At 42.4% G+C, this 132,655-nt stretch overlaps 1 protein-coding gene across 1 annotated transcript; it reads left to right on the forward strand.

The window, feature by feature from the left end:
• Nucleotides 1-30,999: 30,999 nt before the first annotated feature.
• On the forward strand, nt 31,000-118,314 carry LOC126278823 (odorant receptor Or2-like). Its single transcript, XM_049979098.1, has 7 exons — nt 31,000-31,008; nt 63,466-63,834; nt 73,428-73,915; nt 86,153-86,252; nt 99,534-99,638; nt 114,193-114,354; nt 118,258-118,314. Exons 1-7 carry the CDS (start codon nt 31,000-31,002, stop codon nt 118,312-118,314), a joined length of 1,290 nt encoding a protein of 429 aa, XP_049835055.1.
• Nucleotides 118,315-132,655: the final 14,341 nt, after the last annotated feature.

Below are 132,655 nucleotides of genomic sequence, written 5' to 3' on the forward strand. Positions count from 1 at the left end.
ATCAAGACACTTCATTCGAGCCCAAACTCGATAACGTAGAGTCAATTTTGAATGAATTCATGTAAGCGATATGGAAATCTAATAAGTAAATCGCAAGTCCGCAGCGAGGTTGAAAAAGTCAAGGCTGGCATACACAACATGACGGCCACAGGAATTTTCGTTCTATGGAGGTGGCCTGCCAGCTGGGAGGTCCGTTCCTTCAGAGGGGTAGACGCACACCGACTGAAGCGAGCACCCACAGAGAGAGGACAGCTTTTGCCAGAGCGAAGGGATAACGTCTCCAGTGTTCGACTTAAAAGCAAATTCCGCTACATTGTGTGGTAGCGCCCAGATGACGCATTTTTTCATGGATCGACTGCCTAGTTACGGATTTCTCACAGGAGGGCAGTGAACGCCTAACGGAGATGCTACATATTTCCGCATTCGCCGACTTAAACGAAACGTCATTCTCACGTTTGACCCTCGAATTACCAAGCGTGGTATTCTGACTACCGCAGGTTGATTTTTTCCCTATAATAATGCTATCTGAAGGGGCACATACTTGTGGTTTTATGACTTTGTACTAAAATGATGGACGTTGAATTCACACTCACGACTGTCAATTTTTTTTGCCTTTATCATTGTTATTCAGGTCATTTATTGGTAGGATTGTGAGACTTGGTATGAAACATCTTCTTTTATTATTTGTAGAAAAAGAAGATTTTGGGAAATATATCTGTCATTCATCTTCTTTGGTGAATTTTGCCATAGATCCAACGTTTGTTATTGTTGAGTTGAATTTGATGTTCACTGTTGAGCTGACATTACACGAGTTCAGTATTTCATCTGCAAGTAAGGATGCCCAAAGAACTTTCTAGCGAAGAGATCATGGAAATTCTATACAATTCTGATGACAGTGACAATGAAAATGAATGGGACATTGATAATGAACTGAATGAATATATGGAACCTCTTGACAAAGACCATTTCATAGCATCACATGAAGCTGATGATGAAATATCATAAGACACTACACATTCACGTGACATGTAGAAGAAGAAGAAGAGGATGATGAAGAAGAAGACGAAGACACTGAAGATTTGTTTGTTTCTGGAAGTGGACTACAATTTTCTAGTGAGCCATCAAAAGGTGGACGGCGTCGACGTCGCAACGTTTTTGAACGTAACACCTGGCCCAGTGAATGATGGAAAAACAATCAAAACAATAACAGAGTAATTTTTATTATTTATCTCACCGCAAATAGTGAGCATCTTTGTAAAAGAAACGAACAGGGAAGCCAAATGAGTAATTTCTTTGTGGAATACAGCTCATTCTTCGAACAAAACGACATGGGGAGATATAAATGCAACTGAAATGTGCGCTGTATTAGCAATTCTAATAGGAGCTGGTCGAATTCATGGACATTGCACAAGTGCTTCCGATCTGTGGGGAGGTAATGTTGCCTTTTGGCAACCATTCTTTTCTGCCACCACGTCAAGAAACCGATTTTTGTCTATACTGAAATTCTTGCGGTTTGACAACAGAGACACAAGAGCACAGACAATTGAAAAAAACCAAGGACATGCTACAAGGACAAGCTACAAGCCATCAGGGTTGGTTTCGACAAATTTCAGTCCAGCTTGTGCAAGATCTTCTATCCTTATTAATATGTGACTGTTGATGAACGATTAGCAACGTACCGAGGGAACTGCCCTTTTAGGGTTTATATTAAGAACAAGCCAGGCAAGTACGGCATTAAAATTTAAGTTTGTGCTAATGTGAAGACATCTTACTTATTACGGATCCAATTTTACACAGGAATGGTGGACAATACTCGGGAAGTGAATCAAGGACAGAGAGTTATTTTGGATCTGATGGAACCATTTCTGAATAACGGCAATGGTGTAACAACTGATAATTTTTTCACCAGTTTTCCATTGGCTGCTGAACTCCTAAAACGAAACACGACGTTGGTTGGTACGTTGCTTTCCAAGAAGAAAGAGATTCCGAATGAATTATTGCCAAACAGAAAGAGAGAAGTTCACTCTTCAATGTTTGGTTTCACAAATGACTTGGCCCTAGTTTCCTATGTTCCAGCGAGGTGGTGGCCACTAAGAATCTTCATGGAAATGCAGCACTGAATGCACATATTCTGAAAACTCAAAGATTTCCTGAATGACGGTAGAATAACCGAAGCAGACGTAAACTCTTCACGACTGAACAGACATTTGGACTCAGCAAAGGCAACATGGAAGAAAAAGCCAAAAATTTAAACGGTCTCCATAAAGGTGTACAAGATGCACTGAAAGCTTGTGGTATTGCAATTCCTACAGCAGTGATCCAGACCCAGTGTTCCAGTTACCAACGCCACAACGATGTCAAGATTGCAAGAGAAACGAAGTTCGGAAAACAAGATTCTGTTGTGTAACGTGCAAGAAACCTGTTTGTAATATACACAGAGAAGAAACTGTTACTGTGAAGAGCATGCAGTGCAAAAATGTACTTGACTGAAAAGTTGAAAAAAAGTCTGTTGCTATTTTACTGCAGTGACTTTTGAGGTACATGTATTATTAATTTTCGGTTCGCTGAGTACTAAATTTAAAGAAAGACATAAACATTTTTTTGTACTCTGTGTCTGGGATCTGATTAAATACTTCTAATAACCTGAGAAGCTGTTTTTCAATACTAAATAAACCCATTCAATGGAAATAACGAAATCTTAGAACAAATATTACAATAAAACACAAAACTCTTTTGGGGTAGTACAAATTCCCCGCTTGGTAAAATAGAGGTCTGAAAAAGCTTGGTAACGGGAGGGTTAAAAGAGCAACACTGATTGGTGGAATATTTCTGACGCAAAGTGCCAGAGGGGTGAGTTAAAACAGCGAATGATATACCCTTGCAACTTTTCCATAAAAAGGGGCGATTTCGTTGTTGCTCTTGGAGCGGGAACACGTAAAGAGATTGAGTGCTCTCGTACGTGTACGCAAAGAGTGAGGAACAAAGTCTCTTCTCAGTACTTCACTGGGAGAGCACCTCAGTCGTTAGTGAATCGGAGTGATACTCTACATTGAGTCGCTCGCGATTAAATGTTGTTCAATGTGTTGGCCGCCACACTTATTGTGCGGTGTGAACACGGACAGAGTACTAGTTAAACGCCTGCGAGCGAATATTGAGTGGCATCGCGGTGGACTGGTTATTTGACTGGTGTACTACGCCAATAGTCAGACTAGGGGCGGATCGGAGTCCTTGACTTCAGCAAGGTGTAGGGAGAGTTTGATTGGTGAAGGTCAATCCAGATAGAAAGAGATAGTTGTGTTATTTGTCAGCAGCGAGCGACGCAGACAGCAGTCGTCGTAGCTCACGGTATTGTGCGCTACAGTGTATGAGAGCCCGATCTGTCCCCTATACACTCCATTACATTTCTCACGTGACAGCCTTGGCCGTACCTAGAAAAGTTATTCAAGTTGTGTAGGCGCAGCTCCAAGCCATTCTGCTTAGTAAATAGCATTCTTGAAGAACAGGGAGAAAAGAACCTTTCCATACTTTGTAAAATAATAGCATTCCTATCCATAAGAGGCAATCTACTGTTCCGAAAAAAACGCGGAAATTTATTATTTTATAAGAAAAAGTTTCACTTGATTTGTCAGAATTTTTATTGCCATAAATAATATTTTTCGTTCGTATAATGTTTTTCTTGCGCTAGCTAGCAATACTCCAGTACCCAAGTATTCCACTAGTTACATAAGAATATAGAATATTTTTGTGTCTTTTCCTTACAGCGGGCGACTCCAGAAGATATTTGTTACTGAATGTTTTTCAAGCAGTTCTTGTTGGTACATTAGGAGCGCTTGTCTGATTTCTGTAGTAGTGTGAGGTGGAAATTGTTTCTTGCTGGAGCCATAGGGTACTTGTTGGATCACTCCATTGCGCAACTTGACAAAATAAAACCCACACACTCTCATAAGACATCGTATACTGTGCTAGATTTATAAAAATCTAGGTGTGCGGATAATTCAAGCTTTCTATATTGATAACACCTGTTAGGAACATTAAAACGTAGTACCAAGAATCTTCATTTCACATAAATAGTCGTGAAGTTACACTTTCAGCCTCAGTGCACAGTGCAGTGTTGATACTTGGAGCATAGTTTCGATTAATGTAACTGATCAGATTTTCATGTTACATTCTATAGAATGTGTGTGTAATGTACAAAAATGCAACAGGAACTGAAATAGAAACTACCAGACTTTGAAGAAAAGGTCAGATGTCGCAAAATAATCCCCCATTTACAGTACCAGTGATTCTTATTTACATAAATAGGACACAACGAAGACTTATATCCAGTTGTGAACTCAGTGATTCATGTAAATCTATAAGCTCTTATCCTCTAACTACAGTATCTAATATTTCTTTTGCTAGTAAAATTTTGTTGTATCTTTTACAAAATTTACAAGTGCCATAACATTAATTTGACTGCAAAAAGAAACAAAATGAATAAAGTAATCTCAAAATGAAGTAACAGTTTAAAAAAATAAATATATGTATGTAAAAAGTATGTTTGTACATAAAATTGTTCTTAACAAAAATATATTGTTTTTACATGGGTCTAATAGACAGATTAACAGTGAAAATTTTTTATTTCTGAGATACAACTCGGTTACACATTTTAATGTAAACTATACGAAAATTCTTACGTACTTCCTGCGACTATCTCGCACATACTGCAACGTTACTTCACACGTTGCTAACCGATATTGTTTCATTGTTCTGCAACTATTTTGGGGTATTTTATTGTGAACACTGGACGTATTTGTTTGGGAGGGAAGCATTACATTTCTATGGCTGGGAAGGTGCTCTCCCGACGTGGTCTCAGTTTTCTGTTTGTTGGCTGAAGGCAATCAGTGAACCACATAAGGAGACTTTTTTTGGGACTCACGACCTAACTATCTGATAGCGACCACTAGACTCTGATGCAATGAATTTGAAACACACTGTATGCGACACTAAAGAAATTGTTTTCTAAATGACTGTGTAAACCTGAGTACGTGAAACGATTGTGAAGTGCAAGATACAAGTTTATCCGTTTGATTATCAGAATCTTCTTTTCTGTGCTGTTACGGCAACAGTAAAAATCTCAGGTGTCTTTCCAATGAAACAAAGAAATGCAGTAGTTTATACTGCTGCTGTTAACGACTCTACATCTACATTTATACTTCGCAAGCCGCCCAACGGTGTGTGGCAGAAGGCACTTTACGTGCCACTGTCATTACCTCCCTTTGCTGTTCCAGGAAGAACGACTGCCGGAAAGCCTCTGTGCGCGCTCGAATGTTTATAATTTTACATTCGTGATCTCCTCGGGACTTATAAGTAGCGGGAAGCAATATATTCGATACCTCATCCAGAAACGCACCCTCTCGAAACCTGGACAGCAAGCTACACCGCGATGCAGAGCGCCTCTCTTGCAGAGTCTGCCACTTGAATTAGCTAAACATCTCCGTAACGCTATCAGGCTTACCAAATAACCCTGTGACAAAACGCGCCGCTCGTCTTTGGATCTTCTCTATCTCCTCTGCCGGCCAGAGTGGCCGAGCGGTTCTAGGCGCTACAGTCTGGAACCGCCCGACGCTACGGTCGCAGGTTAGTTAGGTTTAAGTAGTTCTAAGTTCTAGGGGACTGATGACCTCAGCAGTTAAGTCCCATAGTGCTCAGAGCCATTTGAACCATTTCTATCTCCTCTGTCAACCCGACCTGGTATGGATCCCACACTGATGAGCAATACTCAAAAAATAGGTCGAACGAGTGTTTTGTAAGCAACCTCCTTTGTTGATGGACTACATTTTCTAAGGTCTCTCCCAATGAATCACAACCTGACACCCGCCTTACCAATAATTAATTCTATATGGTCATTCCACTTAAAATCGTTCTGTATTATATTTTACAGAAGTAACTGCTACCAGTGTTTGTTTCGCTATCATATAATCATACAATAAAGGATCCTTATTTCTATGTATTCGAAATACATTACATTTGTCTATGTTAAGAGTCAGTTGCCACCCCATGCACCAAGTGCCTATCCGCTGCAGATCTTCCTGTATTTCTCTGCAATTTTCTAATGCTGCAACTTCTCTGTATACTACAGCATCATCCGCGAAAAGCCGCATGGAACTTCCGACACTATCTACTAGGTCATTTCTATACATATTGCGAAATGCAACGGTCCCATAACACTCCCCTGTGGCACGCCAGAGGTTACTTTAACGTCTGTAGACGTCTCTCCATTGAGAACAACATGCTGTGTTCTGTTTGCTAAAAGCTCTTCAATCCAGCCACACAGCTGGTCTGATATTCCGTAGGCTCTTACTTTGTTTATCAGGCGACAGTGAGGAACTGTATCCAATGCCTTCCGGAAGTCAAGGAATATAGCATCTACCTCGGAGCCTCTAATATTTTCCATTTTGATTCATACAGAGTAGATTCTGGGTTTCCAGAAATGACATGTTCTAAAATTCTACAACAGATCGTTGTCAGAGATATAGTTTTGCGCATCTGTTCGACGACCACTCTTGAAAACTGGAACTACCTGTGCTCTTTTCCAATCATTTGGAACCTTGCGTTCCTCTAGAGACTTGCGGTACACGGCTTTTAGAAGGGGGGCAAGTTCTTTCGCGTACTCAGTGTAGAATCGAACATGTATCCCGTCAGGTCCAGTGGACTTTCCTCTGTTGAGTGATTTCAGTTGCTTCTCTATTTCTTGGGCACTTATTTCGATGTCAGCCATTTTTTCGTACGTGTGAGGATTTAGAGAAGGAACCGCAGTGCGGTCTTCCTCTGTGAAACAGCTTTGGAAAAAGGTGTTTAGTATTTCAGCTTTACGCGTGTCATCCTCTGTTTCAATGCTATTAGCATCCCAGAGTGTCTGGATATGCTGTTTCGATCCACTTACTGCTTTAACGTAAGACCACAACTTCCTAGTATTTTCTGTCAAGTCGGTATGTAGAATTTTACTTTCTAATTCACTGAACGCTTCACGCATAACCCTCCTTACGCTAACTTTGACATCGTTTAGCTTCTGTTTGTCTGAGACGTTTTGGCTGCGTTTAAATTTGCAGTGAAGCTCTCTTTGCTTTCGCAGTAGTTTCCTAACTTTGTTGTTGAACCACGATGGGTTTTTCCCGTCCCTCACAGTTTTCCTCGGCACGTACCTGTCTAAAACGCATTTTACGATTGCCTTGAACTTTTTCCATAAACACTCAACATTGTCAGTGTCGGAACAGAAATTTTAGTTTTTATCTGTAAGGTTGTCTGAAATCTGCCTCCTATTACTCTTGCTAAACAGATAAACCTTCCTCCTTTTTTTAATATTCCTATTTCCTCCCATATTATGAGATGCTGCAACGGCCTTATGATCACTGATTCCCTGTTCTGCGCCTACAGAGTCGAAAAGTTCAGATCTGTTTGTTATCAGTAGGTTTAAGATGTTATTTCCACGAGTCGGTTTTCTGTTTAATTGCTCGAGGTAATTTTCGGATACTGACCTCAGTATAATGTCACTCGATGTTCTGTCCCTGCCACCCGTCCTATATCCGGTATATTGAAATCTCCACCTAAGACTATAACATGCTGAGGAAATTTATGTAAAATATATTCCAGATTTTCTCTCAATTGTTTTGCCAATAATGCTGCTGAGTCGGGAGGTCGGTAGAAGGAACGAATTATTAACCTAGCTTGGTTGTTGAGTATAACCTCCACCCGTAAAAATTCACAGGAACTATCCACTTCTATTTCACTACACGATAAACTACTACTAACAGCGACAAACACGCCACCACCGGTTGTATGCAATCTGTCCTTTCTAAACACCGTCTGTGCCTTTGTTAAAATTCCGGCAGAATTTATTTCTGGATTCAGCTAGCTTTCCGTACCTATAACGATTTCAGCTTCGGTACTTTCTATCAGCGCTTGAAGTTCCGGAACTTGACCAACGCAGCTTCAACAGTTTACAGTTACAATACCGATTGCTGCTTGGTTCCCGCATGTCCTGACTTTGCCCCACACCCTTTGAGGCTGTTGCCATTTCTGTACTTGCCCGAGGCCATTTAACCTAAAAAACCGCCCAGTCCACGCCACACAACCCCTGCTATCCGTGTAGCCACCTGCTGTGTGTAGTGGACTCCTGACCTATCCAGCAGAACCCGAAACCCCATCACCCTATGGCACAAGTCGAGAAATCTGCAGCCCACACGGCCGCAGAACCGTCTCAGCCTCTGATTCAGACTCTCCACTCGGCTCTGTAGCAAAGGTCCGCAGTCAGTCCTGTAGACGATGCTGCAGATGGTGAGCTCTGCTTTCGGCCTGATAGTGAGACTTGCAGTGTTCACCAAATCAGATAGCCGCTGGAAGCCAGAGAGGATTTCCTCCAATCCATGGCGACACACATCACTGGTGCCGACATGAGCGACCACCTGCAGATGGGTGCACTGTGTATCCTTCATGGTATCCAGAAGGACCCTTTTCCACATCTTCAATGACTCCCCCTGGTATGCACACGGAGTGCATATCCCTTGCAGCCATATCCCTAAGGGGTCTCATTACGAGCCTGACGCTGAAGCTCCCAACTATCAGTAAGCCCACCCTCTGCGACCGCCCAGATCTTGCAGACTGAGGGGCAACCTCTGGAACAGGACAAGCAGCCATGTCCGTCGAAGATCAGTACCAGCCGGAGACAGAGCCTGAAACCAGTTCGTCAGACAAACTGGAGAGGCCTTCCATTCAGCCCTCCGGAATGTCATTCGCCGCCTGCCACACCTCGAGACGACCTCCCACTCTACCATGGGTTAGGGGTCAGCCTCAATGTGGGCAGTATCCCGGGCAGCTGTAGTCCGATTGGGGGATGTGTGGGATGAGCTGGCTGTCCCCATAAACCCCCGTCCAGACCCCCACAGTGATGCCCATTGGCAACAGCCTCAAGCTGTGTGACCAAAGTCAACACTGCCTGAAATTGGGAGCGAAGGGATGCCAATTCAGCCTGCATCCGAACACTTCAGTCGCAGTCCATATCCCTGCTAAATACTGTTGTGCAAAGAACGTTTGAACTAATCTACAGAGAGCACAAACAATTCGACACAAAATTTAAACGGTTATAAAATACAAGACTGCCTAGTAAATGCAGTAATGCTGCTAGGTGCGCACTGCTGACACTTCTCGGCGGCAGAAGGCTAACTGTACTGTCAGTAACGTACCAAGATTATTTGAAAGAAATAAACAAATGACAGACTTCTAGGCCTTGATGAAATCTAAGTCGGATGGACGTACGTAACAGCCATAATCTGGTAATACTGAAGGGTGAATGTTTCGTCACAGCATGTTTCTATTACTAGATGCAAAGTTAGGAGATGATTTATTCAAGTGAAAGAGCTTCACAAGCTAAGCAACTCAATAATGCGTTGATCCATCTCTGGCCCTTATGCAAACAGTTATTCGGATTTTGCATTGTTGATTTGTTGGTTGACCTCCTAAGCTGAGGCGTATCGTGCCAACTTCTGTCCAATTTTCATGTTAGATCGTCAAATCCTGGGATGGTTGAAGGGCCCTGCCCCAAATGCTAAAAACTCATTTGGGGATGGATCCGGCGATCTTGCTAACCAAGGTAGGGTTTAGCAAGCATGAAGACAAGCGGTAGAAACTCTCGCCGTGTGTGGGAGGACATTATCTTGTTGAAATGCTGGCGCAGGATGTCTTGCCATTAAGGGCAACGAAACGGGGTCGTCAACGTACCGTTGTGCTCTAAGGTTGCTGCTGGTGACAGTGAAGTGGGTCCTGCAACGAAAAGAAAAGACATCCCATGAGGATCACTCTTGGTTGCTGGGTCGTATGGCGGGCACCAGTCAGGTTGGTATTCCACTGCTGTCCGGAGCGTCTCCGGACACTTCTGCAGCCTGGAATCTTATTGATTGGAGTAGAACTGTCTTCATTGATGAGTAACGCTTCGAAATGACCCCCGACGACCAGCAAAGACGAGTCTGGAGACGCCCTGGACAGCGGTGGGATAACAACCTGACCGACGAATTTGGTGGCTTACGAGACCACTGCTGCCAAGTTCAGTGATCTAAGAAAGTATTGTGTTTCATTTTGTTTTGTTTGAGGCAGCCCCAGTGCAGCGACGTTCGAATATTTGCTTTTGTAGCTTATGCATTAAGCCACATGTAGTAAACGGAGTTTTCCTGTACGCCTACAAAACGTCATCTTTATCGTGAAGGAGATGAAGCAAATAGTGAATGTATAACACCGAAAAAATGCGCCAAAATAGTGATATGACGGTAGGGAAGGAAAACACTACTACAGAAGTATAAAAGTCAATGCAAAATCAAACATGTTGCGTTATTAAACAAATTACATGATCAAATGTATACTTTTGAAGAATTATACACTGCACAAAAATGCAGCAACAATTTAACAAGTCAAATGGTAATTTCTCAAATTTGTTCAAACTAATTTCGTTTCCATTCTCGATTCCCGCTACATCATTATTCACATAGAATTTTGCTATGATAAAAAATTAAGTGGCAGAACGAAAAAAAGAAAGCATCTCGTATTTTGATAAAATATGAGTTACTTAATTGTCTTAAATATAAACTTCAAAAATGCTGTGGAGATGTTTAGCAGTGAAAAGAATTATTATTTCCGAACTAAAAATCAGTCAGTGGCTTATTTTTTTCAAAAAAAGTTAGTCGATGCCCCCCTAAGTAGTGCTTCGATTTTATTCTACAAGCGATGCCTTCATTCTTTCATTTCGCTCAGACTGCATCTTTTCTAAACTGCCTGCAATTTTTTCTCTGTTCTTTGATCTTTTCCCTCTGTGTGCTCTGGTATTGCATGAAGTCGGAATGGGCATTGTGTTCGTTTCATTGTTGAGGTTTGCGTCGAGAAGTTTAGCTTTGCTGTTGAGGTTTGTGTAAGTGAAATTTGCTCATCCCCTGGCAAGGTGAATCTACTTCCTTTTCTTGTGACAGACTGAGATTGTATGTAAGTATATGTCACCTACTATAGTTTTAGGAGTTAATTACTTTGAAAAAATGGTTACATACCCACAATGTTTTTCAGATGTTCTTAGAAATGATATTCTTTCATCCAGAGCCCATTTTTTTCCTTTTTTCCCTGGAGTAGCTGTTGCTTCACTGTTCTTTTTTTACTGTCACAGATGATTTTTACTTTTCTCCAGCAATTTTTGGATTGAGTAACTGCAAACAAATTTATTATAAGTAAATCAACATAAATTGATAATTTAGAATGTAATAGCCTATAATACATTGATATGTAATAATGAGTCGATCGTTCTTATTTCCAGGTGTATGGCAAGTGTTAACTTCTTCCATTCGTTGCAGTTTTTTTTTGATTAAGTGTCAGTCAGTTTAGTACAATCGTAAAACACATGTTTATACCATTCCAGGAGACTTCACTGTCATTAATGTTGCTATCACTGACTCAAGAAGACTTGAACAGAAAAGCAAAAAAAGAAAAGGAAAAGAATTTGCGTGGAAATGGGATTTCCCCAACTGTTCAGGAACCATTGATGGGAAACACATTCGAATCGTACGCCCGAAATATTTCATAAATATAAAGGTTTTTTTTTTCTACAGACCCTCTGGCAGTTGTCGTTACTATCGATGTGGGTCCTATGGAAAAGAAAGTGATCCAGAAATTTTCCAACTATCTGCTCTGGGAAGAAAGTCCTATAATGACGCACTGCTTCCACCCCCTAGCAAAGAACCCAACTTCGACCTGGTGTTCCCTCACGCGATCGTAGGTGATGATGCTTTTCGCTTGACTCAAACTATACTCACGAGGAAGTGCGATCAGAGACAACTGGAAAGCTGTATGTAATTACACATTGCACCATGCTCGCCGAAGTGCTGAAAATACGTTTGGCTCATTAGCACAAGTTTTTCGCATTTTGTATACCCGAATAAATTTATTCCCAGAAATTTTCGACGATGCTGTAATAGCTCTCTTCTTCTTTCACAACATACTAAAGGATGCCTATACAGCAAAAAGTGTATCCTCTTATCATGAACCAAAACCTTCACAAAATTGACGCAAGGACAATTTCATTCGTTTGCCAAGAGCTCGTATGGACACTAATGCTGAACAGTTTGAACTAATAGATTCATTTGCCCCATGTTACAGCACCGATGGGAGGTCGGGCTGGCAAGATCAACAAGCTAACAGAATCGACAGAAATTATTTACGGCACTATTATCTTGTGCCGCGTATTACTGCTGTCTGATAAACCTTACTCCATTGGTCTGAGTTACCAACAAAGTGTCACGAATGTTTTAAAACTGTGTTATTTTTAGGTTGGTGTTATATTGGTATGCTGGTGGCTATGGATTTATTTATCGACTGTTATTTTTATTTGTAGTTCACTGTTGCTATTTGAATTTCAATATTGCCATTTTATCATCTGGAGATGAGAGAGTAAGTGGTAGTGTGGACGCTAGAAAATGAAATGCCAAGTGGGGAAATTGGAACATTTCCGACGTATTCTTCTGTCTGAGCGGTCCGCGCGGTTCCTCCCCCGCCCCTCTCCCCCACCCCCTACCCCCGTCGGAGGTTCGAGTCCGCTAGTTTAAGTTAGATTAAATAGTGTGTAAGCTTAGGGACCGATGACCTCAGTAGTGTGGTCCCATAAGACCTTACCATAAATTTCCAAAATTTCTGTCTAAGTTAAATACCGGTGTGACAGCAGCGGAAGCAGCCAGAAAAATTTGCACCGTATGTGGAGATAATGGCAGTGGACAGAGCACGGCAAGAAAATGTTTTCCCGTTTTAAGGAGGATCAGTTTGACATGAGAGCCTCTTCATATTCAAGAAGATCTTTGGGGTTTAATGAAGATAGTTTGAACGCATTAATCCACAAGGATCCACGTCAGTGTACTCGAGAAATGGCAAATGTGATGGACTGCGATCATTCCACCATCGAGCGACATTTGCATGCAGTGCGGAAGGTTCGAAAATTGGGTGTATGGGTGCTGCATGCTCCAAGCCAAAATCAGCAAGTGGTCATCATATGTGCATCTCTGCTTGCTCGTCATGAATTGGCTCTTGATCAATAGCGACCATTCTTATACTGCATATAGCTATACCGTATGTGGAACCACAACGGAGGGGTGTCTGTTGAGAGGCCAGACAAACGTATGGTTCCTGACGAGGGGCAGCTGTCTTTTCAGTAGTTGCAGGGGCAACAGTCTGGATGACTGATTGATCTGGCCTTGTAATATTAACCAAAATGGCATTGCTGTGCTGGTACTGCGAACGGTTGAAAGCAAGGGGAAACTACAGCCGTAACTGCAGCGTCCGGAGGTAAAATAGTCTCCCATTCCGATCTCCGGGAGGCGAATACTCAGGATGACGTCGTTACCAGGAGAAAGAAAACTGGCCTTCTGCTCATCGGAGCGTGGAATGTCATATCTCTTAAACGGATAGGTAGGTTAGAATATTTAAAAAAAGGAAATGGGTAGGTTATAGTTAGATATAGTGGGAATTCGGCAGGAGGAACAAGACTTCTGGTCCGTGAATACAGGGTTATACATGCAAAATCAAATAGGGGCAATGCACGGTTAGGTTTAATAATGAATAAAAAAATAGGAGCCCGGATAAGCAAATACGAACACCATAGTGAACTCATCATTGTAGCCAAAACAGACATGAAGTCCACGACTACCACAGTAGTACAAGTTTGTATGCCAACTAGCTCAGCAGATGATGAAGAGATTGAAGAAATGTATGATGAGAAAAAAAAAAATTATTCAGATAGTTAAGGTAGACGAAAATTTATTAATCATGGGGGACTGGAATTCGATAGAAGGAAAATGAAGAGAAGGAAACGTAGTAGGTGACTATGAACTGGGAGTAAGGAATGAAAGAGGAAGCTGCCTGGTAGAATTTTGCACAGAGCATAATTTAGTCACAGCTAACACTTGGTTTAAGAATCATGAAGGAAAAGTGTATACGTGGTAGGGGCCTGGAGACACTGGAAGGTTTCAGATAGTTTACATAATGGTAAGACAGAGATTTAGGAACCAAATTTTAAATTGTAAAACATTACCAGGGGCATATGTGGGCTCTGACCATAATCTATTGGTTATAAACAGTAGATTAAAACTGAAGAACCTACAAAAAGGTAGGAACTTAACGACATGAAACCTAGATAAACTGAAAGAACCAGAGGTTGTAGCGAGTTTCAGAGAGAGCATTAGGGAACGATTGACAAAAACAGGGGAAAGAAATACAGTAGAAGAAGAATGGGTAGCTTTGAAAATGAAATAGTGAAGGCAGCAGAAGATCAAGTAGGTGAAACGACGAGGGCTAGTAGAGATCCATGGGAAACAGAAGTGATAGTGAATTTGATTGATGAAAGGAGAAAATATAAAAATGCTGTAAACGAAGCAGGCGAAAAGGAATAAAAACATATCAAAAATGAAATCGATAGGAAGTGCAAACTGGCTAAGCAAGGACAAATGTAAAGATGAAGAGGCATATGTCACTAGGGGTATGACAGATACTGCCTACAGGAAAATTAAATAGACATTTTGAGAAAAGAGAACCACTTGCATGAAAATCAGATGGAAACCCAGTCCTAAGCAAAAAAGGGAAAGCAGAAATGAGTACATAGTCTATACAAGCGAGATGTACTTGAGGGCAATGTTATGGAAATACTCTCCTGGAAATGGAAAAAAGAACGCATTGACACCGGTGTGTCAGACCCACCATACTTGCTCCGGACACTGCGAGAGGGCTGTACAAGCAATGATCACACGCACGGCACAGCGGACACACCAGGAACCGCGGTGTTGGCCGTCGAATGGCGCTAGCTGCACAGCATTTGTGCACCGCCGCCGTCAGAGTCAGCCAGTTTGCCGTGGCATACGGAGCTCCATCGCAGTCTTTAACACTGGTAGCATGCCGCGACAGCGTGGACGTGAACCGTGTGTGCAGTTGACGGACTTTGAGCGAGGGCGTATAGTGGGCATGCGGGAGGCCGGGTGGACGTACCGCCGAATTGCTCAACACGTGGGGCGTGAGGTCTCCACAGTACATCGATGTTGTCGCCAGTGGTCGGCGGAAGGTGCACGTGCCCGTCGACCTGGGACCGGACCGCAGCGACGCACGGATGCACGCCAAGACCGTAGGATCCTACGCAATGCCGTAGGGGATCGCACCGCCACATCCCAGCAAATTAGGGACACTGTTGCTCCTGGGGTATCGGCGAGGACCATTCGCAACCGTCTCCATGAAGCTGGGCTACGGTCCCGCACACCGTTAGGCCGTCTTCCGCTCACTCCCCAACATCGTGCAGCACGCCTCCAGTGGTGTCGCGACAGGCGTGAATGGAGGGACGAATGGAGACGTGTCGTCTTCAGCGATGAGAGTCGGTTCTGTATTGGTGCCAATGATGGTCGTATGCGTGTTTGGCGCCGTGCAGGTGAGCGCCACAATGAGGACTGCATACGACCGAGGCACACAGGGCCAAAACCCGGCATCATGGAGTGGGAAGCGATCTCCTACACTGGCCGTACACCTCTGGTGATCGTCGAGGGGACACTGAATAGTGCACGGTACATCCAAACCGTCATCGAACCCATCGTTCTACCATTCCTAGATCGGCAAGGCAACTTGCTGTTCCAACAGGACAAGGCACGTCCGCATGTATCCCGTGCCACCCAACGTGCTCTAGAATGTGTAAGTCAACTACCCTGGCCAGCAAGATCTCCGGATCTGTCCCCCATTGAGCATGTTTGGGACTGGATGAAGCGTCGTCTCACGCGGTCTGCACGTCCAGCACGAACGCTGGTCCAACTGAGGCGCCAGGTGGAAATGGCATGGCAAGCCGTTCCACAGGACTACATCCAGCATCTCTACGATCGTCTCCACGGGAGAATAGCAGCCTGCATTGCTGCGAAAGGTGGATATACACTGTACTAGTACCGACATTGTGCATGCTCTGTTGCCTGTGTCTATGTGCCTGTGGTTCTGTCAGTGTGATCATGTGATGTATCTGACCCCAGGAATGTGTCAATAAAGTTTCCCCTTCCTGGGACAATGAATTCACGGTGTTCTTATTTCAATTTCCTGGAGTGTAGAAGAGGACGTAGATGAATACGAAAAGAGAGATATGATACTGCGTGAAAAATCTGAAAAAACACTGAAAGACCTAAGTCACAAAAGGTGCGCGGGAGTAGACAACATTCCATTAGAACTACTGACATCCTTGAGAGAGCCAGCCGTGACCAAACTCCACCATCTGGTGAGCCAGATGTATGAGACAGTCGAAATATCCTCAGACTTCAAGCAGAATATAAACATTCCAATCCCAAAGAAAGTAGGTGTCGACAGGTGTGAAAAGTATCGAACTATTAGTTTAATAAGTCATAGCTGCAAAATACTAACACGAATTCTTTACAGACGATGAAAAAACTGTTAGAAGTTTACCTCGGGGAAGATTAGCTTGGATTCCGTAGCAATGTTGGAACACGCGAGGCAATACTGACCCTACGATTTCTCTTAGAAGAGAGATTAAGGAAAAGCAAACCTACGTTACTAGCATTTGCAGACTTGGAGAAAGCTTTTGACAATGTTGATTGGAATACTCTCTTTCAAATTATGAAGGTGGCAGGGGTACAATACATTGAGCGACAGGCTATTTACAATTTGTACAGAAACCAGACTGCAGTTTAAGAGTAGAGGGGCATGAAAGGGAAGCAGTGGTTGGAAAGGAAGTAAGACAGGATTGTAGCCTATCTCCGATGTTATTCAATCTGTATATTGAACAAGCAGTAAACGAAAGAAAAGAAAAATTTGGTGTAGGTATTAAAATCCATGGGGAAGAAATCAAAACTTTGAGGTTTGCCGATGACATTGTAATTATGTCAGAGACAGCAAAGGACTTGGAAGAGCAATTGAACGGAATGGACAATGTCTTGAGAGGAGGATATAAGATAAACATCAACAAAAGCAAAACGAGGATAATAGAATGTAGTCGAATTATGTCTGTTGCTGCTGAGGAAATTAGATTCGGAAATGAAACACTTAAAGTAGTAGACGAGTTTTGTTATTTGGGGAGCAAAATAACCGATGATAGTCGAAGTAGAGAGGATGTAAAATATACGCTTGCAATAGCAAGGAAAACGTTTCTGAAGGAGAAATTTGTTAACATCGAGTATAGATTTAAGTGTCAGGAAGTCATTTCTGAACGTATTTCTGTGGAGTGTAGCCATGTATGGAAGTGAAATATGGACAATAAATAGTTTAGACAGAAAGAGAATAGAATGTTTTCGAAATGTGGTGCTACAGAAGAATGCTGAAGATTAGATAGGTAGATCACGTAACTAATGAGGAGGTACTGAATAGAATGTGTTGGGGGGGGGGGGGGGGGGAAGAGGACTTTGTGGCACAACCTGATTAAAAGCAGGGATCGGTTGGTAGGAAATGTTCTGACGCATCAAGGGATCACCAATTTAGTATTGGAGGGAAGCGTGGAGGGTAAAAATCGTAGAGGGAGATCAAGAGATGAATACACTAAACAGATTTAGAAGGACGTAGGTTACAGTAGTTACTCGGAGATGAAGACGCTTGCACCGTTTAGGGCAGCATGGAGAGCTGCGTCAAACCTGTCTCTGGACTGAAGACCACAACGACAATGACGAGGAAAAGATAGGAGTGGTTGAGCCCAAATATCGTCTGGAGTAATGACGATGTGATCTGACAAAAAACACTTTACAGGAGGTGAGATGGAAAATCATTCCACACCCACCTCCTTCATCTTACCTTGCGCCCTCAGATTTTCTTCTTTTTCCGCTCTCCGTCGAACGAGCTATAAGGGACTTCCTTTCGGGAGGTAAATGCGCTCGGAGCATGGCTCGACGAGTTCAGCTTCTTGAAACTACGTGATCTGTGCAATCGGGGAATCGAAAAGTTATCCGAGCATTGGCAGGCTGTTGTAATAGGGACTATACTACTGAGGTCTCTGTTATGTTTATCTGTCGTGTTTATTAAACTTACGAGACAACGCTATGAACTTATGCACCAACATTATTAACAGTTCTATTATTATAGTTATCATAATTATTTTTGCCGTCCCCGTACACGAATTGCACAACATTCGATAATATAGTTACTGAACATATTAAAACTTTGTTCATTATGTGGTGCCTTTGCGTCAGCAAATTTTATACTGCAAATTATACAAGTAATTATTAGAAGTAAATACAGTTAACAAGATACTTGGTTTTTGAACTTCATTGGCAATCCCAGCCCATGTACTTCCCTTGACCCTTTGATCTTTATAGGCCGCATTTGACAGATTTCTCGACAATATTTCCAACATCAGCGTCAGAAAACGAAAGAGACACCCTACACGTGGTTTTTGACAAAAGAAACCGCTAGCGACTGACTATTGCAGTCAATTTTTTCCCATACGAGTATTAGAGACGCACGATCGTCGTTAGTGACTGTGTCGCCAGAAGCTCGAAGCAACACAGCTCCATAAGAAATGTAAAGCAGTTACGTTCTACGATTAATGTTGCACAATCATTGTTGAACGATAATTGCAATAGTCGCACTGGTGAAAACTCAGGGCAACCACGCCCTGCTGGCATCGTTTTCTTCCAACTCTCTCTAGCAAAGTTATTCGCTCCGGCTTCAGCCTTCCAGTAGTTGCATTTTCTAAATATGCGAAAGGTCTCTTTACTTTTCTTATATGTGGTATCCCTTTGGCGAAATCCTTTCGTTTTCAGGCAATGCCTCATAACCTCATAATTATGTGCGAATTGTTTTATTCCGTTATCAGAAATGACGTCCACTTTTATCTATGACATTTCGTTCTTACACGACATAGCATTTGCGTTTTATGACTTTAACTAACTCCATTACAGATACTGAAACAATATTAAGACAAGCTGCACAGTATGTTGGAATACGTTTGTTGTTAAGTATATTTATACGTGCTTCACCCTGGCTGATTATTAAGAATATCAGTATATGCTTCATCATAACTGATAGCTTTTTCTGCACGCCGACGTTCTTACCCCACGGAACGTAATTTGTTTTTCTCTTCTGAAAGTGGTTTTTAGCAACTTCCACAGAGTTCGCTACTTCACTAAGGGATACGATTACTGACGATTTTGCTTGTTTTTCCTTATTGCGCCAAAAGTAGCAGAGAATTTAAAAAAAAAATAGCTCTGTGTGGTCGCTTGCTTAAAATTCTTTCTTTTTATGGCTATAATGCCTCCGGTCCTTCGTATTTAATCAGTGTCAGCTTTGCTACCAACATTGATAATTATGTAAAAAGGAGTAACGATCGTGTCATGGACACAAAAAAGACAAAGTATTTAACACCTTAAAAATTTATGCAAGTACTGCTCATTGACGATACAATATCTTTGCTCTGGTGTACAAATCAATGATTGGATCTCGAAAAATGCAACATTTTGCTCTTTAAGGCTTCTTGGTGGAACGAAATATTATATCCTTTTACATATTTCTCCTTGTAACCACACACGTAACTAAACCACAGTTAGAATCAAGTAATGTGAAAGCACTACTATAAAGAAAAACTACGTTTATGCTACGACTCATAGTGTGTTGCAAAGAATATCAGATACACATAAACATACGAGGAATTAAAGCATTTGTTTCAGGCTAATTGTCTCCGCTTCCAACAAGCGCTTTTGGGATGGTTTGATTTTTTTTTTTTTAAACAGAGCTGGAAGTCCCCTACCATATGTCTTCGCAGTTATCTGTACGTTGCTGCCATTAACGATTATCCAATCAGGAACGTGACACATGTTCTAAAGAATCAGGTCTTCGCTAGACTTAACTTGCAAACCACTTAGGCGCTTACAAACTCGAAGCTTTGAGGATTGGAGCGATCCTTACGGAGACCCAGAAAATATACAGTGAACACAACGTGTGAAAGTGGCAGGGTATCGACGAACATTGAGGAAAAACGTTTTGCACGTAGCCAGTTTCGCTACTCACTTATTTGACGTGTTAAAAATGCTGTTCAACTTTTCGAAACCATGTTGAGCGACATGTACTGCCCAGTAACTAGAAAAACAGCGTCTACTATTTCATAATTCTGTCATTATTTGCGGCCTACCTTACTGTTTTGAGATTATTTTTTTGTACATTTTGTTATTCCTTTTATAGCCTATTTTAACTTCTTGTCACTTAGATGATACTGTGTATTCACGTACCGGAGGCTAAACAAATAAATCACAAATAGAAAAAATGGCGGCCGAATAATACGCTGATACAGAAGGCAAGAAACAGGGTAGCGTGACTAATATTCGCCAGGGAGATGGAAATATCAGGCGCGGCTCTCGCACCTGTAGTTATGACACCTTATACGGGCAAATCCTGCACACGCTGGGACTGCAGAAGCCGCAGAACCAGTCTGTGTCCTTCCATGCAGCGCAGACCTGCCTTACGTAAGCCGCCACGTGCATCGGTAATGGAAAGCTGGGCTGATGCCAGGCGCAGCTGCGGTGTCACTACCGACCCGTTGCCCTGCGGACTTTGTGGGATGTCTTCGGTTACAAATGCTGGCCTGTGAAATATTTGTACTCGAAGATACGCAAAAATTGATATCCTGAAGTATTCGACGCATGTAATCACTTTCATTCTGTTTCGGCGTTATGCGTTGCTGTGTTTGTTGCATATTAAATTTGCACTGTACTAGGTTATCCATATACACAATATCTGAAGCGTGACAGTACGTATGAAGGTAACTCCATGTTGTTCCTGTGGTCTTCAGTCCTGAGACCGGTTTGATGCAGCTTTCCATGCTACTCTATCCTGTGCAAGCTTATTCATCTCCCAGTACCTACTGCAACCTACATCGTTCTGAATCTGCTTGGTCTATTCATCTCTTGGTCTCCCTCTACGATTTTTACCCTCCACAGTGCCCTCCAATACTAAATTGGTGATGCCGTGTTGCCTCAGAACATGTCCTACCAACCGATCCCTTTTTCTAGTCAAGTTGTGCCACAAACTTCTCGTCTCCCAAATCCTATTCAACACCTCCTCATTACTTATGTGACCTACCCATCTAATCTTCAGCATTCTTCTGTAGCACCACATTTCGAAAGCTTCTATTCTCGTCTTGTCCAAACTATTTATCGCCCATGTTTCACTTCCATACATGGCTACACTCCATGGAAATACTTTCAGAAACGACTTCCTGACACTTAAATCTATACTCGATGTTAACAAATTTCTCTTCTTCAGAAACGCTTTCCTTGCCATTGCCAGTCTACATTTTATATCCTCTCTACTTCGACCATCGTCAGTTATTTCGCTCCCCAAATAGCAAAACTCCTTTACTACTTTAAGTGTCTCATTTCCTAATCTAATACCCTCAGTATCACCCGGCTTAATTCGACTACATTCCATTATCCTCGTTCTGCTTTTGTTGATGCCATACGCAATGCCAATTTTTTTCTGATTCATAAGCTGGCAGCACTGATTCAACAATGGCCTCCGTAACGGTTTCTTCTTTGTGTTGGTTGAGTGACTAGCTCTATTCGGAGTGATTTCAGAGCATTTTATAATGAGTGTCCTGTTGTTCGTATGCACCAAGGAATAAATGAGTGAATTTTTGTTCTCTGCTATGGAGGGACTAAAGCTGAAGTGATATTCCCAGATTGTTGCAGTAGTACAGTGATAACTGTTTTATGGAATGAAACATTTACAACATGTGGATTCTGCCAGCCCATTAATTTCGTAAACGTAGAGGAACATTGAGACATGAAAGGGAATGTTTCGTGATGACCGTCGAGCCAGAATTGATGAAATTACACGCCAGTTAAACGTAACTCACGGTACAGTATTTGCAATTGTTGTTTAATCGCTAAAATATCGCTAAATTTGTACTCGTTGGCACCATGCCAACTGACAGACAGCCCCAACAACGAACGTTTGGAGCTGTTGTAATCACAAAAAAATGGTTCAAATGGCTCTGAGCACTATGGGACTTAACATCTGAGGTCATCAGTCCCCTAGAACTTAGAACTATTTAAACCTAACTAACGTAATGACATCACACACATCCATGCCCGAGGCAGGATTCGAACCTGCGACCGCAGCAGCAGCGCAGTTCCCGACTGAAGCGCCTAGAACCTCTCGGCCACAGTGGCCGGTGTTGAAATCACATTTGAGGCGTTTTGAAGAGGAGGAAGAATTTCTCAGTCGCGTAGTAACCATTTATGAGACTTGAAAACGTTACTATGTAGCACAGAGTAAGCGATTTGGCATGGTGTGGAAACATCCATTTTCGCTTGCAGCAAAAAAAGGTTGAGGACCCATGCTTCTGCATAAAGTTAGCGATGGCAGTGTTTTAGATGTGAAAGGTCCTCCGCTGATTCATTACACTCGCTAAGGTCAAAGAGTTAATGAAATAAAAAAATAATAAATATATGACAGCGAATACAATAAAATTCCTGGAGGCAGAGCAGCTTCCGCCCGCAAATGCGAACAATTTAAGAAGCTTCGTTCGTGAGAAACTCAATTATCACTTTTCTCACACAAGATCCTGTGAACCGTGGCTGAAGAACAACAGGTAGATTACATATTTCTGAATTTTCGGAAGGCGTCTGTCACAGTGCTACAGTGGAGACTGTTAAGGCAAGTCCGAGCATACGGAATGGGGTCCCAGATATACGAGTGGTACGAAAACTTATCAAGTAATAGAAACCGGTATGTTGTCCTGGGCGGCGAATGTGCGTCGGAGACAAAGAGTGCTCGAGGAAAGGGTGACAGGACAGCTCTTGTTTCTCTGTATACACAAACGATCTGGCCGATAGGGGGGACAGTAATCTGAAACTGTTTGCTAATGTCACTGTAGTGTGTGGGAAAATATAGTTGTAGAGTGATATATGAGGATACAGGATGACTTAGATAGTAATTCTGTTTGGTTTAACAAATGGCAGCTGTATAAAAATGTAAGATGATGCAAATGAGTAGGAAAAACAATCTTATAATGTCCGAATACAGTATCAGTGGTGTGTCGCTTGACGCAGTCACGTGATTTAGATACCTAGGCATAACATTGCAAAACGATATGAGAGCGAAAGCACTTAAGATCGATAGTAGGGAAAACGACTGGTCGGTTTATTGGGAGAATTTTAGAAAAGTGTAGCTCATCTGTGAAGGAGACCACATATAGAAGACTAATGTGACCCATTCTTGAGAACAGCTCGATGTTTGGAATGCTTGCCAGGGATTAAAGGAAGATATAGAAGCAGTTCACAGGCGTACTGCTAGATTTGTTACCGGTTCGATCAGCATGCTTCGTGAAATCAAATGGGCATTCCTGGAGGGAAGACGACGTTATTTTCGCGAAATATTGTAGAGAAGATTTAGGGAGCATTTGTGGCTGACTGTAGAGCGATTCTACTGACGCCAACGTACACACGCTGTAAGAACACAATGACAGGGTAAGAGAAATTAGGACGCGTTCGGAAGCACAGAGACAGCTGTTTCTCCTCGCTCCATATGCGAGTGAAACGGGAAAGGAAGTGTATAGTAATGTTACAAGGTAGCCTTCGCCATGCACTGTGTGGTGGCTGGAGAAATATGCATGAAGATGTAGATGTAAATGTTGACAGCTACTGTGAACTGCTGCGACATCTGAAATCCAAAATCAAAACGAACAGGAGGCGGAAGCTTTATAAGATTTGAATTTGTTTCAAGGTAATGTCCACTTTCGTCAAACTGGGGAACAAAATCGAGTCTATCCAAAATCTTCATTTCGAGCTTTTGGAGCATCCAAGTGACATTTACCCTTTTGGTCTGATGACCGAGTACCTACGTGAATTCTAATTTCCGGTGTATGGCATGATTGTGGAGACCGTGCAAGAGTAGATGTACACAATAATACAAGGCTTTTTCTAGGAAGGAATTAGGGAACTTGTCAAGAGATGGACCAAGTGAATAGAAGTTGAATGGTATAATATGGAGGTAAGATATTGCTTCCAACTATTTTCACAATAAAAATACATTTAATTTCTGACTTGCCGTCATATATGCATTTGAAAATAGCATTGAAGTCTCTTTTCGCTTAACCAGAGAATTATTTGAGGTCATTGCGTGGGATAGATATTTTCTTCGTTTTCTTTCCCCCTTGGTTTTTTTTTATTGTAACTTGGTTCAACATTTGATTGGGAATGTCACCGTCAGATGTAGCAACCTGTAAGAAAATAAGCACGTGCGACAAACTATCCCTTGTGTTTGTTCACTCGGTTTCTTACTAAAGTTTTATCTGAATTCTCCTTTTTCATAAACGTGATTAACTGCGTCTGATTTTCAGTGACCTAAACGGTTGCGTGGGTAGTTAGGTCTCTGTTGCTGTTTGTGATGGTTGTGTGGTAGTATAGCTCGACCAAATTAAATGTCTGCTGGAAAAGACAGCGGTGAATATCGGAACTATTTGAGGTGGAAAGATTTCAATGGCACTCTTATTCCTTCCCTGCTGTGTTCTTAAACCAAAAAGAAAAACAGTAATCTATGTAAGGTAAAAGACTGTAATGACTGATTATTGTTTGATTTAAATACATGAGTGGCATCATGTCATGTCTTCCAAACCACAACAGTAAAATTCTGCCTTACCACCAGAGACACATTTCATTTGGCAAGGCTATAGCGAGTTAGTTCAATCAGCGTGAGTTATAGAGTTGGCGTCAACTTCGAAGATACGCAACAGTCCGTGAGTCATACGAGTAAACAGATAAAACACAGTAATGACTCACTACCATGACACAACCGAAAGAAACAGCAACGAAAACCGGGACATTAACGCAATAAATATCAGAGTGCGAAAGCTTAAACGGAAACACTTATTATATGGCTAATGAACTCACCGCTCTTTTCATAAACGGATTGGGACGCATCGATCTATTCCAAATCTGTTATTTCAGAGGCAAATTCCTTTGTAAAGTCTAACTTAAAACTGAACATAGTAAAGTTTTGTACTGCTGCAGCATGGGAACGATTTTCGGTCACTACATAAAATTGCTTGATTTTTCCGTCCCTTCCCATATCGATCTTTTTACATGTATTTACTTTATCTGTGTATCAGGTCTTCGTATTTTGTTTTCCTTTAAGAATTATCTCCAGGTTTATTGGAAATCAGAATCACTTCTTATTCACAGTGTCGTAAGAGATTTATGGGGGATAGCTTCAACGAAAAAATCCTGCAAAGCCTAATAAGAGAACACTTCTCACCGAAATTTTGACACATTTTTGGAAAAGCCTTTTGACTCACTTTTATTGTGTATTTAAACCAGAGACCAAGAAACGACGGAGAAGCTTCTCCCGCCGTAGCCCTCATTGGTTGACTACCTCACAACGAGCCACAGCAGTCCACCCGCGGACCTAAGGTTATTGTGCGGTTCGTCTCTCAGTGGAACCATCTCCCCCTCCCCTCCCCCGGGGAACGTCTCATACCGCACGAGTGTAACCCCAAACGTTTGCATGGTAGAGTAATTATGGTGTACGCGTACATGGAGAAAGTGTTTGCGCAGCAATCGCCAACATAGTGTAACTGAGGCAGAATAAGAGGAACCAGCGCGCATTCGCCGAGGTAGATGCAAAAACACATTAAAAACCATCCACAGGCTGGCCGGCACACCAGGCTCAACACTAATCCGCCAGGCGGATTTGTGCCGGGGAGCGGCACGCCTTACCGCTTGGGAAGCAGCGCGTTAGACCTTTCGGCTAGCCGGTCGGCCTTTTGACGCACTTAGTGCACTTCAGTCGAGTTACGGGGTCAGAATACCTCGATTATGATAATTATTTGTATGGCGATCTTTCATACACAACACAGTAACACTTTTCGATTTTTATTTTGGTATTTTCCTAGCGCCTTGTGATTTGTATGTTTTCAGGCCTTCCATACCCTCTCAACTTCCTTGAGTCAATGTAGTACAAACACGATTTGTACGCAGACACCAGCTGCAGTTCGTTAGGGATTCCGGATGTCATTCAGAAGCGAAGAATCATTAATATAATTGAAAACCTAATTTGATTCGTAAGACACATTGTGATTCTGACGTAGAACTTTTTTGACACCCTAAAAATGACGGCACAAGCCATAAAAATTAGTTAAAAGAAGCATTCTCAGCTGAAGTAGCGGCATTTGTGGTGAGAGTGTTGGTATTATATCGACGGCTGTAGGAAGCACACGCTTTAAAAGTTACGTATCTGGATATTTTTCTTGATGGCACTCTATTGTTTTGTGAAATGGCAAAACTGAAGCAGCGAGATATATCAGGAAATTTCACTTCTGATATTCTTTTCATGCTAAACGGTAGTAAATAAATATTACTCAATGTTTTTTTGTTATTTTTGAAGTTAAGATCACGTCAAGCAAAAAATAGTCCAGGCTTGTGCAATCCTCGACAACCAACGGCTACAATACAAGTACACCGTTCATAGAAAGTGTCCCCAGACTGATTTTATTCCTGGTGCACATGCGACGGCAGCGTAGCAATAACAGAGCGACTTCGCGCAGTGGTTAGCACACTGGACTCACATTCGGGAGGACGACGGTTCAAACCCGCGTCCGGCCATCCCGATTTAGGTTCTCCGCGTTTTCCCTAAATCGCTTCAGACAAATATCGCAATGGTTCCTTTGAAAGGGCACGGCTGACTTCCTTCCCCATCCTTCTGTAATCCGATGGGTCCAAATACCTCGCTGTTTGGTTCCCTCCCCCAAACCAACCAACCAACGGTAATAAATGAATCGTCCACGAAAAAAAGGAGGTAAGTAAGGTCTTCTTAATTTTTCAGGCAATAAGTTTTTAACACCAAATCTTCTGTACCAAATGCAGTCTTTAGCCAGTCGTTTTCAAATTTACGTTTAGTGTAGCCTTACTTGATGAAAAATATTATTTCAAAGGCAAGAAAGCATTTTATTAACTTTATAATTACACCCTGGATACGAAAAAAATACATTTACTGAAAAAAAAACACAGAAGTTACACAAAAGCAAAGAATAAAGATATTGACAGCAGAGTCATGGAGCAGCACATAAACATAGACCTCAAGGATTTTTTTTCTTTTCTTTCAACACTTCCTCCAAAAGAAAAAAAATCATGAAATTATTACTTTGTCTCTTGCATACCAATTTCTGAACATACAAAATTTAATCGATCTCGTTCATCGGGATTCGTCAAAATATCTGCCAACTGGTTGTGTCCATCAATGTGTTCCAAGAAAATCTCACCATTCAGATATATTTCACGAACATAGAAATGTCGGACCTCTATATGTTTAGAACGTCGATGATATTCTGGATTTTTTGCTAACTTCAATGCACTAGCATAGTCAGTGTAAAGAGCTGGAGGCTGCCCCGACATTTCCACTAATTCTGATAGCAGACGACGTAACCAAACTAACTCTTTCGCTCCTTCACTAGCCGCAATTATCTCCGCCTCGGTGGCCACTACTTTCTGCAGCTGACTTGTCCATGACACTGCACCACCTGAGTAATTTGCAAGAATTCCAGTTGTTGAGCGCCTTGCCGGTTATCACCTGCGAAATCTGCATCAGCGTAAATCTTTAACTCTTCTTTTTTATTATCTAAAATTCCAAAATTTAAGGTCCCTTTCAAATACCAGAAAATGCGCTTTACGCTATTCCAGTCTTCAGTGGTTGGTTTCTCCATAGCTCGAGCAGCTTTATTGGCTGCAAAAGTGATGTCTGGACGAGTTACTGTTGAAAGGTACATGAGACAACCAATTGCTTCACGGTAGGGTACAGATGACGAAACTTCTTCGTTTTGATTATTGTCCTCACGTCCAATAGGTGCTGAGACTGTATTGCATTCTGCCATTCGAAATCATTGCAGAATTTCTTCTCTGTATTTCTTCATGTTTTGCTAATTCATCGCTCAGGTCCACAAATAACGTTTGCAGTTTGGCCACATGTGCACTAATATCTTCCGTTTCAGCACGTTTTACACGGAAAAATGTTTCAATCAACACGTTCAAACGCTGAGTACTGCTAGGTTCAAATCGGGCGCGTAATTTGTCCCCAATTTCTTTATCGTTCTTGCACGTTAAGACGAGTTCTACAACAGGTTTACTTAGCGCACTTGCTATAAGACTGCCTTTGCGTCGTCCTTGTGCCATTCTACATACGCTTCTTTTTGTGCACTGGTCGCATCTTGCGGCAACTCTACACGTTCACGCGTACCGTTAATAATACACTCCTGGAAATTGAAATAAGAACACCGTGAATTCATTGTCCCAGGAAGGGGAAACTTTATTGACACATTCCTGGGGTCAGATACATCACATGATCACACTGACAGAACCACAGGCACATAGACACAGGCAACAGAGCATGCACAATGTCGGCACTAGTACAGTGTATATCCACCTTTCGCAGCAATGCAGGCTGCTATTCTCCCATGGAGACGATCGTAGAGATGCTGGATGTAGTCCTGTGGAACGGCTTGCCATGCCATTTCCACCTGGCGCCTCAGTTGGACCGGCGTTCGTGCTGGACGTGCAGACCGCGTGAGACGACGCTTCATCCAGTCCCAAACATGCTCAATGTGGGGCAGATCCGGAGATCTTGCTGGCCAGGGTAGTTGACTTACACCTTCCAGAGCACGTTGGGTGGCACGGGATAAATGCGGACGTGCATTGTCCTGTTGGAACAGCAAGTTCCCTTGCCGGTCTAGGAATGGTAGAACGATGGGTTCGATGACGGTTTGGATGTACCGTGCACTACTCAGTGTCCCCTCGACGATCACCAGAGGTGTACGGCCAGTGTAGGAGATCGCTCCCCACACCATGATGCCGGGTGTTGGCCCTGTGTGCCTCGGTCGTATGCAGTCCTGATTGTGGCGCCCACCTGCACGGCGCCAAACACGCATACGACCATCATTGGCACCAAGGCAGAAGCGACTCTCATCGCTGAAGACGACACGTCTCCATTCGTCCCTCCATTCACGCCTGTCGCGACACCACTGGAGGCGGGCTGCACGATGTTGGAGCGTGAGCGGAAGACGGCCTAACGGTGTGCGGGACCGTAGCCCAGCTTCATGGAGACGGTTGCGAATGGTCCTCGCCGATACCCCAGGAGCAACAGTGTCCCTAATTTGCTGGGAAGTGGCGGTGCGGTCCCCTACGGCACTGCGTAGGATCCTACGGTCTTGGCGTGCATCCGTGCGTCGCTGCGGTCCGGTCCCAGGTCGACGGGCACGTGCACCTTCCGCCGACCACTGGCGACAACATCGATGTACTGTGGAGACCTCACACCCCACGTGTTGAGCAATTCGGCGGTACGTCCACCCGACCTCCCGCATGCCCACTATACGCCCTCGCTCAAAGTCCGTCAACTGCACATACGGTTCACGTCCACGCTGTCGCGGCATGCTACCAGTGTTAAAGACTGCGATAGAGCTCCGTATGCCACGGCAAACTGGCTGACACTGACGGCGGCGGTGCACAAATGCTGCGCAGCTAGCGCCATTCGACGGCCAACACCGCGGTTCCTGGTGTGTCCGCTGTGCCGTGCGTGTGATGATTGCCTGTACAGCCCTCTCGCAGTGTCCGGAGCAAGTATGGTGGGTCTGACACACCGGTGTCAATGTGTTCTTTTTTCCAGTTCCAGGAGTGTATCTTCTAGTCCATATGAACGCAGCACCATGGAAATATGCCATTTCCATTTCGCCCAATCCTCAAGTCCTTCAAGCTTACCAATGCTGACCTTATAATCGCCGCTAGCAATCATGTTTCTATACAGTCATAGGCTCATTTCAAATGTTTTTATAATTAAACTATGTTGTTAGCCTTTATACGTGTACTGGGCCGATAACCTGATGAAAAATATTATTTTAAAGGCAAGAAAACATTTTATTAACTTTATAATTACACCCTGGATACGAAAAAAACCCACAAAAGTTACACAAAAACAAAGAATAAAGATATTGACAGCAGAGCCATGGAGCAGCACATTAGCATAGACCTCAAGGAATTTTTTTCTTTTCTTTTAACATTACTTATAGTCGTTAGATAACCTCTACAAGGTTCTTGTTTAAACGTACTGTAACAACCTAAAGAAAATATTATATCGAATAACTTCAATTTTTTTGTTGGGAAAAGGGGGTAAGTCATTATAAAATCTAGCCAATTCGTTAGCTTTGTTAAACCTAGTACAATTAGAACTAGCTACTAGTATTATTTAATATCTCATTAAAAATGTAACAAATGAATGTGCAAAGATTTATTAGTTACCAAAAAGCCATAAAAGTCATAAGATAGAAAATTATAGACTAGAATTAATTCTTTACAAACAGAACAAAACTTTGTAGGCCAAACAGTTTCTTTGTAAACTACGTTCATTCATTGTTTATTCATTTCCGCACTGGGTTTGCTTCTTAGAACTTGGACGTACTGGTTTTGGAAAAAGTGTCATCTTGATGACACAGTTTCTTGTCATCCTCTTGTCCTTTTTCCGGTTTTGGCAGCTGTGAGAAAAGCTGCCTATCTCTTCTCCGCAAAACATCTTTAACTGTTGTAGGTCTACATACTTGTCATGGATAACAGGTTGTGCACCTATAACAAAAACACGCGTTTGTGGGTTTTAAAAAAAGTTAATGTAGGTGTAGTTGTTTACAAAATTTAAAATAAAAACTTTTAAGTAAATAATGCAATAAAAATGATGATTGAAATAAGGATGAAACAAAAAACACTCATCCTTATATGCACAGTCAGGTACAAAGAACTCTCCTTGAAGCTGAGGTTGTTCTGTTGGAATCGTAAGTGGCTTGTTGATAACATGGCGATCCCAATGGCCATGGAATGTACTTCTGTAGTCCAAGAATCGGGGATGCTCTTTTGCAGCCAATAATTCCCTAATTGGTCTAGAAGGAAATGGGCATTTCTTGAAATACAACTGATCGAGGTGTGTAGACCAACCTCTTAAAAACTCCCTGTCTACTTCGACAGCATGAAAGAGGTGAGGGTTTTGCTCTTGCACCATTTCCTCTATCCAGTCTTTCGGCATTTCAACCCCCCCCCCCTTTTTTTTATACTGGCCATGTTACGATCACGTTCGAGATACTAGTGGCCATGGATTGGAGAAGTCATTTTCACGTGCTCAAGTTTCTTGACGTGATGAACTATGTAATGCAGCAGGCGGAAAATAGTCCAATACTTGTTCTGCCCCCCGCAAGAGTCTGGAAATGCAACTAATTTTCTAACAGAGGGATCAAAAATTGTCGTCACAAAATAAAACAAAGAGACGTCTTTAGACCCTTTGTAGGCTACTGTTTCGTCATACACGAAGAAATATGATTCATCGGTTGACAATATATGAATATTAAACATTCACAACCTTAATTGTCTCTTGTAGTGCTCGTCGTTAGTTGTGATGTTAGGAATAGGTAAGTTCTTCTGGAAATCCATAGTAATACTTTACATTCTTTTGATGCTCTCCTATTTGCTTTGGAACTTCTTTTACCAATATAAAACATGTCATATTTTAATAAATGAAGTTTTTTCACCGTTGACAGTTGATTGCTTTTTCTTTCTTTTTTTCGTGCACTCGCCCTTTCTGAGCTATTTTCCGGGTATGATTTCGAAGCATGCTCAACATCTCAAACTTTGGCGGCATGCCTATCATAGTAACTACAAATGTCCATTGTAGGGTACCCGAAACCGACGTTAAATTCTGTATTGAGAGCAAGTCTATATTTTTCATACGACAAAAATGGAGTAGGGTATGATTTGTTAAATAATTCATACATCTTACAGATATTTATATATGGTGGGAGATACACTTTCTTAAAGGTTTTCAATCTGTAATTGCTTCGTTCACCATCCTTAGGACTCACACTTTTTTCAGATAACTTTGTGTTACATCTAATTTTTTAGATATTCCATGAAAAGATGTAAAGGCTTTAGAACAAACATTTACTTCAGTGACAGAATTCTCCCTATTCACTCTTACAGGATATGAGTAACTGCTGTCACGAAATTTACCTTCATTTTCTGGTTGCCTAGGTCTCCTTTGCGATATACTATTAGGCCTGCCAAGTAAGCATTCTGCTCATTGACAGTCATTTTGTTACAATTATATATAATACACCACGTTCTGCGTCAGTGGTACTCTGGAAACATTTCAATCCGGAAGATTTACAACTTTGAGAATGCGTAGAAAAACGGTAACAGAATTCGCTGAGCTAAATACAAGTAGGCAAGATTTCAAAATTTTGGTCAGGGACAATTATTTGAGTATGTGGTAATTCAAACTATTTAATGAACTCAGTACCATTTTTGAATCGTCTCTGTAACATTTTGAAACGAGCGACTGAAAACTGACTGTAGCTGCAGGAACATCGTGCACGCATCTCGTGGTCGTGCGGTAGCGTTCTCGCTTCCCACAGCACGGGTTCCCGGGTTCGATTCCCGGCGGGGTCAGTGATTTTCTCTGCCTCGTGATGGCTGGGTGTTGTGTGATGTCCTTAGGTTAGTTAGGTTTAAGTAGTTCTAGGGGACTGATGACCACAGATGTTCAGTCCCACAGTGCTCAGAGCCATTTGAACCATTTTTAGAAACATCGTGCTGCTTCAATTCTACGTTCTCCCCACCCTTCCTTCCAAACTTCACAGAAGCTTCCCTGCTTGCTTTTCTGGACTATAACTGCTGGCAGCAAGGATATCTGTATTATTCAATGTCACACAGGATCAGTTGCGGGTTGCCTATGTAACGGTTATCAGGGGCAACAAAAATTAGATTTTCGGTATTTCACGTGGTTATTAACCAAATTTAAAACTTTAAAATGCTTTAATGTGACCACCATCTGCGTTTGACGTCAACATGCAATAACCACCGAGAGATGGCAGGTGGCAACACTAGCAGAGTAGGGTATACAAGGTGAGTCGGGGGACGCGGAAAACAGTGCAGTCGTCGCCGTAATACAGAAACGGAACGATTTATCAGACGCCCAAAAGAGCGTGATCATTTGCTTTTGGGCTTGGCTTGGAAACATTTGCGCAGCAGTGAAGTTTGTAAACTGTTCACATGTCGCCTTGATTAAAGCATACCGCGCATGACAAAATGGCACTATCCAAAACGGGCGCCAAGAGAACTGCGGTGCACCATGGGCCACGAATGACAGGACTGAAGAAAGGCTGAGGTGTTGTGTACAGGCGAACAGACGTGCACTATTTAACAACTGACCTCCCATGTGAATCGAGTGGCTACCAACTACGTCTCCATAACAGCTGTTCAGCGAATGTTGGTTGTATGGGACTCTGCAGCAGGTGCGTGGTTTATGCACCTATGCTGACTGCTGTTCATTGGCGATGAAGACCGGAATTGGCACGTTGATACCACAACTGGACACCCACTCAATGGCGATAGGTGGCTTTATCAGATGACTCACGTTTTATGCTCCATTAGACATGGCCGTTGGCGTGTATGGCGTGGAACGTCTGGAAGCAAACACAAAAGCTGGAGTAAGAAGTGTTATGGTTTGGGGAATGCTTTCGTGGCAGTCTCTGGGTGAACTCGTCATTTTGGAGGGCACAATACATCAACACAAGTATGCATCTCTTCTTGGGTGCTACGTCCACCACTACACGCAGTGTGTTTTTCCTCCACTTCATGGCATCTACCAGCAAGACGGAGCTTGCAGTATGTTTGCGTGCTTCGAAGAGCTGCACGATGAGCTTACCATACTTTTCTGGCCACCGAACAGATTGGAACCCAATCGAGAATCTGTGGGACCACCTCGATCGGGCTGTTCGAGCCATCGATCCTCAAACGAGAAAACAAGCGCAGCTGGCTACGGCGATGGAGTCGACATGCCTCCACATCATTGTCGCTGCCGTCTAGAGCTCATTGACCCTCCTCCTGCGCGTCTCACTGTGGGTGGTCCAAGCTGAGAAAAGCTTTTGGCAGGTTGTCACATTAATGATGTATCTGTGCAGACTAAACTGACTAATGAAAATGTGTACCAAAAAATAGTTCAAATGGCTCTGAGACCTATGGGACTTAACATCTGAGGTCATCAGTCCCCTAGGACTTAGAACTACTTAAACCTAACTAACCTAAGGACATCACACACATCCATGCCCAAGGCAGGATTCGAACCCGCGACCGTAGCAGTCGCAGGGATACGGACTGAAGCGCCTAGAACCGCTCGGCCACCGCGGCCAGCAAAATTTGTACCAATGCCGGGATTCGAACACGGGTCTCCTGCTCACTAAGCAGATGCGCTAAATACTACATCGCCCTGGCACAATAGCCTTGCAAAACTGCACGGATTACGCAGCACGCCTCCCTTCTGAGTCCAAATTCCAATTCAATCTTCAGTCCACTTGATACTCCCCCTCATCTCGAACAGTTCTGCAGACGCTTTCCAACAGCACCAATTGAAATGGGGGAGCCTTCTTGAAACCCAGGCGTAGATGCTTTAATCAAATGGTTTCGGAGATCATTTCAAGCCTCAAACATCTATGACGTATATGTGCAGACTGAAGCAACCGAGCCGGCCGGAGTGGCCGTGCGGTTCTAGGCGCTGCAGTCTGGAACCAAGCGAACGCTACGGTCGCAGGTTCAAATCCTGCTTCGGGCATGGATGTGTGTGATGTCCTTAGGTTAGTTAGGTTTAATTAGTTCTACGTTCTAGGCGACTGATGACCTCAGAAGTTAAGTTGCATGGTACTCAGAGCCATTTGAACCATTTTTTGAAGCAACCGAGCTGGTCATATAGAACCGCGAGCTCTATGTGACCTACTCATGAATCGAAAAATTTAGGCACATGCTCAAAAGTAAAGATTTTACGCTTGTCACAGACCATAAGCCACTTGTGCTCTCTTGGCATCAGAAGCCAGACTAGGCATCACTGCTCTAGGTACGCCAAATGGACTTACGTGCACAACTTACTACATTCAGAAAATTGACGGTCAGCAGATGCACTATATATCATTGACGCCATTGCAGATGAGCTTTACTTCGGAGCACTTGCCGTTGCCAGGAAGGAGATAGCCAGCTGGGGACATATCCTGAAAACATCGTCAGGCTTACACCCTAGATGCATCCAAATACCGAGTTCCAACATAGTACTGTACCGTGACTTGTCAGTACCTCAAGCGCGACGTTCGATAGCACCAATTTTCGGAAACAAACAGCCTCTCTCATCCCTGAGCGAGGGCTACTCTAGAAGAAGCCATTTCTTACTGAAGAACATAATGGGCTTCGGATCGGAAGATGCTGCTTAGACAATGTTTTTCTAGTCTGCCAATTTATTGAAAAATACAGAAAATACAGTCATCCCACATACATAGCCTTTATCGACTATCAGAAAGCTTTTGATAAAGTTAGCAGAGTTAAATTGTGGGCCGTTTTAGAAAAGAGTACTCCAGCATCTAATAGGTTTAATTCAGAGTATGTACAGAGTGTTTCACGAAGACGCTAGATAGGGGTCCGCGGGTGGCGCGCAGAGCGGCCTCCGGTCCCCGGCGCAGCCTCCTCTCGGACACTAACCTACCGTAGTCGGCAGCAAGCGCGCGTTCCCTGAGTTACGCATCAACAACGTTGCCATCTGTTTAACCTAAGCGTAACTTGGTTTACAGTAGGTGCTCAGAATGATGTCCCTCTGTGATAAGAGTAGCCTGACATCCCCTGAATACATTAGCAAACACTCGACGAATTTCCGTTGCCGAAATCTGGGAGCTGACTAGCCGAACCCTATCTTCCAATTCCTCGAGCGTGTGCAGATTGACTGCATACACCTTGTCTTTTAACAGCCCCCAAAGATGATGTCGCACAGATTTAGCTCTGGAGAACGAGGAGTATTGTTGTCAAAGATGCATTGGCGACGAGTGGTCTTGCATTGTTCTGTTTGAAATAACCGTCATCTTTTCACTAGGTGTTAGTTCTCGAGAAAAAGGATGCAGCATGTTGTTCACATACCTGTCATAACGTATTGTTTCATGGAAAAGGATTGTTCCAACAATTCTTCTTGCACTAACTGCACACCACACTCCTGTTTTCGCGTCACGCAGAGGTTCATGTAATTGATGAGGATTTTCGGATCTCTAGCGTCGCTTGTTCTGGGAATTTACGTACCCTGACAAATTCACCCATGCCGCATCAGAGAAAAAAGTATCTCAGGAACAAATTCCCTATCATGCACAGACTGCAACAGCCACTTTCAATATCGACGTCGAGCAACAGTATGTGAGTTGCTCGGTTGATATGCTAGCTTTATATTGTATGGGTTCAATTTCACTTCGTGCACAGCTCTGTGAGCAGATGCTCTTGACACACCAGTCTGAAGAGCCAAATAGCGGAGAGATTTTCTCGGACTTCTTTCCAAAGTATCTCTTATCTCGTGTAATTTGTTTTCCGTTAAAACATTTAGCTCTGTAGCTCTTCGTTTGAGTAACATAGATCCAGTCACTTGACATTTCTTCACTAACATGCGTATTTGGAATCATTGGGGACATGCACACAGGAAATTTTCATATGAGTGCAAGCTGATATTCCATATACGATTCTTTTTTTTTTTGCATAGTTCAGCAGTGAAACACTTTTTCATCCTTCGTGTATACCATACCGAATAGAAACTCGACAGAAAACTCGAAACAAAACACGGGAATAGTCAGTCGCACAGTATAGGGCACACCCGCACGGAATTTCTGTTTTAGGACCGGGCCCAGCAACATATGGATAGGGAAAGCCCCAGTTTTGGTGCAGTTGCAATAATGACGTCTGGCAACAATATTTGAAGCGATTAAACTTGACAAATAAACTCAAAAGAAAACACCAGAACACCCAGCTGCACAGTCTATGGGCACGCGTTAAGTATTGGTGTCCGAGAACTACGTATAGCGACAACCGGCAGACGCATCGGCAATAGCCGGCAAACGCACCGCGAGGGCCTCGGACACCTCCCGGGCGTCTTACGTGACACACCCTGTAATACACAACAAAATCAACGTACAAAAAGGCAGTCCATTTGTGAGAAACATCGGTCAAGAAGTGACACAAGGGTGTTCTTTATCACCCACATTATTTAATATGTACACAGTTCACGTCATAAAGACATGAAAGAATGGAGTAGTTCACTATTATAAGCTTAATAATAAAGTTATAAATACACTCCTGTTTGCAGATGATCAATAAAGTTGGCGTATTCAGAAGATAAATCACAGAGAGCAGATTGGTCCTTACACAAAGTAGCAAATGATTATAATATGGCAATATCTAAAGATAAAACTAAGATAATGGCATTCTATGGCAAGGAGCGTTTAAGAACAAAATTGGTAATAGACGATAAACCGCGAGAATATACCTAGAATGTGAGATCTCGTGTACTATTCACAGTGATCAAGAATACAAACTGCAAAAATTCCAGCATTTGGTAGCTACAACAAATAGTACTCTCCTCAGAAAAGAAACAGTATTAAAATTCAATACTGTGATGGCAGAACCAATTCTAATGTATGGTCCAAACACGTCAACTCTAACCGCCAATCAAAGTAGGAGGATTGACTCCTAAGACCTCTAGCTGGCTTCAGATTCATAGATCGGATAAAAAATAGTGAAATAAGGAATGAACTGGGTGTCAAAAGTATACTTCAGAAAATAAAGGCGTACAAAAAGAAATAGCATGAACACGTCCAAAGGATGTCAGAAATACAAATACCTAAATTAACATACAAATATACATCTCAAAAGTTAAGAGATTTTGAGCATCCTAGGAAGGGATGAAAAGATTAACTGCATTCTACTTGAAACTGGAGCAGGCGAGGATACCTAAACCAAAACTGGATATTTTTCAACATAATCTCCGTTCAATCCATCAGCCTTACCCCACCTTATTGGGAGGGCATATATGCCAGCGTCGCATCGCTCTACTGGTCGCCGTTGGAGCCACCGCCTTGCTGCATCAACAACCATCCCGTCAACCAGGTACTGTTACTGCGAAGTGCATCCTTCATTGGACATCCTTCATTGGACCGTACAGATGGAAGTCGGAGGGGGTGAGATCCGGGTTGTAGGGTGGATGACGGAGAACAGTCCATTGAAGTTTTGTAAGCTCCTCTAAGGTGCCAAGAATTACGTGAGGTCTTGCGTTGTCACGGAAAGGAGTAGTTTGTTTTCCTTTTTTGGCGACAAACACACTGAAGCTGTTTCTTCAATTTCCTGAAGATGGCACAGTACTCTTCAGAGTTGATTGTTGCACCGTGAGGGAGAACATCAAATAGAATAACTCCTCCAGAGTCCCAGAAAACCGTCTCCATGACTTTGTCGACTGAGGGTGCGGCTTTGACCTTTTTCTTCAGAGGAGAGCGTGTGGCTCCCCTCCATGGAATTACTATTTCCGGTTCGAAGTGATAAATCTATGATTCATCGTCTGTGGCGATGTTCTACACAATTATGACCATCAGCCCTGTAAACCTCAGCAGTTGTCCACAGATAGTCGTTCCCTTGTCTTTATGTTGTGTTACGACGCTGAAGAACCCAGTGGGCACTCACGTTTGAGTACCTCAACTGGATGACGGGTGACGAGTGTGTCAGCAGTACTAACAGAGATGTGCAGTTTAGCAGCGAGGTGTCTGCTTGTGATCCGTTAATAACCTCGATTGAAAATGTCCGCACGTCGCAAAGTCGCAGGAGTCATAGCTGCGGGCAACCGGCACGCGGGAAATCATACATATTTGCGCGACCTTGTTGTGATTGTGACACACACATCGCCGAACGACTCACCGTGCTGTTTTGCACTTCCAGGTTTCGTAGACATTATGCAAGCGCCTATGAATAACTGTGATGCTCTAGTTTACTTACAGAACAGCTCAGTGACAACCCTTCGCTTGGAACGTGCCCCCGTTAGAAGTGCCATTTGGTAGGCTACGTTAGGTTAGGCCCGACAAGACGCCTCCTAGGAGCAGGCAAGAAGCAACACGGAATAACAATACTAATGTGCTAATAGTAAACTGCAGGAGCGTCTATAGGAACGTCCCAGAACTGCTCTCATTAATAAACGGTCTCAATGCCCACATAGTACTAGGGACAGAAAGTTGGCTGAAACCAGATGTAAACACTAATGAAATTCTAAACTCAGATTGGAATGTATACCGCAGAGACAGGCTGGACAGTGATGGGGGAGGCGTGTTTATCGCGATAAGAAGTGCAATAGTATCGAAGGAAATTGACGCAGATCCGAGATGTGAAGTAATTTGGGTGAAGGTCACTGTTAAAGCAGGCTCAGGCATGGTAATTGGATGTCTCTATAGGCCCCCTGGCTCAGCAGCTGTTGTGACTGAACACCTGAAGGATAATTTGGAAAATATTTCGAGTGGATTTCCCCACCATGTTATAGTTCTCGGTGGAGATTTTAATTTGCAGGATATAGACTGGGAGACTCAAACGTTCATAACGGGTGGCAGGGACAAAGAATGCAGTGGAATTTTTTTAAGTTCTTTATCGGAAAACTACCTTGAGCAGTTAAACAGAGAACAGACACGTGGCGATTACATATTAGACCTTCTGGTGACAAACAGACCCGTACTATTGGAAACGGTTAACGCAGAACAAGGAATCAGCGATCATAAAGCGGCTACTGCATCGATGATTTCAGCTGTAAATAGAAATATTAAAAAAGGTAGGAAGATTTTTCTGTTTAGCAAAAGTGACATAAAGCTGATTTCAGAGTACCTGACGGCTCAACACAAAAGTTTTGTTTTAAGTACAGATAGTGTTGAGGATCAGTGGACAAAGTTCAAAACCATCGTACAATATGTGTTAGATGAGTATGTGCCAAGCAAGATCGTAAGAGACGGAAAAGAGCCACCGTGGTACAACAACCGAGATAGAAAACGGCTGCGGAAGCAAAGGGAACTTCGCAGCAAACATAAACATAGCCAAAGCCTTGCAGGCAAACAAAAATTACGCGAAGCGAAATGTAACGTGGGGAGGGCCATACGAGAGGCGTTCAATGAATTCGAAAGTGAAGTTCTATGTACTGACTTGGCAGAAAACCCTAAGAAATTTTGGTCTTATGTCAAAGCGGTAGGTGGATCAAAACAAAATGTCCAGACACGCTGTGACCAAAATGGTACTGAAACAGAGGATGACAGACTAAAGGCCGAAATTCTAAAAGTCTTTTTCCAAAGCTGTTTCACAGAGGAAGACTGCACTGTAGTTCCTTCTCTAGATTGTCTCTCAGATGACAAAACGGTAGATAGCGAAATAGACGACAGAGGGATAGAGAGACAAGTAAATCGCTCAAAAGAGGGAAGGCCGCTGGACATGATGGGATACCAGTTAGATTTTACACAGAGTACGCGAAGGAACTTGCCCCCCCCCCCCCCCCTTCTTGCAGCGGTGTACCGTAGGTCTCTAGAAGAGCGTAGTGTTCCAAAGGATTGGAAAAGGGCACAGGTCATCCCCGTTTTCAAGAAGGGACGTCGAACAGATGTGCAGAACTATAGGCCTATATCTCTGACGTCGATCATTTGTAGAATTTTAGAACAGGTATTATGTTCCAGTATAATGACTTTTCTGGAAACTAGAAATCTACTTTGTAGGAATCAGCATATGTTTCGAAAAAGACGATCGTGTGAAAACTAGCTCGCGCTATTCGTCCACGAGACTCAGAGAGCCATCGACACGGGTTCCCAGGTAGATGCCGTGTTTCTTGACTTCCTCAAGGCGTTTGACACAGTTCGCCACAGTCGTTTAATGAACAAAGTAAGAGCGTATGGATTATCAGACCAATTGTGTGATTGGATTGAAGAGTTCCTAGATAACAGAACGCAACATGTCATTCTCAATGAAGAGAAGTCTTCCAAAGTAAGAGTGATTTCAGGTGTGCCGCAGGGGAGTGTCGTAGGACCGTTGCTATTCACAATATACATAAATGACCTTGTGGATGCCATCGGAAGTTCACTGAGGCTTTTTGCGAATGATGCTGTGGTATATCGAGAGGTTGTAATAATGGAAAATTGTACTGAAATGCAGGAGGATTTGCAACTAATTGACGCATGGTGCAGGGAATGGCAATTGAATCTCAACGTAGACAAGTTTAATGTGCTGCGAATACATAGAAAGAAAGATCCCATATCATTTAGCTACAATATAGCAGGTCAGCAACTGGAAGCAGTTAATTCCGTAAATTATTGGGAGTACGCATTAGGAGTGGTTTAAAATGGAATGATCATATAAAGTTGATCGTCGGTAAAGCAAATGCCAGACTGACATTCATTGGAAGAATCCTAAAGAAATGCAATCCGAAAACAAAAGAAGTAGGTTACAGTATACTTGTTCGCCCAGTGCTTGAATACTGCTGACCAGTGTGGGATCCGTACCAGATAGGGTTGATAGAAGAGATAGAGAAGATCCAACGGAGAGCAGCGCGCTTCGTTACAGGATCATTTAGTAATCGCGAAAGCGTTACGGAGATGATAGATAAACCCCAGTGGAAGACTCTGCAAGAGAGACGCTCAGTAGCTCGGTAAGGGCCTTTGTTGAAGTTTCGAGAACATACCTTCACCGAGGAGTCAAGCAGTATATTGTTCCCTCCTACGTATATGTCGCGAAGAGATCATGAGGATAACATCACAGAGATTAGAGCCCACACAGAGGCATACCGACAATTCTTCTTTCCACGAACAATACAAGACTGGAATAGAAGGGAGAACCGATAGAGATACTCAAGGTACCCTCCGCCACACACTGTTAGTTGGCTTGCGGAGTATGGATGTAGATTTAGACATAGCGCCGTCATCTGTCGGAACTTTATGAAACTACAGGGGCACAACAAATTACGCATTTATCAATCGAAGCAGACAACAGACTGTCGCGGTGTTTTTTAATTGTCTGTCCACTTACTGTGTGTCTTAGCTATCATCACCAATGCATTGTTTTTATATTTTAACTTCCACAACTGTCTACCATTTTACTGTTTTAAAAGTCCACCGTTTTTGTCACCTTTTTTATTGTTTATCATCTTCTTATTATGTTTTTAAATATTCTATAGGTTGAAGAGCGGCGCACTAAGCTGCTGTTATCCCGCTTCCCTCTGTGGGGAATAGAAACTCAATAAAGTAAAAAAAAGGTAAATGTTTATTAGTAGTTAGGTGTCGTAGTTTGGTACAGTAATACAGACAGAACAGCAATAGCTACACTCAGCGACTCCATTATTGACGAAACAGTGGGAGTTTTCAACTTCACTGACGTATCTGACCCATTTTTTTTTCTAAAATGTGTTCCGGGATTACGAAAATCTGTGGGTCTACGTGGCTGGGAGCAAGAGCTATATATCATGTTTACATATGAGAAGAAATCAAAGAAAATATGTAAAAGATTGCCTACTTATGTGTAGAAGGTATTTACTAAAATATAACACTGATTAAGAATTATGAAAATTGGAGGTACACATGAAAAAAGGATCCTCTTCAGCTCAAAGCGAAATTGTTTAACGCTGTTCCATGTTAACAAGGATAAAGGTGAGAGATAAAACGTAGTGTGTAACATTAATATTAGCACAAAAGAAATTGTTTCTTTTTGGGAACTGCGTTGGTTACAGAAAAGCATTTGCTTAATAATCGGCCTTCCAAATTTAATTTAAAATCTTGCTCTCAGGCAATGTGTACGCATTTATTGCAGTTAATACCATGGGTAGATATTCATTTTGCAGTTCATTATATTGAGTAGTAAATGCTAATACCTTCAAATACTACATCTATCTAAAACATAAATGTTTGCTGCACTGTATCGATATGAACTGCACAGGGATAGTAACTAATGTTGAGTGAAATGTGAGTTGAATTTTTATTCGAGTATGACTTAGGTTTCCGCATGTGCAATGGTCACAAATCGGTGAGTTAGTGTTGAAACAATGCGTGTGCACAATGTCATGTTTGAACATTTCGAAGACTGTATTTTGATGTTAATAAGCCTTTAAATGTGTTGTACCTGTCACTGCACTGAAACCATTTCAGAGGCTCCACTGAGTAGGATATTGCATAGACGTATACATCCCATAAATATGACAGTGTCGCATATTTCAGATTGTGTACACCCTGGAAGTGCAATCCCATGTCATCAAGCGCACGACAACTGCGACAGTTCAGTGCTCTTATCACAAGCCGCAGCATATGTATAACAGATCTGGAGAAATCGTTTTCATCGCAAAACCGTCAGGTACTAGGACGCGTGTCATCGCTATCGCACTTTCTCGGAATCAAGCAGCAAGGTGAGGTGCACCCAAAGCACAGAAAAAAAATAAAAAAAAAATACTGCTTAGTGGGATCAGGCTCTGATCGCAAAATTGTTATAGTACCTGTTTTCTCAGTAAAATAAAATATTCTTCCAATTGTAATACCATAAGTTGTCGCTGTAACAGTACCAGTGCATAATTAGTAGTATATTGTTTACTACACATCCTTCCCTACTATTTTTCTGATTATCTGAAAAACAGCACCCACACAATCTCCTATTCATTCAGCGCATCAGCCATGTTCGCAGATTCTGATATCTGGCGTAGTAAATAAATATTTTTCTAAGATGAGCAGATTTGTCAGTTGTCATTAAACAGCGTGCGCGCAAACCGATCATAAATGTGCTTTGTTCTGACTGGCCAAGAATACTACGCGGTATTCGTATTTGACAGCTGATGTAATACACTTGGCAGAGCGAGGTGGCGCAGAGGTTAGCACATTTGGGTTCGCAGTCGGGAGGACGACGGTTCAAACCCGCGTTGGCCGTCCTGATTTAGGATTCCCTTGATTTCTCCTAAATCGCTTCAGGTAAATACCGGGATGATTCCTTTAGAAAGTAACGACCGATTTCCTTCTCCATCTTCCCCTAATCCAAGCTTATGCTCCGTCTGTAATGACCTCGTTGTCGAAGGGATATTAAACACTAATATCCTCCTAATACACGTGAGTGGGGCTGCTTACCACAATATTACACGGTACATTCATACTGATATCGGTCCCAGTGACTCCAGGACTTTCGAGAGTATTTTAATTCCAAGTTTGAAGTTTCATGACAAATGACACCAGAAATATTTTTTTCAAATAATGGAAACTCCAGGTAGAAATCAACAATGTAGGAAAAGATAGATTGCTACTTACCTTGAAGATAACACACTAAGCTGTAGACAGACGCAATTAAAAGACACACGTAAGCTTTCGGCCACAGCCTTCGTCGGAGAAAGAGAAAAACACGTCTTTCACTCACACGAGCAAGCACATCTCACGCACACATACGGTATGGAGAGCGTGCAGAAACACAGGAAAGTAAAGAAAGAACGGGCACTAAAAAGAGAGAATAATAACAAAGGAAAACGTTTTTTTTTTCGTACGATATAATTTCAAACTGACAATTTTCTGATCTTTTGATTTATTTCTATTGTGAAACCTTTTTTCTTGCCAAAGTTCATGATTCTGTAGGTTCTAATGAGCGAGATCGCTAGTAACAAAATATATGACACTAACGGCCGTATCGTTTGATTGCACAGACTTAGAAGCTTAACATTTTCACGCCACCAGAGGACTGTAGACCTCAGCATGTGACGTATATTTCAACTTGATACGTCTTTCCGTTCCTGAGAAAAAGCGATTCTAACGGGCAGACGGACAGATGTAATAAATGAATTTTTTTCGTGTTATATAGTCACAAGTTAACAGTTCCCAGATTCTTTTCTTTGATTTTAATTTGAAATCTTGTTTCCTGGCAAATTTTATGATGCTACGTCAAAGGGAAGTACCCTGTAGGTTTTGATAACTAAGTTTGCGGATATCATCATATGAGACATAAATGTCCATATCTTTTGATTGCATAGACTTAAAAGCTTCAATTTTTGCATAGCCAATAGACCTTAACGTAAGACATAAATTTCAATTTGATACGTCTACCCGCTCCTTAAAGAAAGAGGTTTGAACGATCGGACAGATAGACGAACAACAAAGTGATTCTGTAACGTTTCGTTTTTAGCTACTGTGGTGCGGAACCTTAAAAACGAAATATGAAATGCGATCTGTTGAGTCCAAACTGTTTTATCAAACGAGAAACGTATTCTCTCTAAAGCAAGTTACCCTAAGATATATTCAAAGTTACCTATTTACCGGAGTGAGAAGCCGTACAAAGCTCTACATCATATAAATTTGTCATATTATAGGCTGCTGTATATCGAAATCATTGGTATAATTATTTCAGAATAAACGAGAAACGTATTAGAACCTCCTATGAGAAGTGAGGTACGGTCGGAGATAAACTGTAACACCACATGACAGTCTGACGACAATATCATTAACTGTCGCTCGCTTGAAGGGTTGTGAAGGTTTCAAATATCCATATATACACCTCTGTAATACACGATTGTTGACATGTCTACTTCGTATTTTTTCCCGCTGTAATAGCTCAGGAGAAATTTATCATCTTGATAGTAACATTTTTATTTATGTCAACTTCAATTGCTTTGAATTTTGTTAAAAGTAGAATGTGCTTTGCCGTGATAGGTTTCGGAGTTAATACTGTTGATAAAGGGGTTTCTTTCGTATTCGTGAATTTGTTTGCTCAGTAGTTTGCTGTTGATTTCTTCCTGTTACTCGACATAAGGCAACTCCGAAGATAGTCTCACAACTGACATTTGCTTGCTCGATCCTTACACTGTTGGGTCTCATGGTGAGGCCATATTTACATTGGCATGCTTGCACAAGGCTGCATGATTGAAAATCAGTCAAGCGTCGAGCAGCATGAACAGTGTGCTTAAATAAGATATCGCTATAGACGACAAAGCGTGCTCACACAAAGTGATTGATTATGCGTGTTCTTTAATCTTGCAGTTATGTTCGTGGCCTCAATAAGACACACATACATCAAACCGTTCTTACATATGTAAGAAGGATGTACTTGTACATCAGTAGAAAAAGTTTTAAATGATCGAGCTGAACGATACAACAATGTAAACGCATCGACTGTAGTCGTCTGAGCAAAACTTGAAGGGTACTCCCAGTTCTGTCTCCCACGAATACAGTCGCACCAGTCTGGTCGGAATTAACTTCTGTTATTAGAGATACCTGATTAGTTTTTAGCGGCGATATATCGAGCCACACAGTGAATGTTTGCTTGCTGTTAATTATGGATTAAGGTAAAGAAGAACAAACAAAAAATTAGTAACAGAACTGCATAATTTAGTAGAGGAATTACATTCCACGTTTGTTATAAATATTCTAACTTCGCCGTTTGTCCACGTCGTAGTATTCCCACCCGACTGAGATGTGACATTTCGAAAAATTTCTGGTCTTACTCCGAGAAATATCGGATCAAGATCTCAGACGTGTTGGAGGATTAGGCTGGGTTACGTTAATGACGATATCGGCCTAAAATTTACCAGGACCTCACTATGTCGGTTACTGAGAGTACGGAAAATCCGTCATCAGCTCTGGTTTTATACAGAGGCAATTAACACGGACGTGATAAATTCATCGGATAACTAGAAAAAACCAGTAGCGGCAAACTGTTATGCGGAACATTTCAGAAAATTCAGAAATTAGTTTATCTCTTCTAAATGTTCTTCCAAAGGAATTATATTTTAAAGATTTCACGGTAAATCGTGTTTCTAGTCAACTATTTTTTTAACAACCTCTGTTCCTTCAAAGTTCCATGAATGTCTTAAGAGAGAGATATTGCTGACGATTCGCAGCCTTATTAAATATTACGAAAGTTATTCGCTGATTGAGAATTCTTTGCAATCAGGTGTATTAGGTATAAATGTACTACCTGATAATAACACATGAAAGTTTGGGCCAGGTCAGAATTCGAAACCGGATTTCTCCTTCTTCGCGCGCGATCGCTATGGCTATCCATGCAGGCTCCAGCCGCCACCATCCAAATCTCCTTTTGCCACGCTGTCTGCATCCCCTAACGCTCGCAACATTACTTGAATTCTCTCAAGAATGAGACTACGGGGCATGTTATTATCGTCACTCATTCCCGTCTAGGCTTGTAATATTTGTTTTATTTTACAGTGTCTATTCCCTCAGACATGGGTGCGTGCATATCACAAGTCGAGACGAGCAAGAAAGGCGATAACAGCATTCCTCGTAGTACATGAAATGTATTCTCAGTTTCAAATACAAACAACCATGAGCTGTATAAGGAAATAAGAACGAACATTTGTTGCAGACCTGGACTCGAATCCGAATTTCCCGCTTCATGCGAGGGCTCGCCTTAACCGCTTTGCCTATCCGTACAGGACACATGGCCAGACCTAAACTTTCATACGGCTTTGTTCCTGATCTGTACCCGTACACACATTAGGTAATTCCCATATAGGGGTGGATATGTTAATTGAAAGTCGCTGCCTGTTATTGACGGATAAATACGATATTGCAGTGCCTGTGTTGTTAAGACAAACGATGCAATGAAACTTCCTGGCAGATTAAAACTGTGTGCCTGACCAAGACTCCATCTCGGGACCTATGCCTTTCGCGGGCAGGTGCTCTACCAACAGATCTACCCAAGCACGACACACGCCCCGTCCTGACAGCTTTACTTCTGCCAGTACCTCGTCTCCTACCTTCCAAACTTTACAGAAGCTCTCCTGCGAACCTTGCAGAACTAGCACTCCTGAAAGAAAGGATACTGCGGAGACATGGCTTAGCCACAGCCTGGGGGATGTTTCCAGAATGAGATTTTCACTCTGCAGCGGAGTGTGCGCTGATATGAAACTTCCTGGCAGATTAAAACCGTGTGCCGGACCGAGACTCGAACTCGGGACCTCGAGTCTCGGTCCGGCACACAGTTTCAGTCTGCCAGGAAGTTTCATATCAGCGCACACTCCGCTGCAGAGGGAAAATCTCATTCTGGAAACAATGCAATGTTCTCTCCGTGAGTCGTGCACGGTTAGCCGAAGCGATCAAGGCGAGCGCTCTCATACATTGAGAATTCCGTGTTCGAGCCCTGGTCCGACACAAATTTTCATTGTCGTCAATCCGTTATACAGCTTATTGTCGTTCTTATTCGCAACTGGGAATACATTTAATTTACTTCATGACGGCTGTAGTGGCCGCAGTGCCTGTCCCTTGGAACATGCATGCATGTCTGAAGGTCACTGCGTCGTTCTTCGTAACAACACAGTCACTGCAGTATCCTATTGCCCATAGTCTCATTCTCTTTATTGCGGGAATGAAAGTAATGTTCCGAGCATTAGGGCAGTGTAGATATGGAGCTTTGCTTCGCACCATGGAGCTTGCACAGATAGCCGAAGTGCTTACAGCATATATACGTAATACAGCTGATGCCAAAGAATTCGCAATCAGCTAATATAACACACTATTGTTGTCAGTCAGCTAATGAATCACACAGCGCTTGCATTTCTAGGCTCCGCCTTCACAAAACTTTGTTCAAATAAAACGTATGAGAATTATACGTATCCCAGCACAAATGATTCACATTAGCTTGTTGTGAACTGCAAGAGCTAACCTTATTTAAAAGTGAGCCATTATCTATGAAATTCGAAGCTAAGAGAACGCAAAGAACCACTAATAACGAACCAAGAGACGGTGTGGAAGACACTGGGCTCGTATGTGGGGGGACCTGGGTTTGTATCCCTGTTGGGTATCGTTACTTGCGTCGACAGTAGAAACCGAGCGGAGGGGCCCATTGTTTAGCTCTCCGTATTCGCATTTGGGAGAACGACCGTTCCTATCCCCTTCTGCCCATACAGACTTCTCTAAATCTCTATAGGTGACTGCTGGTATGGTTCCTATGATAAGAGCACGGCCGATTTCGTTCTCAGTCCGATTTATTTTCTGTTTCTAACGACGTTGTGTGGACGACTTAGTCGGTAGAAGGCTTGCAGAAATGCACTCAAAAGTTAAATTTCATCATTTTGTGGTGGTGTTATTGTTGAAAGTTTGCCTTCACTATCAATAGAAAATTAAGACATAGCCGTTGTTGGGCACTTACCGCTACCATTGCTTTAGTTACAAGAAAAATGTCTGAATCAGTATACTCGGTAGAGAACGTTAGTACTTGTGACGCAACTCGTTGGCGTCCACTATGCAAACGGACTCCTATAATTTACATTTTTAAAGTTACCGGCCAGCATTCAGTATTCTCGTTATACTAGCCTGCCGTCAGATCTAAGATGGCTATGAGTGGAAATAAGTAAACGTCACGTAGCGCTTTCGATTATCAATTAAATAACGTCCTCTTGTATAACAGAGCCATTACGAAACTAAGTCGCTAGCTTGTGGCAGAAGACTATCAATGATGAACAGTGCTTTACTGTTCGTTTGTTAAATGAATAGAGAGTACCATTTAAAACTTTTAGCTAGACCACAATTTCCACTCATGTAAGGCCATTGCGCATCATTAAGTAAATGAGACCATGGAAGAAAATCCTCCCACCGATACGTAAACTATCATCAAATATGTGTTATTCGACACTAGCCATGGATAAGACATACTTCAATTGTAGGTGGAAGTAAGGAAAAAATATTCGAGGAGGTTCGTAAGAACGGTGGTACTGTGTGAACCGCTCGCATCCTTAACAAAAAAGTTAAAAAACTCTGCATGTTAGAACAACAGAGTTGGTAAGAATTTCGTAAGTTTTCAGCACAGATTCCGGATACACAGCAAGCGCGGATTATACTTTCAGGTGTCCCAGCACCATCGAGCATAATACAACCATTCATTTTCTGTTATGATGGTGGGTGAGAAGTACAGAACTGTCTATTTCTTACATAGTTTCGCAATGTACGTTTCCTTACAGTTAGCAAAACCTATTATGGCACCACTGAAGTATATATATAGAATTGATAAATATGGAATTTTCTTGCATTTGTGACTCATCATGGAGCGAATTCTCGGAGCTGGGGATAAGAAATCGAGGTTGGAATAAAATTCAACAGGTGATTCCATTATATTTATTGCAAACAGATAAGCATATTAATTAGGAACATAGGTTTCCTGTTGCTCCTTTTGGAATAAACTGGAGATGAATTTGATGATTTTCGAAACAGACGTAGCCTCTCGGAACTATTTGTCATCATCTGGGAGTCGCTCGAGAGTGTGATATATGTGCGCGTGTGCGTGTGTGTGTGTGCGCGTGTCTGTATGTGATATGAATGAAAATATTTTGCTAAGACACCGGAAAACATTTTCTCTCTCTCCCTCTCTCTCTCTCTCTCTCTCACACACACACACGCATACCGTGATATTTGTGTGAGTGTGTGTGTGTGTGTGTGTGTGTGTGTGTGTGTGTGTGTGTGTGTGTGTGTGTTTTCTTTGCAAAGTTTACCGCTAAGTATATTGTAGCATCTACATATATCTCTGAATGTACGTGCAAAATTATGTCGTTGTACTCTAAACATTCATGGTGGTGTCTGATTGTACTATATCGTGTCTCCCTACCACTTTCGCGCAACGATGCTCTGAGTGTGTTTTTTAGGGAATTAACTAGTTTCAACTTGGGACCTGTTGCTGGTAAGGAGACGCCAGACCACACATGACATGTAGAATTCAGAAGAGTTCAGTGAGGCTATCGATGATATAACCAAATACTTAATGATCTCAGCGTCAGCTCCACTGCACTCCCTGTAAAAGAATCTTAATACTAACTAAATTTAGTGGAAAGGGTTCAAGGCTTTCCTATTTTTATTTAGCTGGTAAAATAACGTCGAAAAAGCAGTTAAGTTTACCATTGGAAATTTTATTCTACTCACAAAACATCGTATATAAATTGCACTATTGATAAAAAGGAAATGTTTTAATACAGGATGGTAAAAACCAACTGCGTTCAACAAAAATGTGAACGAATATTCCCTAAATGGGTTTCCAAGTTCTACAATCGATCGAAGGATGACCTATGCCATATCACATCTATAATCTCGCTTTAATTTAAGTTTCACAAAAGAGAAAACTATCAAAATGGTCTACAACTATAAAAATGGTCTACAGTGACCCTCAATTATCTTTAATTACTTATTTAACTTGTCGTAAATTACAGTGGTTGATGTGGTTTCTCAATAAGTATATAAAAGAAAAATCATCGCGTTTCAGATCTTTTCTTCAAGTGGCAAATGTGAACACCATGAGTTTTAATTAACGATCGACGCTAGTATTACGCAAAAAGGGGGTGTAACAGATGAGACTTCTGCACTTCTGAGTGAAGCTTTATGCGCTCAAAAGTGCGGCATCGCGTGCGTTCATTACCTTGTCGGTGTTTAGGCAGCGTCAGGGCGGCAGCGGCCGGCGCAGCAGCCATCCAGCTCGCCGTCCCGGAACCAACTCACTAACTTCTCCTTACTACAATTTACCGAACTTAGTTTAAAAAAACTATTTGGCTATGTTTTCATCTGACCAATCAGGGTCTCAATGTTAACCTTAAGCTCCGCCTACAAAAATTCTGTCTATCCATTGAGAAACGTTATACTTTTCGTGGTGGGGCAATGTTCTTAAAGTTTGCAACGTAACAGAGACGCTAAAAAGTCTCACGCTAAAACCTGCAGCTAGTGTGGTCCTTTTAGCGTTATCGTAAGATCTATACTGCTCTTCTGGAGGCTCTATCTTTTAACATGGGCTGGGGAGTGATCCTAATGTAACAGACACGCGAAAAAGTCTCACGCTAAAACTTGCGGGTGGTAGTGGCCCTTTTTGTGTTATCGTAAGATCTATACTGCTTTTCTGGAGGGCTCTAGCTTTTAACATGGGCTGCGGGTGATTCTTGACGTACCTGAGAAGCGAAAAAGCCTCACGCTAAAACGTGCGGGTTGTATAGTCGTACAGGTAGGCTCGCGGCGTGGGTGCCCAGCCCCTCCCTTATCTAGCTTAACACGGTTCTGCTCTCGGCTTCTGTCCTCGTTTCTCCCCTCGGAACTGCGTCTGCCTCACGGTGGGAAGGTACGACATGCATTTAGGCATTCTTGTGTTAGTCTGTGGTATTCCATTTGCTCACTCGTTACTCGTATTACTTTGGTTAATTTAATGTCACGATTTATTCCGAGCTATGTGACATACTACTGGATTTGCTTATCATGTCAGGGTTTTCATGTAAGGTGTTGGATTTGCCTGACACCTTACAGTACGACATGTGATTCAGGAGATATGACGTCACAGAAATTGAGATGCACGATAAACTAGCTTTTGCTTAAAATACAGCGCAAATTACCCAGTTTGTATTTGTGTGGATACCGATACAAAACATGCAACATCGGCGAGCGAAGGGGGGTTTATCATTGGACGGAGCACAGACTTTAGCGTGTTCTGTGTCATGATTGAATGTGGACGTGTCCTTGTATCACGCACAGCCCGACACCTGTACGGTGCCTCTGTAAATACCCGTTTTCGTTTCCTGCTCTGTACTTCATCAAACCGAACTTCAGGCGCACGTTTTTCATTGACTATTATTTGTACATGAACGTGGAATAATTAAAAAAACATTAGCAACTGCACAACGTATAGTTATTTTTAATGTTTATGAACAGTACCAATCGGTAAATCTTTTTTGTAGGCATATGCTTGTCCGAAATAACAGACACCATTGGGTCAGTCCGCAGTAGTATATATATACTTGACAAAAGAAATTTGCGACTTTTGCTGCAATGGGGCATTGAAATAACTCAATGGCGACGGATGAAAATTTGTGGTGGACCGGGACTCGATCTCTAATTTCCCTCTTCACGCGAGCGGTCGCCTTAAATGCTTCTTCCGTCCGACTCAGATCTCCGTATGCCACACATTACAGAGCTGTGTCCCCTATCCATTATTCCTCTATGCCCGCTGTGCTAGTGATACCGTGCCTGTATAAAATATGTGCCTGTCGGCATATCGATCTCTCAGGGAAGATGCACAATAATGTCCAGTCTCTAGCGGGAATACAGCAGTGCTTCGAGGGAACGGAAATAATGGAGAGAGGACACTAGTGTGCAGTGTGCGGCATGTGGAGATTTGGGTCAAACGGGAGTCGTGCGGGGATAGCCGATGCGTTTTGGGCGACTGCTCGCGTAAAGAGGGAAATACGGGTTCGAATCTTAGTTCGGTGCAAGTTTTCATCTGTCGCCGCTGTGTTGTTTCGTTGCCCCAGTGCAGCAAAAGTTGAAAATATCTTTCGTCAAGTATAAAGCTAATACTACCACTGTAGGAAGTAGATGAATACGTACTGCGACATCACGGAGGTGCTTCAGTACTCTTAGTTGTTGCTGCTGGAGAAATTTGCGTTCTATACTCTTTCTCCCTTTCACACATGCACACACACACACACACACATAGGCACAAATGTACAAGGCGCGTCACAGTTACTAGCCAAAACTGACAGGTGAAAGCATACGATAATGGAGGGAAAAGCGTTCTGGTGAACATCGGTCCCCATACGATCGGTTTGCGACATAATTGCGAATGTGTGGTGTAACACGCCACTGGCATCAGAATGAAATACAGTGCTAGTCAACGCAAATGTATTTAAAATGAAAATGTTTCGAACAATTCCCCATCTAACTGGGCTCATATTTTGCCCACGGCCTACCTTAACAATAAATATAATACTGAAATACTTCAGCGCGCCCCATGTTGCAATTTACTGTACACTCATATTTGGTAATGAGGTGTTCTTAGTATCGTTCTTGCTTTTGGAAGCAGTACTGCACTCGTCTGTGCAATGAGTTACGAATTCTTTCAAACACCTTCGGGTCGTGCCAGCTAGCATGATTCCGCATGCACGGACCGTGTGAAATCCAACTCGCTCGTTTCTTTTTACTATATATGTAACGGCGCTGTTAACTTTGCCTCTGAGCGCCCGTAAGCCTCAAATACACACACACAGACACATCTCCAACTCGCATTCTTCTCACGTGGTATCGTGATTTTTTTCTTTTTTCTTCTTCTTTTATTTATTTATTTTTAATTTTCGATTTTTCACTATTTTGCGTGTCTTCCATGTAAGCAGGATATGCCAGGTTCGAGTCCCGATCGGGGCACACATTTTCAACTGTCCCCGTTGATATTTATCAACGCCTGTAAGCCGCTACAAAAGTCTAGATTTCACTGTAATTTCATTTTTCGAAAGCTGCAGGTCACCAGTGGTGTCTGTTCTTTCGGACACCGTATTCACACACAGCTTCTAAAGGAATCCATGTCGATTTTCATAGAGACGATTTTAGTTCTCCAAAAACATCATAATACATTAGGATGAAACACGTGCCATAATTCTACAACAGATTGACGACAACGAGATAGGCCTATAATTATGTGCGGCTGACTTACGAGACTTTATTGAAAATGGAAATCACTTGTGCTTTTTTCCAGTCAACTAGGTACCCACCGCTGCTCCAGGGACCTACGATACACTGATACAAGAGGAGCACGTTCTTTCGCGTAATCTCCGTACACTGTCACAGGTACCTTATCCGGTCCTGATGCCTTTCACTATAAAACGATTGTAACTGTTTTTCTGTTCCGCTATCAGTTATCTCAATATCTAGCATTTAGAAGCTCGTACGATGATGGAAAGAAGGGACGTATTACGATCTTCCGCGACGAAACAATTTCGTAAGACCAGATTCAGTATTTCGGCCTTCTCTCTGCCGTTTTCCGTTTAGGTGCTTTTATTATCATCGAGTGGCTGAATAGATGATTTCGAAGCGTTTACTGATTATACGTAAGACCAAAACCTCTTGGGGTTTTTAGTAAGATGGGTTGACAAAATTTTGCTTTTAAAGTCACAGAATTCTTGTCTCATTGCTCTCTCTCCGCTTATTTTCGTTTCGTTCAGCTTTCGTTTATCTGCTACGTTTTGACGTCTCTTGAAACTTATAAGAAACTCTCTTTGTTTACGTGGCTTTTTTATAACACATTTATTAAACCACTGTGGATTTTTTCTCTCCCTTAAGACAATGCTCGGAACATACTTTTCTGCCGGCAGCGGTGGTCTCGCGCTTCTAGGCGCGCAGTCCGGAACCGTGTGACTTCTACGGTCGCAGGTTCGAATCCTGCCTCGGGCATGGATGTGTGTGATTTCCTTAGGTCAGTTAGGTTCAAGTAGTTCTAAGGTTACTTAGGTTTAAGTAGTTCTAAGTTGTAGGGGACTAATGACCACAGCAGTTGAGTCCCATAGTGCTCAGAGCCATACTTTTCTGCCGGCTTGTGTGGCCGAGGGGTTCTAGGCGCTTCAGTCTGGAACTGCGCGACCGCTACGGCCGCAGGTTCGAATCCTGCCTCGGGCATGGATGTGTGTGATTTCCTTAGGTCAGTTAGGTTTAAGTAGTTCTAAGTTCAAGGGAACTGGTGACCTCAGATGTTAAGTCCCATAATGCTCAGAGTCATTTGAACCATACTTTTCTAAGGTATCTACATCTACATCTACCTGGATACTCCGCAAATCGTGCTTAAACGCCTGGCAGAGGGTTCATCGAACCACCTTCACAATAATTCCTAATTGGCCTACTGTCTGGACCGGAAGACTTGCTTTTATTAAGTGATTTAAGTTGCTGCACTATTCTGAGGATACCTAGTCTAAGTTACTCATCTTGGCAGTTGTGCTTGATCCGAATTCTGGAATATTTACTTCGTATTCTTCGGTGAAGAAATTTCGGAAGGCTGTGTTTAACAACCATGCTTTATCAGCACTGCCATCATTAGCACTTTAAACGATGTTTTCGAGTTTTTTCCATTTGTACATCATACCTTCGTCTCGAGGACTGAGTAGTTAATGTTGACTGTTTAGATACATTGCAATTTGTACCCTGTCGCTCTTGCTAAATAAAAGTATTTTCTCACCTTTCGTAACACTCCTTATGACACCCGGAGTCATAGTTGGTATGACGGCCTTATGATCACTGGTATCTCCTCTGGTAAATGATCCGAGAAGTTCAGATCTGTTTGTTGCTAGGAGAGCTAAGATGTTACCTTGACGAGTTGGTTCTCTAACAGTCTGCCCAAAGTAATTTTGAGATAAGACATTCAGAATAATAACACACGTACTCCTTTCTCTGGTACAAGTTTTGATAGCATGTCTTTCCAATTCTAAACATGGTACAAGTTTTGATAGCATGTCTTTCCTATTCTAAACATGGTACAAATTTTTGATAGCATGTCTTTCCAATTCAAAACATAGATAGTTTAAGTGATCCCCTATTATATGCCTAGGTAACATATTCGCGAAATTCTGCAAATTCTCTCTAAAGCACTCTGCCACTACAGCTCTTGACACAGGTGATCTAGAAAAGCATCCGTAATGGATCTGACTGTGACTGGACTGAGGATTTCTTAGTTGGGATGACGCAGCACGTTACCACGGACATATCTGAAAGAACATACATACCACATTTATAAATACACTGATAGAAAAACATCGCAACATCAAAAAATAATTGATCTAGAGTAATGATATTTCGCGAATACATTTGTCTAGGTAACCTATTTAAGCGATTAACACTGGTAGGTTACAGTTTCAATTTACCAGATATAGACTGGGACACTCAGATGTTTAGGACGGGTGGTAGGGACAGAGCATCGAGTGTATCCAAAAATTACCTCGAGCAATTAAACAGAAAACCGAGTCGTGGAGAAAACATCTTGGGCCTACTGATAACAAACAGACCCGAACTTTTCGACTCTGTAAGCGCAGAACAGGGAATCAGTGATCATAAGGCCGTTGCAGCATCCCTGAATATAGAAGTAAATAGGAATATAAAAAAAGAGAGGAAGGTTTACCTGTTTAGCAAGAGTAATAGAAGGCAGATTTCAGACTATCTAACAGATCATAACGAAAATTTCTGTTCCGACACTGACAATGTTGAGTGTTTATGGAAAAAGTTCAAGGCAATCGTAAAATGCGTTTTAGACAGGTACGTGTCGAGTAAAACTGTGAGGGACGGGAAAAAACCCACCGTGGTTCAACAACAAAGTTAGGAAACTACTGCGAAAGCAAAGAGAGCTTCACTGCAAGTTTAAACGCAGCCAAAACCTCTGAGACAAACAGAAGCTAAACGATGTCAAAGTTAGCGTAAGAAGGGCTATGCGTGAAGCATTCAGTGAATTCGAAAGTAAAATTCTATGTACCGACTTGACAGAAAATCCTAGGAAGTTGTGGTCTTACGTTAAAGCAGTAAGCGGCTCGAAACAGCATATCCAGACACTCCGGGATGATGATGGCATTGAACAGAGGATGACACGCGTAAATCTGAAATACTAAACATCTTTTTCCAAAGCTGTTTCACAGAGGAAGACCGCACTGCAGTTCCTTCTCTATATCCTCGAACAAACGAAAAAATGGCTGACATCGTAATAAGTGTCCAAGGAACAGAAAAGCAACTGGAATCACTCAACAGAGGAAAGTCCACTGGACCTGACGGGATACCAATTCGATTCTACACGGAGTACGCGAAAGAGCTTGCCCCCCTTGTAACAGCCGTGTACCATAGTCTCTAGAGGGACGGAAGGTTCCAAATGATTGGAAAAGAGCACAGGTAGTCCCAGTCTTCAAGAAGGGTCGTCGAGCACATGCGCAAAACTATAGACCTACGTCTCTGACGTCGATCTGTTGCAGAATTTTAGAACATTTTTTTGTTCGCGCATCATGTTGTTTCTGGAAACCCAGAATCTACTCTGTAGGAAATAACATGGATTCCGGAAACAGCGATCGTGTGAAACGCAACTCGCTTTATTTGTTCATGAGACCCAGAAAATATTAGATAGAGGCTCCCAGATAGATGCTATTTTCCTTGACTTCCGGAAGGCATTCGATACAGTTCCGCACTGTCGCCTGATAAACAAAGTAAGGGCCTACGGAATATCAGACCAGCTGTGTGGCTGGATTGAAGAGTTTTTAGCAAACAGAACACAGCATGTTGTTCTCAATGGAGAGACGTCTACAGACGCCACAGGGGAGTGTTATGGGACCGTTGCATTTCGCAATATGTATATAAATGACCTAGTAGACAGTGTTGGAAGTTCCATGCGGCTTTTCGCGGATGATGCTGTAGTATACAGGGAAGTTGCAGCATTAGAAAATTGCAGAGAAATGCAGGAAGATCTGCATCAGATAGGCACTTGGTGCAAGGAGTGGCAACTGACCCTTAACATAGAGAAATGTAATGTATTGGGAATACATAGAAATAAGGATCCTTTACTGTATGATTATATGATAGCAGAACAAACACTGGTAGCAGTTACTTCTGTAAAATATCTGGGAGTATGCGTACGGAACGATTTGAAGTGGAATTATCATATAAAATTAATTGTTGGTAAGGCGGGTGTCAGGTTGAGATTCATTGGGAGAGTCCTTAGAAAATGTAGTCCATCAACAAAGGAGGTGGCTTGCAAAACTCTCGTTCGACCTATACTTGAGTATTGCTCATCACTGTGGGATCCGTAGCAGATCGGGTTTGATGGAGGAATAGAGAAGATCCTAAGAAGAGCGGCGCGTTTCGTCACAGGGTTATTTGGTAAGCGTGATAGCAAACTCAAGTGGCAGACTCTGCAAGAGAGGCGCTCTGCATTGCGGTGTAGCATGCTGTCCAGATTTCGAGAGGGTGCGTTTCTGGATAGGTATCGAATATATTGCTTCCCCCTACTTATACCTCCCGAGGAGATCACGAATGTAAAATTAGAGAGATTCGAGCGCGCACGGAGGCTTTCCGGCAGTCGTTCCCGCGAACCATACGCGAATGGCACAGGAAAGGGAGGTAATGACAGTGGCACGTGAAGTGCCCACCGCCACATACCGTTGGGTGGTTTGCGGAGAATGAATGTAGATGTAGATGTAGATGTTAACGTAGGAGCGAGTTAAGCCATTGCAAATCTGAAATGCTACTAGATTAATAATGTATTTAACCGCCAGAATGCTCAATGCAAGCAAGCGAACGTGCGTGGGTTCTGTTGTACAGTTGCCGGATGTGAGTGTGTGGGATGGAGTTTCATGCCTGTTGCACTTGATCGGTCAACACAGGGGCGGTTAACGTTTGTTGTGGATGTTTCTGGAGTTGTCGTCCGATGATGTGCCCTATGTGCTCGATTAGAAACAGGTGATCAAACAGGCCAAGGCAACATGTGAACACTCTGTAGAGGATACCGGGTTACAACAGCGGTATGAGGGCGAGCGTTATCTAGCTGCAAAACGCCCCCTGGAATGCTGCTCATGAATGGCAGCACAACAGGTCGAACCAGCAGACTGATGTACAGATTTGCATTCAAGGTTTGTGGAACAACCGTGGGAGTGCTCCTGCCGTCACATCATGCTGTACCACTAGATCATAATTCCAGGTGTAGGTCCAGCGTTTCTAGCACGTAACCAGGTTGCTTGCCGGCCCTCAACTGGCCTCCAACACGCGGCCGTCACTGACACCTCAGCAGAAGCAGCTTTCATCAGAACAACAGACCTCCACCCTACCATCAAGTGAGCTCTCGCTTGACAAAACTGAAGACGCAAAAGACGGTGGTGTGGGGTCAGTGGAATGCATGCTACGGGGCGTCTGGCTCGGAGCTGTCCTTTAAGCAATCCGTTTATATAATAGTTCGTTGAGACACTGTGGTGCCAACTGCTGTACAGATTGCTGGTGCGAATGTAGTACGATGCACCGGAGCCACACCCCAAATTCGATGGTCTTCCCTCTCGACAGTGGCCCGGTCTTTTTGCGACCGTTTATTTCCGTGAACACGACCATCACCAGCCATATATAGGTGCTGCATTCCTGCCAAATCTTTCTGCAATATAGCAGAAGCAACATCCAGTTTCCCATAGTCCTATTACATTACCTCATTGAAGCTCAGTGAGGTTTTGATAACGGCGTCTTTGTCGCCTTAAGGGCATTCTTGACTAACATCAGCTCACCACGGCCGATGCATTCTCTCTCTTGAAGTCATGAGCATGGTGGACAGGGGGCGCTAGTTAAGTATTGTACCATAAGATGGGAATTTTTGTTGACACAAAGATATCCGAACGGTTAAGGCGAGCGTTCGCGATGCTGCAGCAAGCAACTCACCGATGCCTGTGCCCTCTGGCGCGATTGGAGGGCGTGATCCACGCTAATGCGAACTGCTGGCCGTGGCTACGAGGGGCTTTCAAAAAATGGTTCAAATGGCTCTGAGCACTATTGGACTTAACATCTGAGGTCATCAGGCGCCTAGAACTTAGAACTACTTAAGCCTAACCCATCACACACATCCATGCCCGAAGCAGGATTCGAACCTGCGACAGTAGCGGTCGCGCGGTTTCAGACTGAAGCTCCTAGAACCACTCGACCACATAGGCTGGCCGAGGGGCTTTCAATAAATAATGCTACACATTCTTTTCACGGCCAGTTTCAGTTTTAAAAAGTCGGAATTTGTTGTTGGACGTCGTGGAATATTCCTGTTTCATCTCCTAAACTTTCATGAAGTGCCGACAGGTGGCGGTGCTATACATGGGCTCCAAAATGACGTCTGTGATTGAGGTCCATCCCAGAGAGCAGTCATTGAATTTATTTTGGCGTAAAACGAGAACATTGCAGGTATTCATAGGCTCTTGCAGAATGTCTACGGAGACGTAGCAGTGTACAAAAGCATGAAAAGTCGTTGAGTGAGGCGTCTTTCATCAACACAACAATATCTCGCAAAGTTATCAGATCTACCTCCAGCCCACCAGTCACTTCTGCAATCTTGCAACGTGCGGACACTGATTTGAGGTGATCGATAGATCACAATCAAACAATTCGCTGCTCAACTGGACGTCTCTGTTGGTAGTGCTGACAGATGGGTACTGAAAGGTGTGTTCCCACTGGATTCCTCGCAGTCTAACGGAAGACCATAAAGAGCAAGGACGAACAAGCTGTGCACAACTGTTTGCACATTAAGGGGTTGATAGTGACAATGTTTTGTAGAACATCGCCACAGGCGATGAAACATGGGTTCATCGCTTCGAACCGGAAGGAACAATAAATGGAGTGGCGCCATACCACCTTCCCTCTGAAGAAGAAGTTCAAAGCCGCACACTCAGCAGGTAAAATGGCGACGGTCTTCTATGACTCTGAAGAGTTATTCTGTTTGATGTCCTCCCTCAAGGTGGAATGATCAACTCTGAACTGTATCGTCTCACCCACAGAAAACTGAAGAAAGGACATCAGTGTGTTTGTCACCAAAAATAAAAAAAAAATGGAAAACGAACTTCTCCTTCCCTCTGACAACGCAAGGCCTCACAGAAGATTGTGCACCGGAGAGAGATCAGAAAACGACATTGGACAGTTCTTCTTCATCCACCCTACCTCCCAGATCTCACACCTTTCAACTTCCACCTGTTTGGCCCAAAGACGGATGCATTCCGCTGGAAGCAGTATGTGGGTGACGAAGCGATTATTGATTAAGCAAGACGCTGCGTCCGATGTCGACCAGCAAAGTGGTACCACGCGGGCATACAGACCGTCTCAATCAAGTGGCGTAAGACTGTCGGATTGAACGGTGATTATGTTGAAAAACAAGGTTTTATAGTCAAAATAGGGGGGGGGGGGGGTGGAGTTATAATATGGTATAGTGGAACCTTCAGTAAAACCAAGTCGCTTTCAGGAAAATGACTTTCATTTTTATTGAACACCCCCACATTTCACATCATTCATTGAAAACGTTATGCTGGGCTGTGGGGAAGCGATTAATGGCATCAGCAACCCGTTGCAAAATTAAAAAGATGTTATCAACGTACAGCCAGCCCTGACAAAACTCTAGCATCTGGTGAGCAAAATGTATGGGACAGGTGAAATACCCTCAGACTTCAAGAAGAATATAATAATTCCAATCCCAAAGAAAGCAGGTGTTGACAGATGTAAAAATTACTGAACTGTCAGTTTAATAAGTCACTGCTGCAAAATACTAACACGAAGTCTTTACAGACGAATGGAAAAACTGGTAGAAGCCGGCATCGGGGAAGATCAGTTTGGATTCCGTAGAAATGTTGGAACACGTGAGGCAATACTGACCCTACGACTTATCTTAGAAAATAGATTAAGAAAAGACAAACCTACGTTTCTAGCATTTGTAGACTTAGAGAAAGCTTTGTACAATGTTGAGTCGAATACTCTCTTTCAAATTCTAAAGGTGGCAGGAGTGAAATACAGGGAGCGAAAGGCTATTTACAATTTGTACAGAAACCAGATGGCAGTTATAAGAGTCGAGGGACATGAAAGGGAAGCAGTGGTTGGGAAGGGAGTGAGACAGGGTTGTAGCTTATCCCCGATGTTATTCAATCTGTATATTGAGAAAGCAATAAAGGAAACAAAAGAAAAAATCGGAGAAGGTATTAAAATCCATGGAGAACAAATAAAAACTTTGGTGTTCGCCGATGACATTGTAATTCTGTCAGAGACAGCAAAGAACTTGGAAGAGCAGTTTAACGAAATGGACAGTGTCTTGGAAGGAGGATATAAGATAAACATCAACAAAAGCTAAACGAGGATAATAGAATGTAGTCGAATTATGCCTGGTGATGCTGAGGAAATTAGATTAGGAAATGAAACACTTAAAGTAGTAGACGAGTTTTGTTATTTGGGGAGCAAAATAACTGATGATGGTCGAAGCACAGAGGACATAAAATGTAGACTGGCAATGGCAAGGAAAGCGTTTCTGAAGAAGAAAAATTTGTTACTATCGAGTACAGATTTAAGTGTCAGGAAGTCGTTTCTGAAAGTATTTGTATGGAGTGTAGCCATGTATGGAAGTGAAATGTGGATGATAAATAGTTTAGACAAGAAGAGAATAGAAGCTTTCGAAATGTGGTGCTACAGAAGAATGCTGAAGATTAGATGGGTAGATCACATAACTAATGATGAGGTATTGAACAGAATTGGGGACAAGACGAGTTTGTGGCACAACTTGACCAGTAGAAGGGGTCGGTTGGTAGGACATGTTCTGAGGCATCAAGGGATCACCAATTTAGTATTGGAGGGCAGCGTGGAGGGTAAAAATCGTAGAGGGAGACCAAGAGATGAGTACACTAAGCAGATTCAGAAGGTTGCAGTGTGCAGTACGTACTGGGAGATGAAGCAGCTTGCACAGGATAGAGTAGCATGGAGAGCTGCATCAAACCAGTCTCAGGACTGGAGACCACAACAACATCAACGAATCTCTAGAACCATTGAGCTCTGACTAACCTGTTCTGCTGCGCGCTTCTCTACTGACCACACAATACCAACCACCCCCCCCCCCCCCTCCCTTCCGTTCATTTACACTGACAAGTCGGACTGTCATGGTGTTTAGTGGTCATTTCCGCGTCACATGTCAGCGTCTTGATACATTTTTGTTGAGACAGTGTACGTAGATGTACTGAGACCCGTGGCAAAACCGTATTGGTTTAAGGAAATTTGAACAGTAGCTTGTAAGCGGTTGGTGTAGATGTGCTGAAGAAGTACCAAGCAGATTTCTTTGAACCAGAATGGCTTTTGTAGACGGACTGTGCCACTGAGACGGAAGAGTGCTCCGTGTGCAGGGTGGGGGTGCTCGACGGCATCTCACGACGCCGCTGCGCCCAGCTTGCGGGTCAGCAGCCACGGCGGCGGCAGCGGCCGAGGCCAGCGACCTGGACTACCTGCTGCGAATGCTGCACTGGACGGGCAGCATGCGGCACCCGCGCGCCGGGACCTGGGCCAACCGCGCCTTCCGGCCGCTCAACGCCGCCGTCGTGGCTGTCATCTCGCTCCTCGTGTGCTCGCTGGGGCTGGCCATGTGGCGCGCGGGCGCGGCCGACCTCGACAGTTTCACACTCCTCCTCTCCCACTGCAACTCGTTCACCATGTGGGTCGTCCGCCTAGGCATCATCGCCGCACACGAGCGCGACTTCCACTATCTCGCGCGGCAGGTCAGTGTCACTGTCCTCAACCGAAGTAGCTAGGGTGTTACAGGTTAATTTCGCTGATAGTGTTATTTCTTTTTTGTTAATTGTATTTGAGGCCGACCACACTGAGGCTTTCAGTACTTCCCTTACATCTGTTCGGACTGACAACTGTTACGTTGCCATATATATTATTTTGAGCTTTCCCTCATTACAGAGGCTTATCTCCACCATAATAATTTACTTGGAAATTACAATACAAACTTCCTCCCGGTGTTTCGACCTTGTGTGTCCTCTTCCTCTGCGCCCGTTCTCCTCAATGTGTGCTGAACATTTTGAGCCAGGTGGTCATAGGTCGTCCTCTTCTTCTTCTCCCCTTCGGTTCCCACTCCAGTATCAATTTTAGTATTCTGGATTTCTCCATTCGTCGTACATGCCAGTACCACTGTAATTTATTCATATCCATTACGTCATATATTCTTTCTTTTATTTCCATTCTCCTTATTATTTCGGTGTTCCTTATCTTTTCTTTTCTGGTGATTTGTGCCTCCATCTCTAAAGCTTGTAATTTTTTTATGTGCTGCATGTTAATTGTCCAGGTCTCCGTCCCATACAGAATCACATTCTCTAATATGTATTTTTATATTAATTTTTTAGTTCTCCTCATTGCATTCCTGCTCCATAAGACTGAGTTAAGCATCCCAATGACGCCTCCGTCCGCTACTAGATATTTTATTGATTTCTGACTCTGATTTTCCCTCGATTTCTAAAATGGATCCCAAATAACAGAAAGTGTTTATCTTTTTGATTTTCTTCCCTTCACTGTATAGCTCATTTGAATCAATAGTTAAGTATTCTGTTTTTTGGTAATTAATCTTAAAACCCCAAGTTTCGTATGCTACTGCTAGTTGATTGCACATATAGTTAGCATCCTCCCCATCTTGTGCTACGACTACTTGATCATCAGCAAACAATAAATGTTGCAGGTAAACTCCATCTCTTATTTCGAATCCCATACTATTACATTTATGAGAGCATGTTATAAGGCTAATATCTATATAGATTTTACATAATGATGGTGACATGGTACAGCCTCTAAAAGACCTTTGCTTGTTCTAAATTTCTGTGAAAGTTTATTACCAACTTTCACTTGGCAAATGTTATTTTTATACATTTGTTGTAATATTTTAATCAAGGGCGGGTTTATGTTTGCCATATGTAGTGCTCTCCAGAGTAATTTTCTTGGAACAGTATCATACGCTTTTTCTAGATCCTATATTTTTTGATTTTTCTCTATGTTTCTCCAAAATCTATCGTAATGTGGAAATATGGTCTACACGTGATCTCCCAGCCGTGAATCCACATTCTTCTTCTTGGGTTCTAAAGTTCTTTTTCAGTTGTTTTTAATTACTTTCGCAATAATTCTCATTAACGTGTTTGTAACCCAAATTTCTCGATAGTTTGAACAAATTTTGCGATCCCCTTTCTTAAATATTGTATTAATGTAACATAGCTTCATCTAGTTGGGTACTGAATCTCCGTGTATCATTTTGTTGAAGAGCTGTGTTATCCGTTTCACAATTTTGTCAATACCATATTTCAGACACTCCAGACTGATATTGCCTGGTCCCGGTGATTTACCATTGTTTCCTGTTCTCAACACCTGGAGTACTTCGCTTTCTAACATTTGGATCTCATCATCTTCATGTCCTTTTTCTTCCACTGTTCCGTCTTTTAGATATTCTTCTCTGTTCTCATTTAACAATTTTTGGAAGTACCCTTCCCATTCCTTTTGTGTTACCAGTTGGAGATTAGTTTTGCTTTTTGTATCCTGTCGAAGCCCTTTTAATAATGACCTTGCTTCTTTTGCTCTCCCAAATGCTAATTTGCTATTCACCTTGGCACATGTTCTTTTCCATGCTTCATTTTTTGCCATCCTTATTTTTTTCATTACTTCATTCTTCTTTTCCTTATATATTGATCTTGTTTCTTCTGATTTATCATTCAACCACTGAAGGAACGCATTTCGTTCTAGTTCCCCTGACAACCACTTGCTGCACGGTTGTGGTTGCTATCTTTTTTACCCAACACCTCTGTTGCTATGATTTTCACATTAGTTTTTATATAGTCATATATTTCCTCTTTACTTCCTTCAAATGATTCAACCGTTTCCTTTCCATCCTGGCCACAAAGAGTGTTCTGATACTTTCAGCTTGTAGGCTGTCAACATTAAAAGGTAAATTTTCATCTTTCTCAGTCTGGTTCGTTTTATCATTCCTTGCATTCTTCCATGGCCAGAGAGACTTCATTTTTACTTGGTAGTGGTCTTCTCCACACTGGGCTCCTCTATAAGATCTGACGTCGACTGCCTTGAAACTACTACTGCCTTATAGAAACGTATAAGTACGTGGTATCACGTAACATTCCGCCAGTGCGGAAGGTATTTGCTTCGTGATACATTACCCGTGTTAAAATGGACCGTTCACCAATTGCGGAAAAGGTCGATGTCGTGTTGATGTATGGCTATTATGATCAAAATTCGAGTGTACGGACCGTTCGCCGGATAGTTACGTTATTTAAGGAAACAGGAAGCGTTCAGCCACGTGTGAAACGTCAACCACGACCAGCAACAAATGATGATGCCCAAGTAGATGTTTTAGCTGCTGTCGCGGCTAACCCGCACATCAGTAGCAGACAAATTGCGCGAGAATCGGGAATCTCAAAAACGTCGGTGTTGAGAATGATACATCAACATCGATTGCACCCCACCATATTTCTATGCACCAGGAATTGCATGGCGACGACTGTGAACGACGTGTACAGTTCTGCCACTGGGCACAAGAGAAATTACGGGGCGATGAGAAATTTTTTGCACGCGTTCTATTTAACGACGAAGCGTCTTTCACCAACAGCGGTAACGTGCATAATATGCACTATTGGGCAACGGAAACGGATGGCTGCGACAAATGGAACATCAGCGACCTTGGCGGGGCCTTTGCCTTTCGCGGGCAAGTGCTCTACCAACTGAGCTACTCAAGTACGACTCACGCCCCGTCCTGACAGCTTTACTTTTGCCAGTATCTCGTCTCCCACCTTCCGAAGCTGTGAGGACGGGGCGTGAGTCGTGCTTGGATAGCTCAGTTGGTAGAGCATTTGCACGCGAAAGGCAAAGGTCCCGAGTTCGAGTCTCGGTCCGGCACACAGTTTTAATCTGCCAGGAAGTTTCATATCAGCGCACACTCCGCTGCAGAGTGAAAATCTCATTCAAGTAGGGGTCTTTTCTCACCATCGATCACAACATCAATGCGAGATGCTTTTAATAATTTCCACAAAGAAATTCTGTCTCGAAATCTGGCAGAAAACCCAAAGAGATTCTGGTCATACGTAGAGCACACCAGTGGTAAGACTCAATCAATACCTTCCCTGTGCGATAACAATGGTGAAGTCACCGATGACAGTGCTACTAAAGCAGAGTTATTAAACACGGTTTTTCGAAACTCCTTCACCAAAGAAGACGAAGTAAATATTCCTGAATTCCAATCAAGAACAACTGCCAAGATGAGAAACATAGAAGTAGATATCCTCAGTGTAACAAAGCAGCTTAAATCCCTTAATAAAGGCAAGGCCTCCGATCCAGATTGTATACCAGTTAGGTTCCTCTCAGAGTATGCTGATAAAATAGCTCCATATTTAGCAATTATGTACAACCACTCGCTTACAGAAAGATCCGTACCAAAAGACTGTAAAATTGCTCAAGTCACACCAGTACCCAAAAAGGAAGTAGGAGTAGTCCGCTGAATTACAGGCCTACGTCACTAACATCGATTTTCAGTAGGGTTTCGGAACATATACTGTATTCGAACATTATGAAGTACATTGGAAAAAAAAAAAAAAAAAAAAAAAAAAAAAAAAAAAAAAAAAAAAAAAAAAAAACGATTTACTGACACATAGTCAGCACGGATTCAGAAAATATAGTTCTTGTGAAACACAACCAGCTCTTTATACTTATGAACTAATAAGTGCTATGGACAGGGGATGTCCAATTCATTCCATATTTTTAGATTTCCAGAAGGATTTCGACATCGTTGCTCACAAGAGTCTTCTTACCAAACTGCGTGCCTACGGAGTATCGCCTCAGTTGTGCGACTGGATTAGTGTTTTCCTGTTATAAAGGTCACAGTTCGTAGTAATAGACGGAAAGTCATCGAGTAAAACAGGAATAATACCCGGCGTTCCCCAAGGAAGTGTTATACGCCCTGTATTATTCCTGATCTATATTAACGACATAGGAAACAATCTGAGCAGCCCTCTTAGATTGTTTGAAGATTTTTGTGTCATTTACCGTCTTGTAAAGTCATCAGACGATTAAAACGACTTGCAAAATGATTTAGATAAGATATCTGTGTGGTGCGAAAAGTGGCAATGTTTTGTATTATCACGAAATAGGGGAGATAATGTCACAGACATGATACTTGAATTGGAGTGGCAATCATTAAAACAAAGGCGTTTTTCGTTGCGACGGGATCTTCTCATGAAATTTCAATCAGCAGTTTTCTCCTACGATTGCGGGAACATTCTGTTGGCATCTACTAACATAGGGAGGAATGATTATCACGATAAAATAAGAGAAATCAGGGCTCGTTTTTCACGCGTGCCGTTCGAGAGTGGAACGGTATAAGAGACAGCTTGAAGGTGGTTCATTGAACCCTCTGCCAGGCGTTTTATTCTGAGTAGCAGAGTAATCATGTAGATGTGGATCATCGTGAAGAGGCAGCCATTATTGAACTGAGACACAATCGAAGCCACGCACTATTTTTAGAGTACCAATTAAGTAGGTACTAACATTTTATTTTCCCGCTTCAACCTGGTATTGGCTTTATCCACATCCATGACGATGTGCCTACTGTAATGGAAAAATTTTCTTATTAAGTGGGTGCATAAGTTCGTTTTATTTCGTGTTGGTATTCCAGTTACTATAGGTTTATTTATCAACGGTTATTATTTATTTGTAGTTCAGTGTTGCTGTTTGCATTTGCATATTGGCATTTTATTGTTTGGAGATAGTGAGTAGACATCTAGAGAGATGGGAAAGAGCCACCGCGGTACAACAACTGAGTTAGAAAACTGCTGCGGAAGCAAAGGGAACTTCACAGCAAACATAAACATAGCCAAAGCCTTGCAGACAAACAAAAATTACGCGAAGCGAAATGCAGTGTGAGGAGGGCTATGCGAGAGGCTTTCAATGAATTCGAAAGTAAAGTTCTATGTACTGACTTGGAAGAAAATCCTAAGAAATTTTGGTCCTATGTCAAAGCGGTAGGTGGACCAAAACAAAATGTCCAGACACTCTGTGACCAAAATGGTACTGAAACAGAGGATGACAGACTAAAGGCCGAATTACTAAATGTCTTCTTCCAAAGCTGTTTCAAGGAGGAAGACTGCACTGTAGTTCCTTCTCTAGATTGTCGCACAGTTGACAAAATGGTAGATATCGAAATAGACGACAGAGGGATAGAGAAACAATTAAAATCGCTCAAAAGAGGAAAGGCCGCTGGTCCTGATGGAATACCAGTTCGATTTTACACAGAGTACGCGAAGGAACTTGCCCCCCTTCTTGCAGCGGTGTACCGTAGGTCTCTAGAAAAGCGAAGCGTTCCAAAGGATTGGAAAAGGGCACAGGTCATCCCCGTTTTCAAGAAGGGACGTCAAACAGATGTGCAGAACTATAGACCTATATCTCTAACGTCGATCAGTTGTAGAATTTTGGAACACGTATTATGTTCGAGTATAATGTCTTTTCTGGAGACTAGAAATCTACTCTGTAGGAATCAGCATGGGTTTCGAAAAAGACGGTCGTGTGAAACCCAGCTCTCGCTATTCGTCCACGACACTCAGAGGGCCTTAGACACGGGTTCACAGGTAGATGCCGTGTTTCTTGACTTCCTCAAGGCGTTTGACACAGTTCGCCACAGTCGTTTAATGAACAAAGTAAGAGCGTATGGATTATCAGACCAATTGTGTGATTGGATTGAAGAGTTCCTAGATAACAGAACGCAACATGTCATTCTCAATGAAGAGAAGTCTTCCAAAGTAAGAGTGATTTCAGGTGTGCCGCAGGGGAGTGTCGTAGGACCGTTGCTATTCACAATATACATAAATGACCTTGTGGATGCCATCGGAAGTTCACTGAGGCTTTTTGCGAATGATGCTGTGGTATATCGAGAGGTTGCAACAATGGAAAATTGTACTGAAATGCAGGAGGATCTGCAGCGAATTGACGCATGGTGCACGGAATGGCAATTGAATCTCAATGTAGACAAGTGTAATGAGATGCGAATACATAGAAAGATAGGTCCCTTATCATTTAGCTACAAAATAGCAGGTCAGCAACTGGAAGTAGTTAATTCCATAAATTATCTGGGAGTACGCATTAGGAGTGATTTAAAATGGAATGATCATATAAAGTTGATCGTCGGTAAAGCAGATGCCAGACTGAGATTCATTGGAAGAATCTTAAGGAAATGCAATCCGACAACAAAGGAAGTAGGTTACAGTACGCTTGTTCGCCCAATGCTTGAATACTGCTCAGCAGTGTGGAATCCGCACCAGGTAGGGTTGATAGAAGAGATAGAGAAGATCCAACGGAGAGCAGCGCGCTTCGTTACAGGATCACTTAGTAATTGCGAAAGCGTTACGGAGATGATAGATAAACTCCAGTGGAAGACTCTGCAGGAGAGACGCTCAGTAGCTCGGTACGGGCTTTTGTTAAAGTTTCGAGAACATACCTTCACCGATGAGTCAAGCAGTATATTGCTCCCTCCTACGTATATCTCGCGAAGAGACCATGAGGATAAAATCAGAGAGATTAGAGCCCACACAGAAGCATACCGACAATCCTTCTTTCCACGTACAATACGAGACTGGAATAGAAGGGAGAACCGATAGAGGTACTCAGGGTACCCTCCGCCACACACCGTCAGGTGGCTTGCGGAGTATGGATGTAGATGTAGATGTAGATGTAGACGCTAGAAAATGGGATACCAGTTCGAGAAAATGGGACGTTTCCGACATTTTTCTCTTTTTGATGTGAGTACTGGGTGACAGCGGTGGAGGCAGCCAGAAATATTTGCAGCAGGTACGAGGATAATGCCACTGGACAGAGCAAGTCAAGAAAATGATTTCTCGTTTTAAAGAGGATCGTTTTGATATTAGTGACTCTCCGCGTTCAGGAAGGCCTTCGGGGTTTGATAAAGATAGTCTAAACGGATTAATCCACAGTTATCCACGTAAGTGTATTCGAGAACTGGTAAATGTGCTGAAATCTATCCGACCATTCCTCTCCTGTATCGCTACTGGTGACGAGATGATAAACGGTGTCTTTATGTTAACTTAAGGAAAAGAAAGGAATGGTTGAGCCCAAACAAAGCAGAAATTCCCCGTACGAAGACCTGTGCTCAGCCACAAAAGATGATATTATGTATCTGGTGGAACAGCGACGGTGTGGCGTACTAGGAATTGCTTCGCCGAGGTGTAACCATCACTTCTGACATTTGATTTCATTACTCCAGCTTTCGTAGACTATTGAGCGGGCCCAGTGACCGAGCGGTTCTATGCGCTTCAGTCTGGAACCACGCGACCGCTGCGGTCGCAGGTTCCAATCCTTCCTCGGGCATGGATGTGTGTGATGTCCTTCGGTTAGTTAGGTTTAAGTACACTACTGGCCATTAAAATTGCTACACCAAGAACAAATGATAAACGGGTATTCATTGGACAAATATATTATACTAGAACTGACATGTGATTACATTTTCATGCAATTTGGGTGCATAGATCCTGAGAAATCAGTACCCAGAACAACCACCTCTGGCCTCTCTTGATACGCCTGGGCATTAAGTCAAACAGAGCTTGGATGGCGTGTACAGGTACAGCTGCCCATGTAGCTTCAACACGATACCACAGCTCAACAAGAGTAGTGACTAGCGTATTGTGACGACCCAGTTGCTGGGCCACCATTGACCAGGGGTTTTCAATTGTTGAGAGATCTAGAGAATGTGCTGGCCAGGGCAGCAGTTGAACATTTTCTGTATCCAGAAAGGCCCGTACAGGACCTGCAACATGCGGTCGTGCATTATCCTGCTGAAATGCTGAAATGTAGGGTTTCGCATGGATCGAATGAAGGGTAGAGCCACGGGTCGTAACACATCTGAAATGTAACGTCAATGTCAACAAGAGGTGATCTAGACGTGTAACCAATGGCACCCCATATCACCACGCCGGGTGATACACCAGTATGGCGATGGTGAATACACGCTTTCAATGTGCGTTCACCATGATGTCGCCAAGCACGGATGCGACCATCATGATTCTGTAAACAGAACCTGGTTTCACCCGAAAAAATGACGTTTTGCCATTCGTGCACCCAGGTTCGTCGTTGAGCACACCATCGCAGGCGCTCCTGTCCGTGATGCAGCGTCAAGGGTAACCGCAGCCATGGTCTCCGAGCTGATAGTCCATGCTGCTGCAAACGTGGTCGAACTGTTCGTGCAGATGGTTGTTGTCTTGCAAACGTCCCCATCTGTTGACTCAGGGATCGAGACGTGGCTGCACGATCCGTTACAGCCATGCGGATAAGATGGCTGTCATCTCATACGAGGCCGTTGGGATCCAGCACGGCGTTCCGTATTACTCTCCTGAACCCACCGATTCCATATTCTGCTAACAGTCATTGGATCTCGACTAACGCGAGGAGCAATGTCGCGATACGATAAACTGCAATCACAATAGGCTACAATCCGACCTTTATGAAAATCGGAAGCGTGATGGTACGCGTTTCTCCTCCTTACACGAGGCATCACAACAACGTTTCACCGGGCAACGCAGGTGAACTGCTGTTTGTGTATGAGAAATCGGTTGGATGGTTCAAATGGCTCTGAGCACTATGGAACTTAACATCTATGGTCATCAGTCCCCTAGAACTTAGAACTACTTAAACCTAACTAACCTAAGGACATCAGACAACACCCAGTCATCACGAGGCAGAGAAAATCCCTGGCCCCGCCGGGAATCGAACCCGGGAACCTGGGCGTGGGAAGCGAGAACGCTACCGCACGACCACGAGCTGCGGACGAAATCGGTTGGAAACTTTCCTCATGTGAGCACGTTGTAGGTGTCGCCTTCGGCGCCAACCTTGTGTGAATGCTCTGAAAAGCTAATCATTTGCATATCACAGCATTTTCTCCCTGTCGGTTAAATTTCGCGTCTGTAGCACGTCATCTTCGTGGTGTAGCAATTTTTAAGGCCAGTAGGGTAGATCTAAGTTCTAGGGGACTGATGGCCGCAGATGTCAAGTCCCATAGTGCTCAGAGCCATTTGAACCATTTTTTAGACTATTGTTAAGTAGTAAAGGAAAATATATTACTGATGACGAAGATCTGTTTTATGTGTGTGTGTCGTGTTTGTTTAAGTTGTGGGAAAATCCTACGAACTTATGCACCAGCTCAATCTGAAGTATTTGGGGTTTTGGGAACCAGTATAAGATACAGTGGCGCACTGCACATGATCACTTTTTAAATATTAGATAACAGGGAGCAGTTTTTCATCCAAGGTCGTGCTGTCGGCAGGTGGAGCGCGATTTTGTGGAGTTCCTGACGGCAGAAGACGTCCCTCTGCTGCGCGATCACGGTCACCGGCTACGACGAGTGCTGAAGGCCTACTTGTGCTTCGGTGCGGCCGGCAGCATGTGGTGGCTCGTCTTCCCAGTGATGTGCTTCGGCTTCACTGTAGAGGGCGTCCCGTTCGAGATGGTGTTGCCATATGACGTGACGCGGCCCCTGGTGTTCATCGTCAACTGGATCTTCTGCGCGATTGCCACTCTACACACGGCAATTATGACCATGGCTTCCGACTCCTTTAGCGTCAGCCTAATTGTGCAGTTACGTTTGCAACTGAGAATTCTCAGCAGAAATTTGGTCAATGTGGCAAAAGGAGATGAGGAGATTAAAGAGAAGAAGTTTATCGAAAATTCTTTTTTAACAGAAACTTGGAGCCATACAAGCCAGTTACAGGACAGGATACGGCAAAATATCCGCCACCATCAAACTATTATTAGGTAAGAGCAGAGATCACTAAGAAATTCGATCTGTAGGAGAACTTAATCTGCCAGCAACTAACTTGACATAACGTTATTTATCTCTTCGTAAAATGTAAACTTTCATGGCTGGAAATATCACAATTAATAAAATGTTTCGGGCTCTTATGCCGTGATCGAATGTGTTTCACATATAAACCCAACATTTCGTCCTCACCTGCGGAGGACATTTCAAAGGGGGACCATAGTTCCTTTGAGTATTCGGTGTGATCGTTCACATGGCTCTAAGCACTATGGGACTTAACATCTGCGGTCATCAGTCCACTACACTTAGAACTACGTAAACCTGACTAACCTAAGGACATCACACACATCCATGCCCGAGGCAGGATTCGAATCTGCGACAGTAGCAGCCGCGCGGTTCCGGACTGAAGATCCTAGAACCGCTCGGTCACAGCGGCCGGCCAATCACGATGTGAATATGACACTCAAAGAAGCTATGATCCTCCTTGGAAATGTCCTTCGCTGATGGGGACGAAACTTTGGGTCTGTGAGTGAAATCCATTCGACTGTGCAACACAACGTATGCACGTGCTTGCATTCAACATTTTGGTGGTTACACTGAACAGTAATGTACGAGCGTTACATGTTTAAAATGGCTTAGGTCCAGCTTACATTAATCTCTGATCTTATAATGTTAATCACTTAAATATGTCGTCCAAACAAATGTATTTCCGAAATATCATTACGCTACGTTAACTATTTTTTGATATTGCGACTTTTCCGTCTATGTATCATGTAGCACGTAAATATGTAGAACTATTAATATTTACAAATGCTGAAGAAAATACAACATGACGTCTCATAACAACAAATACAATGGAAAATACCGGACTCTGCTTATGGCCATCTCTACTGCGCGGTCCTTCATGTGATTCTACAATCTACCATAGACTGAAATACCGACCAAGAAACGTAATGTTTACCTGTGTACACTACCCTCCACTACAACACTCTACTGTATCTTGTTTTCCGGCTCATTAACTTGCTGTTCCACGTTTACCACCTTCCATTACTCACAACATGAAGCTGTTTCTTCTCGTATCGAAGGTCACAGCCATTAGCCGTTCTCTTAGCTTCTTAGAAGAAACCTCTAGCATAGTGCAACGCCTTGTCGCTAAATTCTCTTTAAACTTCTCTGGATGAGAGCAGTTAGAAATAATTCGGCTGGACAGAATTCCATCTGTATTGGTCCACAAGGAAGCAGTATGGTAACACACGCATTGTTTTTCAGAGATGTAACATCACTAATTTTGTGCTCCTTGCTAGTTTAACATGAAAAGTCGTTGTGACACAAAGAATGGTTGAGTATTAGTTGCGACCGAAGGCATAATATGTTTCCCATAGACACTTTGATCTATATTACACGAATTTGTGGTTCAGCATGTTATTGCCCCTGTACTGAAAATACGTCTGCCACAATAGCCGACGGAGATAAATCGCAGCTTTGTGGTTTCCATGTTAGATGCATCAGGTCGGAGTTGGCAGAATAATCATCATTAGAGTCTGGTAGGCGTGGGAGAGGTGACATTGTCTAGTCTCTGGCGTACAATATGTGCTCCAATGTCCTGAGCTGAATTTCAAAGGTTTCTGCAACATCAGTTGTGGTGACGGCATAAGATATAAGATATTATTGGTGGTAACGTGTCTGACACATCATCCAAGGTAATGGCAAATCACTTATATGAGGATCCGCACGCCATATACAGTAGCTGGTTACGAATTCCGTAGATTACTCGAACGACTGTTTTATGGGAATGATATGGAACGAATCAGTTTAGAGGTGTGATCAGTCTTAACATTAATGAATATATTTTTGTTGTTGTTGTGGTCTTCAGTCCCAAGACTGGTTTGATGCAGCTCTCCTACTCTATCCTGTGCAAGCTTCTTCATCTCCCAGTACTCACTACAACCTACATCCTTCTGAATCTGCTTAGTGTATTTATCTCTTGGTCTCCCTCTACGATTTTTACCCTCCATGCTGCCCTCCAATGCTAAATTTGTGATCCCTTGATGGCCGGCAAGAGTGGCCGTCCGGTTCTAGGCACTACAGTCTGGAACCGTGAGACCGCTACTGTCGGAGGTTCGAATCCTGCCTCGGGCATGGATGTGTGTGATGTCCTTAGGTTAGTTAGGTTTAAGTAGTTCTAAGTACTAGGGGACTGATGACCTCAGAAGTTGAGTCCTATAGTGCTCAGAGCTATTTGAACCATTTTGATCCCTTGATGCCTCAGAACATGTCCTACCAACCGGTCCCTTCTTCTTGTCAAGTTGTGTCACAAACTCCTCTTTCCCCAATTCTATTCAATACCTCCTCATTAGTTATGTGGTCTACCCATCTAATCTTCAGCATTCTTCTGTAGCACCACATTTCGAAAGCTTCTATTCTGTTCTTGTCTAAACTATTTATCGCCCACGTTTCACTTCCATACATGGCTAAACTCCATACAAATACTTTCAGAAACGACATCCTGACACTTAAATCTACACTCGATGTTAACAAATTTCTCTTCTTCAGAAACCCTTCCCTTGCCGTTGCCAGTCTACATTTTATATCCTCTCTACTTCGACCATCATCAGTTATTTTGCTCCCCAAATAGTAAAACTCCTTTACTACTTTAAGTGTCTCATTTCCTAATCTAATTCCCTCAGCTTCACCCTATTTAACTTGACTACATTCCATTATCCTCGTTTTGCTTTTGTTGATGTTCATCATGTATCCTCCTTTCAAGACACTGTCAATTTCGTTCAACTGCTCTTCCAAGTCCTTTGCTGTTTCTGACACAATTACAATGTCATCGGTGAACCTCAACGTTTTTATTTCTTCTCCATGGATTTTAATACCTACTCCGAATTTTTCTTTTGTTTCCTTTACTGTTCAATATACAGATTGAAATACATCGGGGAGAGGCTACAACCCTGTCTCACTCCCTTCCCAACCACTGCTTCCTTTTCATGTCCCTCGACTCTTATAACTGCAATCTGGTTTCTGTACAAATTGTAAATAGCCTTTCGCTCCCTGTATTTTACCCCTGCCACCTTTAGAATTTGAAAGAGAGTATTCCAGTCAACATTGTCAAAAGCTTTCTCTAAGTCTACAAATGCTAGAACGATAGGTTTGCCTTTCCTTAATCTATTTTCTAAGAAAAGTCGTAGGGTCAGTATTGCCTCACGTGTTCCAACATTTCTGCGTAATCCAAACTGATCTTCGCCGAGGTCGGCTTCTACCAGTTTTTCCATTCGTCTGTAAAGAATTCGCGTTAGTATTTTGCAGCTGTGACTTATTAAACTGATTGTTCGGTAATTTTCACATCTGTCAGCACCTGCTTTCTTTGGGATTGGAATTATTATATTCTTCTTGAACTCTGAGGGTATTTCGCCTGTCTCATACATGTTGCTCACCAGATGGTAGAGTTTTGTAAGGACTGGCTCTTCCAAGGCTATCAGTAGTTCTAATGGAATGTTGTCTACTCCCGGGGTCTTGTTTCGACTCAGGTCTTTCAGTGCTCTGTCAAACTCTTCACGCAGTATCGTATCTTCCATTTCATCTTCATCTACATCCTCTTCCATTTCCATAATATTGTCCTCAAGTACATCGCTCTTGTATAGACCCTCTGTATACTCCTTCCACCTTTCTGCTTTCCCTTCTTTGCTTACAACTGGGTTTCCGTAAGAGCTCTTGATATTCATACAAGTGGCTCTCTTTTCTCCAAAGGTCTTTTTAATTTTGCTGTAGGCAGTATCTATCTTACCCCTAGTGAGATAAGCCTCTACATCCTTACATTTGTCCTGTAGCCATCCTTTCTTAGCCATTTCATTTCCTGTCGATCTCATTTTTCAGACATTTGTATTCCCTTTTGCCTGCTTCATTTACTGCATTTTTATATTTTCTCCTTTCATCAATTAAATTCAGTATTTCTTCTGTTACCCAAGGATTTCTACTAGCTCTCGTCTTTTTACCTACTTGATCCTCTGCTGCCTTCACTACTTCATTCCTCAATGCTACCCATTCTTCTTCTACTATATTTCTTTCCCCCGTTCCTGTCAATTGTTCTCTTATGCTCTCCCTGAAACTCTGTACAACCTCTGGTTTACTCAGTTTATCCTTAAATTCCCACCTTTTTGAAGTTTCTTCAGTTTTAATCTACAGTTCATAACCAATAGATTGTGGTCAGAGTCCACATCTGCCGCTGGAAATGTCCTACAATTTAAAACCTGGTTCTTAAATCTCTGTCTTACCATTATATAATCCATCTGATACCTTCTAGTATCTCCAGGATTCTTCCATGTATACAACCTTCTTTTATGATTCTTGAACCAAGTGTTAGATATGATTAAGTTATGCTCTGTGCAAAATTCTACCAGACGGCTTCCTCTCTCATTTCTCTCCCCCAATCCATATTCACCCACTATGCTTCCTTCTCTCCCTTTTCCTACTCCCGAATTCCAGACACCAATGACTATTAAATTTTCGTCTCCCTTCACTACCTAAATAATTTCTTTTATCTCGTCATACATTTCATCAATTTCTTCATCATATGCAGAGCTAGTTGACATATTAACTTGTACTACTGTAGTTGGCATGGGCTTCGTGTCTATCTTGGCCGCAATAATGCGTTCACTATGCTGTTGGTAGTAGCTTACCCGCACTCCTATTTTTTTATTCATTATTGAACCTACTCCTGCAATACCCCTCTTTGATTTTGTATTGATAACCCTGTATTCACCTGACCAAAAGTCTTGTTCCTCCTGCCACCGAACTTCACTAATTCCCACTATATCTAACTTCAACCTATCCATTTCTCTTTTTAAATTTTCTAACCTGACATTCCCGATCCGTAGAACGCCCGTTTTCTTTCTCCTGTTTGTCCTCTTATGTTGTCCCCGGCCGGAGATCCGAATGGGGGACTATATTACCTCCGGAATATTTTACCCAAGAGGACGCCATCATCATTTAACCATACAGTAAAGCTGCATGCCCTCGGGAAAAATTACGACTGTAGTTTCCCCTTGCTTTCAGCCGTTCGCAGTACCAGCACAGCAAGGCAGTTTTGGTTAGTGTTGCAGGGCCAGCCAGATCAGTCAATCATCCAGACTGTTGCCCCTGCAACTACTAAAAAGGCTGCTGCCCCTCTTCAGGAACCAGCCGTTTGTCTGGCCCCTCAACAAATACCCCTCCGTTGTGGTTGCACTTATGGTACGGCCATATGTATCGCTGAGGCACGCAAGCCTCCCCACCAACGGCAAGGTCCGTGGTTCATGGGGGTATATTTTTAGTCCCATTCATTCATTAGACCGCCGCTCGTGGTGTCGCGGTAGCGTTCTCGATTCCCGAGCACGGGGTCCCGGGTTAGATTCCCGGCGGGATCAGGGATTTTTCACCTGCCACGAGATGACTGGATGTTGTTTGAAGCCTCCCTTTAGAAAATTTTTCTGAATTACTGTGCTGATAAAGCTCTTACGAAATTTGATTTTCAAACAGCTGAGCAGAACTGAACGTACTCAGACATTTCTCTCTTTACTTATTTTGATCGACACTACATTGATACACAATATTTTTAGCTCAACGCAATCTGACTTTCAATAATCCCTACAAAAGAATGGTCCTGACTAACAATAACCTATGCCTTTCATGAATCACTTACCTCAGAAAAATTTTCGTTACTCGAACTAATGCAATACAGCGGATCTAAATAAAGGATTCTAACTACTGAAGGCACTAACTACTGATAGGCATAGTTAGCAAATGAAAGATTTTGATACAGAACAAACAATGTATTTTCATTAATAAGATTCAAAAGTCATCATATATATATCAGTTCATGATATCCAGTATTAAAAATTTACTCTTTCTGATGGACACACGTCCAGAGCGTCCGCTCTCAAAATTCTGCCATCTCTCTCCGTACATCCAACATTGCTGACGGCTCACCTCCAACTGCGCAACGCTACACACTGTTCACATCCAACTGCCCAACACTATAATAGCAAATATTCCAACAATGGCAACCAGCCACAGACTGCACACAGCACAGCCACTGATTTTCATACAGAGCCCTACGTGGCGTTACTAACATAAACAGCCTACTTACATGGTGTTTCGTCTTCATCATCAGTCATCCCCATTACGGTCGGAGGAAGGCAATGGCAAACCATATCCATTAGAACCCTACTAGAACGGCGCTGTGGGTCTCCCGCATCATCCCCTACGCTCTGTTCAGTTGCATGGGATTTCATTTCCATTTTCCATTTATTCAGTTACATTTCAACACTGGTCTTTTTTATTTTTTATTTATTTTTTACGGGCTAGCAGTTTTTCATTAAAAATTCTTCCATGCAGTAGAAAGAGTTTCCAATGAGAAATGACTTTAGATTACATCTAAAACTTGGTTTTCCACCTATCAGACATTTAATGTTTTTGGACATCACATTAAACATTTTTTGGTGCATACTGAACTCTTTTCTGAGCCACCGACGGCTTTAACAATAGATAATAAACGTCATTTTTCGTCAACTGTTGTAGGTACACACAGTGTGGTCAGAAACAACCTGAAAAGTTTGTAAGGATGTTGCAGGATAGGCTGTCCTGAGAAATAACAGCTAAGAAAAAAAATTGATACGTTGTACCGTTTCTGAGCTAACTGGCATTGAAGTTAGCCAGTCAGACAGTTGCGCAGGCAGACGCAAGCTGCCAGTCAGATACTGTTAATGTCAGTTGTTGTCTTAGCGTAGATGACAGTGAGCGAGACTGGTGAGCCTTTGGATTGGATTCTGTCCTCACTACCGTCCACGCCCAGTTTCGTATCGCTGTCTAGTTCAGCTGTAAGAAATCAAACGAAGAACACGTGTAGCGGCACCGTCTCTTGGGGAACATCTTGAATTCGCACTCACAACTTCCTGATTGGCTAACTTCAATTGTATCGAATTTTTTTGTTAACAATAACTTTTCAGATTGTTTCTGGCCATCCTGTATAGGTATTTTGCACATGTCGAGTAACTCATCAACTTTATCGTGTACACACATGATCAATTCCACCTGTACATACTCTAGTCTTTCATAATTTTAACTATGATATAAACGGGGGTTTAAAGTAGTAACTTAAGATGTACAAAATACATGCTGTGAGATGAAAGCAAAAGAAATTTGCTATAGTAGAAACACTACCACTGCTAGCACCTAGGTTCAAGGAGGTGGTATTTGTGACACCTCACAGTTCTTAGTTTGTAAAGGGTACTAGGAGATTTTTGGAATACAGCTTTATTTATTTAATTTTTTTCGGAGTAAATCCCTCCATACTGAATACACCTCTCCGTCCTCAGTAGTCAACTCCTGAACCAATTCTCCCGTGTTTCTGTAGGGAGTAAGGCACACTGGTTGTCCCAAGCCCTCAGGAGATCCTCATCACTTGAAAATTGCACTGCTTTCAGCCTAACTTTCACATGCAGGAACCGTGCGAAGTCTCAAGGAGCAATGTCTGGATTTTAAGGAGGGTGCTCAAGAAGTTTCAGTCTTGTACCCCGCAAATATTCGGTGCATGCTTTGGCGTGGTGATCTGGAGCGTTGAGGTGATAGAGGAGCCAAGCGTTCATTCTTGACTTCGGTCGCAGGTTCTTCAAAGGTTGGGTGACTTTGGGAGGCACTACTCAATGTACCACTTGGATGCGACTGGCTTCTGTGCTTCCACAACAACAATTCCACTCGATTTCAAAAAAAGAAACAGTTATCATTTTCTTCTTTAGTGATCGACAATTTCTGACAGCTACGGGTGTGTCGTTTTCTCCAAATATCTAAACTTTATTTTGAGTCTAAGTCGGTACGTTACAATAGTACAGCCAAGTCTCATTACCTATCACGATGTAATTCACATTCTGAAATTATCCGTCAGAAAATTTCTTTAACATGTGCCTGCACCAAGCCACACGTCGTGTCATCTGCTCTTCCTTCAGTTTATGCGGCACCCAGAGACAACAAAGTTTCGTTACTTGCAAATGGTCATGCAGAATCGAACGAATTGCTGTTGCATTTAGCGCTAAGGTATCCTCTATCTGCTTATAGGTCATTCTCCAGTCTTCGTCTTGCATTTTCCTCACAGCATCGATGTTTTCCTCCGGAACCGATGATAGTGGCCTTCCCGTTCTCTCGGCGTCTTTCAGAGTGAAATTTCCTCTTTGGAATTATTACATGAATATGGTTGTACGGTGTGGTCACACATCACCGAGTGCAAGAGTTATTTCTTCAAAGCATTGGCCTATGTTTAAACCACGCGCGAAACTGCAGCGAAAAACTGCCCGAATCTCACTTCTTGACCAGGATGTCATAGCAGGCACTTCAAACTAATCCTGCTAATGAACAACTTGCGCCCACAAACTTGGCACAGCGTCAATGAAAGTATGAAGCAATCTCAGAAGACAGCAACAATCAGCCTCCTGCGACTGATTGTTGCGTCGTACTGCAGAACTTTCCTAGCACACTTGTACATTCATTCAACAGATTCCCAGCTGTAAGGGAGTGGTGGAGGGGACATGTCAAGTAGCCAGTTCTATAGGTACGTCGCTATGATCCTAAACCCCAGGTTTTGTGCAAGAATTAAATTAAAAGTAGTTTCTATCCCCCGCTTCTGGCCAAAGTTTCCGGAAGGTTTTCTTCGGTTGTGCAGCAAATGTCCGACTATCAGTTCGCTTGGTGTTTAACTGAGAAATTCCACACTCTTCAGCTGTTTATTAGTCACACAGCCCACTCTATCTTCAGGGATTGAGAGTGAAAAGTTTTATAACATTATATGGGGTATAGCATGAGTGACATGGAAATGATCTGGTACATGGATTGATTAGGTTGAGGGGAGGGGAGGTTACACATAAACCTGAAATCAGAGGTAATCCAGCGACCTACACACATACATTATGGGACTTTTAGACTTCGTAACTCCTTATTTTACAACCGGTGCACAGTAGCAGCTGCTGATTGTCTATCTAACGGCTTCCAGGGGCAACAAAATTTCTGTTTTAACGTTTCATATAATTATTGACCGAATTTAAAAACCTGAAATGATGTAAGATTATACTCATTATCAGGCATAGTCTTATGTTAAAGGTGTAGTACAGTAAGACAAATACTAGAATTAGAAATTGTACGTATGTCTTAAGGCAGCGTAATACACTGCTCGCAAATTACACAAAATATAATAATCCATTATTTGCGAATGAGATCACATAAAGACTTTCAACAAACTACGCATAATTTCAAATCTTTGCCAAAGTTTTTATCGCTGACACTCATCACAGAATGATGTAAGGAAAGAAACTTACTGCTTACTTCATTTTCGATGTTAATGCAGTTTTAATATCTTAAGGACGATCAAAAGATTCCTATTCAAAGGCGGTACAGTCCAAAGTCGGTATGCCAATTGGGCAAAATCACGTTGAGCATGAGGCAATGATCCCACCGACTCACCAATTTGAAGATTTTGGTAAAACACCGTGTCCTGCACATTCTCGCCCAGTAGAAATCGTCGATCCTTGAAGACCTGTTTTAGGGACCGTAGGGGTGATGGTTGCGTGGGGAGAGATCAGCACTATATAGCGGTTGCTCTAGTGTCTCTCAGTTAGTCGACGTAACTTCTGCCTTAAGGTATTGGCTGTATGGGGCTTGAGTTGTCATGAAGGAGAAGCGCCCCTTGACGCACAATTCCACAAAGGTATTTATTGACAGTCATCTTGTCCCATATACATTCTTCTTTATTCAGTGGATGTCAACCGGTGTTCGTCTTGAGGCAGCCTAGAAGAGAATGACAACACGTCCGTCCTGTTTGAACGCATTTGCTAATAACATCCCCATAGTTTACGTTTTCGCATTTCGCATTCGCACGTTAGAAAGACATGAATGCCACACCAATCCCTTGCTTAGTGTCGGTGCTTATACAACCGCATCAGAGCCGCGTTATATTGCACATACGCTGCAGCAACGGCCTCATACGGAAACTTATGGATCGCCCCTTATATTACTTCTCTACAGGTAACCCTACTTATAACAAAATTTTGCAGACTATATCTACACATAAGAGTGAATACACCTACAGAATTATATCATTGTACAACACATAATTCAAGGGAGATAATATCATAAACACACTCGAAACAGAGTGCAAGTTACCCATACTATACTCACCCAGTGTTTGATAGTGAGAGCACGTATCGACTTCCAACAAACTTGAAACTTAATTTCAAACGTTTTCTGAACTTAATCTTGGTTACAGACTTGTCGTCAAATATTTAAGAAACTATCTCATGTGTAAATTAAAAGTTTTATGTATAGGTGTTCGCTCCGTTAGAGAATGGGGGTGGGGTGTTTACTGGGACTAACAGCACTGTTGAGACTTTCATGGTCACCTGTTGGCGTAGTGACTGTCAGCTTCTTTCTTGCCAGCCAGCAGCTATAATTATCGTGCCGTCAAAGCTGTTCTTCTTTCAATACACAACAGTCATCCTCAACACTGTTTTTGAAAGCGGAAGATGATATTAAACTGCGGAAAACATGTTTTTCCAGATCATTACACGACATCGAAAAATGTGCATGCAACCTCCAGTACGGGAAGTCTTCTCTGAGAGCACAGATTTGTTTGGAATACTTTTGCTGCATTTATAACGAAGTCTTAATGTGACAATTGCTGACATCTAAGAGATGATGAGTCGAACAGAGCAACTGCCTGCAAACATCGTCTGTTAAGGCTGGTGAGAGTTAAACAGTAGCGTTGCAGTAGTACTGCCACAAACTCCATCGTATCGAGACAACGCCAAGTGCGAATATCAAAAATTCTACAACAACCACGCCCATCTTGGACTCGTCGTACTCTAACGCTGCAGTCAAAGTATTTTATTTATTTATTGTTTTTTGAGTCATCAGTCTTCTGACTGGCTTGATGTGGCCCTCCATGAATTCCTGTCTTGTGCCAGTCTCTTCATCTCAGAGTAGCACTTGCAACCTACTTCCTCAATTATTTGCTGGCTGGCCACGCAGGGTAGCCGTGCGGTCTGGGGCGCCTTGCCACGGTTCACATGACTCCACCCATTCAAGGTTTGAGTCCACCCTCGGGCATGGGTGTGTGTGTTGCTCTTAGCGTAAGTTAAATTACGTAGTGATTAAGCCTAGGGTTCCGATGACCTCAGCAGTTTGGTCCCATAGGAACTTCCCACTATTTTCAGTTTATTCCAAATTTTCTGGCTGTATCTCAATCTCCGCCTTCCTGTACAGCTCACTCATAGTACAGTGGAAGTTATTTGCTGATATCTTAACAGGTGTCCTATCATTCTGTCTCTTCTCCTTGCCAGCGTTTGCCATATATCCCTTTCCTCGTCGACTCTGCCCAGAACCTCCTCTTTCCTCACTTTATTAGTCCACCTTACTGCCAGCATTCTTGTATAGCACCACATCGCATATGATTGTGTTACCTTCTGTTCCCGGTTTTCCCACAGTCCATATCTCACTGCCATACAGTGCTGTTCTCCAAACGCACTTTGTCAGAAATTTGTTCCTCAAATTAAGCCTTATGTTTGGCACTGGTAGACCTCTCTTGGATCGGAATGCTCTTTTTGCCCGTGTTAGTCTGCTTTTGGTGTCCTTCTTGCTCAGTCTGTCATCGGTTATTTTGTTGCTTAGGTAGCAGAATTCCTTAACGTCATCTACTTTTTGATCTCCAATTCTGATGCTAAGTTTCTTGCTATTCTCATTTGTGTTGCTTCTGATTACTTTTGTCGTTCTTCGATTTACTCTTAATCAGTATTCTGTACTCATTAGAGTTTTCATTCTGCTCACCAGATCCTGTAATTCTTCTTCACTTTCACTGAGGATAGCGCTGTCTTACACCCTTTTTAATCCGAGCACTTCATTTTTGGTCTTCCTCTGTTCTTGTTCCATACTGTTTTTTTGTACCTATTGTACATTACCCGTCTTTTCCTACAGCTTACTCCTGTTTTTATCATATTTTCGAACATTTTACACCATTTTACATTCTCGAACGATTTTTCCAAAGTGTTATGTACTCCATAAAGTAGGCATTGTATATTTTCTTGTTGCGTCTCCGGAAGGTGAACTACACTGCATAACTGTTGTGTTGCAATACTTGCCACTGAGGATAACTACCAAATGTTGCATTTCGGAACATTATGAGCAAACATAATTACCTTTGTTCTTTGCGTTTGTAGGAACGCCAAATTGCTGGAGAAGTGCTTGGCTGCAACTCTGCTAGCACAGAGTGTGTCCATCGGTGTCGCGGTCTGCATCCAGCTGTACCAGATCGCCATGGTAAGTGCCGAGCAACTTCCTGTAACTTGGAAGACTGCGTGAAGATCTGGATGTCTGGTGTGTTCTTCATTTTGTCTGTTTGGGTCAGGTGTGTAATTCCATTAAGTGTATAACTCAATTGGATGCTTAAATATGAAGCGCATTCAATAAGTGGTGCAACACTATATTTTGGCGAATTTCAATTGAAAGAAATACGAAATTTGTCGTGGGATATCGTAGAATGTTCCCGCTTCAGCCCCTATAGCTCCATGAAGTTCCGATAGGTGTGGTACTAAACCTACCCTTGAAAATGGCGTCGGTAATGGAGGTGCGTTCCAACCAGAGAATTGTTATTGAGTTTCTTTTGGCGGAAAGACAGAGCATTGCATATATTCAGACGCGCTTGTAGAATTTGAACGAAGACCTGGAAGTGAACAAAAGCACGGTGAGTCGTTGGACATGCGTCTGCCATCATAACAACAAAGTCGTGCGAACCTGTCCATCTTCCTCGTGCCGGCTATCCGCACATACCTGCGACTACTGCAGTGTTGGGACGTGTAGATATGTAGATACTCTCATTCGTGGTGATCGACCGATCATAATCAGACATCTCGCTGCTCAACTGGACGTCTCAGTTTGTAGCGTTGACACACTGCTCCACCAGTTAGGGTACTCAAAGGTGTATTCCCATCTGTTTGTTCCAATGAAGGATGTACTCCATGGAAAGCAGTACGTAGATGACGGGGAGGTTATTGATGGAGCAAGACACTGGCTCTGCCAATATAGCGGTACCATGCCGCTTACAGGTCCTCCGAGTAAGGTAGCGTAAAGCCGTCGCATTGAACGGAAATTATGTTGAAAAATAAGGTTTTGTAGCCAAAAGAGTCTGGAATGATATAATGTACTGGAATCCTGAATGAAACCAATCTGCTTCAAGGAAAAAAAATTGCAATTCTTGCTGAACGACCCTTGTACGTAGAGTTGGTGGTTATTCCACGATGTCTAACACATGTGCTAATTTCCTAGCACAACTTCTTGTCAGTATTTTCCACACGTTACTGTCATCGTCGATTATGTAGAGAACCTCCTCATTTATTGTCTTAGCAGTTTACCTAATTTTGTACATCCTACTGTTACACCACATCTTGTATGTTTATATTCTCTTACTTTCTGGTATTGTATATGCTTATCAATGAATGAAATAACGCCATGGCCTCCACAAGGATAGGACTGGGTGTAACCCTGGGTACAGGGCCCAGGCTTGAAAGAGGCCCAGGTCCAATCGCACACAATTTGATATTTTACTTATGATAATTTAAGGCAAATTAGAAAAAATATTCTGAATATTTTTTTTCAAATGAAGTTTTATGAGATTCTTCATCTACATATAGCCTAAAGTTTGAAATAAATATTTTAATTTTTGTTACTATTTTTATTTTAATCTTAGTTTGCTAAATGAATATACTTGCTGTGCTCTTTTTAAGTAAAATAATTTTCAAAATCAAGTTTAGTTTGGGCTTATAAAATAGTTACCAAAATTGTACCTTTCATTCTCAGGTTAAACTGCGTTCTAAAAATGTAGCATACGACTGTAAAATAAGGGGACCCAGGGGAACCATTTCTGATTCTGAGTCTAGGGCTCGTAATCGCATGCGGGGGTCATGAGTACCCCAATAATCTGCGTTGCAATACCATTAATGTTATGTTTAAAGTCGAAATGAGACTGAGGAGTTTGAGGTTTAATCTCTGTTACTGGAAAAGGTTGCCTGTTTTCTAGAAATAAAGTTATGCTGTTTCGTGCTGCGTGTGGTTTCGCTTCATAATGCTTTGATAATGAGACTCAAAGAAATATTATCTTCTTCAGAACATAATAGAATGTAATTCTGGAAGGAGCATGAAGAGACAATCGCTTATGTTAAACATATTACTCATGATGTCCCATATCACTGGTCATTAAGGACAGCGATGTGACAATGGTCACGAAAGCCAACACTGTTGACCCATATGCCCAAGGCGGAACTATTAGAAATCTTCAAACAAAACAAGCAGCAGTCATCATGCTATATTGGATTATGGAAGTGTTGTAAGATTGTCACTTCTGGCTGCTGGGTGGCGAGTGGAAGGAGTTGTATAATGAATTCTTCAGTACCGCATCGGGTGCAGAGTCAAGAATGCTTACTCAACAAACACAGTCTGTATTATTCGATAGCGTTCCTACGAAACCGTAGCAGGATATGGTCGCAGCTAGTAAGCAGCGAGTGATGTACGAAGGGCGTTCAATAAGTAATGTAACATTTTTTTCTTTGTCAATTTCCGCTAAAAAAATGCGGAATTTGTTGTAGAACCTCGTCGAATATTCGTCTATAGTTTCATGGAGTTCCGCTAGGTGGTGTCGCTATATGTAGTCTTCAAAATGGCGCTTGTAACCCAGGTGTGTTCCAAAGAGAGAGCTCTCATTGAGTTTCTCTTGTCGAAAAACCACAGCATTGCAGATGTTCATAGGCGCTTGCAGAATTTCCTCGGAGACCTGGTAGTTAACAAAAGCACGGTGAGTCGTTGGGCGAGGCGTCTGTCATTATTGCAATAAGATAGCGCAAACCTGTCCAATCTCCCAAGTGGCGGCTGACCGTATTCATGTGTGACTCCCACAGTTTTGGAATGTGTGTCACTCGCATTCAAAGTGACTGACAGATCACAATCGGACACCTCGCTACTAAACTGGACGTCTCTGTTGATAGTACTGACACTCATTCACCAACTGGGATGCTCAAAGGTGTGTTTCCTGGGTTCCTCGCCGTCTAACAGAAGACTTCCATCTATTTGGTCCAATGAAGGATGCACTCCGCAGCAAGCAGTACATGGGTGTTGGGAAGGTTACTGATGCAGTAAGTTGTTGGCTCCTATGTCGATCAATAGCGTGGCACCGTGCGGGCATATAGGCCCGGCCAGTGAAATGGCAAAAGACCGTCACATTGAACGGAAATTATGTTGAAAAATAGCGTTTTGTAGCCAAAAGAGTGGGGAGTACTATGGTGTATTGAAATCCTAGATAAAACTGACCTGTTTTCAGAAAAAAAGTGTTGCATTCATATTGAACGCTCCTCGTGCGTTGATGCAGCGGAATGCTGCTCCAGTACAATTGCTGCTGGGAACGATGGGGCTGATGTGTGTTGGGTATGAGTGCGGGTGCTGGCGGCTCAGTGAGGATACACCGCTGAGCTAGCGATCATGGTTTACGGCCTGAAATGTGTGTCAGGAACGTGCAGACGCTCTGAGTTGCACTTTGGATCCTCAGAGACTGGCTGGAGCGTCAGGTGATGGCTGCCAGAAGGTGGCGTCGTCTCGGCAGATCTAGTTTAAAGCCCAGAGACATCAGGACGCGGTCATAGGTTAGTGGCTTGGCATAGCTGGTCACGCTGTTCATTGTGTCTGTAGCAGCTTGCCACACATTCGACCAATGACTGGCAGGGATGCTGCGCCAATCGAATGCTCGACACTGAAGGAATTCTGCTACTGCCGGAGCTGGGAGCATTTGTACTCATTCTAACCGGATGAGTTATGACACGAGTTAGCGTCCCATCATGTAGTTGACTCTGGAAAAGCTGCATTTTGCTACGACATATAGCAACTCTGTCTTCTGCTGGTGGTACAACCATACAGTGCAGGGTGCCAAACCACACCTAAGCTACACCACTGTCGCAAAAATGGTCAAACAGGATCACACCCTGTCGCTGATGTGTGCCCTATGACCAGATGCTCTCCACAGAATCATTGTTTTAGTTGTTAAGTCATAATGTTCCATTGTCTCTATTAACCTCTTTTCCTGTGAGAGCCAAGTAGCGGAGGTTATAATTTCCAATAGTAGTTTGTGTATCACATGCCTATAAGAAGAAATGTGCCTTTGGAATTTTTGTTTGGTGCCATTATCTGGGAAGTTTGGCCACTGCTGCAAGTCTATTTCCGATGATATAAAGATAGCACTGCCATTTCTGGTCCTAATAATCAAATTACCTCAACGTTACTGATAAGATAATACTTCTGGGACCCCTACCTACCTCCACCCCCCTCCTCCTGGGAAAACCCCACATCTCAGGATATTGCGTGTGTTATGTGGTGTAACCCGAAGCCCCTGTGATGTGTTGCCACTGCCTCAGAGCAACTGTGTGTCCTAAAATGAGCGGGAACCCATATTAAACCCCTACCCACCAGAACGTGGCGTGGCCACGCACCTCGGACAGTTGCAAAACTGAGACAATGACGTTCACTCGTCCACTGTACCAGATAATGGTCTAGGACAATGTTACAGAGACAGCTGCGTGTGTTAAAAAAGATGGGAACCACCTGAACCAATGCGAATCGAGTTCCCCCATTCTTCCCAATTTTATTAATAGCAACACAGCTGCATCACTATCGTCATTCCCGTTCTAAATGCCAACAGCCACAGAGATTGGCAGAAAAAAGACTTTTTTGCCTGCTTCAGGAAGTTGCGAGTCATTCCATGGTTGAATTTGACGGAGGCAGACTTCCTACTCAAGATAAAGAGGAAAAAAATCCTTTCATTCTAAAGAACAGAGAATGCTCATTGCTGTGTTGTCCAGAACAATGTATGAGGTTTCCTTTGACTGCAAAAGACAATTGATTTGTTCCGAATCAAGTCGCATTTTAGATGCTGGATCGTGCTTTAAATAGCATGGTCATGTCTGATAATTTTATTCTACAGTGGACAACACTCGACTAAGAGTTAGATGTCACCTTCCCAGAATGATTAATGAAAAGTCACCATCATCATTGTCTGAGTTCATCCAGTATGCCGTTGGAGAATGCGCTGAATGGTATACGTGCAGTTATTCCCCAAGAGTCGCATGTCTACGTTAAGGGTTGGAGAACTTAAAGTGATTAAAGACATGTTGCCGGGACATGATGAGCATAATGCTGATGACTGAGGTTTCTCCTCACTACCTTCCCACTAATCGAGAATAGTTGTCGACAAACAAAGCAATTTAGTGAACCGGCATTTGAAGGTGCCTGCGGAATGATTCTACTGCTGCCAACATACATTGCGTGTAAAGTCCTCGAGATATTAGGGGTCCCTTTTTTTTTTCTTTTTCGGTCATCAGTCTGCTGACTGGTTTCATGCGGCCCGCCACGAATTATGTGCTGGATGTATTCCAATCTCTGTCTTCCTCTACAGATTTTGCCCTCTACCTTTCCCTCCAGTACCATGGAAGTCATTGCCTCATGTCTTAACATTTGTCCTATTATCCTGTCCCTTCTCCGTACTAGTGTTTTCCACTTATTCCTTTCCTCTCCGAGTTGGCCTGTGCCTCCTCATTCCTTACGTCATCAGTCCATCTAGGGCTCATACGGAGGCACAAAGACAGTCGTTTTTCCCTCGCTGCATTTGCGAGTGGAACAGGAAAGGAACGAATAGGAGTGGTATAGGGTACCCTCCGTCACGCACCGGATGGTGGATTGCGAAGTATATATGTAGACAGAGAAGTAGATGTAGATGTAGACTGGAGAGTTACATGTGAAATTGTTGGAAAAGTGGTGGGGTAAAACCAGTGAGAATTCTCGGCTGATGACAATGAGCAAGATGGACTTTGTTGTTTGAACAATTAAGGCATTCATTGTTTCAAAATGATTGTAAATTTGTGATAGTTTAAGTAATAATAATAATAATAATAATAATAATAATAATAAAATAATAATAATATTTTCTATAAAATTGTTATTGTTTCCTCGCCATCAGGTCATTAAAACATTTTTGTAACTACAGCCCACTGGAGAAACAGAGAGACCTGTTAACACACTTGGACATTACAGTATGTGAGCGTGTTACAATAATAAAATAACACCGTAGCATTTTCTGCATATGATCGTATTATATACTACGTAAGACAAACTGACATTACAGTATATTGCTGAATTATTATAAAATAAAGACGTCACGACATCTACTTTAAGCACTTCTATCTCCCAATGCTATTCGCTTTAATTTAACGGATTTTCCCCAGATAGCAGTGCATCCATTCTAAGAACAAATAGCATAGCACGATATTTAAATAAACCGTTAAACCAATAACAGAGCGTGATGTGTTAATAAATCCGAGTTAAAAAAACTTTACAATGGAACAAAATATATACTAAGTCACTTCCCTGCATTATTAGTGTAGACCAGAACGAAACGAGGTTTAAGAATTATGCGAGTTGGGGATTGGGCCGCAAAGGACTGCTGTTTGACCAACCAGGACTCGACACCCAACACTTCGCCACCGCCTCTATGGGGCCACTCATCATCGCTGTCTGTTGCTGTTCTCCGGCCACCATGGAGAAGAAGACGTTACTGACCACCTCGTGAGTCCAGAGTTAGACTGCTCTTGACTCAGCTTGGTGTTAGGTCAGCATGTCACTTCCATGGTTACTGTCCACTGTCCACTATATAGCCACAAGTTGAATGGTGGGAAAGCACTGTTCTTGTAACTTAACTGCCAGATACTTCCCTCACGTACCTTGGCCCTCCCCGTGTCCCAGACACATGAGATAACACTGCTGGAAAATGAAGATGACTTTCAGGATCATGTCTGACACATAGATAATACTGTCAGTGGGTAGCACCTCACACCCCATGGACCAATAAGGATCAAGACTCCTGCTCTCCCCCTTGTTTCAATACAAATCCAGCTGCATGAGCATGTTCTTTCTTTTTCTGTTAGCCATGTTGGAAGGTATAATAAAAGTCCTTGAGAGAGGTACAGCAAAAACATCCTAGAAAATGATGTTAATGGTAGTGGGTTCACCCAGGAGCAAGCGATTTATAGATTGTAATTCGAATTGAAAAGGAGAAAAAAGAACCTGAGTTGCCATCATAGGGCCCACTAGAGTATATAAGCATCTTGTCAAAACCATGTTTAGTGCACAAGCCACCCGTGGAAGTACGAAGACAGGGGTTTATTGGCCAAGGAAAGATGTGTACATGAACATAGTCAACGTATCGAAGAAATGACAGTTGGATATGTGAGTCAGATTCCATCGACATTAGATGAAGGATGGGACATGCATATATCACATCTAACAAAGTATCTGTTCGAAGTTGATCGGTCATCCACTTTGTGTGAATATGTGCAACCAACCCAACAGGACTGATGTCCTGCTAGCATGAAGTGCAGATATACACCTCCATTTTTGACAATATATGTATCGTCTTATAAATTTGTTTCTTACTTTCGTTATTAATTTAGAAGTAATGTATACTGTTGTGTACATAGTTCCGCATAGTCAGCCCGTACACAATTTTCCCACTTGAGCGCGCCCCGCTAAGTACAACAGCTCAGGCGCAGCGCTCGTCCGTCTCCGCACTACGAGATAGCGCTGTCTTAGAGACGGACCAAATTCTGCTTCCGCCGATCCGCGTATTAATATGTAACGCAGTCAGTGAGATTGCTGCTAACGTAGAACCTTTTCTCCTCGAGGATCACACTCGCGCAGTGATACCTGAACGCTCGAGGTATTATAACGAATGTGCAGACCTATTCCTGTACATAGCCATGAAGAGAAATGTATAGACACTTTGTCAAGTATCAGAGATATGTGAGAATAAGATTAAAGTACCAAGACCAAAGGAACTTCAGTTTGTCAATTGTAAACGGCATCCAGAATCAAGTTACGTAATGTCTATCCTTTTTATTATTTTAATAGATGTGTGTGAAAATTAATCAAGTTCTGTTTAAAGCTGGTCACCGTCAATCTGCTACTCTAAGCGTGCAAGTGGCGTTTCTATCGTCTGACCTAACGGCAGAAGATAAACACACCACGATAAGACCACGGGACATATTGCCGACACTCGCCTACTTCGTTAGAAGTACCGAAGGTCTTACAGTACGCACACCACACATACCATGTCATGCACTCCTATCCTGGCGCTGCTGTACCCTGATCCACTGACAACCAACACTCCATCACATGCCTGCTATACTGCTATACTGTTGTTGAGACGTTGCTACCTGCTGTATCTCAGTGCGGCTGCCCCTGTCGGAGGTTCGAGTCCTCCTTCGGGCATGGGTGTTTGTGATGTCCTTAGCGTAAGTTATAGATTAAGTAGTATGTAAGCTTAAGGACTGATGACCTCAGAAGTTTGGTCCCATAAGACCTTACCACGAATTTCCAAAATTCCTGCTGTATCGCTTGACGAGCCAAACACTTTTTTTTTGTTCTCACGCAAAATATCCTCCTAGCGCGCTAATGGACTCTTTGTTCCCCACTTTGTTACGTGAAAGCACATTTCGTTAGAGTCTATATTTTCTAAAATTTGTTCCTTTTTTCAGTTGAACCGAGGCCTTCTGTCAAGTTTGCAACCGTCATTTGATCTTCTGACTGAAAGGAGTCTAAAAATTAGATTGTTGAATACTGTCCTCTTGCTCAAGCATTTCTATAAGCTCATCGCTTTTCAGTTGCTGATTGTGTGAATCCACCAGTTCTTGAACCTCATCACTATCCCCCTGTAAATTTGTCTCGCAAGAGACTCACAGTATCAATTTGATCAGTATCTGGTGCTGATTCCCTCTGGTTTCCAGTGGTGAATAAAATTGGACACAGATTTTTCCACACGCAATTTAAAATTTTTGTGAAATTTCATTGCAAAATCGTCCAATAATTCTCACGGCATCCAATACATTGAATTGCTTTCAAAAGTGTCTAAAAAAGAGCTCGTCGTTTTCTGTCTCATAGCTTCATGCAGGAGCGCAAACGATTGCCTTAACGTAGTAAGCATTAAATGTTTTAATGACTCCTTAGCCCATTGGTTGAAGCAAGCTGGTTGTATTCGGTGGCAAAATTACAGCTGTCACACGTTAGACGAAATTAATTAGAGTGACAGGAGGATGACCTGATGGGTTGTCGACTAATAGCATCACTTAAAATGGGATTTGAATTGGCAATAACGTTCGACTTCAGATCTGAAGCGATAACCAAACCAGTCCTCAAAAAGGGAAGATGTCGCCTAATCTTTAGCATATGACCTCCAAATTACGGGCAACCCAGATTTAGATGTACTTTTAAAGCTCCTGGATTTTATGAGTTATAAACTAAGTGTTGTTTTAATTTTCAATCAGCAGCTGCATTCGCGCCAACCATCACAGTCTATCGATTTTTAGTTGCTTTAAAAATCTGGAAAGGTTTTCTCTTCACGCGCAATAAAAGTTCTTTTGGGTATCTTCCTCCAGAAAAAGCCAGTTTCGTCTATGTTGAATATGGTTTGGCTGTTATAAGCACCTTCTTCTATCATTGCCTTGATTTTCTTTGGACAGAGCTACGCAATCTCTTTATCAGCTCTTGCAGCGTCTCCATTTTCTGCGTTCATTGGCCAATTACAACGGGTTTTGAATCGGCTAAAACCATCCATTACTAGCTTCAAACGTTTCATCTTTGACCGCCGCCCCGCCCCCCCCCCCCCCCTTCCCCAGCTTCTCTCAGTCTCTCAAAAATCAGCTTAATTTAAAAGCTCACCAAGTTCCGATCAACAGGACAATTTTTCACCCGTACTTGATTATCACATCATAATTTAACATCGTTTGCATGTGAGCGATAATACCCCAATTTTGCAGATGATACTTGAATACAAAGGCTTAGCTTTTTTCATAGCTTCGAGAGATTTTGCTTTACGTTTTATAAGTGCTGCTGACATTGTTGATTTCAGTACATCACACTTTTTTGTCGATTGGAAATTTTTTATTTTTGATACTATTAAGCTTATATTAGTTTGATGGAAATAAATCAGTTCTGCTTCGTTTGTATGACACAGTATCTATCAATCAAACGATCGCCGTGGATGAAACGGTTCTGCACGAAACACGTCCGAACCCGTCGTAAGCCATACTGTGTAGGTGGAGTGGAGGAATAGAGGTCCGATGCGTTCAAATAGACGAATCGCGTAACTACGGATTTACATAAAACAGGATGGCATAAGTCGGGGTATTACTGCATTTGCAAACTTGTACATATGCTGTTCTTGTTGATATGCAATGGATCTGAACAATACAGTTTGTCGTAAATCTGGACAGCCAAACACTATGTTGCAGACTAGCTGCTTCTCACGCCAGAGTAGGTGTGCAGTAAGCTATGGGAGGGATTGCTCCGTAACACGGCGAGTGCAGAGTGAAGAATCCTTACTGATAAAAATATTCTTTATCATTCGACAGCACTCCGACGAAACTGGACGAGGACCCGGTCGCAGTAAGTTAGCACGAATAGTGTCTGCTGAGACAGAGCAATGTGACAAGAACGTGCGGACGCCTCAAGCTGAACCCCTGACCCTCGGAGACTGGAGAGAGGTTGAACACAACCCTGTTTGTTGGATGCGGACGGAAAAAATCGTCATCATGTTAGAGAAGGACTCATCACAGCGTTCACTAGCAGTTAGCAAATCAGTTCAAAGCTAACTCACAGCTTTTGGGACTGTGTTTTTATCTCTAAAGAAATTCGCACAGGGCTTGGTAGGTAACCTGGAAAGAAATGGGTACTACAAAGTACACGGTACACTTTAATTTACTTACTGAAGTCTGCCCTTTCGAAATGTCCATTACCGTGAAGTTTGTAAATACACTCCTGGAAATTGAAATAAGAACACCGTGAATTCATTGTCCCAGGAAGGGGAAACTTTATTGACACATTCTTGGGGTCAGATACATCACATGATCACACTGACAGAACCACAGGCACATAGACACAGGCAACACAGCATGCACAATGTCGGCACTAGTACAGTGTACATCCACCTTTCGCAGCAATGCAGGCTGCTATTCTCCCATGGAGACGATCGTAGAGATGCTGGATGTAGTCCTGTGGAACGGCTTGCCATGCCATTTCCACCTGGCACCTCAGTTGGACCAGCGTTCGTGCTGGACGTGCAGACCGCGTGAGACGACGCTTCATCCAGTCCCAAACATGCTCAATGGGGGACAGATCCGGAGATCTTGCTGGCCAGGGTAGTTGACTTACACCTTCTAGAGCACGTTGGGTGGCACGGGATACATGCGGACGTGCATTGTCCTGTTGGAACAGCAAGTTCCCTTGCCGGTCTAGGAATGGTAGAACGATGGGTTCGATGACGGTTTGGATGTACCGTGCACTATTCAGTGTCCCCTCGACGATCACCAGAGGTGTACGGCCAGTGTAGGAGATCGCTCCCCACACCATGATGCCGGGTGTTGGCCCTGTGTGCCTCGGTCGTATGCAGTCCTGATTGTGGCGCTCACCTGCACGGCGCCAAACACGCATACGACCATCATTGGCACCAAGGCAGAAGCGACTCTCATCGCTGAAGACGACACGTCTCCATTCGTCCCTCCATTCACGCCCCCGCGACACCACTGGAGGCGAGCTGCACGATGTTGGGGCGTGAGCGGAAGACGGCCTAACGGTGTGCGGGACCGTAGCCCAGCTTCATGGAGACGGTTGCGAATGGTCCTCGCCGATACCCCAGGAGCAACACGCCCCACGTGTTGAGCAATTCGGCGGTACGTCCACCCGGCCTCCCACATGCCCACTATACGCCCTCGCTCAAAGTCCGTCAACTTCACATACGGTTCACGTCCACGCTGTCGCGGCATGCTACCAGTGTTAAAGACTGCGACGGAACTCCGTATGCCACGGCAAACTGGCTGACACTGACGGCGGCGGTGCACAAATGCTGCGCAGCTAGCGCCATTCGACGGCCAACACCGCGGTTCCTGGTGTGTCCGCTGTGCCGTGCGTGTGATCATTACTTGTACAGCCCTCTCGCAGTGTCCGGAGCAAGTATGGTGGGTCTGACACACCGGTGTCAATGTGTTCTTTTTTCCATTTCCAGGAGTGTATGATTCGAAATAAAGAATTACTTGTGTTTCATGAACGCAGTGTTGTTGTTGTTGTTGTTGTGGTCTTCAGTCCTGAGACTGGTTTGATGCAGTTCCCCATGCTACTCTATTCTTTGCAAGCTTCTTCATCTACCAGTACCTTCTGCAACCTACATCGTTCTGTATCTGTTTAGTGTATTCATCTCTTGGCCTCCCTCTACGATTTTTACCCTCCAAGCAGCCCTCCAATACTAAATTGGTGATGCCTTGATGCCTCAGAACATGTCCTACTAACTGATCCCTTCCTCTAGTCAGGTTGTGCCACAAACTTCTCTTCTCCTCAATCCTATTCAATACCTCCTCATTAGTTATATGATCTACCCATCTAATCTTCAGAATTCTTATGTAGCACCACATTTCGAAAGCTTCTATTGTCTTCTTGTCCAAACTAGTTATCGTCCATGTTTCACTTCCATACATGGCTACACTCCATACAAATACTTTCAGAAATGACTTCCTGACACTTAAATCTATACTCGATGTTAACAAATTTCTCTTCTTCAGAAACGCTTTCCTTGCTATTGCCAGTCTACATTTTATATCGTCTCTACTTCGACCATCATCAGTTATTTTGCTCCCCAAATAGCAAACCTCCTATACTACTTTAAGTGTCTCATTTCCGATTCTAATTCCCTGAGCATCACCCGACTTAATTCGACTACATTCCATTATCCTCGTTTTGCTTTTGTTGATGTTCATCTTATATCCTCCTTTCAAGACACTGTCCATTCCGTTCAACTGCTCTTCTAAGCCCTTTGTTGTCTCTGACAGAATTATAATGTCATCGGCAAACCTCGAAGTTTTTATTTCTTCCCCATGGATTTTAATACCTACTCCGAATTTTTCTTTAGTTTCCTTCACTGCTTGCTCAATATACAAATTGAATAACATTGGGGAGAGGCTACAACCCTGTCTTACTCCCTTCCCAACAACTGCTTCCCTTTCATGTCCTTCGACTCTTATAACTGCCATCTGGTTTCTGTACAAATTGTAAATAGCCCTTCGCTCCCTGTACTTTACCCCTGCCACCTTCAGAATTTGAAAGAGAGTGTTCCAGTCAACATTGTTAAAAGCTTTCTCTAAGTCTACAATTGCTAGAAACGTAGGTTTGCCTTTCCTTAACCTAGCTTCTAAGATAAGTCGTAGGGTCAGTATTGCCTCACGTGTTCCGATATTTCTACGGAAATTAAACTGATCTTCCCCGAGGTCGGCTTCTACTAGTTTTTCCATCCGTCTGTAAAGAATTCGCGTTAGTATTTTGCAGCCGTGACTTATTAAACTGATATTGATAATGTATGTGAAGAGTTGTGAAATGAGGAAAAAAAACAACAATGTTATTGGTTGCTCGCATTGCAGTAATTATTTGGTTTACCACCCTTTCACTTAACCTCTGCCTTTGATTTCTTTGCAGCGTGCGCAGCAGTTAGTGGATGCTGGGAAGTTCGGCTGCTACCTCTTCATCATGCTCGCTCAGCTGTTCGTCTTCTGCTGGTTCGGTGACGACCTCATAACAGAGGTGAGGCGTTTACAGACTGGCAGCTGCGCTCCGGTCTCACTTACCAGATACAATGCTTTGCATTTCCTGGCAGCGTATATACTCGGGTGAAAAAAGTGCAGGTACTCACGGAAGCGGGCTGCCAGCAAATCTTAATATGACAAGTCGAGTACCTAGGTATTTTCATGTAAAATATTTATACTAACCGAATACCTTCATTCCTCATTAATATGGATGTGCATCGTAAGTGTGGTGCCGAGTCAAATATTTTCCGGATGTCAAGAATACTGGACCTATGATTTCTGGATATCAGCAGAGAAAAGCGGAAGTAGGATTTCACTTGACCTATGCTATCAGAATCCATGATGCTCATCATGGAATAGGTCATTATGCACAATGTATGTCACTATTATTGAGGTCAGAAAATGTTCTTCGAGTCTGTGACACATTGCCATCAAGGATGTTGGACGGTAGTTTTGTGAAGCACTTTCGCTACTCTCCTTATAGATGGGCGCCAACTGTGCTTTGTTCTGATTACTGGGCTCAGTTTTTGTTTGAGGAATCTACTGTATACTGTGGTTAAAACAGCGTCTACTTCAGCTGCAAATTAAGAGCAGAATCTGATGGAGACCCATCGGCCGTGCAGCGTTGCTCAATTCTCGCAATTTCAACTGTTTCTCTACACCACTAATATTTATTTCACTCATATTTTCAGTGCTGCGTGCATTAAATTGAACCAGTATTCATGGATTTTCATCTGTAAAGGAATATTTGAGAGAGAACTTCACCATTTCTGCTTTTTCTTTCCGACTCACAAACCTAGCTGCTGAGTCATCCGCGGTTGCCTGAACATTTACTTTGGTGCCACTTGATAGAGATATAATATTCAAGTATTGTGGTCGCTTAAGGCTTCAGGCATTGTCCTCTTCACACCCGAACTCGACCATTTCTACCTATAGCCCTGTCGTTTGTTTTACACCTATCACGTAGTAATCTCTGAACCTTATAGGTTTATTTTGGTGGTTATAAGAAACATGAATGGTCCCTTGGACCAGGACTGTTCCTAGGTTCATATATATCGAGCAAATGGTCAACTATTGTTTTACACAGTTCTTCTACAACCTCTGTCCAGAGCTAAATATATCAAGTTGGTTGGTTGTTCGGGGAAGGAGACCAGACAGCGTGGTCATCGGTCTCATCGGATTAGGAAAGGATGGGGAAGAAATTAGGCCGTGCCCTTTCAGAGGAACCATCCCGGCATGTGCCTGGAGTGATTTAGGGAAATCACGGAAAACCTAAATCAGGATGGTCGGACGCGGGATTGAACCGTCGTCCTCCCGAATGCGAGTCCAGTGTCTAACCACTGCGCCACCCCGCTCGGTAAATATATCACGTTCTGATTGAGATGTGTCACTACCGACTCGTTATCTAGTTTTCTGAACCAATAACTCTTTTTACTTGCGTTAGTTGCCCTGTATAGTTTGTTAATTATTCTTGCTCCATATGCCACATGGTCACTGATACCAGATTCGATATGGACATCCTCAAAGTAATGAGTGGGCTACCGAACTATCTATTCCAGAGAAGCCATTTAGTATTATTTTGCTGGATATCTGGTTATGTCCACCAATATAAAAATTGTAATTATCCTAATGGATTATTGGATGAACAAAGTCTTTTCGGGTACAGCTCGGGATGACCATGGTCCCCGACAGAAAATCCAATTATAAGTTTACGTCAATATTTGGTACTGAGCTATGCTGAAACAGCCCCAAAAGCAGATTTAACGTCTCTCGCAGTAGATTTGAATTTCACATCTAATGTGACTAATGCTCTCGTTCTGTTTCTCATTAGCCTTTCCTTTCGATATATGCTCTCCTTTTCTCCAAACATCTTCCCGCTATCAATTTTGGGTTTTAACCAACTCTCTGTACCTATTGTTATACAGCCTCTGTTGAATTTTTAGGAATGCTTCAAACTCTATCAGTTTGTTGTGAAAGCTTCGGCAGCTAATTACTGACAGTTTAGTACCATCGTCTGTGGGAAAGAGGGAGGCGGGATTTCTTTGTATCTTATACTGCTGGATATTCTACAGCTACCGTTATTTCGAGCGGGTTGAGAGTTGCTTAATCTAAAAAAAAGAAGAAAAATACAATATGTACACTCTACACAAACTTAGCTACCTGAATAGCAGTTCCTGATGTTTAGTGCTTTACTACAGCTCCAATAAAATAAATCCAATACGAATTTTGACAGTGATTTGACGGTTTACAAAGTACCTCATTCATGTAGCTCTGGGGCTTATGGTGAAGGTTGATAGATTTTGAACCCTAGCTACATTATAGGTGGGCACTGGCCTAGACAGCTTAATATCATATGTGCATGTTGCATAGATGCAGGGGCAGGATTATATGTCAGCAATAACCTGATAAACTATTATATCAGCAAAACAACAAAAACCAGCAAAAATTCTACATCTTCAGTAAGACACAGAAAACACACTGACACACACAGACACAGACACACACACACACACACACACACACACACACAAACACAAACACACACACACACACACACACACACACACACACTCCCCACACACACAAAACATTTACACCAATTTAGCGCCACAGGAACGGACAGTGCATGTACCCATAACTTGACGTTGGGTGTTACTACTACTCCTTAAAACTGAGTTGTACACCACAAGCAGACAGTGTGTATGCCATAATCTGATTTACAGAACCAAAATATCGTTTTTATTATTTATCAAAATCGAGATGGCTACTAAATTCATCCTCCATACATTACAATTTTACAAATAAGTTGCAAATGAAATACTAATAAACCGTCGGTATCTTGCAGTAAAATGTAACGAAGTGTCCCATATGGTACAGAAAAACTGGAACAAATTGCCTATGTTACAGTATAATTGTAAAAAAATTGTCCGCAGTTATAGCGCAATCGTAACGAATTGTCTCATGTTAAGCAAAGTTATAGCAAACCACCCCATGTTACAGAAAAATACTGCTGTGATTGTGACATTCAGTTGTAATCTAACTATAACTTCAGAGTTCTGAAATCGATTTGTGATTGGAAAATTATTGCTTGCATAGCATCTGGGAAGTGCTTTCTCGTTTATGTATGTAATTGACGTGTTGCGTCAGGCAGAAATGGGGAATTCAGTTTATCACACCCACTTAAGGGCATGTTGTTGATCTACTTCAGGTATCAATGACATCCCCCGTCTCTCCTGTTTCATTTGTGAGTGGCACGTGTGAAGAGAGAATGTCGCCAAGATTCTTACAGTACTCTGATTTCTTTGATGTTCTTATTTTGGCCATTACACGGGTTGTATGAAGGATGAAGTAATAATTTTCTTGACACCTCTCCATGACCCTCAGTGTCTCTCTCGTACCATGTGACACTACAGTTTGTTAAGCATCTGCATAATGTTATCACACCAACTAAAAGATCCCTTGATGAAGTGCTCTGCTCTCCGATTGTTCATCTCTGTCTTTTCTGTTAACACTGCCTGCTTGATCTTCCCACACTAACAAGCAATACTCAAAATTTTTTCGAACTCTTATTTTATAAGCTGCTTTTTAAGTGGATGAATTAAGTTTGCTTAATATATTTCCAATGAATCTGACTTCTCTACAGTTAATTTTGTGTGATCATCCCACCTTATATTACGCACAAATATTTTACGGCTGTAATTGTTTCCTGTGACTCGCAACCTTTAACATAATTCCATTGATTTAGCTCACGGTCAAGTAACAGTCGTTAGACCACTTGTCGATCCTCTGCACTTTTTCTTGTATTTCGCTACATTCTCCTGGTGTTTCTACCTTCCTATAGATAGTAGCTTCGTCCATGAAAAGCCTTACGGAGCTTCTGACATTATTAACTACGTAACAGTTGCTGAAAATGAAGGAAGTGTTCCATATTTTCGTTATTTATCTGTTTATTTACTAGCGCAGTCAGAAGATACACCTCGTAAGTAACCAATATCAGCTGGGGTATCATATCTTGATAGCATTGTCAGAGGCGGCACTTTGCAAATTTCAGTGTTACTTGTTGATAACATGTTTTGTAAATGTATCTTATATACACACAGGAAGTACCAGACTTCATAGCGACAACGGTTGCGAACGGAGGTATATGGCCGTAATGGATCTGTAAGCAAGTTATCTACAACATGATTAGTGATGTGTGGTTACGAGGTGTCCTAAATGGTACAAATTTATGTGAAATGCAGGTCTTTAGATCAGTTTCTCATAGAACTGGTATCAAATTTTACCTGTAGTCTACCTCAACAAGAAATAAAATGCTGCTTCAGCACGTTCCATTTTCCAATTTATCGTACATTTGTAGCTCTTATTGTAGGTGTTCCACATGTCATCCTCTCATTTGGATTCAATACTGCACTCATCTCTGCGGTGTTATGAAATTGACATGTCACACAATTTCTATACAGTAAGCTGCTCGCTTGTCTGCAGAAGAGGTTATAGAACCGGCAATGTGCTGCGTGTCTTACCTCGCCTCGTGGCCCCTCACCAGATGTCACTTGAGCTGCATTGCGTCATATGTCTGTTGGCTTCATTTGAAGCATTCGTCGTGTGTTTTTCAGGGTTTCTTATACTACATGAGTAGCACTGACGTCTTTAAATTCTTGAGGCCACCTTATCACAAATGTGGAAATATTGTACTGTTGGTATCTTTACATATTTTAACAGAGATTTTAGACATGGAAATACTACAGTACTGTCAGTATCTTTAAGTACAGGTATTTCAGATTTAATGCACCATTTCAGACACCAATAACAAAAAAAAAACCAATAACAGAAAAATGTATTTGAGAAATATATGCATGTCAATATCAGTCGTGACATGAGTAAAGTCTTCATTTTCCATACACTTCGTGGTTCCATATCTTATACTAGAAAAGTATGAAATTAATTATAGAAAAAATTAACTTCATTACATAACCATATATTGTAGTCAGATGAAGAGGATCAGAGAGACACTTATCATGTAAACATGTCTGTCCTACATTAGAACTGTAGGCTACAGTTGACTAGATATAACTCTTAAATCCGATATGTAATTAAAAATATTCACAGTGTGAAACTGATTGTATGAGAGAGTTCTCAGACTGGAAACTAATAAAAATTACTCAACTACTGGTGCAGAGAAGTTAGATGGGTACTAGGAGGAGAATAGATGATACTTGCCTGCAGTCGTGAAGTAGCAAAAAATTATGTAACTACTGCTATAGACAAGCTAGATGGGTACTGGAAGCAGAATAGATGATACTTGCGTGCAGTCACAATCTGCAAGTAGCAAACTAATAGCTGATGATCGCAAGTCTAGACTAAACAGCCAGCATAAAACATTGATAAATCAGTAAATTAAACTGATGAGGACTTGGTAATAAATGAAAACTGAAAATATCTCTTTTGGCTTAAGGAAGGAAAATAAAATGAAAACATAACCCTTTGTGTCAGCTTAAAGCACCAATAAAGCTTATTATGCATGTTACAATATTTTAAATACGTGATTGTCTGTACCATCACCTCCTGGAATATTTAAGACTTCTCAGCAAAAGCTTGCTTAGTCACCAATGTCCAGCCCATTTTGTTACAAGTTTGCTATAGTATTATGATGTGTAGAGCAATTTGTACAATCTTATTGTAACGTAATGATGTATGGAGATAAAGTGACATGCAGCCTTCACTGTGTGACAGCACAAGCTAGAGCCATGAGTAGGAGATGATAAATAGTCCTGCGAGATAAATCTAATACTTCAGATTCATTCCTTTTGGACCAGGATATTACTGCAGGATAGGAGTGGCTGAGTGGTTCTCTGCTGGAGGTTGGCGATGGAGTGGGAGGCAACGGCAGCCAAGCAGTTGATAGATTACTTTATTGATGAATACAAATATACAAATCTGAAACAGACAGAGTGTAGATGAGAGGAGGTGATCCTCGGGTCCCACACACTGGTACGATTTTGCTGACTCAGGCGTTTCCTGTGGCTGGTTCCGGTGGCCTGGCTACCAAAGCATACTGACTGATGGCTTGTCAGAACAAGTCAGTAACTGCTGACACAGTTTAGAAAGTAGGTAATAAAAACACAGCAACCACTCATGACAAACAGTTGATTCCAAGCCATTATAGACATTGTTAAATGGTTTCTTCTTGGAGTACACAAGCAACTGTCCAAAAAATGTGGGTTTAACGTACAGTACTATTAATACTGTCACATTTTTCACATACTGATCACTTGCCGTAATTCACAGATACTCTTTTTTCGGAGTTTCGTCAGCTCACAGATGATGAGATGAAGGCTTCTGCCGTGTAACATTTGAATTGGCTCAGCAAAATGTAACACGCTTATAGATTGCTCAGATGTGCTAATCCTGTGTCAGGACAGATGAATTTTTGTTGAGTCGGTAAAATGTGACTTGCTGACTGATTACTTTTGCTTGCTGAAACAAGCATTGTCTTGCTGGCATTGGCAACTCTGAACTTGTTACGTAATTGATTTTTGCTTGTCGGAACAAACTGCAACTTGTCAGAACAAGTTAGTAATTCCTGAAATAGAAGGAAAAAAAGCTAATAAAAGTGTGGCAGCCTCTCGTCGCAAATTATTGATGCCAAGCCATCATAGGCATCATTCAATGATTTCTTATTGGAGTACACAAGCAAGTGTCCTAAAAATGTGATCCTAACATACATTACTATTAACAATGTTACATTTTTCACCTACTGATTACTTGCTGTAGCTCAGGGATCCTCCTTTTTCTGATTCAGTGATGTAGATTATGAAACTGTTGGAGGGTAAAGAGCAGAGGCTCTCATCTAATACCCTATCAGAGCAGTGGTTAAAAGGCCAAAGAGCTATGGACAAGTCTCAGTAGGCTGAAAATGTTTACACAGGTATTTTTGTAGAAGCGCAGTGTCTTGTAAAAAGGGTGAAAGAGCACTGAACCTGAGTTAGTTAAGCGTCTTGCAAAAATAGTGGGAAAACATTTTGAGAGCAAGTTTAGTAATTCTTTCACACTCTCTATTTTGCATAAAGTTTACATTAATGGGTGAATCGCCTCTAAAGCACTTTAAATCAACTCTAACCAATCATCTGGAATGGGTTTGTGCTGAATGTGCATTTAAAAGTTGAATATATGCAGGTGTGATGGTTAATTGTGTTGGATTTAGCGGACATAGATGCCTCCTGAAAGCTTCGGTTTACATCTTTGAGAAGAAAGTGTGTCAACTTAACGAACCTCTGAAAAGCAATTTTTCACTAGTCTGCAACTTTCTCTTGCCCAAGGAAAGTGAATTAAAAGAAATGTACCTAAATGCAGAGAATGTAAGTTTAATGCCATCCAAAGTTAGAGCTGTATGGTACTCAACTGATGTTATTGTTAAGCTGTTAAAGAAACTGGAAACGTTTCAAGTGAGAGATTCTGACTGGATATTAAAGAAAATAGTTCAACTACGTGTTTAAAAAGACAGAACGAAAGTGTCTGTAAAAACGCCTATGGTATAAAATGTCTACGGTTCCAGTATTTTGATTATGAGTGGATGGTCATGAAAGAAAACAAAGATGACAAAGAGTTTCGAACTGTACAACATGTCATGAAGCACCATCATTAGAAACATTGAAATCCATTAATGTTGTGGGGTACTGGTACAGATACATACCATTTCTATTGCATAAAATCTCATCATAGTTAACACATTATAACATCACTGCCCATCGTAAGTCGATTGTGGTATGTGAGGGTTGTCTGCTCTTTTCCCATTTATAGTTCCAGTTATAGTTCTTGAAAGCACTTTGCATCTCATGCATACATTTTAGAAGATGACCACTGACGACTGCGCTGTGTGTAGCAAATATGTATGGGGCAAGATTTTTTAACAAATTGACAGCGATTTGTCTACATCAATTGCTATAGGTAATTGTTACCTTTGTTTAAGGCTACATCCAATGTACTTATGTGACTTTCATGGTTTTGCTATCTTTTTGTATCGTTCGTGGTGTGTTGCATGGCTTTCAGATGCACTTGAAAATGGATGGTGTCTGAAGCTAGTAGCGCAAATAAAATAATTTAAAACACGTCCAGTGAACGGGGAGACCATGTTACTGGACCTTCTGAACCAAACCATCGCCCATGAAACGTTGCAATGAGGCACTGTAGTACGATTCGTAGAAAATGGGATATTGTCTCATTGCGTACGAGCTACAGTCGTTGTCTCTCTGCGATACATAGCACCAGGTTAATATGTTTATTGAAGTATATGGCTCTATGGATCTGTCAACTATGATTCCTGCCCATACACTGATACTGATCCAATCCTAATATTTCACGTCCATAATTGCTCGAGAATTTGCAGCTGCCAACATATATGTGTCGTGGCAATTTACAATGCCATCTGTGAATCTTACTTTATCTGTAAGTTGAAGCTGATTCCTCGATATAGTTACAGATTTTTTAGGACGATAGAGAGAATAAATGTATCAATTTGAGGTAAGTGTTCCTGTAAGGGAAACGAACGAGTTGAAAGTTATAATCGAAAACCATTCTCAGACCTGTGACAGTGGAATACATGTACCGGTACTGTTGTTGTAGGGTAGGTAACTTTCAGAGGTAGTAGTATGGACCAAAACAAGAAAAAGTGTTCGATAAACATGGGCCCTGAAACGCAAACCTTAACAGCACTTGATCAATAGAGGAGTCATGTTGCACAGTAGCGAAGATGAACAATCTCTCAATGTCTTAAGATATGCAGTTTAGAGCCCATGTTTGCTGAACATATTTTCCTTGTCTGGTCCATACTACTACCTCTGAAAGTTGCGTAGCCTACAATATTAACAACAGTACCGATTAGTGTATTCCACTGTTAGAGGTATGAGAACGGTTTACGCTTAATACGTGTAACTTGTTCGTTTCCGGTATAGGGATCCTTACCTCAAATCGATATATTTATCCTTCTCCACCACCCTAGAAAGTTGGTTGGATCATCACGGAAGTACTCTGCATAGTACATACATTTACAGATGTCTGCACGTGAAGTTTCCGAACATGCGTACCTATTCCCAATATTATATTGTCACTCCTCTCTACAAGCCCTAGAAGTTCGTAACGGAAATCGCAGCAGAAAAGAGTTGTGCGACATAAAAGGAAGTAGGTAGGCGTGGTTTTACGTCTCAAAGATGATCTCTATTCAGATTTCGCGCCAGTCACATAACAGAGCCGGTAGAGTAGCCTCTAAGAGGATGCAAATCAGGTTTCCCTTAAATAGACACTACAAAGGTCGAGAGCGGTAGTACTTTTGAGAGTGGACGTGATGAATTAGTGTTAATCAAGAATGCCCTTAAGGCGGCAAAGACTCCGTTATCAAAACCTCATTGAGTTTGAACGTCGTCGTGTAATAGGGCTACGAGAAGCCAGATATTCCTTCTGTGATACTGCAGAAAGACTTGGCGGGAATGTAGCCACTGTACATGGTTGCTGTTCGGTGTATGGCTGTAGGGCATCGTACGGCATCTGCGGTAACAATTTGACCAACAGTTGGCACCACAGTGGTACAACTAACTGTTACAAATCGTTTACTTCAACGACAGCTCAGAGCCAGACGCCCTGCCCTGTAGCGTTCCACTGACCCCAAACCTACACAGTTTTCGAATTCATTGGAGGGCAGGTGATCACCTTCTGATGAAAGCTGTTTCTGCCTCGGAGCCAGTGATGGTCATGTGTTTGTTAGGAGGAGGCCAGGTAAGGAACAACAAACAACCTGTCTGTGTGCCAGACACACTGGATCCATTCCTGGAGTTATGATCTAGGGTGTCATTTCAGTGACAGGAGGAGCACTCTCATGGTTATAACACACACCCTCAATTCAGATTTTTACTTAATTCTGGTGATTAGATCTATTGCGCTGCCATTCATGAAAAACATATCAAGGGGTGTTTTCCGACAGGAAAAACGCTCGCCCACATACCGCTGTTGTAACAGAGATTGCTGTACACGGTATCGATATACTGTCTTGGCCTGCTTGATAACCAATCTGTATCCAATCGAGTACATATGGTACATCATCAGACGACATCTCCAACGTCATTCACAACCAGCATCAAAAATCCCTTTATTGACTAACCAAATGCAACAGACTTGGAGTTCCATCCCACAAACTGACATCTGTAACCTGTACAACACAATGCACGCACTTTTGCGTGCTTGCATTCGATAGCCGGCCGTTGTAACTGAGCGGTTCTAGGCACTTCAGTCTGGAACTGCGCGACAGATACTGTCGCAGGTTCGAATCCTGCCTCCCGCATGGATTTGTGTGATGTCCTTAGATTAGTTAGATTGAAGTGGTTCTACGTTCTAGGGGACTGATTACCTCATATGTTAAGTCTCATAGTGCTCAGAGCCATTTGAACCATTTTTTGCATTCAACACGCTGGCGGTTACATCAGTTATCAATGTACTAGCATTTCATATTTGCAATGGCTTATCACACGCTTGTATTAACGTGTGCTCTTGTAGTGTTAATCACTTAAATATGTTACCTAGACAAAGATATTCCCGAAATTTCATTATTCTACACTAAACATTTTTTTGATATTGCGATTCTTTTCCCATCATTTTATATATATATATATATATATATATATATATATATATATATATATATATATATATATATATATAGGGTGTTTCAAAAATGACCGGTATATTTGAAACGGCAATAAAAACTAAACGAGCAGCGATAGAAATACACCGTTTGTTGCAATATGCTTGGGACAACAGTACATTTTCAGGCGGACAAACTTTCGAAATTACAGTAGTTACAATTTTCAACAACAGATGGCGCAGCAACTGATGTGAAAGATATAGAAGACAACGCAGTCTGTGGGTGCGCCATTCTGTACGTCGTCTTTCTGCTGTAAGCGTGTGCCGTTCACAACGTGCAAGTGTGCTGTGGACAACATGGTTTATTCCTTAGAACAGAGGATTTTTCTGGTGTTGGAATTCCACCACCTAGAACACAGTGTTGTTGCAACAAGACGAAGTTTTCAACGGAGGTTTAATGTAACCAAAGGACCGCAGAGCGATACAATAAAGGATCTGCTTGAATAATTTCAATGGACTGGGAACGTGACGGATGAACGTGCTGGAAAGGTAGGGCGACCGCATACGGCAACCACAGAGGGCAACGCGCAGCTAGTGCAGCGGGTTTGCGTTCGCGGTGTTGCAGCTGCGGTCCAAATGACGCCAAGGTCCACGTATCGTCTCATGCGCCAGAGTTTACACCTCTATCCATACAAAATTCAAACGCGGCAACCCCTCAGCGCCGCTACCATTGCTGCATGAGAGACATTCGCTAACGATATAGTGCACAGGATTGATGACGGCGATATGCATGTGGGCAGCATTTGGTTTACTGATGAAGCTTATTTTTACCTGGATGGCTTCGTCAATAAATAGAACTGGCGCATATGAGGAACCGAAAAGCCCCATGTTGCAGTCCCATCGTCCCTGCATCCTCAAAAAGTACTGGTCTGGGCCGCCATTTCTTCCAAAGGAATCATTGGCCCATTTTTCAGATCCGAAACGATTACTGCATCACGCTATCTGGACATTCTTCGTGAATTTGTGGCGGTACAAACTGCCTTAGACAATACTGCGAACACATCGTGGTTTATGCAAGATGGTGCCCAGCCACATCGCATGTCCGACGTCTTTAATTTCCTGAATGAATATTTCGATGATCGTGTGATTGCTTTGGGCTATCCGAAACATACAGGAGGAGGCGTGGATTGGCCTCCCTATTCGCCAGACATGAACCCCTGTGACTTCTTTCTGTGGGGACACTTGAAAGACCAGGTGTACCGCCAGAATCCAGAAACAATTGAACAGCTGAAGCAGTACATCTCATCTGCATGTGAAGCCATTCCGCCAGACACGTTGTCAAAGATTTCGGGTAATTTCATTCAGTGACTACGCCATATTATTGCTGCGCATGGTGGATATGTGGAAAATATCTATAGAGTTTCCCAGACCGCAGCGCCATCTGTTGTTGAAAATTGTAACTACTGTAATTTCGAAAGTTTGTCCGCCTGAAAATGTACTGTTGTCCCAAGCATATTGCAACAAACGGTGTATTTCTATCGCTGCTCGTTTAGTTTGTATTGCCGTTTCAAATATACCGGTCATTTTTGAAACACCCTGTATATGGGTGAACTTGTAAATGGTCAACATGTTATCACATTTTTCTCTGACAAAGTGTGCTATAATTGTGTAATAGTAAGACTGGCTCTTTCTACATCATAATGATTGCTTGTACTTACGTTTCATGGAACACACAAATAATTTTACTAATATAATATGTGCTGACAGATTATACTGGAGAACAAATAATTTTTATCTTAGTTAAGTTCTTAACAGTAATTTTTCGTTTCACTGAGCTGTAACGTGTAGCTGGAAACAGGGTAGGCAGAAATAAAGTAATATTAAAGCAGTCACAAGACTGAATACATGTAAATAGTTTCTATTTTTATCGTCAGTGGCATAGGCCCATTCATATGGGCGATGTAGGATAGCATGCAAGCTTTGTTAGGACGAATAGTGTGGATTTCAGACACACTGAGCACTGCGCGTCTTCCCATTCCTTTAGTCTGACTTAGTTGAATATACAACGAGTATTTCAGGCCTTTAGCATAAAATCTGTGAATCCAACACATGCCCACTACAAACTGACTGTTGTCTCAGAAAACCCAGTTACTTTGTTTACTAAAGAGTATCTCGGCTGTCACATATTACGCTATTCTTTCGTTCACTTTGATAGTGGTCCACTTTTTTAGTTATATCAAGGCTGTTTAGTTTTGTTCCTTGAATGTACACGGAAGCGCCAAAGAAACTGGTATAGGCAATCGTATTCAAATACACAGACATGAAACAGGCAGAATACGGCGCTGCGGTTGGCAACGCGTATATAAGACAAGAAGTGTCTGGCACAGTTGTTGGATCGGTTACCGCTCCTACGATGGCCGGTTATCAGGACTTAAGTGAGATTGTAGGTGGCGTTATAGCTGACGTAAGAGCGATGGAGCACAGTGTCTCCGGCGTAACGATGAAGTGGGGATTTTCCTGTACGACAATTTGACGAGTGTACCATGAATATCAGGAATCCTGTAAAACATCAAATCTCAGACATCGCTGCGGCCTGAGAAAGATCCTGCAAGAACAGGACTAACGACGACTGAAGAGAATCGTTTGGCAGAAGTGCAACCCTTCCGCAGATTGCTGCATATTTCAGTACTGAGCCATCAAAAAGTGTCAGCGTGCGAACCATTCAACGGAACATCATCGGTCTGGGCTTTCGGAGCCGAAGGCCCAATCGTGTACCCTTGATGGCTGCACGACTCAAAGCTTTACTCCTCGACTGGGCTCGTCCCCACCCACATTGGACTCTTGATGACTGGAGATATGTTGCCTGGTCGGACGAGTCTCGTTTCAAATTGTATCGAGCAGATGGACGTGTACGGGTATGGAGACTGGAGACAAGCTCATAAATGCATGGACCCTGCATGTCAGCAGGGGACTGTTCAAGCTGGTGGAGACTCTGTAATGGTGTGGGGCGTGTGCAGTTGGAGTGATATGGGAACCCTGATAAGTTTACATACGACTCTGACAGGTGACAAATATGTAAGCATCATGTCTGATCACCTACATCCATTCATGTCCATTGTGCATCCTGACGGCCTTGTCAGTTCCATCAGGACAATGCGAAATCCCAAACGTTCAGAATCGTTACAGAGTGGCTCCAGGAACACTCTTCTGAGTTTAAACACTTCCGCTGGCCACCAAACTCCCCAGACATGAACGTTAGTCAGCGTGCCTGAGACGCCTTGCAACGTGCTGTTCAGAAGAGATCTCCACCCTCTCGTACTCTTCCTGATTTATTGACAGCCCTGCAGGATTCGTGGTATCAGTTCCCTCCAGCGCTACTTCAGACATTAGTCTAGTCCATGCCACATCGTGGTGAGGCACTTCTGCGTGCTCGCGGCGACCTACATGATATTAGGCAGGTGTACCAGTTTCTTTGGCCCTTGAGTGTGTATCTATAGGATAAGTTTCCACTATGTAATTCATTTCAACTTACATGGATGAAAATCTCTTTCATGCGGGTATTACTTTTTTATTCAGTTTTAACATACCAGTGTGGGTAATTTCATCCAGGTGTTGTACCTGATTAATCATCAGATAATGTCATTAATATTTGTACATCTATTCCAAAACCATGTATAAAGAAGTAGTATTATTATAACAATTCAAATCTTGAAGTGCCTGCACTTTTCCATACAATTTTTTCAACTGTTATTAGTATTTTATACAATAACAACACAAACATTTAAACTGAAATTACTGTGTGCCACAAATTTTGGATAATTTGACTTACGTCTAACATTTCACACATGAGTTTACCCTTTAGCTCTTGACTAGGCTTCTGGCAGAGGTATTTCCTCTTTTCAGTAAGTTTATGTAATGTCTTGCAGAGCCAGGAAGTGAGCGTTGCAGCTTACCATTCCGTGACGTCACTTGAGGGGTGCCCCATCTCCACTAAGAGGTCGTTGCTGCTTCTCATGCTGCGCGCGCAACGCCCTCTGCACGTCACCGCCGCTGGCTTCTTCCCACTCTCCAGGGAGTCCTTTGTCGCGGTGATTGGCTTTCTTTTATCTTCAACTGTACTTTCTGCTATTTCGGATTATTTTGTTACGTATGTACTTTGATACTAGGATGCTCCGTCGCCCTGTAATAATCAAGAACATTATTCAACTCAAGATATGGAGAACCGAATCAGGACACGACAAAGGAATTGGAGAATAACAAGACTGGCAGACCAGCACCCAAGCTCTTCTTATACAAATGAAATTGTATGGGTCCAGAGACCAAGTCTCAAACATCTATGATGTATTTCTGCAGACTGAAGATATAACTGTAGCAAGTACGCTGAGAACATCGAGAAAATCCGTGCGCGTTTCAGGAAAATGAACTTTTTGTAAATATGATGACACTAAACCGGTAAAAACTCAAGGAGATGAGCGTAAATAACCTTCAGACTACATAGTTCGTACAGTTATCAAAAAGGATAACCACTATCAACCAGACATAACACAACCGTCTTGATTTGGTATACTAGGTGTTACCAATGGCTGCGCTCGCATATCATTAATTTTTGTGTGGTAAGTAAGTAGGCTACTGTACGTTCGATAATGTTAGCTGCCGTAATCTGTCTGCCTATTCAGGCAGGAAGACAAAAAATTAATTGCATTTTGAGGATTTTCAGTGGGGGCGCTCAAAAGAGAGGGCGAATGGACTTGCGGGAAGTTAGGGGCTCTCGCTGATATACGGGGCGCCCTATTTCAGAATGTGGCGTAAGATAGACTGAGGAGGAGGGGGGGGGGGGGGGGAGGAAATAAAGGCCTTAATTCTCAATACATTGCAGAAATTCTTTTCTTTGTCCTTGTAGTCACTATACGCGATTTAAATCGATGGAAGCAACACGCGCTCTCGAAATTTTGACAATAAATCCCTATGCTATGTAAATTGGCTTTCTTATAGCGTTTCACATTGAAGATTGTATCATACACTTTACCACAACACAAAGTTCGTTCACTCATTATTCGAATGTTGCTGTTGTGGTCTGCAGTCCTGCGACTGGTTTGATGCAGCTCTCCATCCTACTCTATCCTCTGCAAGCTTCTTCATCTCCCAATACGTACTGCAGCTAACATCCTTCTGAATCTTTTTAGTGTATTCATCTCTTGGTCTCCCTCTACGATTTGTACCGTCCACGCTGCCCTCCAATACTAAATTGGTGATCCCTTGATGCATCACAACATGTCCTACCAACCGATCTCTTCTTCTAGTCAAGTTGTGCCACAAACGCCTCTTCTCCCCAATCCTATTCAATACCTCCTCATTAGTTATGTGATCTACCCATCTAATCTTCAGCATTCTTCTGTAGCACCACATTTCGAAAGCTTCTATTCTCTTCTTATCCAAACTATTTATCGTCCACGTCTCACTTCCATACATGGCTACACTCCAAACAAGTACTTTCAGAAACGACTTCCTGACACTTAAATCTATGCTCGATGTTAACAAATTTCTCTTCTTCAGTAACGCTTTCCTTGCCATTGCCAGTGTACATTTTATATCCTCTCTACTTCGACCATCATCAGTTATTTTGCTCCCCAAATAGCAAACCTCCTATACTACTTTAAGTGTCTCATTTCCGATTCTAATTCCCTGAGCATCACCCGACTTAATTCGACTACATTCCATTATCCTCGTTTTGCTTTTGTTGATGTTCATCTTATATCCTCCTTTCAAGATACTGTCAATTCTATTCACTGCTCTTCCAAGAGCCTTTGCCGTCTCTGACAGAATTACAATGTCATCGGCGAACTTTAAAGTTTTTATTTCTTCTCCACTGATTTTAATACCTACTCCGAATTTTTCTTTTGTTTCGTTTACTGCTTGCTCAATATACAGACTGAATAACATCGGGGAGAGGCTACAACCCTGTCTCACTCTCTTCCTTACCCCTGCTTTCCTTTCATGCCCCTCGACTCTTGTAACTGCCATTTGGTTTCTGTACAAATTGTAAATAGCCTTTCGCTCCCTGTAGTTTACCCCTGCCACCTTCAGAATTTGAAAGAGAGTATTCCAGTCAACGTTCTCAAACGCTTTCTCTTAGTCTACAAATGCTAAAAACGTAGGTTTGCCTTTTCTTAATGTAGCTTCTAAGATAAGTCGGAGGGTTAGTATTGCCTCACGTGTTCCCATATTTCTACGGAATCCAAACTGATCTTCTCCGAGGTCTGTTTCTACCAGTTTTTCCATTCGTCTGTAAAGAATTTGCGATAGTATTTTGCAGGCAGATGTGAAAATTACCGAACTATCAGTTTAATAAGTCACAGCTGCAAAATACTAACACGAATTCTTTACAGACGAATGGAAAAACTGGTAGATGCGGACCTTGGGGAGGATCAGTTTGGATTCCGTAGAAATGTTGGAACACGTGAGGCAATACTGACCTTACGACGTATTTTAGAAGAAAGATTAAGAAATGGGAAACCTACGTTTCTAGCATTTGTGGATTTGGAGAAAGCTTTTGACAATGTTGACTGGAATACTCTCTTTCAAATTCTGAAGGTGGCAGGGATAAAATACAGGGAGCGAAGGGCTATTTACAATTTGTACAGAAACCATATGGCAGTTGTAAGAGTCGAGGGACATGAAAGGGAAACAGTTGTTGGGAAGGGAGTGAGACAGGGTTGTAGCCTCTCCCCGATGTTATTCAATCTGTATATTGAGCAAGCAGTAAAGGAAACAAAAGAAAAATTCGGAGTAGGTATTAAAATTCACGGAGAAGAAGTAAAAACTTTGAGGTTCACCGATGACATTGTAATTCTGTCAGAGACAGCAAAGGACCTGGAAGAGCAGTTGAACGGAATGGACAGTGTCTTGAAAGGAGGATATAAGATGAACATCAACGAAAGCAAAACGAGGATAATGGAAGGTAGTCAAATTAAATCGGGTGATGCTGAGGGAATTTGATTAGCAAATGAGACACTTAAAGTAGTAAAGGAGTTTTGCTATTTAGGAAGTAAAATAACTGGTGATGGTGGAAGTAGAGAGGATATAAAATGTAGACTGGCAATGGCAAGGAAAGCGTTTCTGAAGACGATTAAATTTGTTAACATCGAATATAGATTTAAGTGTCAGGAAGTCGTTTCTTAAAGTATTTGTATGGAGTGTAGCCATGTATGGAAGTGAAACAGGGACGATTACTAGTTTTGACAAGAAGAGAATAGAAGCTTTCGAAATGTGGTGCTACAGAAGAATGCTGAAGATAAGGTGCATAGATCACGTAACTGATGAGGAGGTATTGAATAGGATTGGGGAGAAGAGAAGTTTGTGGCACAACTTGACTAGAAGAAGGGATCGGTTGGTAGGATATGTCCTGAGGCATCAAAGGATTACAAATTTAGAATTGGAGGGCAGCGTGGAGGGTAAAAATCGTAGAGGGAGACCAAGAGATGAATACACTAAGCAGATTCAGAAGGATGTTCGCTGCAGTACGTATTGGGAGATGAAGAAGCTAAGAAGCTTGCACAGGATAGAGGAGGATGGAGAGCTGCATCAAACCAGTCTCAGGACTGAAGACAACAACAACAACAACATGTTAATTCAACATTATACGATGCAGATGAATGTCAGGAGATGTAAGGATTGATGTAGAAATTTATATAATGTTCCACTGTCTTTAACTGTCTGTTTTATCTTCTGGAATGCTTGTATGATAGCCTGGTTGTGGTATTCTTTGTTTCGATTCAATACATCGTATTTGCACTATGATTTTCGTGCCCAGTTGTTAAAGTTATTTTTTAAAATCAACTTATTCCGTGCAAAACTGTGACTGTCACGTAACAAATGTACGACTTGAAAGACGTTTTCATTTAGAAGCGATAAGCTCCAATTTTTAGTCGAAGTAGAAATTTTATCGTGTATTTTCCTAGCATATGTCGTAATATTTTATTTTCTATTTACAGATTCTGAACATGTCTTACTCATTCTGCGCTATTCTGCGGAACTTCAAAGAAGAATAGAAATGACTTGATTCTCTCCTCGTCATTGTCATCTGCTTTATACGTCTGTGATAAAAAGCGGTAATTTGAATACGACTGTACTAGAAGCAATATTGAAGATTTACTGAAACAACTGTTACTAACCACTAATGCGTTGTGTCTGTCATGTTATTTGTAAAAGATTAAAGATTGCACATAGCGGCACAGGGCTTCTACCGCTTAACTGTAGTTTGTGAGTAGACTACTCAGATTGCCAGGTTAGTCACTTGCAAATATTTGTAGTTTCATTCTCTAAACCGGCAAAAACGACCCCACAAATTGTAATATGTCACTCTAAACGTCCAAACGTGTTCTTTTGTTAATCATGAACAGACATAGACGATATGCAATCTAACAAATAATTGTCAGTACAGTGTAGGCGAAGAGTATTACAATAATGGTAGTTGCTCTCACAAGGAACAAAGCCGAAATTTTACTCACATACGTGCGCAATTGTGCCCATATATGATGAATAGAGAGTCTGATGCATTTGAGTGTTGTCTTACTAACGCACTCCATCGTGACAATCTGAGTGAAAGTTGGAGGTGTCGAAAACCTCCTTTCAATCGTGCTATATGCAACATCTTGCAGATGACGGAACTTCCAACTCTAACCTTCGTCTCATTTGAAAACAGTATGACACACGACCTGCTATGGACTGTGTAGAAATTTAAGCATGAAAGTATTTTCAGATTTTTACGGGACGATAGATTAAGAGATTATAGGATACAAACAAATCTCTTTTGTTAGTCATTGTTTGGTAAGTAATGAGTGACTGTGGGTGTTTAACAGTGTAGTAAATTTCTTCTCTCTTACTCTCCTTTTCGTCTACTTATTCCGTTTGACTCCTTCCTGAGGTTTATTGGTACTGTGCTATGTTTTATTCTACGCAATGTTATACATGTGCTATGATACATAGAATAATTAATTTGACGGGGGGGGGGGGGAGAGGGGGAGATGTAGGGCGGTTTAGAAAAATAACTGTAGAATGTATGTCTATGAAAAATAAGTAAGAAGAAATGTAAATTGTTTTGAAACTAGTTGACACTATAACGACCCACAAAAAGTGTTACTTATTCGTGACAAGCTTCTCAATACATTTACGTGTACAGCACTGCTAGTCATTACTACTCACGAAAATCTTGCATTGGCTTCAATTTTCCTAATATTGTAGGTAATTCTGTCAGAGACAGCAAAGGACCTGGAAGAGCAGTTGAACGGAATGGACAGTGTCTTGAAAGGAGGATATAAGATGAACATCAACGAAAGCAAAACGAGGATAATGGAAGGTAGTCAAATTAAATCGGGTGATGCTGATGGAATTTGATTAGCAAATGAGACACTTAAAGTAGTAAAGGGGTAATGTCTTTTGCCGTTAGAGGATTGAGATAGCTTCATGAGAACGTACGAAACTTGGTGCTCATTTGATTTTTAGAGCCTTGCAGTGTAACCAAGGGAACACCACGATATGGCTGGCCAAGTCACCTCCTGACCCACTATGTTTCACTCTTGGACGGAAACTACAAGTTGGATACAGTGGGAAAAAGGACTCAACCGACCAAATGAATTTTTTTCCATTGCTACATAGTCCATGATTTATGGCTCAAGCGCCACGTTTTCCAGCTCCGGCCATTTGCATCACTGATGGATTGCTGTTGGAATTCCATCTGTACCGCAATTCTGCTTCTGTAGTTCCCTTCACGTTTGTTTTGGAGCTGAAAGTATTGAACTTTTAGCTCCGCAATGACTTTTGTAGTTGTCGTCTTCTTATTTTTTGTCACAGTCTTCTTCAGTAACCACCTGTCACGATCACTCAACACATACTTTCGTTACTTAGAGGACGATATTTTTCGGCTCTCCCTGTATACGGGATTCGAGAAAATCTTCGATACGATGCCTCTTGCACTTCTTCTACGGGACCACTCACCATACTAACACCAGAAATTTGCCCACGTTCAAACTCACGTAGGTCCAACTCAATGCTCTCACAGATACAGAGAACACAGCTCTGAATACGACAGACACTTGGAGCGTATGGAGGACATCGCACAGGTCGTTTGTGGTCAAAAACAACAGCACACGCTGCAGGCTTGGCTAGCATGTGCATGTTCCAGCATGCATTTCTCGAGGTGTTTCCATATTTTTTTCCAACTGCTAAAAATAACAATATGTTCCTCCATCTTTCTCCTGGAATCTATCTGCACTACCATCATTGTACAGGTAAGTGGTATTAGGTGAGGTGTGCATTCAGAGGGCACGCGATTAACGGAGATTACGAGGAAGAGGGCTATGTATTTTCAATGCTGTCAAACAGATATCCGTTATGGTTTTTAGGGAAAACATGTGAACCGAGACATACTCCTCAAACACATATAGTACAATTATAGCCGTACGTGAGCGGTCATTTCGGAAAGTATGTTAAATGAGAAAAAATTCGCCAGATCACAGGCTATAAATTAGCAGCAATAATATTTACGCAGTAAAGAGAGTTTATACAACTGCTATGACAACCATAGCTACCATCTATACTGGTGCTATATTATTACAATTAGAGTTCTTTTTTATGACGATACTAGATTCAGAATCAAGACTTTCTGAGACACTTCGGTAGAAGGTATGATAAATTTGTTACTGAACTGTGCCTGTTGTCTGTGACTGACTGCAATATACGTAGGAACATATGCAGTTAAAATGTATACAAAGTAGGATGTATATCTTTGAATAACAGACCATGCAGAAATAAATTTCAATTTGTGGGTGTGAATACTGACCAAGATTGTAGTTCAGAAACATACATTATGAATCTTTTTAGGTATCTAAGTTCATCAACTTCTTATGACTCTGACGACAAAAGTATCTTACTTTTGACATATGTTGCATATAGTCATTGTTTAAAGTGCTTTGAAATCAATACCCAAAAAAAATATGTGTGTGGTACTGATACCTACAAACCTTTTGGCTACTATTAGCCACGCAACAACTTCATTCTCTAATGATTATTTACGACATTACATATGTGAAAACTATTGTCCCATTTGTAAACATAGCACTATAACTGGAGCATATTGTGTGACCTAAGACATATTGAGGTTTTGTGAATGCGAGTAAAGGTACTTTTATCTTTAGTCTTTTGCGCCATAACTGTGAGGACCAAACATCTTGTAATCTTAGATCAGACATACTTCAATAATATAATGAGTAATGCAGCAACCAACTATCTTTTGGACTCAATACAAAATTATTACAATTTAATTGAAATATTGTCCATTCCCATGTGGAAGTCGGCCAGGTTCTCTGATTCACAGGAACATTTAATGTTATGAACAAAAAACTATGTATTTAATGTAAATGAAACCGCCATTGACAAAGGAATACAACAGATTTTGAACTGTATATACCAAGAAAAATAAAATGAGTAACGTGATGAAACGTGAGGCAGAATCCTGATGTCTTCAGTTGAAACTTCTGGGCTGAAAGGCCGTGGTCGATGTATAAAATTTCCTCCTGCCCGTAGCCGGACGACCTCAGAAGATGTCTCCCGCAGATGGAGACGATACGTCAGGAGTAAATTTTATACATCGAGCACGGCCTCTCAGCCCGGAAGTTTCAACTGAAGACAACACCGGCCGTGAAAGCCTACATTGTATGAGAATCCTGATGGTTGAGATCGAAGCGCATTCATACTTAAATATAAATTAAAAAGCAAATGAATGATCATTTATTAAATTACTATCACTAATGCGAAAGGGAGTGTCTTTGACTACCTCAGATCATAGATGGGACTTACTTCTATGCATATCAGCATCCTACTGACATAGCTCGACAGAAAATGCTCTATTATTAACATTTTTCTTTAGTGGTATTAGGAACATTCCCTTACAAAAAAGCGCGCGCGCGCGCACACACACACACACACACACACACACACACACACACACACACAGGGAAGAGAGGGAGAGAGAGAGAGAGGGAGAGTGGGAATGATATTATTCCGTTACTAATGTTACGTGTTATTATTTATTTGTCATGTTTCAGACTCACAACAGTTCGCAGTAAATTTTTAACAGTTCACAAGGAATTTACTACAGTTAAAAACACTTTATTGGTTTTCTATAAAAAATTCAGCACAGCTCACAATCACTTTAAATAGCTCACAATAACATGTCCCATAGATAAGGTCACTAACATCCACTTCCGTCACGTCATTCACCTCAAGTTCCGGTGGTAGAAAAAAGTTCGTTCATAATATTTTCACAGCGAACGGAGTAGGTGGGGCATTCAGAGTTTCTGACCACTAGGTCCCATCCTAAAGTGCCCATCAGTATCTCATGGAGTGCGGACTTATAAATTGTAGCGATCCATCCATGAGATGGACATAAATATTAGCGGCCCAGAACTCTTCAACAGGGATAGACTGTGCTCCAGCACCAGCAACAAGATAAATATGAGATTAAAATACACACAGACGCTATAGTCACTTATATGACAGAGTTACTGGTACACTTAAGACATATAACAATCAAGCTACCGAACTCTCATTTTATAGAAATACCCCTGCACCAAATCACGTGAGTTAATTCATTCATTCTTCTTGTTCATGATAAATTTTTGATAAGTACAATCAATCTCGATGCACGCTTGTGTTCTCAGCAGAACATATGTATGTTGCTGTTAACTTCCCTGTGAACACTGGTTAAAGTGAGGAGCTTATTTACAGGGATGAGAGTGATGACCCCATGATATGAGTGGTGTCCATAGGTCATGGTCCTTATATTAGTGCTGCTGCCTCTAGATCACGAGGTTCTGGATTCGATTCCTGGCTGGGTCGAAGATTTTCTTTTCTCAGTGATTGGATATTTGTGTTATCCTAATATTTCCTCTCATCTTTATCACAAAGACGTCCAACTCGCTAAAGTGGCATCAAATAATACGACCTACACAAGGTTGGATATCCCAGGCATTTTTCATGTGACTTGTCAAATATGATAAAGAATAAGTGGAGTGAGACCTGGTGTTCAAGGAAGGCAGGATTCGGTTACGATTGTGGACAGGGCCATAATCAGTTACTGATGGTTGGCTTTTCTTTTAATCACACACAATTTATTTAAAATCAACAACAAATTAAAATAATGGCAATAATTTAAAAATTGTTTCACGGCTGAAGGCCTTCTTGGCAATAAATTGAGAATTGTTGAACTTGTTGCAACTTACAAACTACAGTTATTAAAATATTGAATAAAAATCACCAAGGTCTCAAAGGTTAACTGCTAAAATACAATTGCCACACTAGAATTTCAAGACAAGTAGCAACAGTCACGGCTGAAGTCCTTTATTGTCAGGAATGGCAATTATTTAAAAAAAATTAACAAACATACTGTCAAACAGCAAGGCAATAGCAAAAGTTAATTTAAAGACAGGCAACTGTTCACCAAACAGGTGACACAAAATGATAGTAAAGTTGGTAGCATAACCGTTTAACTTGCTGTAAGGCCAAGAATGGCAATTATATTAACAGAATTTAGAAACATAAAATAAAACAGCAAATATAATAACAAGGTTAATTCAAAAGGACGAGCAACTTATCACCAAGCGGGTGAGAGAAATTGTGGTAACTTGGTAATACAATAAAATAATAACACAATAAAACGCAAGGGCTAGTCACAGATGGTGCTATAGGAATCGACCTCTGAGTAGGTCAGGTCAAAAAAACTTTCGCGAGGGATGAGAAAGGCAGTCAAGAGCTGCATTCACATCACCAGGTGGCAGTCTAACTAATGACTAATGATAATCTGCTGAAGCTACATAACGTCCGATAACCAGGGCAATGATGGAACACCACGCCAAAGCCGGAACCGGCGGTCAGCACTACGTCCTCAGAATGCTGTGTTTAGAGCATCCAAAAGGAGAAAGGAACCAATACTACCAGAGTAGAAGAAACATCAACCGACCTACAAATCAAGGAAACTGTCAAAACTACACGCCTTACCGGACAGCAGCGGGAAGGCGAGGAAACGTACACTGCCGTTACACACACTAACTTCCAGGGCAGATCACTTGGGCGTTAGCGGCCACCAGGCAGGAAAAACACCGTTGGTTGAACTTAACAAATAGTAAGACATAGGATGCAGCAACTAGTAACAAGAAGTCTAGGAAAGCTAATTACACTCCTGGAAATTGAAATAAGAACACCGTGAATTCATTGTCCCAGGAAGGGGAAACTTTATTGACACATTCCTGCGGTCAGATACATCACATGATCACACTGACAGAACCATAGGCACATAGACACAGGCAACAGAGCATGCACAATGTCGGCACTAGTACAGTGTATATCCACCTTTCGCAGCAATGCAGGCTGCTGTTCTCCCATGGAGACGATCGTAGAGATGCTGGATGTAGTCCTGTGGAACGGCTTGCCATGCCATTTCCACCTGGCGCCTCAGTTGGACCAGCGTTCGTGCTGGACGTGCAGACCGCGTGAGACGACGCTTCATCCAGTCCCAAACATGCTCAATGGGGGACAGATCCGCAGATCTTGCTGGCCAGGGTAGTTGACTTACACCTTCTAGAGCACGTTGGGTGGCACAGGATACATGCGGACGTGCATTGTCCTGTTGGAACAGCAAGTTCCCTTGCCGGTCTAGGAATGGTAGAACGATGGGTTCGATGACGGTTTGGATGTACTGTGCACTATTCAGTGTCCCCTCGACGATCACCAGAGGTGTACGGCCAGTGTAGGAGATCGCTCCCCACACCATGATGCCGGGTGTTGGCCCTGTGTGCCTCGGTCGTATGCAGTCCTGATTGTGGCGCTCACCTGCACGGCGCCAAACACGCATACGACCATCATTGGCACCAAGGCAGAAGCGACTCTCATCACTGAAGACGATACGTCTCCATTCGTCCCTCCATTCACGCCTGTCGCGACACCACTGGAGGCGGGCTGCACGATGTTGGGGCGTGAGCGGCAGACGGCCTAACAGTGTGCGGGACCGTAGCCCAGCTTCATGGAGACGGTTGCGAATGGTCCTCGCCGATACCCCAGGAGCAACAGTGTCCCTAATTTGCTGGGAAGTGGCGGTGCGGTCCCCTACGGCACTGCGTAGGATCCTACGGTCTTGGCGTGCATCCGTGCGTCGCTGCGGTCCGGTCCCAGGTCGACGGGCACGTGCACCTTCCGCCGACCACAGGCGACGACATCGATGTACTGTGGAGACCTCACGCCCCACGTGTTGAGCAATTCGGCGGTACGTCCACCCGTCCTCCCGCATGCCCACTATACGCCCTCGCTCAAAGTCCGTCAACTGCACATACGGTTCACGTCCTCGCTGTCGCGGCATGCTACCAGTGTTAAAGACTGCGATGGAGCTCCGTATGCCACGGCAAACTGGCTGACACTGACGGCGGCGGTGCACAAATGCTGCGCAGTTAGCGCCATTCGACGGCCAACACCGCGGTTCCTGGTGTGTCCGCTGTGCCGTGCGTGTGATCATTGCTTGTACAGCCCTCTCGCAGTGTCCGGAGCAAGTATGGTGGGTCTGACACACCGGTGTCAATGTGTTCTTTTTTCCATTTCCAGGAGTGTAGATCCTCCAAGTACTCCTTCGCTGCTCTTCGTCTCGGTGACACTGCGAGCAGCACCCTGAACCCAAGTCACTGGAGAATCGCAAGATCTCACAGTGGTGGAGGTTTCACTTCTAGGATTAAAATCCACTCAACTTATAGCTTGTTGGATCCTGCTGACGACTAGGTTGTGTACCCTCGCGACCACAGCCCCTCCATCTGACAGTGGATGCATACCACCAGCAGCCCCGACGTGTTCTCGCACTGTCCTCTTGGCTCCTCTGGAGTCCCCAACCGAACTGCCGATTCACACGACCCGGAACAACAACGACGTCACCCCAAAGATAGGGCCACAGTTACTACATACCGATAACGAAGTTGCTGCCACTAGCGGACAGGCAACGCTAGCGAGACCAAGTGGCGCCAGTCAACACGAGAAGAAGACAAACAACCGTAACCATGTCAACTAAACGGCACAGTCTGGCCTCCAAAAAAGGACGGAAGCCTACAACAGCACCAACGGGAGCCGCAGCACGTCTCATAGATTATAAATGTTTCACACGTCTTGCGCAAGACTTAAATTCACACTTTATAGGCTTAAACAATTTAAGGAAATTCCTCTGTGTATCTGTTATTTTAATTATTGCATCGCTGCTGTTCTAAACTTCATTTCTGCAGCATAGCCAACTTTCATTATTAGTTGTAAAACATTTCAAGACACACTCATGCAGTCTTAGTGCGGTACTGTAAATAAAGAACTGCCTTCCTTTCAGAAACAGTAGCTACTAAATAGGAAACGTTTGAACACTGTATAATGAATTCTCTTGAACTTACTCTTCTAGTCATGTGATAACATGTAAGATAGTGCATAAAATTACTCTACAGGCAACATAAGCTTACACATTAATATGTTGATAATCAACATTACTTCTTCAGCATTTAACACAGTTTTTAATTTGGAACAACTGATCCGATGGAATCTGTCATGTTGTATCGATCTCGATGATAGAATAATCATGACACCTAACAACTGTGAGTATCTCAAAAACTTAATCTCATTTTTCCAAGGTGTGTGGGTATCGCTATAAACAAAAGTGGGACACCAAATACCATGTACAGACCGCGGACGACGTGCCCTCACCTTGGAACGTAAAATAACTACGTGCTATCAGGGGAAAGGTGAAATACTACACAATGTTTATAGTAAACGTTTACGTGAATTGATGTAATCAAAATGTTTTTTTTTGTACTCGCTTCATGACCCACGGTCGAGTTCAGCACAGTGTGCCAGTGTTGACTATGTGGCAGCGGATGTACAGGGCGCTATTGGAGTCCAACTGACCGCCAGCGAGCGGCGCACGAGCTGGAAGATATTGACGAGACTGAATTTAATTTTTAAAAAGTCTTATCTGCAAATGAAATTATGAACTGTATTCACTGTTGTATCAGGTCCGTACGAGAACATCAGAATGTTTTGATGTATCAAATATGTATATGTTGGTGGTGACTATACGTAACAAGTGGTCAGAAGATATATTAAGATATCTTACTTGTGAAACAGTTCCTTAATAAGACAATTTTTAATCTGAGGCTTTCTAGTTGAAAGAAGTTAAATTTTAATTCATAGCTCAGAGGAGGTAAATAGAATTTTAAATGGCAGTAAATGTTCTTACACATTGTATAGAATCGGAAGTGTAGCAACGTCTCTGACAGTTAATATTGCGTAGAGCTAGGTGGATTATTTAGCAATCAGTGCATGCGGAAGTTTAAGGAAGCTTCACGAACTATTAATTTTCGTTTAAACAACATCATAGTAACGCATAGAAGTCAGTGAACTTCATTAAGACAGTTGTGAACAACTTATACAACCTAATTGTGACTTTTTTAGGTTAGCGGTGTCTTTCAAAGACAACTATAATTAACATCAGAGTTATATTTCGTCACGAATTATTCCAGTCGTCAGTAAGCATTTACGTCTCACAGCGATTCATAGCTAACGCGAACACTGACATAAAAATGCAGTCAATGAAATCACTTAAAGTGAGTAATTCAAAATCTTACATAGTGTGAAAAGGCTTATCGTTCAATGATTTCACTAAGAAAGTGTTTGGAAGAGGTCATTGACACCAGAGATTAACGTGTTGTGGGACTATGAATGTGTGGAGTCTTGATTTTTTTCAAAGTATCGCAATCTCTTCCCACGAACGTATTCAGTAGTCTACGTCTAAATTATACAGGCATCTTCTCCTTGTTAGCGAAAAGGGTTTTCTATGGAAGAATCGTATTTAAATAGAAGAAGATTTGGCATAAGAGTATATGAATATTGCTAAAGTTTCGTCTGTGTCCTAGTTGTACTAAGATTGCACCTGCGGCATTGCGACGCACGGTCACAACAGCAACTACACGAAAAATATAAGTCCTTATCCATTTTAATTTGTCGAAGGCAGGTTATAGTTGACCTCAGAAGGGGAGGGACAGTACAGAAATGCAGACCGTACAACACATCCTTACCTTCCGAAAGGAAGGGGCTGAGTTCGTTTGGTACGCTCATGTGATAATAAATTCCACACTTTTAAACAGGCCCTACTTCCCTGTTCCCTGGGAAACCTTTGATCACTGATATTGCAGCATACTCGCATTCTATCGCGGCGCCATCCTTTCACACTGCGAAGCAGGTGGGCCTAAACATTTCCAAAATGTAAATAAGGTTCAACAGAGCTACCCCCAGATCGACAGAGAGGTGCAAATTTCGCACACACGTCTGTGGTGCGATATTCTACCTAGTTACTGATCACAAGCCTTTGCACGTTTTCTGGGCTTTTGTTCATCGTTTCCCGACAAAGCGGCACAACGATTGCGGAGTAGGCCCTCTTTTTATCTGACATCAGGTTTCTATAGCATGAAATCCAACATGCGAATGGAGACTCTGTTCCTTAGTTCCGGCAGGTCCGGACACAGAATGTGACCAAGAGGAGGCCGTGTGCCTTATCATCGACTCAGAGGTTCTTTTCGCTCCAAACGGTTTTCCGGTCATGGAATCCACCAGTGCAACAGAACACGAAAGGAACCAATTACGCACCAAGTTTTTAAGTGGGTGAAGTTAGGCTGGGTGGATTTCTCTCAGATCACACACAACAGTATGATGCTACTTTTCTTCGAAATATCGACTGCCAGCTCAGGACAGGATACTGGGAGTTGATCTCGCTCTCACTTGATGGCCAGATCCTTGGCCTGCATCACACAGATCACAGGATGCCGCTGGTGCGCTTAGTGGATGGTCATCCTCAAAGACATCAAGGAGCTTGCTCTCTCATGACCCCTCCCTCACCTCACCCCGCCCTCTTCCACCCGCCTTAGCAGGAATTGATTCCAAAAGTCTTTTCGTCCTGGTCCCACCCTGCTGCTCCGTGGGATTGCGGGATCAGGTTTGTGTAAATTTTACGCGTCCTTTGCTCAACTACGGGGTCCTCTTTTCAAACGAATGTTGCTAATCGTCGTGGAGTCCTTTCCAAACTTAATACATGTAACCGCGATATATCCCAAAACGACACAAGGTACGATTAAAGCACTTGCACGTGTATTCTCGATCGAAGTCCTCCCGTGGACCATGGCGAGACAACTTGTCTCCATCCCATTCATAGAGTTTTGAACTCTTTATTGCTACTTTTCTCAATTAAATAGCGAGGCAGAGCAGATGGTTTGCTCTTACAAGTAAAAGATGATGGCAACTATTGAGTTTTCTTTACGGGGCTACGCGTTGTGCAGACAAGAGCCCTGCCTTCTGCATGGCAACCAATATCAAACCATACTTCGGTCGTAACAGTATCACTAGCGTCTGCCATACTGCTGTAGCTTTCATATGGCAGAATCGGTATGGGTGTGGATGTCTGGACAGCATTCAGGATGTGCCATCGTACACGCCCAGAGCCATCGCCTTTACATCGTGGATGACGAGAGATGCCGCTGTGTCCGCTGGCCTTTCCTCGCGACGACCAGCCCCTACAAACTTCATCCAAGACTACGAATGTGGCATCCTAGGTCTCCTCCTGACCTCCCTCATCATCATCACAGCATCATCAGATGTTGTGGGACAACCTTAATCATATCGCCACTCCTCTGGCACAATTATAGCTCCGCTTTTCTCGACGACGCACTGCAGACTTCGCTGAACCTAATGGATCACAATGTTGGCTTCGATCCAACACAAGGCAATCATGCAGAACCACTTGAGTCTCTTTGCCCACAGCTCATACTGGACTTCTAGATGTACCCCTCGTAGCCTTCATCTCCTCGCCGGTGCCGCCACATATTGTGTCATTCTTGGCCCTATGTACCGTCACAGGGGGGAAGGATGCTGTAACCAGCTACTCAGGTAGTGAGACTAAACACCCCCGCAACCGGAGGCGCCATATACGAGCAGAAGGCAATCAGCACACTGTAAGAGGGAGGCGCATCGTCCTCCTCTGCGTCATCTCATGCAGCGAGATCAAGTGGTCTCCGGTGTAAGATAGAGCTGCATGGGCAGCGACAATAAGTCATTGTGGTATTCAGTCTTTATGCTTATAGTATACACAATGGCGGCTCTCTTGTTGGTGATTTACGCTACGAGTCTGAAATGTGTTTGACTCTGGCACGGTTTTTCATAGCAATATGGCGCACATGGGGGGCTGAATTCTTCATAGGAGTATGATGGACATGGGTTTTAACCACAGTCTTTTAGTATTTCACAATTTATCCAGTGCATGACGACTCCCAAAAACATGGAACATAAGCACCTTTCCTACATATATAATGCAGTTTCTGAGTAAGATTACATTTCTGCTTCTTAATATCCCTCTTACGATGTTTTCCGGAAGAGCTTCAGCTTTCGTTGTAATTTGTGAACAACTTCTTGCGAAAATATGGTAAGTTTCAGTAGTCTTATTAGTCATTTTGACTCTTTAAGTATTACACCATCCTTAACAGCTGCGTACAGAGTTGTGTCTGAACTGCGCCGTCTTGGGCGCCTTGCCACGGTTCGTGCGCTTCCCCGCTTCGAGTCCTCCCTCGGGCATGGGTGTTGTCCTTAGCGTAAGTTAGATTAAGGATCCATGACCTCAGCAGTTTGGTCCCATAGGAACTCACCACAAATTTCCAGTTGTGGCTGAAACTAAGAGGCTCCTCATAAATCTGAAGTGAAGCCGAAGTAAATGTTCGATTGAAGAGTTCATTACTAATGACTGCCACTCTATGGTGGACAACTCCGATGCTCATTCGACAGGTGAACTGCGACCACAAAAATTAGAGCTACTTATTGCAAAATTACTTCTGTGTTTACAAAATATAATGCAACATATTCACAATAAAATAGTAAACAAACACAGATTTGTATGCCCCGTAACTGCATACCCAAGACGCACATTTTAAAGCAATTCTAACATAACTGCAAAGTGACAGCAAGAATTGTATGTAAAATTTTAATAATTGCCGCCATGGCTTTTACTTCTAACAAGTGGATCAAAGCATTCCATTCCTACATAATAATCACTTCACTGTCTTAATTCCTTTCTAAACATGGGCTTAATTCGTGCCACCCATTCGTGCAGCTGAAAACCAGGGAAGAGACTACCATTTTAGTGCTTTAATCATTGGGTATTTTATCATCCAATCATCGACATACTTTCCGTTAAAACACAACATGGCGGACGATGTAAGGAACAGGATTTCGCAGGGACTTTGAGGTCCTATTCCCAGAGACAAGAGTTTGTGATGTAACAAAATAAAAGTGAAGTTGTTATTCCATGAAAAAGGTGGAATTTGCTTTTGAGATTTCGCTTACTGTTTTATCAATCGCAATTGGCGTAAGAATCATGGATTGGCCATTGTCATAAAATATTGCATTATGAAATGTGAATAGTTTTTACTTGCAGTTTCGGATGGCTTGAGGCAGTCACAGCTAGCGTGCTATTGATTAAGAAATTGCATTATCGTCTTTCTAATTACTTCATGATCGTAGGTACGATCATATCCGGTTGTGAAGTTATTGTTATGAGAAAACAATTTCCTAAGGGACCAGAAAGTTCTTAAGGGCGCAAAAACAACTGTAACATCACACAAAAGGGAAATTCAATATTAAAGCTGATGCAAGTTGACGATAAAACAGTTTTCTTTTTATCAATGTAATACGCAAATTGGACTGCTGATCTTGGTGTCTGTAATCTTAGCAAAATGCATAATTAAAATGAAAATAATACTGAGGAGATGATAGGAATGAGCACTGCTAAATGATTCAGTATTCCCAGAACAAATATTTATTATAACTAAAACATATATCGTCCTTAAGCTTAGTACTACAATGACGGTAGATTTTTATGTCCGTATCATGTCCATTCAGCGCTCTTTTATATAGTCATTGTCCTCTTGAGTCGCTCGTGTGTCGTCACAGTAAGTTCTAACAGTTCATCTTGTCACACTTCACTCAAACGTAGACGGAACACGTTTTTATTTATTTAGTAAAAAATTAGATCAGACCGCCACAAATCTGCGTCCGCCTTACTTAAGAAAAACAGTACAAGTGTTTTAGCGCTCACGGCTTCATTTGTTCTCCAGCGAACAAAATAGTGAAGGATCGCATATCTATCCGTATTTTTCTGTTTATGTTGCCGCCCAAAGACGAATTATATTATTTAGGAAATTCCAACGTCGCTATACTGGCTGAAAGTAGTAACTATTTGCTGTTGTAATGAAGTCAAAAATAGCGAATATCACAAGTTCTCCATCG

Source organism: Schistocerca gregaria, chromosome 6 (genome assembly GCF_023897955.1).
Source record: "Schistocerca gregaria isolate iqSchGreg1 chromosome 6, iqSchGreg1.2, whole genome shotgun sequence".
Classification (NCBI taxonomy): Eukaryota; Metazoa; Arthropoda; class Insecta; order Orthoptera; family Acrididae; genus Schistocerca; species Schistocerca gregaria.

Coding starts and splice junctions, on each gene's coding strand:
- LOC126278823 (XM_049979098.1), top strand. Junction 99,639..114,192: donor GTGACGACCTCATAACAGAG/GTGAGGCGTTTA, acceptor AATGTCTTGCAG/AGCCAGGAAGTGAGCGTTGC. Junction 114,355..118,257: donor CCAGGGAGTCCTTTGTCGCG/GTGATTGGCTTT, acceptor TTCTATTTACAG/ATTCTGAACATGTCTTACTC.